This window comes from Trifolium pratense, linkage group LG4 (genome assembly GCF_020283565.1).
Source record: "Trifolium pratense cultivar HEN17-A07 linkage group LG4, ARS_RC_1.1, whole genome shotgun sequence".
Taxonomy (NCBI): Eukaryota; Viridiplantae; Streptophyta; class Magnoliopsida; order Fabales; family Fabaceae; genus Trifolium; species Trifolium pratense.
In genome coordinates, this window is record NC_060062.1 from 38,476,292 (window position 1) to 38,619,050 (window position 142,759).

The following is a 142,759-nucleotide window of genomic DNA, read 5'->3' on the forward strand; positions in this document are numbered from 1 at the left end:
TCTCTCATCGAGTAGAACTGTGTAGGTAATGACATCAGGTTTGATCCCTCTGATCTCCATATCCTGGAAGAGGTCATGAGCCTCTTGTGAGCAATTCATTATACAATAACTTTTTATCATAATTGTGTAAGTTACAATGTCAGGCGTAAATCCTTTCTCGAGAAAAAAATCAAACAAAGAGCGAGCAATTTTCATATTCCTTGCTTGGCACAATGCAATTTCCTTTATTTTTTTTTTAATCTCTTGGCACAATGCACTTTCTTTTTCTTTTTTTTGAATCTCTTGGCACAATGCACTTTCTTTTTCTTTTTCTTTTTTTTGAATCTCTTGGCACAATGCACTTAATACTTTAGAATACATTACTTTGCTAAGTTGCTTAAAACCGGAACCTTCTTTTGCAATATCTCCTTGGTTTGAAATTTCACAGAAAAGTTCATATGATTTTTCAATATGGCCAGCTTGACAATAGCCGTTAACCATGGCAGTATAGATTTCGACACCTTCATCTTTCCGACAGTTAAAATATGCCTCAGCATCTTCAACCTTGCCCACTGAACACAAACCTTCAATGGTAATCTTATGTGTAGTAGAGTTCGGCTTCCACACCTTGACTATCCATATAACTCAAAAGGTCAACTGCCTCACAATCACGACGATTTCTGAACAAACCGGCAAGTAGTACATTATAAGCAACAACATCAGGTTTAAGTCCATTTTCTTCCATTTCTTTGAAAGTACTATAGGCTACATCGGGTTTACCTTGAAGACAGTAACCACTAATAAAGGTTGTGTAGTGTTTGATATCCACATCGATATGCATAGATTTCAACTCCTCCAACATACCTACTGCTTCATCCACCTTACCCAATTTACACAAAGAATTAAATACAATATTGTAAGCAACCCCATCGAGAAAACACACCCGATCGCTTTAATTCTTTAAATGTATCTACAACTTCTGAATCCATACCCCATCTCACTCGTGCAATGAAGGATACAACTAGCAATCACATAATTCGTCTCTATACCCTTCGAAATCATGTCATCGTGTAATTTGAAAGCTTTACCCAAATCATTGCTCCTACAGTATCCACGGATCAACGAAGAATAAACATGAAAATCAGGAACAAGTCCCTCCCATTTCATGTCATAAAACACATCCTCGGCTTTATGCTAATTTCATTTCATTACAAAACCCGCGAATAACCGTAGCATAGGCATAAACCTCAATAGAAGCGTTCCTCTTTCTATGATATTGAAGTACGTGATATCCCAAATCAGACATACGATTATTACACAACCCCTCAATATAAGCTTCATAACAATACGAATTCGGAGTCACCCCGGCATCCTTCATTTCATCAAACACACGAACAACGTATTTCAAAGAATCAACCTTCTTACACAATGCCTTGATAACAATGCCATAAGTGTGAAGGTTAGGACACAAACCAAGCCTCTTAATTCGACCATAAACGTCCAAAGCCATATCGATTTTATCATAAATTAACCAAACGGTTAATAAGAAAATTACAAGCAAACATACTTGGAAAAATCCTAAACCTCTCAATTTGAAATTGAAACAAGAACTCAACACTTTCATCAAACATATTAAGACCAACATAAGCTTTAACAAACCCATCAAAAGCTCTAACAAAGTAACAATTTTTATTATCGAAATCAACACTTTCTACAAGTTTCTCAAACAATTCATGAATTTCAAATAATGGGTTTTGTTCGGAACAACGAGTAATTATATCGCGATAAAGATTATCCAAACTTGTATTCCAATTCCAATAACATAGTATTCTAATAAAAGAAGCATAGGTTTGAATGTTGTGTGTGAAACCATGTTGGTTGAGTTGGGTAAAGTAAGAGAGTGCAAGTGAAGGGTTGTTACGATAAAGGTAAAGTTTTTGGAGGACTTTGAAAGTGTTAGGATCAAAAGATGAGAAATTTGAGGGTTTTGTGAAATGGGTTTGTGAGGAAGAAAGTGCAAGAGAAGTGGAAGAAGAAAAGTTGAATTTTTTGTTGTAGTGAATGGTTTTGGTTTTGGAGAATGAGTTTTTGAAGAGAGAAAGAAGAATGAAAGGAGGGAAATGCAAGAGACGACACAACATACCAGTCGTGATGCGTGCGGCTGAGTAGCGGCGAGGCTGACAGCGGCGAGGAACAAGAGTGCGGGCGGCTGGAACAAACAAAACAGAAAATCTAAATAGTGTATTGTTTTAAATAAAAATAAATTAATATAAATTTTATTAAAGTTATATTTTATGATAAAATCATTCTTTCGGTATTTTTTAACGCAGAGGACCAAAATCACTAACGGATTGCAGAGTTAAAGACTATTTTGTATTTTTTTTTTGAGTCTAGGATTGGGAATAGGCCAGGCCAGGCCAGACTTTGACAGGTCTGAGTCTGGCCTACGATTTTTCTTCAAACCTAAGCCTGACATATGCCTATCAAATGCAATTTTTTTTGTCTGGTCTGAGCCTGTTTTAAAGTCTTGTCTGACCTTGTAGTCTGTTTAAAAGTCTGTGTTACATAAATGCCTCTATATAGTCTTTTTAAATAGACTAAACAGGTCTTAAAGCCTATTTCATATTTAAATTTTTATAATTTCTACAACATTAAGAAAAAACTAATAAAATGATTAATACAATTACTATATAATTAATAATATTATATAAATAATAATTATTAAATATAAACAGGTCGGCCTATCAGGCTTTGTAGGCTTTTTTAAAAGGCCTGAGCCTGACCTATTTATGTAAATAGGCTCTTTTCAAAGCTTGAGCCTAGCATTTTTAATAAACATGTCAGGCCAGGCTTAAACAGGCCAGGCCGAAGGCGCCTGTAGGTCGCCTGACCTATTCCCAACCATACTTGAGTCAGGGACCATAATGACAGAGAGTTGCACATTCAAGGACCAAAATGGTTGTTTCCCCGTCCCTAGTGCCAACTCAGCAAGCTGATGTGTGCCCAAAAAAATGTCACGTCGGTTCTTTTTGTTGAGTTAATGGCCAAAGTTAACATCAGAGACTAAACTGACTAACGAAATGCAAATTCAAATACTATATAGTATTTTATACTCAGTTAGAAACCAGGAATGACAGTGAGTTACATGGAGGAACAAAAATGACTATTTCTTTTTTATTTATTTATTTTATAAACAGAGTCTTTTGACTAACATGGACTAAATGGTTTTTCTTGAAGCAATAATCCTTCAAATATATTTTTTTTAATTACTTTTTTAGCATTTTTTGCCAGTATTAAGTTAACTTGTGAATATTTTGTAAAATTTTGAATGATTTAAACCATGATAAAAATTGTCACGTCACTTTTGATCCTGGACCTTGAGATTTTGATGGTAAGGTGGTGACAAATAATTGGCCAAAAATGTTCATCATTGGCCAAATAATTGGACATGGATTTCATGCAGTCAGGGACCGGTGAATTCATGCAGTCAGTTCATTATCTACCATTTGATCAATATATCAAAATGAATTTATCAGATTTAAGGGCTGTGATTCACCTGCAATCATTTTTTGACGGTAGGGAATCCATATCCCAAATAATTGCCTTAAAAAAGCCATTGGCCAACTTTAGAGCACGTTCTTTTTTATTTTAGGAAATTGCTATGTATAGCGAAAGATTTTCCACGAATACATCACGACAAGTGCAATTTGCCTATATAGTACCACTACCTACATGTATTCCATTAAATACGGAATTAAAGTGTCAACAAAATTGTTTTGCCTACAACCCCAACACATGCTTAATAGAAAATGTGAGTGATTCGTTGTACACTACAAATGCATAATGCTATCTAATGGCCCGTGACTAGAGCTGTCAAAACGGGCGGCCCGGATAATTTCGGGCCGGCCCGGTCAGGCTCCGGGCTTTATCGGCCGGGCTAAAAAGCCCGAATAAAAAACGGGCTACCAAAATTAGTGCCCGAGCCCCGGCCCGGTACGGGTAGTCGGGCTTTCGGGTCGGCCCGGTTTATTTTTAACTTTTTTTTTTATTTTTAGTGCTCAAGTCAAACTCAACCATGTAAATAGCATTAATAATTCTCACGCGTCCTATTTTTTACTCATCCGCTATATATATATATATATATATATAATAATTCTCGCGCGCCGTATTTTTACTCATCCCCTATCTACGAGTTTCTCGCGCGCCATATTTTTACTCATCCACTACCTACGAGTTTCTCGCGCGTCATATTTTTTACTCATCCGCTACCTACGACTTTCTCGCGCGCCCCTATTTTTACCTTCCGCTACGTACGAGTTTCTCGCGCGCCCTATTTTTATTCATCCACTACGTACGAATTTCTCGCGCGCCCTATTTTTACTCATCCACTACCTACGAGTTTATCGCGCCCTAGTTTTACACATCCGCTACTTACGAGTTTTCCGTGCGTCATATTTTTACTCATCCGCTACCTACGACTTTCTCGAGCGCCCTATTTTTACTCATTCGCTACGTACGAGTTTCTCGCGCGCCCTATTTTTTTTCATCCACTACGTACGAGTTTCTCGCGCGTCCTATTTTTACTCATCCGCTACCTACGAGTTTCTTGGGTGCCCTATTTTTACTCATCTGCTACTTAAGTAACGAACGGTGTTTTATAATTTATATTACAAACTAATTTCAAATCATCCAAAAGAAATTATTTATATTTATATATATATATATATAATATATTATATATATATATTTTAATTTTAATTTTTTCGGGCTTATGGGCCGCCCGCGGCCCATTCGGGCTAGCCCATATTTTAATCGGACTTTGTCGGGCCGGGCTAAAAAGCCCGGAAATAATTCGGGCTGGGATTTTTAATGCCCGAGCCCGGGAAAAAATCGGGCTTGGCGGGCCGGCCCATTCGGGCTAGCCCATTTTGACAGCTCTACCCGTGACACACGGATTAATGAAACCTAAATTGTATTGTTTGTAAAATATAAAAAAATTAGAACTTCGACTCGTGCGATGTATGAGTCTAATTAACCATAATATGAAATAATAAAAATACGATAGAAAATTTTTAATACTAAAAGATATATAAAAAAGCTAAGTGACATTAAACATTAGTTCAACAATAAATTTGAATAAATATTCATACAATAGAAATTATGATAAATTACAAAATATTTTCTTATAGATTATATTGAAAGTTTTATTTGTATTTTCACTGTTTTCGTCGATAATCAAAATCGTTAATACTTCTCTAAAAATAACTCTTGAAATCGCGACGCAACGGAACATAAATCCATACGTACGTGATGCTGCCTCATGAATCAAAGGATATGCCTTCATGAAAAATGGTATGAAACAAATCCATCACATTCTTATCAAGAACAAGTCCAACTTCAACACCACCTTTCAAATCCTTACTTTCTGTTAATCCAATTGTTAATCCTCTATCAATTGAAGTAATCTCCACTTTTTCAGGCCTTCCAAAACCAAAATCAATCTCATATACTCCAAATCTTGTTGAACCAGCAACTCCTATTCCTTTAACTCCTTCCCCTAGGGGTGTGCAAAAAATTTGGTTATCCTTAACCAAATTACTAATCAATCCATATCCAATTTTAGTTTGTAAAATCCATTTAAAAAAAAAACCACACCACTCCAATAAAAAAACACCAATTATAAACCATAACCACATTTTGTAATTTGGTTTGGAATTGGTTTGAAAATTTAGGCCCAATAGCTAATTCAGGCCCAATCTTCAATTTTTTAAAATTCTTTATTATATAATAAAATAATTAATTAAAAGAGGGGTGGAGGACCGGTGGTCAACCGGCGGCCAACGCCGGACCACCGGCGGCCGGGTGCGGCGGCGGGGCGGCGATTTTCCGGCAAACTCCGGCAAACTTCCGGCGACCGACGCGGTGGTTGGTGGTGGTTGGCGGCGGTGCTCCGGCGGCCGGCCACCGTCAACCACCCTTTAATATTTAATTATTTTTTATTTAACAAAATTTATTTATTTTAAAAATAATTATAAAAAACAGATTTTTGATGGTTTTATTTTTTTAAAAAAATCTATATTTTAATTATTTTGGGGCTTAAAAAAATCTGTTTTGTTGGGCTTAGTTTGAAATATGTTTGGGCTTAGAAAAAAAACTTTTATGAATTGATTATAAACCAATAATTCATAAAATTAAAGAAAAATTATGTTTTTTTTTATAAACAATAATTATTAAATATGTTCTTTTTAATCAATTAAACAAAAAAAAAAATTGGCTTAATTATTGTAAAAAAAAAAGTTTAAATATATAGGAATTAAAAGTTATAATAATGCATTTTTTAAAAAAATAAAATAAAATTTAAGATGAATCGGTTATAAATAAGTAACCTATTTTTTATTATAAACCGGTTATAAATTGGTTTCAAACCGATTATAAACCATATCCAAATTAGTTTTGCAAAATAACCAATTTTTCATTAAAATGGTTTTGGTTCTAAACCAAAACCATAAATATGGTTTGGTGTGGTGTGGTTTTTAAACCATGCACACCCCTACCTTCCCCAACATAGCCATTAATTTAAACATGAATGTATCTAATCCATCAATAACACTACCCTTGTCCATTTTTTTAATTTTATCATAAATTTTCTTAGCAACAATCACCATACCATCTTCTTTTGTAAAATCCTCTGGCTCAGTATCAACTATATGATTAGTTACACAATTTCCGAAATAGTTTTCGGGAATTGGATGATCTAATCTATCTCTACAATCAACAGGAAAACCAAATGAAAATTTCTGCCTTTTATCGCTTTCGGATTGTTGTATCGATTTTGCTATGCAAACAGACACATAAGAACATGTAAGAACAAAACTTGTATAATTTCTTTGGATGTTCTTGTTCTTGTTCTTGTTCTTGTTCTTGTGCTTCTTCTACAACATTGTTCCATTTGGACAATATACTTTTGTTTAATTTCTCCAAATCCGTGCGTGTGAGCTCGAACGTGGCTCGAACGGAATCCTTAATGATTGGTTGAAACATGTTTTGACATAATCTTTATGCTTCTTACAATGCTCCTATCAAAATGTGATGAGATTCTGTTCCAAGTATTTATGAAAACATTCTCAAGATCCTTTGGATCTTTGATTACTTCCCCTTTCCAAAAAGGGTTCTAAAAAAGGTTCCAAAGTTGGTGCTTTTGTTTCTTCAAGTGATTTACTTATAGAAGCCCAAGCTTTGACGAACATGGTTGAAGATTTTCCATCAAGAACAGCATGGTGTGTGCTTATTCCAATAGAAAAACCACTTTTGGGGAAAAGAGTTATTTGAATTGAGATAATAGAAGCAAAAGAATCAGTTGATTCTAAGTTTGGTACAAAAGAACGAGACAAAGAAGCTTCATGTGGTGAATTGTGCTCCAAGATTTTATTAAAGTCTATATCATCATCAGACTGAGCTAAGAGCAAAGAAACTCCATCGTCGTTTGGATTGAATTGGATGAATGGTTTCGGAGAATCAGAAGGCCAAACGATATTACCGGCTAAAGGAAGGAAGTGTTGGAGGGTTAAAGAGAGTGAGGTTTTGAGTTTTGGAACAAGATTATGGAAGAAGAAAGAAGGGTGTGATTCGGAATTTGGGAGGGGTGTAGAAGAAGATGCGTTCTACTGGATGGAACCTTAGCCAAATCAAGTCAAAGAAAGTGAGAGGAAGAGATAATTGGGTTGAAGAATGAGGAGCAACTTTGCATTGTTCATGGATTTTGATGTGATTGTTTAGAGAAGCCATTTGAAAGATGATGTGTGTTCTATGAAATATTTGCTAGTGCTATATTTATATACTTGTTCTAGTTTATAATGTTTAAATCTTTTGTTTTCTCATATATTTTCTATATTGGAGCGTAATCGAAGTTGAAATACCGTCGATTTATCTTTTATTTATGTGTAATTATTTTGCATAATATACTGTATAAAAAATAATAATTATATTAAAAGAATTAGTGCGTAAATATAAATATTAGATGTAGTAATTAACAACCAATCACTCACATTTTCTATTGCCCTCGCTAAGAACGTGAGATGATCTATTATGAGAATAAAAAAAACTCACTTGGGTTAGTTTAGTAGTGTTGGCTTGAATCTTTGGAGTATATTTTTTTTCAATGTCTCAAATTCAATTCTCTGTCGTGCTAATTTTGGTGGGCCAAGTCCATACAGAGAAAAAAAAAACTTTGGCTTTAATGGACCATCGTAAGTGAGCGGTGAGATTGGTTCCCTGAATTAGTCGGTCCAAGGGTCGGATGCCAAATTTTAAAAAAAAATTAAAATATAATAAGAACGTGCTCTGTTGGCCAATGATGAACATCTATGAAAGGAAAATTCTAAAATAAAAAATCTAACACACTAGTGGACTAACCTACAAAAGTTGAATGCTTCTCGAAATAGATTCAGCCTAAATACTTTTTTTTCCTGTTAAGCTGCGGTCACTAGCTCTCAATTGTTTAAATATAAAAAATATAATTTGTAAATTTGGATTGTCCGATTAAGATTGGAAGGGCTGTGATTGTTCCGACTGTATATAGTCACTAGTGTTGAGTGAATCCAATCCACATCCCTATATGAGGCCTATATATATATATATGTAGTTGGAAATAGGTTAGGTCGAGTTAGACTTTGTCAAACCTAAACTTTGTCTGTAAAAATATTGGCATAAGCCTGACATTTGGTCTGTCATAATATTATTTTTTAGTTATGTGTCTGGCCTTTTGAAAGTTGATATGACATGTTAGTGTGTTTAAAATCCTATTTCACGTTAACATATTTAAATAAATAATTATATTTAATTTTTAAATATAATAAAAAACTACTAAACCAATGAGATTAAACTTTTTGATATTTAACATGATATTTCTAAGAATTTGACTATATATGACATCATATTCTAATTCTAGTTTATAATAATACATTTATATATGTAAAAAATTAATGTAGATTAATAAATTTAAACTACCGAAAAAATTAATATATTTATAATTTAATCAAAGTAAAAAATTTAATATATAATAATAGTAGTGGCAAAAATATTATTCATATTTACTTAAATAAACCGGTTTAGTTGGTTTAAAAGACTTTTTTAATGTCCCACAACCCGACTTTTTTAGCTAAATAATAGACTTATAAAAAAGTTTTGGTCTGCTCTATTTAAATAAATAGTCCTGGTCTGAGCCTATCTAGGCTACACCGTAGGCCCCTATAGGCCGGCATGAGATATTCCCAATTTTTAATGACAATTTTAGTTCTCTATTTTTACTCACTCGATCACTAAATTAGTTTCCCATATTTTGAAATCACTCAGTTTTGGTCTATTTATCATATTTTATAGTTTAAAAAGGATGATTTAATATATTTTAAATGACATAACATACGACTTGATGATATAGATTTATTTAGGTGAATTAATTATTTACATTTCATTACTTAAATTACATAAATGAATAATTTTTGAAATTGAAACCGAAGTTTTTAATAAATTCTGATGTAATTGTATGTTTTTATCATTTAATATCATTAGGTTGTATTACATCATTTAAAAATATGTTAAATCACCAATTTTAAATACAGAAATTAAACAAAGAGATAAAAATCGAGTGACTTTTTAAATAGAGGATATTGATTTTTTTTTTTGGGTTTTCACCCTTTGGTTCCTAGGGGAATGGAGCTTTAATAGTTCAGAGTTCGGGGCGAGTTCTAGCATCAAGTGGTTCCAGTATAGGGAATATTATCAGTGAGTGAAAATAAAAAACCTAAACTGTAATTATGACAAATATAAATATACTAAGCCCTAAGTACATATTATTTGTATGGAAATGAAGATTTTTTTTATGGAAATGAAGATTTGTTTCATTTAGTGGTTTAAGATAAGTGTAGGGTGACACTATTTGGATCTATACACATTATTATAAGCTGAGTGGGGACATATGGCTGTTTTATATATTAACAATATTACTATTATTATATAAATGATGATGGGCTTTAAATAAGGGTTTAATATCCTCAATATTGTTTTCTTAAAAAAAAAAATTAAAAGGAGAATATTAACACGTGTACATATGGCCTGACACATGTTAAGGAATTAAAAATAGAAATTATGATTTAAAATTTGTGCATTTTAATTTCTTAAGCATTGAATTTTTTATATCATTAAATGTTGAATTTCTATATTAAAATACCTTAACAAGTGTCTTAATACACATGTTAACAAGACCCAAATTAAAAATAGAGCTGTATGTATGAGAGATGAATACAAGTGGGATATATTGGTGTGCATATATAATTGGGTGATATACGTGACACCTAAGAGTTAATGTGCTGATTAATTATCTGATTAATGAATTTTTTTAAAATGATTTGTTTGGAAAACTCGAATTCGATTCTTAGTGAAAATAATTTTAATCAGACTTTATTTATCTCACAGTTTAACTTAAGATTATGTCCCTGAAACTCTATTCCCCAAAAAAATAAGAGGGTTAATATCAAATAATATTTGACCGCACCATTTGTACATTCACACATATTTGAAAAAAGAAAACATAATTGAATGTGTATTTTTAAAATGAGTGTTTCCATTATGTGCAAATTTACGCATGTTAAAAAGTTTAATATAATAATTTTGTACCAAGTTCAAGTACAAATTTCGGGACGTATTGTGTTTTTTATATTAAATATATAATTTTCTAATAAAAAATTACTACTTTTAGTTGATTTAACATGTTTAATACCGAATATTACACATGTTAAACAAACTCTTTTTTAAATAAAAGTCAATAATCATAGTTTAATACTCTTATTGAGATTTGAGTGATACATAATGTGTTGACCTTATAATTATAGTGTATCAAATTAGCACCAAAACACAAACCAAAATTTCACTTGCAAGAATGGCATCATCATCAATCAATAACCGCAAACCAAGTGAAATTTTCAAAGCACAAGCCCAATTATACAAACACATGTATGCCCACATAGATTCCATGACTCTTAAATGGTCAATTGAATGAACATACCAAACATAATCCACAATCATGGCAAACCAATTTCTCTTTCAAACTTAGTTTCAATTCTTCAAATTCCATCATCGAAAATCGATAACGTGCAACGTCTCATGCGTTACCTTGCGCACAACGGATTCTTCGAGATAATAAAAAATCAAGAATTGGAAAATGAAGATGAAAAAGAAGAAGAGGCTTATGCTCTCACTATTGTTTCAGAGCTTCTTGTTAAAGGAAGTGAACTTTGTTTAGCTCCAATGGTTGAGTGTGCTCTTGATCCAACATTTTCATCTTCATTTCATAAGTTCAAGAAATGGATTTATGAAGAAGATCTTACACTCTTTGGTGTTAATTTAGGATCGGATTTTTGGGAATTTCTTAATGAAAATCCTAAATATAATACAATGTTTAATGATGCAATGGCTAGTGATTCCAAAATGATAAATTTAGCATTGAAAGATTGTGATTTTGTGTTTGAAGGGTTGGGATCAATTGTTGATGTTGGTGGTGGAAATGGAACAACAGCTAAGATTATTTGTGACAAATTTCCTAAGTTGAAATGTATTGTGTTTGATAGGCCAAAGGTAGTTGAGAATTTATCTCAAAGTGGTAATTTGACTTATGTTGATGGGGACATGTTCACATATGTTCCTAAAGCTGATGCTGTTCTGCTTAAGGTGTGCTTTTCTAAAATCTAAACCAAGATTTTTTTTTTCCTTTATTTTTCTTTGATTTTCCCACAGTTTAATCAACTTGAGGAATCAATTGAAGTGTGTTGATATTAAATGTGGTTATTTATTTCAATCGAAATTCAAACATTAATTTGCTATATTGTAAGACTCTAATTTTTTTAGCTATATTCAATTCATATTGGTTAATCGAAGATATTTTACTTCAATTATATTATGTTTTGACCCCTTTTTAAGATTCAGTATTTTGTCCTTAGATTTAGATCCAAAAATAGTAATGTGACAAGTTTATTCACATGAAATAAAAATGATACATTATAAATTCACTCGAAGTTTTATGCCACATTAATAAAAAAGTTTGTCACGTCACCACTATTTGATCCAAAGAATTGAATTTTAAAAAGACGGACAATATATTGGTGAGAGATAATAAAAATAGGAGAACCAAAACTACCACTAATCGTTTTTTTGAGGCAATTTTGAAAATTTATTTATTTGAGTGCTTAACTCATTTTTCAAAAAGTTATTATTAAGGAAATTTCTAATGCTTCATCTTTATCTATTTGTCTCTCTGCAGTGGATTTTACATGATTGGACTTCTAAGGATTGTATAAGGATACTGAAAAAATGTAAAGAAGCTGTTACAAGTGATGGAAAAAGAGGAAAAGTGATTGTGATAGATATGGTGATAAATGAAAAGAAAGAAGATAAGCAACTTACTGAAATAAAGCTCCTTATGAATGTATCAATTTCATGTCTTAATGGAAAAGAGAGAACTGAGAAAGAATGGAAGAAACTCTTCATAGAAGCAGGTTTTCAAGACTACAAAATCTCTCCTTGTACTGAATTACTGTCTCTAATTGAGATATTTCCTTAAAACACTAATGCTGTGGTCCATTTAATAGTTTATTTTACTTACTCCATCCGTGACACTATATAAGCAAAATTCATTTTTTCTAAGTTCATTGTATAATTAATGTATATGCTGATTTTGGGCTTCTGGCATTTTTCTTTGGTGGTAGGGTAAACTTGGTGCATTTCTTCTCAATGTTTAAGAACTGTTAGATGTTGATGTTGGGGTGGTAACATTCATAGTGGGGCATCCCTTGCTGTCATGGTACCTTCTTAATAAGTTCTGCCATGTTTAGTTTGTATTATATTGTGGGAGTTGTCAAGCTGGTTTTGTTGTATTAGAAGGATATTATTGTTTTGAATTTTTCCCGACTCTCGAGCACATGATTTGACGGATTGTTACGATCCTTCATAAAAGGTGCGTAGTTAGTTAATCCATGCTATGATGCTGGATTCTAATCTTATTGGTTGTAAAGGTTAGAGTATCCTTTTGTTAGGTGAGTTGGGACCAATAGTTTATGAGGGTAAGATTAGACCTCAAGAGTCAAACAACGCACTGATAAATTTACTTCTAGATAATAAAGGCACGAAAAATTAAACCGTCTTTAATATATGACATAACATATCAAATAAATAGGGCTTTCGCTCTCTTTCTTTACCAAAAAAAAAACAAAAAACAAATAAATACATAATACATTAATACAACATTAATGCAAGTATTAAAATAGACCAAAACATAACCTCAAAAAAAAAAAAAATAGACCAAAACATTGATTTAGAACATGTAAACAATAGAATGGATATCACAACAAAGTGTTTAAGGATAGATCTCAATAAGAGACAAATATCCAGTCAAGGGAGATATCTTATAGTCTTGAAATCCTGCTTCTTTGAAGAGTTTCTTCCATTCATCCTCATTTCTCTCTTTTCCATTAAGAGAAGCCATGTTTACATCCATAAGAAGCTTTACTTGAGTAATTTGGTTCTCATCTTTCTTTTCGTTTATCACCATATCTATAATAATCACTTTTCCTTTTTTCCCATCACTTGTAACAGCTTCTTTACATTTTTTCAGTATCCTTATGCAATCCTTATCAATCCAATTATGTAAAATCCACTGAAGAATATGAAAAAAGAAACAGAGGATTAGATGTTTCTTTAGTAAATTATTAAGGAAATGGTTTGATTTTTAAGGAAATGGGTTTGATTTTTAAGAAACAGTGATTGAACAATATACCATAATCAGATGCTTTCATTTTCATATATAAAATGTTTTCATAACAAAAATTTATACTTTCATGCTTTCTATTATTAAATGCTTTAATAAAAACAATAGGTGTATCTGTTATTAGATTGATACTTATCAACAAAAGTGTTTAGTTTGCAATTAACACAGTTGCAAAAGGAACATCTAAGTTAACAATGTCAAGACAGAAAAAAAATTCAGCAGCATTTACTTTATAATTATCGTACAATCATAATTAATCACCTATGACATCGTACATTACATTAAATTTGTTTTCTTTCTTTTAGACAATTTAACCGTGACAATTCTGAAGAAATTGATCCGGATTACGCTGAATTCCTTCACAAATATGGTGAAGATTATTATGAGAAATTGGAAAATTCAACAAGTAACAACACAGATGCTGGTGTGCATACCTTTGAATTCACTCTTAACCATTTTCAACCATGTCAGAGAAACACAAATTGTAAGTTTTTATCTTGTCATTTCATTTTTCACATCTGAACTTAGTTTTCTTAATTGTCTATGATATTTATTATCTATTATTTATATTGGTTTAATTATTCAAATTTTGTTTTATAGACTTTGCCAAACGACTTCTCAACTTATGCTCGTCATTTAAATTTGCAACCCTAATTCTTGAAGTACCTGGAACAAACAGTTCCAAGGTACATTTAAGGTATCCAACCAATCCTTCTGAAAATGTCCAGATTGTTGGAGGATGGAAAAACTTCTGCTTTGACAATGGAATACAATTCGATGATAGGCTTCGAATTGAATTCAAACATGTTTATCCAAATGTTGGCAAAGTATTTAAGGTTACAACCTAATTGGATACATATATGTGAGATCCATATGTAACCTACCTAAATGTTTAATTTTTTGTTTCAAGTTTTCCTTCAAATTGTAATAGACATTGACAACAAATTTTAATTAAGTTACCTTTGATGTTTGATGTTTGATTTTACATGTTTCATTTGTAATTCAATTATATTAATGTTAATTTACATATGTGGACTTATGAAAAGTGGAACTGAAAAAAAATGCAGCGTAACGTTACGACCCGTGCGATAGCACGGGTCTATTACTAGTTATTAAGAAACTGCGAAGACGTAGACAAACACAGATATCAGACACAATATATAGATATAGAGATTTATAATAAATTTAAAAATGAAGAAAAAAAATGAATGTAACTACATATGTCATTGTTATGTGAGACATCAGACACATTTTGAATATGAAGTGTAAATGCTACATATTTAAAGAAGGAAGTTAATGATAAAATAAGTAAATTATCGAACTTTCTCAATAATTTCATGTAAAAAATGACGATGTTATGATTTGAAATAAACTACTAACTAAAAAGAAAAATTACTTTAATCTCTAATTTTAGCAAATATAAGAATTAGAATTTTGTTGTTGGTGTAAATCGGATATCCTTTATGCGTAACTGTAAAAACTAATCCCTTAAGTCTTGTAGGGATCCCAAATGGACGTCAAACTCTCCCTAAGAATTTTTAACACTGCTGCATGCCTATTGATGACGAATCGTCACACTCTCTAATCCAGGCCTATTTTAGCAACATTGGATGCATTTTTAGTAGATTTTTAGCAATAAATATAAGAGAAATCTAACCATAAGCTTGATTACTTGTTTTGCAAGAAAACAGGAAAAAATTGCAGGAAATGGATGTTTTTCACTACGCTGGGGGCGTAGCCCATCACGCGCCGCGTGATGGAGCTCACAGGGAGCCAAGATTTTCACTCTGATCACGCGCAGCGGGATACCTGACCACGCGCGGCGTGAAGCCTTGTTCAAGAAGAAGATTGCTCTCTGACTTGATCACGCGCCGCGTGATACCGTTATCACGCGCGGCGTAGTTGATGGATCTGCAACCACGCGCGGCGTGATAGATCTGACGCGCGGCGTGGTTGCGTTTAGTGATGACGTTAGTCATTACATGGAAATAAAGACCATTTTCAAGTGATTTTAGAGGTTTTTGACCTAAATCATGAAGAATAAGACATTGATTTGAAGCTACATGCGAAGGAAGAGAGCAAATGAAAAATTGTTGGATTTTATAGCATTTTTACGCCTGGGGCGGAATTCTTTACGCCCTGGGGCGGAAATTTCACTGAAGAACCAAGATTGCTCACTGTTTTGCCGTTTCAGGCGGAAAAAGCTGTGCCTGAAACGTAATTCTTTACGCCTGAGGCGGAAATTCTGTGCCTCAGGCGGAAAACGTTACTTTTGATCATTTTTATAAAAAGGAAACATCAGATCTGGATCATTATCGAATTTTTACGCAAAAGAACAGCTATTGGAGCGATTTTGGAGGATCAAGAGCGACCAAGCAAGGGTTCCAGTGTGGAAACACATCAAGATTCTTCTTGTAATCATGCTTTCTTTCATTTTATTTGATGTAATTTCTGAATTTGCAATGTCTAGCTAAATTCTCATGATTGGTCCTTAGGTGATTCTAATTACTTTTGATCTTGAATTATGTGATTGTCATATGATATGATTAATGAATTACGAAGTTAGTTTCTATTGATTGTTCTTTGTGCTTAATGCTTTGTATGAATTCGCGACTTATATGATGATTGCAATGATTTGTTTTACTATGACGATAGGAATAAATCATCGATCTAGGAACGATTAATCAATTAACTTTCACTTAAGACATTTCGGATTGTTAATTGAGATTAAAAGATTAAAGTTTTTTCTTCCTCACATGATCATAGGTCTTACTAAGACATTAGGGATTGATGATCATGAGAGAGGATTATGTTACCAAGACATTGGGCATAATCAATTATGTTTTAATCAAATCATGAAACTAATTCGACTAATTCGTTATCATACATGAAATTACCAAGAGAAATAGTAATTAGATGACCAAAAAGGACCAATCGCTTTTCTTACATCAATCTAAACACCAAAGTAATTCCGAAGTTTAAAAATTTGAACTTGAAACCAAACAAGAACCCCCCTTTTTACAATTTATGTCAAGTTACATGAGTATGTCTTCAATTTACAGTTGATTTAGAACAATCCCTGCGGAGAGAACGATTTTATTATACTACTTGACGGCTATTTAGTACACTTGCTAAATTTCTATCAAGTTTTTGGCGCCGTTGCCGGGGATTGTTGATTAAATCAACAAGGCAATTGAGTCATACTTTTAAATTTTATTGTTTTATTGATTAAGTTTTTGTTTATTTTAATTATAAATATATATAAAAAAAATATAAGTTCTGAATTTTATTTTCATTTTCATTCTTGTGTAGTGCAGTTGCTTCTTAAGGTATTTTCTGGTTGTTTATGCAAGGTAGGAAAGTAGCAAGAGAACTTGTCTTTGATCCTGAAATAGAGAAAACAGCTAAAGCAAACAGGAAAGCAGTTCGGTTAGCCCGAGAGGCTGCCCGGTTAGCAGGTGTTGCACAAGAAAGTAGTGAAGAAGCGGTTTCTAGTCCAAACACAACGGACAACGAAGCCAACATCATGGCTGAAAATCCACCACCACCCTCCACCAGTTGTGCCTGAGAGGATGTTAGGTGACTATGGGCAAAGAAACAATGGAGAGCTTGCCAATCTGGGTTTCCAACCGAGAAATCATGTGTCATTTGATATCAAGAATTCAGTGCTCAGCGCCCTCAAGGAGAATCAATACTCAGGGGCAGAAACACAATGTCCAAATCTCCACCTGGAGCATTTCTATGAAGCTTGTGACTATACAAGACCCACCAGGAGTATCTGAATCAGATAAAAGATTAAGGCTTTTCAAGTACTCGTTAACTGGAAGAGCTAAAGACTGGCTGGACACAATACCACCCAACACCATCAATACTTGGCAAGAGCTAGAGATGAAGTTCATGGATAGGTACTTCCCAATTCATAAGTATCTTGAAAGAAGAGCTGACATTAACAAGTTTTGAGCAAGGAGACTCCGAAACATTGTATGATGCCTGGGAAAGATTCAAACTGAGCCTGAAGAAGTGTCCTAAGCATGGGCTTGATAGTCATACTCAAATGCAGCATTTCACACAAGGATTGAGAGCTCAAACTAGAATGTTTCTAGATGCATCGGCAGGTGGATCTTTGAAAAATAAAAATCAAACTCAAGCTAGAGAGTTGGTGGAATCCATGGCTCAAAATGAGTACAGAGTTGAAAATGATCGTGGTGCAAAGAAGAAGGCAGGCATGATAGAGCTTGATACTCAAACTGCTCTTTTGGCCCAATCTACATTGATGAATTCTCAAATGGCAGCTGTGTTGAAACACCTCACTAGCACTCCTAATGCCCAAATGCCAGTCATGGCAGCTAATGAAGTGAAATGTGATTTTTGTGGACAAGGGCATGCTAATGGCCAATGTTTTCCTGAAGGGTCAGAAGAGGCAAAGTACCTAGCCAACTTCAAAAGGAACAACCCAAAGTATGATCCATATTCAAACACTTATAACCCAGGTTGGAGAGATCATCCAAACTTTGGTTGGGGAGGAAATCAAAACTCAAATCAATCTCAACAACAATCTTCTTCACAAAACTCTCAACAAAGGAGACCTTCTCAATTAGAGGATACACTTACTCAATTCATAAAGGTGACTCAAGGGAACTTCGAAGCTATGAAGGTTAGCCAAGATCAAATGAAAGCCAACCAAGATATTGCCAACAAGAATCATGAAGCTTCAATTAAGAACTTGGAAACTCAAGTTGGGCAATTGTCAAGGCAATTCGCGGCTACTCAAAATAATGGTTTTGAAGGTTCTACAAAGGATAATCCGAGGAATGAAAGTTGCAAGGCGATTAATTTGAGAAATAGAGTGGTTCCTTCACCTGAGATTGTAATGAAGAAAAAGAGTGAGCCTAGTGTTGAGGGAGTGAAAGAAAAAAATAATGTTGAGGGAGAAGTTGAACATGAGAATGAGGGAGAAGTTGAGAATGAGTTAGAGAAAATGATTGAGAGTGAGAAAGAGGAGTTAGTTGAAGATGAGAAAGAGAAAAAAATTGAAAAAGAGAATGATGAGAAGTTAGTTGAAAAGAAAGGCAAGGGTGTAGAGGAAAAAGAAAGTTCTGTCCATGCTAAATTGCCATATCCGCGCAAGAAGAAGGCAAAGGCTAATGATCATCAACAATTCAAAAAGTTTATGAAGATGCTTCATGATCTCCAAATTAACATTCCTTTTGCTGAAGTGTTGGAACAAATGCCTGTCTATGCCAAATTCATGAAAGATCTCTTGACAAAGAAAAGGAAACCTCTTGATGATGACACAGTTGATATGACAGAGGAATGTAGCGCCATAATTCAAAAGAAGCTTCCTCAAAAGAAGAAAGATCCGGGAAGTTTTACTATCCCATGTTCTATTGGCAACATTTCCGTTGGTCGAGCTCTATGTGATTTGGGAGCAAGCATAAATCTCATGCCATTGTCAATGATGAAAAAGATTCCGGGAGCCGTTGCTAAACCTACAAAAATGCAACTCTCTTTGGCTGATCGATCAATAGTACATCCATATGGCATACTACATGATGTTTTGGTAAGAGTTGCTGAATTTGTTTTTCCGGCTGATTTTGTAATTCTTGATATGGAAGATGATGCCGAGGTAGAGCCGTTGTTATTGGGAGAGCATTGATTGATGTTGAGATGGGAGAACTTATGTTGAGAACACATGGGGAACAAGTCATGTTTAACGTGTTCAAAGCTATGAAACACCATGATGATGAGCCACAATGTTACAAGGTTGACGTGATTGAGGAAGTGTAGAAGATGTCTTAGTGGAAGAAACACCATCCTTACCTTTAGAAAGAGTAATTGTTAATTCCATCGATGATTTGGAAGAGGAATGGGACAAGGAGATTGAAATTTGTCTCCGTCAGCTTGAATCATGTAAAGGAGAAGAAGCACAAAAAGATTTTGAAAATGTGTATGCTGTGGAAGAGAAAGCTAGTGGTAAGGAGGACCTAAAAGTTACTATTCCGGAGTTGAAAGAGCTCCCACCTCACTTAAAATATGTTTTCTTAGGAGAAGATGCTTCACAACCGGCAATCATAAGCAGCAGGTTGAGTTCTTTGGAAGCAGAGAAGCTAACTAGAGTCTTGCGAGAAAATAAAGAAGCCATGGGTTGGAGCATCTCTGATTTGAAAGGGATTAGTCCCGGATTCTGTATGCATAAGATAAAAATGGAAGATGAATACAAACCTGTGGTGCAACCTCAAAGAAGACTAAATCCAACCATGAAAGAAGTGGTGAAGAAAGAGGTTCTTAAACTTCTAGAAGCTGGTATGATTTATCCAATCTCGGATAGTGCGTGGGTTAGTCCTGTCCATGTGGTCCCGAAAAAAGGTGGTATGACAGTTGTGAGAAATGAAAAAAATGAACTGATACCCACTCGAACCGTCACTGGGTGGCGGATGTGTATAGACTACAGGCGGTTGAACTCGGCAACAAGGAAGGACCATTTTCCTCTTCCATTCATGGACCAAATGTTGGAAAGGCTTGCAGGGCAGGCCTATTATTGCTTTTTGGATGGATATTCTGGGTACAATCAGATTGTGGTAGACCCAGAGGATCAGGAGAAAACAGCTTTTACTTGTCCTTTTGGAGTATTTGCTTACCGGAAGATGCCTTTCGGGTTGTGCAACGCACCGGCCACATTCCAGCGGTGTATGCTATCTATTTTTGCTGATATGATGGAGGACACAATCGAGGTATTTATGGATGATTTTTCTGTGTTTGGTAAATCTTTTGATAAATGTTTAGCCAATTTGAATGCCGTATTGAAGAGATGCATAAGTACCAATTTAGTTTTAAATTGGGAAAAATGTCATTTTATGGTTAAAGAAGGTATTGTGCTTGGACACAAAATCTCTTCAAAGGGCATTCAAGTTGACCAAGCAAAGATAGAGGTTATTAAGGAATTGCCTCCTCCCGTGAATGTTAAGGGAGTGAGAAGCTTCTTAGGACATGCCGGTTTCTATCGGCGTTTCATCAAAGACTTTTCGAAAATAGCTAAGCCCTTAAGTAACCTCCTTGTGAAGGAAAATGAATTCAAATTTGATGATGAATGTTTGAATGCTTTTGTTGTGATTAAAGAAAAGTTGGTCACCGCGCCCATAATCGTTGCACCTAATTGGGATCTCCCTTTTGAATTAATGTGTGATGCAAGTGATTATGCGGTTGGAGCGGTGCTTGGCCAACGACATGCGAAATTTTTCCATGCTATATATTATGCAAGCAAGGTTTTGAATGAAAACCAAATCAATTATACAACTACTGAAAAAGAGTTGCTTGCAATAGTATTTGCTTTGGAAAAATTTCGCTCTTATCTGATTGGATCGAAAGTTGTTGTTTTTTCAGATCACTCGGCACTTAAGTACCTCCTCACAAAAGGCGACTCAAAGCCTAGACCTCTTGAGGTGGGTACTACTTTTGCAGGAATTTGATTTGGAGATAAAAGACAAGAAAGGTGTGGAGAATGTGGTCGCTGACCATTTGTCAAGGTTAGAAAATCCAATGGTGACCACAAAAGAGAAGTGCATTAACGAAGAGTTCCCGGATGAAAAATTGCTGATGGTTTCTCAAAGGCCTTGGTTTGCTGACATGGCTAATTTCAAAGCAGGAAATGAAATTCCGGAGGACTATTCCTATCAACAAAAGAAGAAATTCTTTAGAGATGCTAACTTCTATTTTTGGGATGATCCATACCTATTTAAGGTGGGGCAAGATGGCTTGATCCGTAGATGTGTTGATGAGGAAGAGGCACAAAGCATAATGTGGCATTGCCATAGTTCTCCATATGGTGGTCATCACAGTGGTCCACGAACAGCAGCAAAGGTGCTTCAAAGTGGTTTCTTTTGGCCGACACTGTTTGCAGATTGTGTAGAGTTTGCTAGAAGATGTGATAATTGCCAGAGGACCGGCAATGTTTCAAAGCGGGATGAGATGCCTCTAAACCAAATGCTCGAAGTAGAACCTTTTGATTGTTGGGGGATTGATTTCATGGGACCTTTTCCATCTTCACGGTCTAATCTTCATATATTGGTGTGTGTAGATTATGTTACAAAATGGGTGGAAGCTATTCCTTGCCAAGCGAATGATTCTCATACCGTGGTGAAGTTCCTTAAAGAAAATATTTTTACTCGGTTTGGGGTTCCTAGAATTCTCATTAGTGATGGAGGCAAACATTTTTGTAACAAATACTTGGAGAATGTCTTGGAGAAATACAATGTCAAGCACAAGGTGGCCACTCCATACCATCCTCAGACAAGTGGACAAGTTGAAGTATCTAACCGGCAATTGAAACAAATTCTGGAGAAAACGGTTTCTACTTCAAGAAAAGACTGGTCAATGAAGCTTAATGATACACTTTGGGCTTATAGAACCGCGTTCAAGACACACTTGGGGTTCTCTCCGTACCAACTAGTTTATGGCAAAGCATGTCACCTACCGGTTGAGCTAGAACACAAGGCATATTGGGCTGTGAAATTTTTAAATTTTGATGCAGGTCTTGCGGGTGAGAAAAGATTGCTTAAGCTGAATGAACTTGAAGAATGGCGGATGCAAGCATATGAAAATGCCGTGATTTTTAAAGCAAGAACAAAGAAGTATCATGATAAAGGGCTGGTAAGAAAGGAGTTTAAGAAAGGACAGCAAGTCTTGTTATTCAATTCTCGTTTAAGGTTGTTCCCGGGTAAGCTGATGTCTCGGTGGTCTGGTCCGTTTGTCATTAAGGAAGTTTTTCCACACGGGGCTGTGGAAATTTTTACACCAGGAGAGGAGGAGAAATCTTTCAAAGTAAATGGACAAAGACTCAAGTTTTATAAGGGAGGAGATTTTAATCGCCACAAGGTGGCAGTACTTTTCGAAGACCCATGAGGTTTCGAGACCGTCGAGCTAATGACGCTAAAAGTAGCGCTGCTTGGGAGGCAACCCAAGGTTTTATTTAACCGTAATAGTTTTTCTTTTGATTTTTTTGTGTTTTGCAGGTCAAATTGAAAAAAAAAAAAAGAGGAGTGTGAAAAGTGTACAACCAGGAAATTACGTTTGGGGCGGAAAAAAATGGAGCCTAAGGCGTAAAAATTTTGAAGAAAATTCATGTGCTCTCTGTTTTGCCGTTTGGGGCGGAAGAAATTACGTTTGGGGCGTAAAAATCCTGAAGAAATTGGGTTGCTCAATATTTTGCCGTTTGGGGCGGAAAAACTGCCGTTTGGGGCGGAAAATCACACTGAAAAAAATGGTGCTCTCTGTTTTGCCGTTTTGGGCGGAAAAATCTGTGTTTGGGGCGGAAAAATTTCGTTTTAGGCGTAAACACACATGAAACCCTCATTCTTTCTCTCAAACTTCATCTTCTTCAACAAACCTTATCCTTTCTCTCAAACTTCATCTCCTTCCTCACACAAATCCTCCATTAACAACCATCCAAACCTTCAAACCCAACACAAATCCTTCATTAAAACAACAACCACAACAAATTCACCATTTATCTTTCACCAATTCTTCCCTCAAATCCCAAACCCCTCTTGAACCTAAACCTCCCAAATCCTTCAAAACCCCATTAAACAACAACCTCTCTCACACCCATAACACCAAACCCACGAAAATTCTTCCATCCAACTCTATTCTTCAAAACCCATCATCAACAACAACCAATTCTTCAAATTTTTCCAAAAACCAAAATCAAAAACCCTTCAAAACCCTACACGAAAATTCACCCAAAAACCACCATAAATCTTCATCTTTTCCATCAATCACCCTTCTCAATCTTTACCTTTCTCACCATGAAGAACATATTCAAAAAATCCTCAAAAGATAAAGAAGTTGAAGTTGGGTCTTCAAAATCAAGGTCAAAAGTGGTGAAGAAAAGGAGAGTAGTCCGAACTCCTACACCGTCACCTTCGCCTTCTCCTCCACCATCACCGCCTAGAGAGCAATCACCACCTCCTCCAACGCGGGTTGTGACTGAAATTCCTCGGTCACGTTTTGTTCGTCCAACGGCCTTCAATCGGTACCAGACTCTCAAAAGTAAGGACTTCAAACCTGAAAAGCGTCTCACTGATGAAGTGCTAGCATTTCCCTTAATTGAAGCAGAATTCCGCAACAGGCATTGGTATGAGTTTAATTTCTGTCTTCGGTCTGGAAATCGTACTTTAGCATTAGAATTTTTGAGTAATGCATGGCGAGTGAAAAATTCGTCACCACGGATTGCTAAAGTACGCGGGGTAGATGTAGACTACTCCCCGGAAACTATAAATAGGATATTTCATTTTAATGTTCCTGAATTCTGTGTTCTGAATCATCGACGTGAGAATAGGGCAACCATGGCATCAGATAAGCGTGAGGCTTTAAAATCTCAGCTGACTGTACCCGGAAGTGTGTGGGTGAGACCATCTAGACAGCTCCCACCCCAGCGGTTTAAAACCGCTCATTTGTTGGATATTCCACGGATTTGGGCTGAATTTTGGATAAATAACGTGGAGCCAAGTGGGAACAATTCTGAGATTCCTATGGATGTAGGGCTAGCACTTCAAGCTATCTTGCTAGGAGATGACATAGATTTGGGCAAAATTCTGAGTGATGATTTGTCTGCAATTATCCAGAAAGATCCCGGGTCATATAGTCCTAAACACATCTCTGTTTGATCACTAAACTGTGTCTGGATCAAAATGTTGCTACTTTTGATGATGATCAAATGGAAGAGCCTAGAAAAGTCACTACGGCTTTTGCGAGAGATGTGAGAAGAAAAACTTTCGGAAAGACATTCATTCCATTTGCTGATGTGGATGATGTAATGGATTACACGGTTGAGGGAGGAGGTGAAGAAAGGGAGGAGAATGTTGAAAATGTGATGCACCATGAAGTGCCACAGGCTCCGGAAATGGAGAGTTTTCCAGCTCCGCAATTTGATGTGAATGTTCTTGCTGACATGGTGTGGAAAATGGACATGAGCACCCAACAGGGCATTGATATGGCGGACCACTATGACACTTCATCCGCCTTATGGCAAGCATCCATGCGTTACCGGGAGCAAGTCCCGGCATATTTCTATCCGAGATATCCAACGATGCATGATTTTGATGAAGCTCACAATCAAAGAGTTAGGAGCATGGCGGCTACACATGAAATGAACCGTGCTACCTACATTCGCCAAAGGAGGGCAGCTGGCCTTCCAGATGAAGGAGGGTCCTCATCAATGCAATTTCCTGGAAATCTGCCTCGTTTGATCATGATCATAACATGCCCGAGCAGGATTGAGGTTTTGTGCCATTCACCTTTACTGTCCTTCTCCTCTATAGATTCTTTTTGGCCTGTGTATTATGATTCCTTTGTTTAATTTGTTGCATGCTTGATGTTGGTCTATAATAAGTACTTGAGCTAGTCGTTTTGTTTTCTTTGAATGTCTTAGTCTTTTTGAAAACCTCACACTATTGAAATTTGTTTGGCTATCATCTTAGATTCAAAATTGTTGACCAAATGTGTGATATGAATTTGTGATGTTTTTGATTGTTTCGGATGCATCATAGTGATGATTTAGGCAAGGCTTAGGGACTCTCACAAATATTGACCATAGTTTAATTCAGCCAAAAACTGTGAGATTTTGAGCCCAAACACTGATTTCTTTTGATGATTATGAGAATTCCACACTTAGCTATGTCTCTAGAATTTGCGCATGTTCTCTTTAATTGATTTATTGTTGTGATGTACACACGAGGCAAGTTGTTTGGTACCTTGAGCCTGTTCTAGCCACCCTTATCATTGCTTATCCGTTGTTTAACCCCTTTTGAGCTTAAAGAAAAATGTTTTGTTTGTATCTGACCCAAGTTATCAAAATAATATAAAAAAAAAAAAAAAATGATTTTCTTGGAAAATTAGATACCTTTAGTGGTTTTTGCACAATGCATTTCACTAAGTTTGGGGTTGCTTTTGGAACTAGCAACAACTTAAGTTTGGGGTGGATATACTATACTAGAGAACTAAAAAAAATTATAAAAGAAAAATTCCAAATTATGAAAGAAAAATTCAAAAGTTCACCAAGAAAAGAAGTATCGAAAAAAAAAAAAAAAAAAAAAAGAAGAAAAAAAAAATAATAATCATGGTGATCTTTTTGAAAACAAAAAGGAATTTTGTGAATTGTTCTCTAAGTATAAATTCTTACAAAATAGGGGTGGGGTGTTGTATCTATTCGACTCAGTGGTATCTAATTTCAAGTTTTTTTACTCACTTACCAGAAAAGCCACCATCCACCTTTTAACCAGGCCACGTTATAACCTTTAAAAGTCCTCTAATGTGTGTGCTCATGACATGGTGATTGATTTTTGAGAATGTCTGCAAATTTATAGTAGTCTAGTTATGATGTGTTGATTGAGTGATTATATTACCCTTAAACAGGAGAGTCGGTGAGGGTGTGAAGAAATTAAGTATGGTCAATCTTTGTTTGATGCTCTTTGTTTTGCCTAAATTTGAAACTGTGTGTACTTGAATCATGACGAAATTGATCATTGAAATATCATGCAAATTACGTCTAACTTGATTGGGTTTGAGTTTGTTTAGCCAGATGAATCGAGGTAGTGTTTTTGTTTTCCTAGAGATTGAGATATTCCTTGAGGACAAGGAAAAGTTCAAGTTTGGGGTTGTGATGACGTTAGTCATTACATGGAAATAAAGACCATTTTCAAGTGATTTTAGAGGTTTTTGACCTAAATCATGAAGAATAAGACATTGATTTGAAGCTACATGCGAAGGAAGAGAGCAAATGAAAATTGTTGGATTTTATAGCATTTTTACGCCTGGGGCGGAATTCTTTACGCCTGGGGCGGAAATTTCACTGAAGAACCAAGATTGCTCACTGTTTTGCCGTTTCAGGCGGAAAAAGCTGTGCCTGAAACGTAATTCTTTACGCCTGAGGCGGAAATTCTGTGCCTCAGGCGGAAAACGTTACTTTTGATCATTTTTATAAAAAGGAAACATCAGATCTGGATCATTATCGAATTTTTACGCAAAAGAACAGCTATTGGAGCGATTTTGGAGGATCAAGAGCGACCAAGCAAGGATTCCAGTGTGGAAACACATCAAGATTCTTCTTGTAATCATGCTTTCTTTCATTTTAATTGATGTAATTTCTGAATTTGCAATGTCTAGCTAAATTCTCATGATTGGTCCTTAGGTGATTCTAATTACTTTTGATCTTGAATTATGTGATTGTCATATGATATGATTAATGAATTACGAAGTTAGTTTCTATTGATTGTTCTTTGTGCTTAATGCTTTGTATGAATTCGCGACTTATATGATGATTGCAATGATTTGTTTTACTATGACGATAGGAATAAATCATCGATCTAGGAACGATTAATCAATTAACTTTCACTTAAGACATTTCGGATTGTTAATTGAGATTAAAAGATTAAAGTTTTTCTTCCTCACATGATCATAGGTCTTACTAAGACATTAGGGATTGATGATCATGAGAGAGGATTATGTTACCAAGACATTGGGCATAATCAATTATGTTTTAATCAAATCATGAAACTAATTCGACTAATTCGTTATCATACATGAAATTACCAAGAGAAATAGTAATTAGATGACCCAAAAAGGACCAATCGCTTTTCTTACATCAATCTAAACACCAAAGTAATTCCGAAGTTTAAAAATTTGAACTTGAAACCAAACAAGAACCCCCTTTTTACAATTTATGTCAATTTACATGAGTATGTCTTCAATTTACAGTTGATTTAGAACAATCCCTGCGGAGAGAACGATTTTATTATACTACTTGACGGCTATTTAGTACACTTGCTAAATTTCTATCAGGCATCTTCTACAATCTTTTGAATAAATTCAGATTCGTACCTGCAAAAGTATGTACAAAATCTTTCAATTCAGGTATGCAAATAGTTTTGAATTTATTCAGTCAAAAAACATATGAAGTTTAATATGACTATCAGATTTTCACAAGAACAAACTTTCACATAGAATAGAAAACCTGCCATGAAACTAGAAACAAAACTTAAACAGCAAAATATTCCATGTCTAAATTTGGTTATTATGAAATAATGCAAATAGAAGTCGTTTGAAGTATATTACATACCCGGTTGTATAAGCCTTTCCGGACAAATTAGATACTTCAGTCAAAGCTGATTTCCATTTTTGTACTCTCTCTGAGTTAATTCCAAATTTATTTTCATGTTGAGTCATGTCTTTGCCATAACATTTTCTCAGATGCCTTATGTCTGATGGGTCCACTTTGTAAAAGATTGGCCAAACTATTTGATTCTTTGATTTCTTACACTCCAGAATCTTGACAAGTTCTTCAAGACACCATGAGGAATTTGCATAGTTTTCAGATAAAACAATAATCGAAAGCCTCGATGCTTCAATTGCATTTAGAAGAGAGGGTGAAATTTGGTCTCCAGTGTGCAGTCCTCCATCATCCATAAAAGTCTTGAACCCCCCTTGAGATAAAGCTTGATAGAGAAAACGTGTAAAAGAGTAGCGTGTATCTTCTCCTCTAAAACTAAGAAAAATTTGCCATTTGGCCATTGAATGTTTCAGACTATCTAGTGTTATTTTCCATTCCTCAATTGGTTTACTTCTTAAGGAATATCCAACATCTTTAATTGTTCTAGGTAACCCTTCACATTCAAAAGCAACTTCTTCTGCCACATCCAATAAGTCAGATGAGTAGTACTCTTTATTTTCATGAATGACTGAATGTTTCCTGAACAAAAACCAAGCTTCCTCACTAGATAAGGGATCGAGTTGAATCTCCCTTTGACAGTACATCAATTCACAATCTTGTCGGTAACATGTGGTCAAAATGATCTTGCAGAAATTACTATTGCAAGGAATGCCTACATCTTCTAGGTCGAATTTTGCTCGAACATCATCAAAAATCACCAGAATTGGACAATTCATACTTTCTATTGTTGAGAATATTCTTCTGGCTCTTCCAGCTTCACTATTTTTATCAAATATTAAATTTAACGAGTCAGCAATTTCATCTTGCATTGTTCTGATATTTGGATTTTGGGTCACCTTGACAAATAAAACTTCATGAAAAATCTTTAAATACTTAACTTTCTCACCCATTGCTTTCACCAATGTTGTTTTACCCGAGCCCTTCCTACCATACAATCCAATCACAGAGCAAGTATCATCTTGCAGCGCCACTAAAAGTTGATCGGTAGCCTTCTCTCTAGATTTAAAGCACAGAATATTTCCATTGGAGAGTCCCTCTAAACTTGGAATTGGAGTTGAAAATGGGTCAAGTAATTCAAATTTCATGTTATGTGCCTTTACTTTTTCTGCCAATTTCGTAAATTCATCGAGGTGCTGTGTTCTTGCTTGTGCCATCAGATTCTCCACCTCTTGTATGAGTATCTCTGTTTCATTTAGCCACTCAAACACAACATCACTGAGAATTTCCGTTTTATTATGGGTAGTTTTAACTTTTATACGCACACGATCTCGATATGAAATCAAGATCTTCTTTGCTATTTTGACTTCAAGTTCCAGTAATTTACGCCCTATTACCATTGGATCAATAATAAAAAACCTACCTCGAATAATATACTAGACTACAGTACCTGCTGCAAACTTTTAGATATAGAAACATGTAAATCAGCATAGTTTCTACCATTGTTATGATTTTATGTGAAACATATAAAGAAGATAAAGGAAATTGAACTCACACATATTTGTTGCAGCTGCAAGGCAGAAATTAAGGATGATTGATTGTTTCTTAGCTTCAAACAAGAAAGTCAACCAGCATATTATCAAGTGTGTCGTGAACCCATACTTTGTAAACAAGATGCTGATTCAACCCATACTTTGTAAACAAGATGCTGATTCAAAGTCAAACTCACCGAAATTTAAAATAGAGGATGAGTTGATCGAGTCATATCACATCTACGGGTCACATAACATTATTATTATAATTATTAATTTTGAACGAAAGTTTAAAAAATCAATTTGAATGATACCATAAAAAAAAAAATAAATTAGAAATCTCATTTAAAAATCAATCTCACTTCACCATATAAGCACATCTCATTCACTTCCAACTTCAAATGCAACTTCACCATATAAGCTCATCTCATTCAATTCCAACTTCCAACTAAACACCATCATCATCATTCATAACCTCTAGTAAGATCATCACATTTTCGATGAATTGGGATTTTCTTAACTTCATCGTTCACAACAACACCATCATCATTCACTTGATTAACAGTTTCAACCTTAGAATTAAAAATAACACCATCAACATCATTTTTCAAACCATCACTATCAATAATATCAATATCAATCAAGTTTGAATCTTTATCGCAAAACAAATCATGGGTATCTTCAATTTCATCAGAATTCAGAAAACAAAGATTTTGACAAATTGGGATCAAATAAGTGAAGAAGAGATCGAGATTGAAAACTAATATCAGAAACAGTAGCAATTGTGAGATTCTTGAGACCCATTTTAGCAATTCTTGTAGAATTAAGTGGATGATTAGACTCAAGAGCGTGTTGAAGAATGGTTACATTGACGGAATTAGGGATTGGAGGAGTGAGGATTCGAGAACAGAGACAAGTTCGAGTGGGTTTGGAACATGAAGGGCAAATTGGTCTTTTGGATTTTCCCTGTGACATTGAGATTAACGTTTTCAAGGATTTTCGTAGAAGGGGTTTGAGTCTGTGATGATAAGAGTTGAATCGCAATGTGAATTTGGTCTGAGTTAGAGAAAAAGCCATTGTTGATTTGGGAGGGAAATATTGGATAAAACCCTAGAATTGTAAGGAAAAGGAATGTGATGATACGATGTCGTTTAACTGAAGTGGATAAATGGATTAGAGATTTTTTTTTAATGAATTTTTTTTGTTTTCTTTTATTACATTTTATAATTTGATACAATTATTTTTTGAGCTATGCTAAATGGTACGATGAATTTGCCTAAGAAATGCAAGAATAGCAACGTGTCAGTTTTCTACCATAATGCCTTGAAACTATTCGGTAGGTGTGGAGCGGAAATCATGGGTGGAATAACCAATCAAAGCTTGCCATGATTCATTCTTGCCATTCTTGCCTTCATTTTTCGTAATGTTAAGCATTTTTCTTATTTTTTTCAAAGTGACTTATAAACAACAAACACTTATAAGTAACAAACAAAAAACCTGCGTGCAACCCCAAACAAAACATCAGCGCACAACAATACTTGTATCACTTGTACACCGGAGACTTGAACATTATTTAGTAAATAATTAAACGGATGCATGTAAAATACAGGGATTGGGGTTCCAACCCTGATACTCCCACTATTTCACCTTAAAAAAAACAAACAGATGTCATAGTTGAGCTATGACACACGAAATGCAAATTGTGATATGCAAATAGTACATGTACTACTGCTGATGTTTTTGTTTCTGTTTTTTTAAAGTTCAACTACCTGCATTTATTCCATGACAGAAAAACAGTTGCATAAAGATGAGTTCAGACATAAACAACATCAAGAGGGGAATTCCCCTATCTAACAAACGAGCTAAATCACATGCTTCATAATTTTGATTTCTCCTAATTTAAGTGACATTAGCAGTCCCCATTCCCCAAGCTGAAGCATTCCAAAAACCTTTGCCTTGCTAAACGACTTTTAGTATGATTGACATTCATTCGAGTCCATATCTATCCGCTTCGTATTTGCAAACGACTTTTAATACGATTGGCATCTTCCACGATCTTTTGAATAAATTCATATTCGTACCTGCCAAAGTAGGTACAATATCTTTTAACTCAGTTGTACAGATAGTTTTGAATTTATTCAGTCAAAAAACATGCATAAAGTTTAATATGACTATAATTTTTCACAAGAACAAGCACAAGCTGTAACATAGAATAGAAAACCTGCACTGCAACTAAATTTCTTGTTACTCAAATCATGCTTAAATTGATAGCTATAAACAAGACCAAACTTTTTTTTAACAATTTACATACCTTTAAAAAGAATGGAATTATACATATATCATATTCTTAACGGCCATCACTAATAGATTAAAAATTAGTTATTATGGAATAATGCAAATAGAAGTATTTTGGAGTATATTACGTACCCGGTTGTATAAGTCTTTCCGGACAAATTAGACACTTCAAACAAAGCCGACCTCCACTTCTGTATTCTCTCTGAGTTAATTCCAAAATTATTTTCATGTTGAGCCATGTCTTTGCCATAACATTTTCTCAGATGCCTTATCTCTGATGGCTTCACTTTGTAAAAGATTGGCCAAACTAATTGATTCTTCAATTTCATACACTCCATAATCTTAACAAGTTCTTCAAGGCACCAGGAAGAATTTGCATAGTTTTCAGATAAAACAATAATCGAAAGCCTTGATGCTTCAATTGCATTTAGAAGAGAGGGGGAAATTTGGTCTCCAGTTTGCAGTCCTCCATCATCCATGAAGATCTTGAATCCCCCTTGAGATAAAGCTTGATAAAGATAACCTGTGAAAGAGTAGCGTGTATCTTCACCTCTAAAACTGAGAAAAATTTGCCATTTGGCCATTGAATGTTTCAGACTATCTAGTGTTGTTTTCCATTCCTCAATTGGTTTACTTCTTAAGGAATATACCATATCTTTAATTGTTCTAGGTAACCCTTCACATTCAAAAGCAACTTCGCGAGCCACATTCAATAAGTCAAATGAGGAGGAGTACTCCTCATCATCGTGAATACCTGAATGTTTTTGGAACAAAGTCCAAGATTCCTCGGTAGATAGGGGACTAAGTTGAATATCCCTTTGACAATACATCAAGTCACAATCTTGTCGGCAGCATGTGGTCAAAACGATCTTGCATCGATTACTATTACAAGGAATGCCTACATCCTCTGGGTCGAATTTTGTTCGAACATCATCAAAAATCACTAAAATCGGATGGTTCATACTTTGTATTGTTGATAATATTCTATTGGCTCTTCCAACTTCACTAATTTTATCAAATTTCATATTCAAGGAGTCAGCAATTTCATCTTGCATTGTTCTGATATTTGGATTTTGGGTCACTGTGGCAAATAAAACCTCATGAAAAATCTTTAAATACTTAACTTTCTCACCCATTGCTTTCACCAATGTTGTCTTACCAGAACCCTCTCTACCATACAATCCAATCACAGAGCAATTATCATCTTTCAGTGCCGCGAAAAGTTGATCCGATGCCTTCTCTCGAGAATTAAAACATACAATATTTCCGGAAGAGAAGTGTTCTAAACTTGGAATTGGAGTTGAAAATGGGTCAAGTAATTTCATGTTATGTGCCATTACTTTTTTCAGCAATTTTTTAAATTGTTGTCGTGTTGTTATTTCTTCTTGTTCCATCAGATTCTCCACCTCTTGTATTAGTATCTCTGTCTCACTTAGCCACTCAAACACAACATCACTGACCAATTCAGTTTTATGATCAGTTGTTTCAACTTTCTCACGCACAAGATCTCGATTTCTAACCAATCGGTTCTTTTCTATTTTCAAATCAAATCCAAGTACCAGTAACGCACACCCTGGTTGGTACCACAAGAAAAATAATATAGAATACTAGTATATAGTATATCCACTGCAAAATTTTATATTTACAAATATGTAAATCAACATTGTTTTTAGCGTTGTATATATATTAAACATTTTTTATTTATTTTTTGTTTTATGATTTTACTTATTTTGAGCATTATATGAAATACATATATAAAGAAAAGGACAAAAAGATTTTCTTTAAACCAAAGTCACTTCTGAGTTTAGTAGTATTTATTCATCAACCAATAATGAGAACAAACAATGTGCATGTGAAATAAAAGTTGGATACCACATGCAAATCTACTTATGTACGTGACTTGTCCTTATTGTTTAATGGATAAATACTCGGAAATTGATTATGTGCAGTTGAAATTTTGGTGCAGTAACTTTATAACCGTTCGATCACGATCGGACGGTTTAAATAAATGCAGTCAATAAAAAAAAACTTTTAAATCATGACTGTTCGATCTTGATCGAACGGCTACAAATAGCCCGACTGCACGACTGCACCAAAAAAGCGAATGCATGCAATCCAGGTCCTAAATACTCATCTATATATATAAATCCTAAATAGTTTTCCTACCATTAATCATAACCCTAATTGTATCAACCAATCATAGCCTTTAGTTAATTTTTTTTTTGTGGATATATAAATCAAGAGTTAGATAGTATGTGGAATGTTTTAATTCATACCATAAATGCAATAAATCATTATAATGGATTACTAAAATGCTTGCCTCACTCAATGCAAAAAAATAATGCTTGCCTCACTACTTACATTTGAAATCTATATATATAAATCCTAGATAGTTGTGGAATTGTCTATCTAAATCCTAATCCACAAACCAATGAAAATCTTTCATTTAGCCACATCATCCACTTACATTCATTTAATGTGGGGTACTATTTGTAATTATTATTATTATTATTATTATTATTGTTATTGTTGTTGATGTTTTGGGTTATTATTCATTTTAATTTTTTTTGTTCATTTTATTATTTTATGTATTTTATTGTTTTTTTTTTCAAAAAAGTTAATGTTTTTGCTAATAATCTTTTGTCCAATCTTTGTAAATATAAGGAGTTGGTCGATTGTCAGGACTACTTTCTAATGTTAATAAAAAAAATAGATAAAATAAAATTTACTAATGGTTGTTATGCCCTGTATGATTTTTTTCATATTCGATATTTGAGTATGAGTTAAGTTGGTTTATCTTTGCTCCAATAAGTTTCAAATTAATATAAATGTCAAATTCGATAATACAATAGTTTTTTGGTAAGAGATAATGAAGTAGTTTATCCAACTCAGAATCCTCCAATGAGATTTATAATATAAATAAAAATTTATGTTTCAACATCGATTGTTTTCCATGATCAATGATATATTGTCATTTCCATAGTTATTTTGAAGAATGAGTTAAAGATATTGTTAATCAATGTTAATGAAGAAGATACCAAAGTAACTTCAAATGTCATGTATAAATAAGTTTTTTAAATGTATAAACATCTATATATATGATTCCTAGATAGTTGTGCAACCACTAATCTAACCATAGTGTATGAGTATGACCACAAACTGTTTTCATAGTGACATGACAATTTATGGATTACCAACTTATTTTGGTAGATGCAATAAGATCCATTGTAATCTTTTTGAAATGTAAACACATCTTTAATATCTATCTTATATATATTTACATCACTTTTTTTATTATTATTATTTTGTTGTTGTTGTTGATGTTATTATTATAATTTTCATAATACATATTGTTTCAATTTATACGAATGATTTTTCAACATTATAATATAAAATATCGCATAACACCCGTGCATCGCACGGGTGTGGGACTAGTATATTATGAAGGGAAGGTAAAGTAAATCTCACCTAAAGAAAATAATTGAAACGTGGGAAAGGAAAATGAATTTTTTATCAAAAAAGAAAGGAAATTGAACTCACACATACTGTCGCAGCAGCCAGACATTAAGGATTGAGTGTAGTTTGAATGATTGTTTCTTAACTTCAAATTAAACAAGAAATTAGTCAACAAACAAATTAATGGATATATAGAATTAGATTATCAAGTGTGTTGTGAACCCATTACTTTACTCATCTATATATACATAGTAGATTAGTAGTAATAGATTATTATTATAGTTATAATAATGAAGTGATTATTTCATACGAAGCTTCTTTTTTTTTTCTTTTTGTTTTAAAGAATTTCGTACGAAGCTTCATTTACTAGGGACGGAAGCAAGGATTTTTATAATAATATCATTATATATTTTTATTGTGAAGAAAATACTATTATAAATTTTTAACCCCAAAAAATTTAGAAAATGCTAACAGACAAATATTAAGGAACAACATATTGTAATTGTGTTTCAAAAAATTGTGTAATTAATCTTTTAAAAGTACAAAAACTATTTTTTCAGTGCAAGAATATTTCTATGCTATATTAATTATTTTCCCTTTAATATATATAGTAAAGTTTAAATTTGTCCCCGTGAGTTTAGCTCAGTTGGTAGGGACATCGCACTATATGGGCAGGAGCCGGGTTTGAATTCAGGCCGGACACTCTACTTACCCTTTAAGATGGATTTTTTAGCTACTAAACTACTTGAAAAAAAAAATATAAAGTTTAAATTTTTATTTCATTGTCAGCTCATTTTTGTTTACCGAAGCATATACTACTTGCGTAACCAATATTTATATATTTAAATATTCAATTAGTCTTGTTAGCAAAATAATTCAAATACTATCATCTAAAGAAAAATGTGTTTTAATTGGTTGTAATTCTTTCCTAATTATAAGAATCTTATAAATTTTTAGATGTTTTTATTTCTTCTTTCCCAATTGTATATCCCTTATTATAATATCATCAATTCGCATTAAAACATAAAAAATTATCATCGAATATATTTAACAAAAATGGTAATTTAGTAATAATCACACGTATATCTTAATACCCATAACAAGGAACCAAGAGTATTGACCATATATGTACAAGTCAATGAGGTCGTAGTTTCCTAGAAAAATCACCAATAAAAAAAGAAGTCAATAATAATAATAATATCAACAATCATAATCAGAAAATAACATCCTAACTACCAAATAGTATTATTAAACTTATGAACAATTTATATTATTATTCTAAGTTTATCCTTCAAAATCTACGCATTTTTTTTATAATTATGTGTACTTTTATAGAGAAATAGTTGAAAATTTGAAAAGGCCAATAAAAAAGGGACAAAGAAATTTTTTCAAGAGATTCTTATGTTTAATATTGACACTCTTTTTTATAGGAAATTTCCTTTTTCTTATCATTAAGGTCTAACTAACAAAATGCCTTAAATCTGAAATCGTTATTTGCTAATACCATGGTGATATAACAATAAAATATTATAAACCAGCAATCATTGAATAGAACATACGTGTATTATGACTAGGGTTGTTATCTTATAAATAGATATGCTAGGTCCCCTTTGCCATCACGTTATCACAGCCGCCACGCTGAGAGAATAAGCTTGTCTGAGGTTAGCTCATTGATAACCCCATAAACTGTAGCATTTGATCAGGTAGAGGAAAACCTTGTCTAACATATCGATGTTTTCGATATGTTAGACAAAAAGAGTGGAATTAGAACACACTTACTTGATAATTATAATCACAAAATATTGTTACCGAAAGCGCGCCAATATCGAAAACATCGATATGTTAGACAAGGTTTTCCTCTACCTGATCAAATGCTACAGTTTATGGGGTTATCAATGAGCTAACCTCAGACAAGCTTATTCTCTCAGCGTGGCGGCTGTGATAACGTGATGGCAAAGGGGACCTAGCATATCTATTTATAAGATAACAACCCTAGTCATAATATTTATACGTGAAACTTAAATAAGTGAATGAACAGAGTTCAAATCCCGACTTCCTACATATATAATGCAATATCACTGCCAACGGAGTTAAGCTCACGGGACATTAAGTGAAAACTTCTAGTTCGGCTATTCTGTCTTTTGATCTATTTTTCAACAAATGCAATCAGGTTTTGAAAATTCAATTACATTTATGGCATCATAGCAATTCTTTCACGTCCGTATCTCTGTCCTTCGTATTTGCAAACGACTTCTAATACAATTTGCATCTTCCACGATCTTTTGAATAAATTCATATTCATACCTGCAAAAATATGTATACAAGATCTGTTAATTTAGTTATGCAGATAGTTTTGAATTTATTCATTCAAAAAACATATAAAAGTTTAGTATGACTATAATTTTTCACAAGAACAAGCTGTCATATAGAATAGAAAACCTGCAGTAAAACTAAAATCAAAACTTAAACAAAAAAATATTCATGTCTTTCTTGTTAGTCAAAAAATTGATAGATATAAAGAAGACCATATTTCTTTTTTAACAAGTCACATGCTTCCAAAAAGAGTGGAATTATACTATATATCATATTCTTAATTTATCACTGGTAGACTAAAAATTGCTTATTATAGAATAATGCAAATAGAAGTTTTTTTTGAAGTATATTACATACCCGTTTGTATAAACCTTTCCGGATAAATTAGACACTTCAAACAAAGCTTTCCTCCATTTTTGTACTCTTTCTGAGTTGATTTCAAAATTATTTTCATGTCGAGCCATGTCTCTGCCATAACTATTTCTTAGATGTCTTATGTCTGATGGCTTCACTTTGTAAAAGATTGGCCAAACTAATTGATTCTTCAATTTCATACACTCCATAATCTTGACAAGTTCTTCAAGACACCATGAGGAATTTGCATAGTTTTTAGATAAAATAATAATCGCCTTGATGCTTCAATTGCATTTAGAATAGAGGGTGAAATTTGGTCTCCTGTGTGCAGTCCTCCATGATCCAAGAAGGTTTTGAACCCCCCTTGAGATAAAGCTTGATAGAGAAAACCCGTAAAAGAGTTGCGTGTATCTTCTCCTCTAAAACTAAGAAAAATTTGCCATTCAGCCATTGAATGTTTCAGACTATCTAGTGTGGTTTTCCATTCCTCAATTGGTTTACTTGTTAAGGAAGATCCCACATCTTTAATTGTTCTAGGTAACCCTTCACATTCAGAAGCAACTGCACGTGCCACATTCAATAAGTCAAATGAAGGGGAGTAGTCCTCACCGTGAATACCTGAATGTTTTTGGAACAAAGTCAACGATTCCTCTATAGATAAAGGATCAAGTTGAATATCCTTTTGTCTATACATCAAGTCACAATCTTGTCGGCAACATGTGGTGAAAAGGATCTTGCAATTATTACTATTACAGGGAATGCCTATATCCTCTGGGTTGAATCTTGCTCGAACATCATCAAAAATCACTAGAATTTGACGATTCATACTTTCTATTGTTGAGAATATTCCCTTGGCTCTTCCAGATTCACTGTTTTTATCAAATTTCATATTTAATGAGTCAGCAATTTCATCTTGCATCTTTGTGATATTTGGATTTTGGGTTACCTTGGGATAGAAAACCTCATGAAAAATCCTTAAATACTTAACTTTTTCGCCCATTGCTCTCACCAATGTTGTTTTACCAGAGCCATGCATACCATACAATCCAATCACATAGCAGTTATCATCTTTCAGTGCCACTAAAAGTTGATCCGACACCTTCTCTCTAGAATTAAAACACACAAAATTTTCAGAAGAAAAATGCCCTAAACTTGGAATTCGAGTTAAATATGGGCGATGTAAATAAAAATATTTAACGGTTTGGTCCATTACTTCTATCCTTAATTTCCTAATTTCATTCTGATCTACATGTCGTTTTCTTGCTTGTGCCGTCAGATTCTTCACCTCTTGTATGATTATTTGTGTTTCATTTAGCCACTCAAACACATCATCGTTAATCCTTTCAGTTTCATGATCAATTGCTTCAACTTTTACGTGCACAACATTTCGAAATGAAACCAAGATGTTCTTTTCTTTTTGGACATCCTTTAGTGTTGTTGCTAACATGTTAGCTAGCCCATCTAATAATATGTTAACTTAAAAAAAAAAAAAAAACAGAGTTATGATTGTACTTATATTATATCTTACTTATATATACCTAATTTTTTAATTAAATACTACTTAATCTAAAACATATAAAGAAGAGAATAGAAGCAAGAGAAAGGAAATTGAACTCACACATATTGTTGCAGTTGGCAGAGATTAAGGATGAGTGAAGAAGTTTGAATGATTGTGTCTATTAGCTTCAAACTAGTTAATGGATGTTATCAAGTGTGTTGTGAACCCATTACTAATATTTCATCCATCTATGTCATAACTCTTGACCAGAAGAAAGAGTATTTCATAAGAAAGCTCTCATTCAATTTTGAAAAGACTCAAAACGTGTGGGCCCAGGGAAGAAGGATGCATAAAATTTTATTGGTCAATGATCAAGATTTATACAGTATATCTTTTTTAATTGTTTTTTTTTCTTCTTCTTTTCTGAGTAACATCTCTTTTAATTGTTGTGAAGTGTATAATTATTTAAAAATTTATAGGGTCTTGCTAACTAGTGCCCCGGGACATTAGTTAAGGAGCTAAAAAAAGAAATAAAGGAAAAGTTATGTATTGAAACAATCAAAATTTAGACTTTCCATGTGTTGACTACACAATACTCAAGAAAAACCTTCTAAATTTAAATTCTTAATCAATGCCCCTGTGGCACTATTTAACATTTGCTAAATTTATATAGTCATTTTGTTCACTACAATATGTGATTTATCAAAAAAGACCGATAAAAAATAGATTTAGGTACTAAATTAACTAATTATGGACATATTTAGAGATTAACATAACTAATAAAATACACATTTTTTTTAAAACTTTCACCATTAGTTTAATCTGTTTCGGAGGTCAATTCTGACATCAAGTGGTTTCAGTTCTCTCTCGATCATCGTGGTTCTCCCTATCAAGTTGAACGTCAATCACCACTGAACCAACTAACGAATACGAATTTTACAAAATTCACCGTTGGATTGAAAGTTTATATCATATAGATCATCCATAAATTTTTTAAATTTTTTTAAAATCATTTGATATGTTATTGAGATCCATCAAGATTAATAGTATTCAATAAACCACAAAAACCATTAATCTTGATGGGTCCAAATAACATATCAAATAATTTTTAATTTGTTTTTTTAAATTGATGAATGATTTATATGATATAAATTTTGAATCCAACAGTAAATTTTACAAAATTCATATTCATTAGGAGTATTGGCAACTTGTCATACTAGAGAGAGTAATAATCACTAAAATTAATTGAGTGGTTAATTTCTTGAAGGGAAATAATCCAAAGTCCCTTTTTCATGATATAGTACTAATAATCATAATACATATAATTAATTATTGTGCTGACGTTCCTTTATTAAATGATATATTTTTTCTTCGGGTTATCATGATATAATCCATGACTAATCCTCATCGGGAAACCTGTGGAGCACACAAGGTGGTTCCCCTCTTAATCAAATTCTTTCTGTACGCATTTTTTAATGATATTTATGCTTGAGTATAGCTAATAGGGATTATTATTTAGTATTTTGTTTTGGCCAAACTTGATATAATAAACCAGTAATGTTTGGCTAGCTAGAAGTGTAAAACCAAAAGTAGATTATTAAGCATTGAGTGAAAAATTAAGGTTCAATATATTCTATCTCAAAGTACTGAAACTGAATGCTTTATGATAAAATTGGGACATAACTTTCACATAAAATTCAGTCATACATGCACAATAGAGGAGTGGAAGAGTTTAATCTTCACAATATCTTTCAACTCAATGTCTTAGCTCATGTTACATCTAGAGCAATCAAGTTCTTCATGCCTCAAAACTAACAACATTCAAGTCACCAACATTAACAACCTTATCTTAGGGAAAAAAGTAGAACTGATACAGAACAAACCTCAAGCTCAGATTTCTTATTGCATGCTGAAATTGTGGCGAATTGAAGTTTAAATCTCTACTGAAATAGGTTACCATATTTAGTGTTCGACGGTGTCTCAATCAGAATTACTTCCACTGGAGGGAACATGTGGAATATCAATAAATATCATGGAATTCTTATTTAAAATTTTCAACCTTTGTGTTTTTCTCTCTCAAACTGCAGAATCTCAACTTTATTTTGAAACTTCTTCACAAAAAACCATTGAGAGTGTGTCACAGCGTCACAAAATTCATGGTAAGACAAAATATCGTCAGAGCTTAAATCGAAGATTTACATTAGCAACATCCAAGTATAAGATACCAAGTTAATGACACCATATTTGTCAATTGTAAAATTAATAGCAGGTCTTCCGTAACCTCTAGGAATCATGCATATTCAAAAACAAATTATTATTGAATGTGTATATTACAATCGTAATTCATTCATATTTAAACAACTAGATGTTGCATGGCCATCACTTTTGTCTAGTGTAGCACTAGTAAGAGGAAATGTAAGCATCCTACTAATCCATGTCCATGCTTCGTATATACAATCGACTTCTAATATTTTTGGCATGTTCCACAATCTTTTGGATAAATTTATATTCGTACCTACAAAATTATACAAAGGATTTTTCAATTCAGTTTATTTCGCAATAAGAGTATATGAAGTTAAGTATGAGCAACAAACTTTCACAAATGCTAATCGTCACTTAAAATACAGCTACGGAGCTACCTGAACAAAACATTTATTGTTAATAAATCATGTTTAAAATGATACCACAGTAGTTACAAAGAAAAGAAAATTTCTTGTTTAAAACTCCCCATTACCCCATATCTTAAAAAACTATCTAACTTAACGACTATAATAGTGGATAAGAGACTGCGTAATTATGAAATAACGTTAGTAAAACTATTTGAAAGTATACTACGCACCCGGTATTGGTTTCATAAGGCTTTCCAGACATACCAGCGACTTCAAACAAAGCCAATCTCCATTTCTGTAATCTCTCAGGCTCATTTCCAAAAACGTTTTCATGTTCAGTCATGGCATTGCCATAACCATTTCTCAGATGCCTTATATGTGACGGATCCACTTTGTAAAAGATAGGCCAAACAATTTGATTCTTCTTTTCCTTACACTCAAGAATCTTAGCAAGCTCGTCAAGACACCAAGAGGAACTAGCGTAGTTTTCAGATAAAACAACGATCGAAAGCCTTGATGCTTCAATTGCATTAATAAGAGAGGGTGAAATTTGGTCACCAGTATCCAATCCTCCACCATCATCCATAAATATCTTGAATCCTTCTCGAAGTAGAGCTTCATAGAGAAAACCTGTAAAAGAGAAGCGAGTATCTTCTCCTCTAAAACTGATAAAAATCTGCCATCGGGCCATTGAATGTCTCAAATTGTCTAATGATGCTTTCCACTCCTTAATATGTTTACTTTTTAAGGAAGATCCGACTTCTTTAATTGTACCGGGTAACCCTTCACATTCCAAAGCAACTTGACGTGCCACGTTTAATATGTCAGATGATGTCCCATCTCCTATGCCTGAATGTTTTTTGAGCAAAGTCCAAGCTTCATCGTCGGATAAGGGACCTAGTGAAAACTCTTCTTTACAATCCATCAAAGCACATTCTCTTTGACGGCGTGTGGTCAGAAGCACCTTGAAACCTTTCGTATCATCACCAGGAATACCTATTATATCCTCTAGTTCAATCCTTGCTTGAACATCATCCAATATCACAAGAACTCGATCCTTACTTTTTAATTCTGAAGATATTGTTCTTGCCCTTCCAGCTTGAGTATTTCTAGTGAATTTCAGGTTCAAAGAGTCGGCAATTTCATCTTGAATCCTTCTAACATTTGGGTTTTCGGACACGGTAGCAAATGCAACTTCATCAAAAATATTTAAATACTTCGCTTTCTCACCAACTGTTTTCACCAGTTTTGTTTTACCAGAGCCCCTTTTTCCATACAATCCAATCGTAGAACAATTACTATCCTGTAATGCCGCTAAAAGTCTATCTGAAGCCTCTTTTATTGACTTAAAAGGCACAAAATATCCAGAAGAGAAGTACTCTAGAGGTGGAATTGTTGTGGAAAATGGCTCAAATTCACACTTGCTATTCAGTGCCTTTAATCTATCTAGTATTTCTCTGTACCTCCTATTTCTCATCTTATGATCAGCACACAATAACCACTGTATCCATGCAAATGAACAATCATAATTGAGAATCTCTAGTTCTGTTATTTCTTTGAGAATCTCCTCCTCTTCTACGAGTTTTTCACTTTCTTTTAGCCACTCAAAAACAGCATTGTTGACCTTTTCAGTTTTAGGAGTTGCTCCAAGTTTTTCCTGCACAATATCTCGATTTAAAATCAACTTCTTTTTTTCACTCTCGACATCTTTCATGATATTTTCAAACATATTAGCTTCTTAGTTTTGTTGACCAAAAAATCTGCAAAGATATCCAATAGCATTGAGTTGAGTGAGTATTTATCATGCAAAGCAGTTAACCTGAAAAATAATCAATCGCCGACAAATATTTCATGTGTGACAGATAAAATAAATTTCTATATAAAATCGAAGGCAACCAATCATACCTTGGATTACAATGTATGTGATGATCTAGTAAGAAATGGAATGAATTAGAGAAATGTGCAACACTTGATCAAATAGAAAATGAAAGCAAGCTTGGTGCCTTGATTAACATCATTCACAACAAAATAAAATGGTACTACAAAACAACTATAGAAGGAAAATGAATTATAGAAATGCATGAAATTGAGGCTCACTTACTCAAAAGATATACGCTGCATGCACAAACAACACAAAGGATCAACAGAAGAAAGTGGAAAATGGAAATGACTGTCACTAGTACAGAAAACACTTTTTACATCTGGCCAAAACACCATTTTACATCTGACCCCAGTCAGAGGTAGACGTACAAGAAGTAGTAAGTTTACGCCTTTTACATCTGACATTCGCCAGATGTAAAATTACTCCCTTTTACCTCTGTTCTCGTGTTTCAGCTGACCAATTTTATTTTTTTTTTTTTAATTAAATTGGACCTTTTACATCTGACCAAGTCACCAGATGTGAAATAGTAACTTTATTTAATTTTTTTTTCTTTCAAAATCCTGCGTTTTTTTTTTATATTTTAAATCCTATTTTGTAATTAAAAAAAACCAAAATAGCATTACAATTCAACATTCAACCAAAATACAATTACATTCAAGCAAAATACAAGTCATTACAATTCAAAACATCCTATATAACACCCCATATTGATTTATCTAGAATATCAATAGGAGCATACATAACTGAATCGGGAAACATTAAAATTACAGAATAACTTTTGTCCGACATAGTACAATTACAAGATAATTTGCCGGGCAATACATAATCTTGACAAAATCCTGAATAAACTGTCATAATGTACAACCTATAATATATTATACATCAGAGCGAAATGGAATACATAACAACCAGGATCAAGCCTTGAGCCATCTTCTATAATAATTAACAGGTGATCAATGCTACGAAGTTTCCATAAACAGCGTCTTTACTACAATCCTCTTGGAAATCCATTTATTCTGCTCAACCTGTTACCTATAATCAATAAATCGTGGGTTGAGACTACTAAGCCTCAGTGAGCTCCTGCTACCCCAACTACGGTGGTGACTACACCGGGGGCTCATACATAAATCAGTTGATCACTAAAATAACTCATATTCATAATTGAATAGCTTAAACATAAATAAAGGTGTATCACAAAATTTATTATCTTGATTAATTTTATAACTCACGGACACTTCGAGGTGAGCGGGTCTCGAAGGCCTGATTGTAGTTCCTGATATTAAATGTAGATCAGAGAACCACCTCAGCTCACAAATTAAATAACTTGATTCCCACTAAAAGTGAAGAATCCCTCATGGCAAAAGCTAGACTCTTAGCCAAAGGCTAGATAATCTGTGGTTCGGGATCAACCACCATAATCTGATCAACTGTCTTAAGAATCTAAATCGCATTAACCTGCCCATCAACCCTTCCCGAGGATATTTCTAACTATCCTAATCATCCTGATTAAATTCTAAGTGTACTGATTTTAAACATGTAGAAAATCCGTAATCGTGGAATTTAGACACTTATTGTTTTTATAAAATATTATTCGTGACGGAGGGTTTTTAGTTAAATTAAATTAGTTGACATAACCTCCATCCATAAATCAAAAGCATAATAGTCTCAGGTTGCATCGGTTCATAAGACTTTGCACCGGTTCATGTAACTCAGTTTGTTGCAAAAATAGTGATTCTGAAGTTCCATGCTCCGGTGCATACTATCTATGTGCCGATTCAAACTCTGTCCAGGCCATGTTTGAGTCACTCATACAGGGTATGCACCGATTCACACGTTTTCCAGGTTTTTATAAAACACATCCTGAAGCCTATGCACCGGTTCAAGTATAGCATGCACCGATTCATAGACTCAGAACACACATTTTCTAAGCTCTGGAAAACACATGCATTGATTCATAGCTATGTGAACCTGCTCAAACACACAACCTGCAACATTCAGCAGCACTTACCATTCCAAAACAGTTTATATATCATTCAGTTTATGCTAAAGTTCCACGAATCAACAACATTCCAACATGTAGGGCATATTCAATTCATTAATTAAGTCATTTCATGAGTTCTCCCTAATTAATCCCTAAAACTTAAGTTAACATGCATAGTTGGATTTTGGGGAAAACTAATAAGACTACTCTATTAAGTGAGAGTTTATCTAAAGGAACCCACCTGCGATTCCAACATTTCCGAGCTGTTCAGTATGCTCTTAATGATCCGTTCGCGTAGCTTGAGCACGTAAAACCCGCAGTCCAAAAACAGCAATTTGACAGCATCAGTACCCTAGATTCAAACACATCCCCAGACTTCATTATAAATCCAGAAATTACAAAATTGGTACTCAATCGAAGATAATTTCGTCAGCTTTCCAGACATGTAAATATTATTCAAAACGGAGTTACGGTTTGACGGCTACAGCTCAAATACCAGACACGGTTCCAAACAAAATTATGCAGAAACTTCAATTACCAAAATCCTACACAATACGATCTATATTATCAAAATCTGCACTCAATATAATCCATTGATAAAAGATATTGAAAAAACAAACGTTGACATTATCTACAAACATTCCTTGTTGAGAATTGAAGAACAGTTTCTTACTAAAGCTTTATCAACTTCAAAGTTCAATAATCTTGTGTCCAAGCTTGGCTTGATAGATATTTACCAAGCTCCAGCTTGTGGAAGGTTGTTGAGAATTGAAGAAAATGAAGATAAAAACAAGGAAACTATTACTTAGTCTATTAGTTTTTAACTCACTGCATAAGTGTGATTAAGTGTGCTAGTACACACAGTAGTTAACATACAGCACCTATGTAGTATAAATAGCTCTTTTGTTATCTCTTTCTATTCAAGTGTAATAACAATTTCTTCACTTCAATAATATTTCTCTCACAATTCTGTTATGAATTCTGTTACTTCTTCTACTCTTAGCATTCCTTATATTATGATTATGATTACCTTTCTCTATAGAAATAATTAATAAAACTTACCAATGGTGGGAATGGTGACGATTTCTCCAACCTTAAGCTCATACAGAATGGTGGTCTTACCAGCGGCATCGAGACCGACCATAAGTATACCCATCTCCTTCTTCGCGAAAAGCTGGCTAAACAGCTTCGTGAATGACAGACCCATTTTCAAATACTCTGAATTAATTCAAATTTCAAACAGAAACATTAATTCACTTAACCCTAAAAGATAATCAAAATTGAAATCATGATTGAATACACAAAGAAATAGATCGAGCAAGGGAAAAACCAAATCGTAAACATTAATTCAGTACCTTGGTTTTCAATCGGAGGGAGAGGAACGAGAGAGCTTCATTCTGCAATTAGGGACGAGAGAGAGATTCGAATCAGTACCCGCGTTTTCAGTTGTGGGTGAGAGAAAAACAAGCTTCGATTCGTGAGAGTAGAGGCCGGAGAAAGAAAGAGAAGCTTTGATTTGGAGTTAAGCTTCGATTTGGAGTTAGGGTTCGTGAGAGAGAGGACGACTGCGAGTGAGAGAGAGGACGGCGCTGGTGGTGAGTTGAGAGAGAGGACGGCGCTGGTGGTGAGTTGAGAGAGAGGTTAAGGTTGCTGCGAGCAGGGTTGCTGCGTTTTGGGTTGTTCTTCGCGAAGGTTGCTGGGGTTTGGTCGCGAAGGTGATGAGAGGGTTTTTTCTTTAAGTCTTGATAATTGGTAGAGAGATATCAGATACACATGACTATTACCTTGTTCCAAAAATATTATTTTATTTTTTTTATTCAACCTGACATTTTACATCTGTGGCTACATATAGCCAGATATATATATATTTTAGATAATTTTCACCATAATTACAAGATTGCCACCGCGTTTAGTTATGCTTCTGGTACATTTAAGCCAGATGTAAAAAGTCTTGTCTATTTATTTTTCACATCTGTGGACATTGAAGCCAGATGAAAAGACTACTCCATATAGCATTTTACATCTGACATATGCTCGTCAGATGTAAACATGATGTGTAATATTTGTACTGGTGTGTCTCTGCCAATCAGAAGAAAGTCAATGCCTTGGGTGCTGTAGCAGCAGGTTAGAAAGTCAATGACTCTGTATACATTAGCTGTGAGTAAGGTGTGAATCCATTAGTTTATCATATACCTACCGTATAACAAGATCGACAGCAACAAAATAATATTAATTTATCTTTCTAATATATTACAAGTTTCAAAAAAGAGTTATTATAATTATGGATATTTTTATGTAGTTGAAAATTTGAAAAGGTCCTATGAAAAGGATGGATGTAGTAATATATTGATGCTCACATTTTATAGGAAGTTTACCATTCCTTCTTCAATTATTGATGTGAGAAGCAACCATTGAAAACAATAAGATGTTGACTTGACTCGAGTCTTTTTTTTTTTATACAGACTTGTTATGTTGCATCGACTTGTCTGATCGAAGACGTGTCCAACACTGACACATGTGATTACATGCAATTAACTCATTTTCTTAAATTACTACCGGTGTCGACGAGTCAATGTCACGTTTGTGTGATTACATGCAATAAACTCATTTTCTTAAATTACTACCGGTGTCGACGAGTCAATGTCATGTTCGTGTATTCATGTATAGTTCTTCCTCAGACTTGAGAAAATCTATGATGTCATATGTCTGAGCAAACCCCTTAGCTACCAAACAAGCCTTGTACCGTTTAACTTTGTTGTGTGAAATATGAATTGTACTTTACAATGAAGACCTATTTACAACTTTAGGCAAAGTCACCACCCTGCGAATTTAGATCTTTTCAAGAAACTAGATATTTAACATTTGAATTTAGGTTGATACAAAATAAATAGAGTTTTCAACAACTAATTTATAGCTTATCATTGAACTTGTATATTACATCATAATTCGTTTATTAACTAGTAGTTGTTTGCCTTCACTTCTGGTTAGTGTAGCACTTATTGCAAGAGGAAATGTAGCCATCCTTCTAGTCCATGTCCACGCTTCGTATATACAATCGATTTTTAATCTTATTGGCATCTTCCACGATCTCTTGGATAAACTTATATTCGTACTTGTACCTACAAACATATATATATATATATATATATATATATATATATATATATATATATATATATATATATATATATATATACAAGGGGATCTCAATTCAGTATACTACGCACCCGGCGATTTGGTAAGTTTGTCCAGCCAAATCAGTAACTTTAGCCAAAGCGGACCTCCATTTTTGTAATCTTTCTGAGTGACTTCCTAATTGCTGTTCATGTTTGGTCATAGACTCGCCATAATTATTTTCTAGTTTCCTGATGTTTGTCGGTTCCACTTTGTAAAAGATAGGCCAAACAAACCAATTGATTCCTTAATTGCATACACTCAATGATCTTAGCAAGCTCATCAAGACACCAAGAGGAACTTGCATAGTTTTCAGATAACACAACAATCGGAAAGTCTTGATGATTCGATTGCATTAATGGCAGGAGGCAAGGAGGCCATTTATCTTCTTACCTCTTCTTCATTTTAGTGGCAGGAGGTCTTACTACTCTTATCAAAAAGGCGGCGGTGGCTAGCGGAGAAATTCACGATGTTAAAATATGTAGCTGGGCGCCGATGGTGCCTCATTTATTTTTTGCTGATAATTACTTTCTTTTTTGCAGATCTAACCTATTTGTTTGAAACTAGAAAAATGATGGAGATCCTTAAAACTTATGAGGAAACATTCGGTCAAGAAATATATTTGGCTAAATCAGAAGTTTTCTTTGGTCGCAATATTAGTCGAGCAACTCAAAAAGAACTAATTAATATAATGGAAGTTAGACACATGTTGGATAGTGTCATCTATCTTGGATTACCATCGATGGTGGGAAGGAGTAAGAAAAGAGACGTTTGCATATGTCAAGGATCAGATATGGAAGAGAATTAATTCGTGGAGAAATCGACCTCTCTCCAAAGCCGGTAAGAAAGTAATGATTAAATCCGTTTTACAAGCAATTCCGGCACATATTATGAGTATCTATTTTTTACCGGATTCATTGACTAATGATATAGAAAGAATGATAAATGTTTTTTTGGTGGGGTGGTGGAAACAATAATAAGAGTACCTGATGGCTTGTTTAGGATAAAATGGCGTGTTCTAAGGAGGATGGAGGCCTAGGATTTCGTGATTTTAAAATTCTCAACATGGCAATGGTTGTAAAACAAAGTTGGAACATAATATATAAACCAAACTCCTTGGTGGCTTCGAATCCTCAAAGTTAGGTATTTTCCTTGGTCCTCTCTATTTCATGGTTGTAGGTAGAGAATAGGCAATGGAAGTAGCAGAAGAGTGATGAATGAACCATGGTTGAGAGTAAAAGATGGTAGATGTATATAAGCTCCTCAAAATCAAGGTATGTAGAATTTAACTATCCAACAACTTATGCTTCCATATATAAAGCAATGGGATGTTGAACAACTTAAAATGTTATTTTCAGAGGAGGTGGTAAAAAAACATCCTTGTTGTTCCACTATTGGATTTAATTCAAGAGGATAAATTAATTTGGAGTGAGGAAAGCAATGGAGAGTACTCGGTAAGATCCGGATTTAGGACAATAATGAAAGAAATAACTCTATGGCACCAACCGAGAGGTAGAGAAGCGCGGGGAACTTTATGGAAGATTCAAGCACCACCTAACTAAGGTCAAACATATGTTATGGCGGATTTGTAAGGGATGCTTACCTTCCTGGGCACCGTTAAGAAATCTCTTTGTACAATGTCCAATTGAATGTCCTTATGCACATTGGAACCGAAAGAGGATTTACATATTTTCTGTGATTGTGAAAGAAGTAAGGAAGGATGGAATGTCGCGGGGCTAGGAAATGTTTTACAATAGCGTTTGAATGAGAACCAAAGCATACACGAGTTAATCTTCAGCATATGCAGTACCTAGACTGCACAGATTGCAGGTAAGGTTGCTGTCCTCATATGGAATATTTGGCAAAACTGGAACAGCCTTGTGTGGAACGACAGCAAGTTGAGCGCACGGCAAATTGGTATGAAGGTGATTCAGATGTGGGAAGAATGGGCTACAGTACAAGGTTTAATTGAGGAGCAAAACCGCATGAATATGCAGCAGCAAACAGCACTGCTACCAACACTACAGTAGCTACCACTGAGGCAAGGATACTTGAAGTGTAACGTAGATGTGAGCTTTTACGACGCAGTTGGAACAACGGGAGTGGGATGGTGTTTATGTGATCACTATGGACATTTTGTACTTGCAGGAACTAATCTCATTCAACGAAGATTAAGCACAGTGGAGGGAGAAGCCATAACACTCAAGGAAGCAATTGAACAAGGATTGAATAGAGGGCTCTCTCATGTCATATTTGAGAGTAATTCAAAACTTGTAGTTGATGCAATCTCATCTAGGCAAGTCGGTTCATTGTAGTTGATTGTTTTCACCAATGTTGTTTTAACAGATAATTAACAAGAACAATTGCATAGTGGGAATTTCATTAGAAAGAGTCACAAATTATTTACAATTTGAAGAATACAAAATCACAAAAAAATTCAAACTAACAATCGAAACAACTATGAATAACACGATGAAAAAAACTTCTTACTACTGAACATGCAAGTTACAACTTAAGTTTATTTATTAGCAAGCAACTAACTGCAAACTGTTCTGTCTTGTGCTTCTTTGTTGAAGAAATTTTGAAGCTTTCCTTTTCTAGTCCATATTTATATGCTTTCCATATACGACCGATTTTTATTATCATTGGCCATTTCCACAATTGTTTGGATTATTTTATATTCATACCTGCAAAATTAAAAGACCATTTAGTTCATGTATGTAAGCAAAAAGTTTTCATGTTATCTATTAATCAAAATTTGCTCAATTAAAAGAATACATAAAATTAGGGTGGAAATTAGTCGAGTCAAACCTGCCTGAGCTCGACTCGTAAAGAATTGATTCAGTTAACTATTATGAAACTAAAAATATTTAAAAGCATACCACATACCCAGTTTTGTAGGTTAATCCACTCAAGCTGGAAACTTCAGTTAAAGCTGACCTCCATTTCTTTACCTTCTCAGAGTCATTTCCAAACATTTTTTCATGAATAGCCATGGCTTTTTCGTAACTGTTTTTTTGATGCCTTACATCAGATGCTTTTACTTTGTAAAAAATTGGCCAAATTATTCGGCTTTTCATCTTGTTCTTACACTCAAGTATGTTAACAAGTTCATCTAGACACCAAGTGGAATATGCATAGTTTTCAGACAAAACAACAATCGAAATCCTTGATGCCTGGATTGCATTGATTAGAGATGATGAAATTTTGTCTCCACGCTCCAATCCCACATCATCCATGAAGACCTTGAACCCCTCCTTATGTAGAGTATAATAGAGAAAACCTGTAAAAGAGTCTCGAGTATCTTCGCCTCTAAAACTGAGGAAAATATGCCATTCGGCTATTGAATGTCTCAATTTATCTAGTGATGCTTTCCATTCCTCAAATGGTTTATTTTTTAAGGAAGATGCCACCTTTATAATTTTTCCAGGTAACCCATCACATTCATGAACAACTTCATGTGCTACATTCAATAATTTTGATGAAGTGGATTTCTCCTCCTCATGAATATCTGAATGTTTTACAAACAAAGTACAAGCTTCCAATATAGATAAGGGATCAAGTTGAATCTCTTTTTGACAGTCTACAAAGTCACATTCTTCTTCTTGACAACATGTGGTCAAAATGACCTTGCATCGATTACTATCACAAGGAATGCCTACACCTTCTATATCCAATTTTGCCCGAACATCATCAAAGATCACAAGTATTGGACGATCCATATTTTTTATTGCGGTGGAGATTATTATTGCTCTCCCGGCATCAGTGATAATATTATTGAATATAATATTCAACGAGTCAGCAATTTCATCTTGAATTATCCTGATATTTGGATTTTGGGTCACATTGACAAATATAACCACATCAAAAACATTTAAATGCTTGACTTTCTTACCTATTGCATTCACCAACGATGTTTTACCCGAGTCTTGCCTACCATGCAATCCAATTTTATAACAATTATCATCTTGCAATGCCTCTAAAAGTTCATCTGAAGCCTTCTCTGTAGACTTGAAACACACAATATTTTCGTCTGAGAAGCGATCTAAACCTAAATTTGGAGTTGAAAATGGGTCAAATTTACATTTTGCATTTAGTGCCTTTATTCTTTCCAGTAATATTTTAAATTCATTCCATGATGGTAATGGTACTTCTGTTTCTGTTTTCATATCTTCCATCTCTTGTATGAGTATGTTTGCTTCTTTTAGCCACACATACACATCATCGCTCACCTTTTCAGTTTTACGATCAGTTTCATGTACTTTTAGTTGCACACGATCTCGATTTGAAATGAGTTTGTTCTTTTTCCTTTCGGCTTTGCGAACCAACTTCGGTACGTTTCCGTCAAATGCCATTACCGTATAACTAACAAGAAAACCGGCATATTGAGCAAAATCAGAGACATGGTGTATAGTTTCTGCTGCAAAAATTTATAAAAATCTAAGTCAGCATAGTTTCAGTTTTGTTTGTATATTAACATCAAAACAAAATGAAAAACAGAGTTATGATTTTACTTATGTTGAGCATCATGTTTAGAATTTTAGACTCAGCCTAATTCAACCTTATAAAATTGTTTTATAGGGTGAAGCTTTCAGACTGTGGTATATATATATATATATATGATAGTACCAGTGTTGTTTTAATGTGTAAAATCAAAACATTTTAACATCTCCTTCAGTTAGCTTGCCTCACACTCCACCAACACAAATTGTTAATTCTGTCAATTCCTTAGTTTTTCTTCTTCAACTGGTTTGTGCACTAACAACCAGAACCAAGAAGGCATTCTGGAGGGTATATCATACTTGTCCCAACATTCTTCCCTTAGCTCAATGGGACTTGTCACCTTACCACCTTTGTCAATAAGACTTTCGGTACAAGGTGTCAGTTGAACCATCGTCTCTGCTAAATTTTTATTCCTTTAAAAATTTAATAACGATTGATCTTCCACATTAAGCTTAAAAACGACTATACAAGTACTAAGTTAAACATCACACTTTTATTTAAAACCTTAAGGCATTATATTTATCGGTACCCTCACTTATAAAATGTTCAACCAACCTTCATTTTTCTAAGCAACGTAAGACCTAATTCATCTCACACTTGCCACAACAATAACTACATAAATAATTCAAAATTTTAACTTAATTATTAAACAATAACATACTTAATATCGATGTAATAAAGTGTGTCATGCTTATATATAAACTTTTAATCAAACGACTTAAATTGAAAAAATATTAAGTAATATCTGGACACATGTGAGAAAGGAAATTGAACTCACACATATTATTGCAGCAGGCAAAATTAAGGATGAGTGAAGTTTGAATGATTGTATCTTAGCTTCAAACAAGAAGATTAATCGTCAATAAAAAATTAGTTAATGATTGTCTCCTACTTTACTCATCTATATATATATATACTTGTTGTAGGCGCTAGCTCTAGACAAGAAGAAAGATTAGTCATGAAGAGTATTTCATACGAAGCATCATTTGTGTTTCATACGAAGCATCGTTTGTGGATAAAAGATTAATGAGGATGATATGCATGCATCTTATGGTTTGTATTGTTTTTATTTTTAAATAAATTCCACAGGCTTAAAGAACTTTCAACCAAATTATTATTATAATAATTATTATAATAAGGCCAAAATCTATATCGTTCCCGGGAAAATTAATATTTAGTTAGTTACTGGGAATACTTGAAATTTTGACTTCCTAATTATCTGGATCAACTAATACTCACTTATTCTTTTTTTTAAGTGTCGTTTTACGTTTTTAAGATGAATACGTGAATATTTGATTTCAATTATGGAATAGCCGGAATCGATTCTAGACGTGTAGAATTAATTCAGGCTTGTTTGGTTTCTCAAAAGTAGAATTGTTTTTTTTGTCAAGTAGCCTAATGGCTAGAAATTCCATCCATAAGGTGGATAAGTGAGATGACCGGGGTCCGAACCCCGACCCCCTGCATATATAATGTGATGTCCAACCAACCAACTGAGTTAAACTCACGGATTTTGCCTCCAGAATTGATTCTACTTGAAAATAGAAATTGTACCTTTCTGATTCTAATTGATTTTTACACTCAAATTCTTTGTTCAACTCACTTTTGTATGAATATATCCAAACATAAATCAATTTTGCCAAACTCAATTATGTCAAAATCAATTATGTCCACCGCAAAACCAAACACATACTACATTACGTGAATTAGAATTCAAATTCCAATTTTTGTATATTACATATAATTATATAATGTTTGTATCAAGTACCAACTATATTTATAGGGGATTAATCTTGATATTTATTTTTACTACGTATTTAGAAATATAGAAATTTTATCATGCGGTAATTGTAAATTTATGTTCTTTAGAGTCCATTTGGTGTACAGGATAGAGAGACAGGATATGATAAAAATATCCTATCCTACTCAAATTCCTTGTTTGGTGCACCAATTAGAAAGAATAAAATAAGGGCCCGTTTGGTGCGCAGGATAGCATAGTGACATGATATGATATAAAACAGGATAAGGATAGGATATGATAACAGCAGGATAACAGTTATACTCAGTTATCATATCCTGTGTTTGGTGCACACAGGATAACAGATATATCATATATTTATTTGATCATGTTATATATTTTGTTTTTAATACATATTTGCTCATAATAATATGATAAGATATATAACATATTTAATTGACAAAATTACTCTTGTAAAACAATTGTTATTTTTTAAAAATTATTTTGTAATACTTTGAATTTTATAAATAAAAAATATAAATAAGTAATCAAATAACTTTATATAAATTTCAAATAAAACTCATGAGAAAATAATCAAGTTTAATTTTTTATATGAATCATGATCAAATAAATAACTCAATAATATATACATATTAGATAAGCCAAATAAATATATGATATATCTCTCATACATAAATAATAAAACTACTATTGCAAAAGAATTATATTTAATTTTTTATAAAATTTAAATTAATATCCCTATTTGTCAATTTTTTAATAATCATTTTAATTTTAGTAAAATTTTGATTTTTTTAGAATATATAAATTACAAAATTACCCCTGTGAGAAAATCACATATATATTTAAAAATTAATTATTTTATTATTTATATTTTATTAATTTTATTTTATGTATTTTAAAATATATTTTATAAAATAAATCAGTATTTTTTTTTCTTATCCTATCCTGCTGGTAACCCAGCTCAAATTCAGGATAAGAATTATAACTAGAGAGACAGGATAGGATAAGCTTCAGGATTAACTTATCATATCCTTTTGTATCACCAAACACTGGATTGCGGCAGGATATGATACAGTTATCCTATTCTGTCTCTTATCCTGTGCACCAAACGGGCCCTAAACCTATTACTTATCCTATCCTATTGAGCCTTTATAATTTTAATCCTTATTTTAAGTTGGGTTAGCAACACGATAGTATAAGCATATCATATAACTCACGCCAGCAGCCTCTTCGAATCCCGTTGAATGCATTTTATGAATTTTTTATTCATTTTTTTCCACCAGATTCATACGTGTTGCTTTGCTACATGCTAGATTACGCAACCCATATTTTTTTTGACGCAATTACGCAACCCATATTAATCTTCATCTGATCTGATTTTTTTAATATATTTAATATTTTATTATTATTTTATACTAATAGATATTATTTACTCCTATTGAATATTTGATGTTTAAGTGAAAAAACTTATTCAGCTTATTCAGCCCATTTTTTATACCAATTAAAATATTAAATCATTTTATTTTATAAAAAATGTGTATACTAATTTTAGTTTTCTTAATGTTAATTAAAAATATAAAATTATTTGTTTTATAAAAAATGTATTTGCTTTCCAAAAATATTTTTTTCATTTAAATATAACATGTATGTATTTTATCATGTCAATATCAAGTGTGGACCAAATATCGGATATGATAAAACAATGATATCCTCTTTCTTATCATGTGTGCACCAAACACATGATAGGATATGTGTTTATCCTGTCACTATCCTATCCTATCTTTATCCAGCTTCTTATCCTATCATATCCTGCGCACCAAACAAGCCCTTAGGAAGTTATTGTTAGGAAAAAGGATTTCCAGCGAAGGAAATGGAATAAAATTTCAATGTCAACTTAAAATTATTTTTGTAAACTTGTTATTAAATACAATTTGATATTTCCTCTATTCCAAAATATAAGAAAAAATTGTTCAAATAAAGTTGATGTATCTACTTCATATTTTTAACTAAATACATCAAGTTTCTTTAACCAATTTTCCCTTATATATTTTGGGACTGACGGAGTACACTTTTCAAATTGTCATCAATATTCAATACCCAACTTTAAAAATTCCAATTCCAACTTATGGTCAATATTGGTGATTGTTCGAGGAGACCATGATTTCGTTGACTTGTATAGTAGCTAGTCCAATGATTAACACAAACTTTAGACATGTGTCAAATTATTTTAAACATTCTTAAAAAAAAAAAATAGAAAATAGTATTAAACAGTGTTTGCGTTGCGGAGCAGTGAATATTAAGGAAATAATAATATAACTTTGATAAAAATTTTATTTTTATTTCTGTTTTTTTTTTCTTAACCACTATCCTGAAGGAATTTTTATCGTGACATATAAATAATATGTCTCCTAAAAGTTAAACCTCAAGAATATTTCGACATAAAAAATAAGTTCAAATGTAGTTTTGGTCTCTCTAATTTTCAGAATTGTTTGACTTTGGCTCCCAAAATTCAATTACTTGATTTTAACCTTCTATGTTTTACAATTACTCGATTTTGACCCCGCAAATTTATCAATTGTAGTTCTACATAATCACTTGTCGGAAACATTAGTCTGCAAAACAAAATCATGAAACATAGCACAACCAGACATCCAACAAGTCTTAGCTCAATTAGTAAAAAATTATTGAAATTATTTGGCTGAAATTTATGACTGGGATTCGAACCCCAACTCTCTCATTTATGTGTATGAATATATGATAACTTTCAATTTCGTCTATATTGTTAGCGCAACAATCGGGGGAGGGTCAAGCGAGGAGCATTCACTTTTGTGACACTTGTTCTTTTGAGCAACACGCCTTTGCGGGAGACACACCACTTGTTCACCCAAAACCTTAAGGTGATAGGTGAGTGGGTTCTCTCACTTATAAATGCTCAAGTCACCACATTCCTATCCAATGTGGGACTATTTCCACAGACTCACACTTGTTATATTTTCAACACTCCCCCTCAAGTGTGAGTCCACAATGCTCCCCTCAAGTGGAAGCTCTTTCTTCCACATACACTTTGTACCGCCGTTGACTCACTTCAACAGAACACTCTTTTACCCACATGTGGGACACTTACCCATTACCATGTGGGGTACTTTTCGATACAAGTAAGCCGGTCCCTTTCTTGAAACCAAAGGCTCGTGATACCATTTGTTAGCGCAACAATCGAGGGAGGGTCAAGCGAGGAGCATTCACTTTTGTGGCACTTGTTCTTTTGAGCAACACGCCTTTGTGGGAGACACACCACTTGTTCACCCAAAACCTTAAGGTGATAGGTGAGTGGGTTCTCCCACTTATAAATGCTCAAGTCACCACATTCCTATCCAATGTGGGACTATTTCCACAGACTCACACTTGTTATATTTTCAACATATATAATAAAATAAAAAAATAATTCTTATGCCTGACTCTTTTTTAAGCAAACTCCAAGCTTCACTCTATATAAGGATTATTAAGGGATTTAGAGACTCCCTTTTGACAATCCATCAAGGCACGTACTTGTTGGCAACATGTGGTTGCATTGCACCCGTTAATACCATCAAATATGAACCTAAATCAATAGTCATATATTGTTCCTAAATCTTCATCACATCACCTATACATTTTGTAGTATAGTAACAATTTTCCAACCTTTGCATTTAATGCACCGTTAAAATACTCAACTTGCTTGACTATTGCAACTTTGTCTGGACATAACCCACATGAGAAGAGTTTCTCCTCTATATATACTTCAAAATAGTATCGTTGACTTTTTCTTCTTTAACTTTTGTCACTTGTGAATCAAACTCTTTTGTTTAGGCAAAAGTCTAAATTGAACACAAAGATTTATAACTAAACTAATAATTCATGAGGATATTTTTCCCTTATAGACACATTATATTAGAAAAAGTTGACATGTATATATATATATATTTTTTTTTATTTAGCTTTTTCAAAAAAAAAAATTTGACATGTATTTTTTTTTCCCATATATGTACAACCTCACATTATTAATGATCTTGACACATTAACAAAAACTACGGAAAAATTAGAACTCGGGACCAAAATTATGGTTTTTAAATTAAGCAAGCAAAACTTTTATTTTAAAGACCAAAAATGCATTTAATTTTTTAACTTTTAACAAAAATTACTCCAAACATTTGGGTGTGTCAACAACAAATGAACCGTAAAGAACAATGATTGAATCATTGAACTTCTCCAAGAAAGAACTATTTGAAAAAATCTGAATTAAATATCTGAAATTAGAGTCAACACAAAAAAAAAATGTTAGATGTATATCTTACATTTTTTTCTTAACTAAGCAAAAGACTTGTAAAAATATTACAACAAAACAAAATTACAACACTAAAAACCAGAACCAACGGCTAAACACAATATATTTTCAATTTGCCATGCAAAACGATTTTTAATTTGCTTGGCATCTTCTATGATCTTCTAGTTCAATTTGCAAACGATTTTCAATATGTTTGGCATCTTCCACGATCTTTTGGATAAATTCATATTCGTATCCAGTTTTATAATGCTTTCCGGACAAATCAGACACTTTTAACAAAGCCGACTTCCATTTTTGTACTTTTTCTGAGTGAACTCCAAGTATTTTTTCATGATGAGCCATGGCTTTGCCATAATTTTTTCTCAAATGCCTTATGTCTGATGGATCTACTTTGTAAAAGATTGGCCAAACTAATTGATTCTTCAATTCTGCACATTCAAAAATCTTGACAAGCTCATCAAGACACCATGCTGAATTTGCATAGTTTTCGGATAAAACAACAATCGAAAGTCTTGATGTTTCAATTGCGTCTTTAAGAGAAGGTGCAATTTGTTCTCCAGTTTGCAGTCCTTCATTATCTAAGAAAGTTTTGAATCCCCCTTGACGTAAAGCTTGATAAAGAAATCCTGTAAAAGAGTCGCGAGTATCTTTCCCTCTAAAACTGAGGAACATTTGCCAATGAGCAATTGGGTTTTTCAAATTTTCTAGTGATGCTTTCCATTCCTCCATGGGTTTACTTCTTAGAGAAGATCCCACCTTTATAATATTTTTAGGTAACCCTTCACATTCAATAGCAACTTCGCGTGCCACATTCAATAATTCAGAATTCTCTTCATGATGAATGGCTGAATATACTTTGAACAAAGTACAAGCCTCCTCTGTAGATATGGGATCAAGTTGAATCTTCCTTTGACAACGCATTAAGTCACAATCTTGTTTGCAACGTGTGGTCAAAAGGACCTTGCACCGATTACTATTACAAGGAATGCCTACACGCTCTAGGTCAAATATTGACCTAACATCATCAATTATCACAAGTATTGGACGGTCCATATTTTCTATTGTGGACAATATTCTTCTTGCTCTCTTGGCTTCACCGTTTCTATCAAATTTCATATTCAACAATCTATCAAATCTGATATTCAATAAATCAGCAATTTCATCTTGCAATGTTGTGATATTTGGGTTTTGTGTCACATTGACAAACAAAACCTCATAAAAAATCTTTAAATGCTCGACTTTCTTACCCATTGCTTTCACCAACGTTGTTTTACCAGAACCGTGTCTACCATACAATCCAATTATCGAACAATTATCATCTTCCAGTGCCTCTAAAAGTTCGTCCGAAGCCTTCTCTGTAGATTCGAAACACATAAAATTGTCTTCAGAAGAGAAGCGTTCTAAACTTAGAATCGGAGTTGAAAATGGATCAAACACACATTTAACATTGAGCGCCTTTATTCTTTTCCGCAATTTCATATATTCATTCAATGATGATATTCTTGGTTGTGTTTTCAGATTCTCCATATCTTGCATGAGAATCTCAGTTTCTTTTAGCCACTCAACCACAACATCACTAACCTTTTCAATTTTATGATCAATTGATTCAACTTTTAGTTGCACGCGATCTCGATTTGAAATGAGTTTGTTCTTTCTCCTTTCAAATTTCTGCAAGACTTTGGCCATCCAATCAGGTACCCCATAACTAACAAGAAGACCTCCATATTGAGCAATATCTTTTACAGTGTGTATACTTACTGCTGCAAAATTAAATAATAGAAACTTCTAAATCAGCATATAGTTTCATTTTTTTTTATATATATATATTAACTTAAACAAAAAAAAAATAAATACAGAGTTATATGATTTTACTTATTTTGAGCATTATGTGAAACATATAATGAGGAAAGTGGAAATTGAACTCACACATATTGTTGCAGGATGCAGAATGGATGAGTGAAGTTTGAATGATTGTGTCTTAAGCTTCAAACAAGAAAGTCAATAAACAGATTAATGGATATAGAAGTGTATTATCAAGCATGTGTTGTGATTTGTGAACCCATTACTTTAGTCATCTATATATATATACTTGTATACATGAAAGTCAACTCTTAGTATTTTCCTAAAATATATACGTAGTAGTAATATAAGTTGACCAAGTCATATCACATCCACTAGCATGCATGCCAAGTTGACCCATTTATAAGTTCAAAATCTATATAGTTCATGAGAAAATTAATATTGAAGGTGTATTAATTAAATTTTTACTATAATATCCCTAATTAAATAAAGATAAATAAAAGATTATTATTTCTCTCTTAATAATTGAAGGATGATTTTGAAAATATGTATATTATTCACAAATTTAATGTAAAATTTACTTTAATTTTCTTAATTCTTGTGCTTTTATCAAAGAGGTTTTATAGTTTGGGACCGCGATATGGCGAACTATTGGTTATTTTAATTATTTAATTAATGTGAGTTTATCATCTATTGATTCACCTCAAGCTACGAGAGTCGTCATCTTATTGTGATGTTATTTGGAAAAAAATTGTCCTGTTGAAAGTATCTATATTTTCATGGAGGTTTCTTTGTGACATTATACCTACGAAAATTTTCAACGTGGGAAATGTTAAAATGTCTCATAAAGACACATGTTAATATACATTAAAGATAGAAATTTTGTATTAAAATTGTGTATTTTATTTTTCTAAAAGTTAAATGTTACTTTTTCATAAAATAATTACTATTTGTAGAAACCTTATTAGCATGTTAACATGAGAATTAGATATCCTGCAGTTTTATAATCTTGCAGTTTGGTGCATTTAGTGTTATTGCGAGAGATAAAAATTTTTTACGGGAGAGAGAAAACAAATTTCCAACAACAAGAATAAAAAGTACAATTGCTTTGTGTGTTACTCCTCTCATCTCACTCACATATGCTCCAAAATTCAACTTTATGAAATTAATGGTCTCTCTCTCTCTCTTAATTGCCTCTTTGACTGAAATCTTCTCATGACATTCAACGGCAAATTTACAAGTCATATACAAATGCCCAATTTATTCATTTAAACCACATGTTAGAAAATTGTTACAAGAATTCCAATAGGGGAGACCTCTATTGTGAAGAAAAGGCAAACATTTTATAAAAAATATACTCTCGATCCATACCACAATTAATATAAGTTGATTTTCAGTTAATTTATAAAATTGTCCTTCATTAATGATATATATGAAAAAATATAAATTGAAAAATTAAAAGAAAATATAATATTAAATTAAATAGTTAAGGTAATATAATAAGAAAAATAACATTAAATGTTTCATTGGTAAAAGTAACTTATAACTCAGTACAATTTTTTTTTCTCAAAGTAACTTATAATTTGATACGGAGTGAGTAATATATATATTGAATGGATAAATAAATACAAATACAAATAATACTACACTCACGTTCTAAAATTCAGTACAAGGTCACCAAAAGAGAAACAAAAGAGAAAAGTCCAAGCGGGGGCTTAAAATGACAATATGTCATGGTATTAATAAATTATAGTTATAATAATGAAGTGATTATTTCATACGAAGCATCGTTTGTAACAAGACTCTGATTCAAATTCAAACACCAGAATTTAAAAAATTGAGAATCAGTTGATCAAGTCATATACTAACAATATAACATACAACTTGATATTTTACCACGGTTTGCATTGATTTTAAATGATTATATATGGAGATGAATTAAATTATACTAGTGGTGGTATTTGAATAATGTAATAGTTTCTATAACATGCAACTTGATTTTACCACGGTTTGCAATGATTTTAAATATGATTATATATGGAGATAAATTAAATTATACTAGTGTGGTATTTGAATAATGTAATAATGTTTGAACACTATAACATGCAACTTGATTTTCTTTTTTTTGGTTGATAACATGCAACTTGATTTTACCACGGTTTGCATTGATTTTAAATATGATTTATATGGAGATGAATTAAATTATACCAGTGTGGTATTTTCTTTGAATAATAATGTAATAATGTTTGAACACTACAAATTTTCCCATCTTTGGTCCCAAACGGGGCAATCTTTGCGGGAAGACCATTTACAGATAAAATTGACATCCCTAGTATATATATTTGTCAAGTAGCCTAGTGACTAAAAATTTTACCCTTAAGGTGGATATAAGTGGGATAACCGGAGTTCGAACATCGGCCTCTGCATATATAATGTAATGTTTTTGTCAACTGAATTAAGCTCACGAAACAATTTGACATATATTTTTTTTTTAAAAAAAAATCTATATAAACAAAAAAACACGAAATATTTTCTATTTTAGATCTTAAACACTAAAAACTCCCCAAATTCTCTATTTTAGTTTTTAAATTACAAGTTTTGGGACTGAAATAGTTTTTAAAAATAAAAAACCAAAACATCTTTTATATGTTTCGGTTTTTTAGTCCTCAAAATTGAAAAGTTGAAAATAGTTTTCAAAACTTATAATTTAAAAATAGTTTGTCAAACAAGTTTTTAGTTTTTTTTTTTTTTTTTTAAAACTAAAAAAGAGAATTTGGGAAGTGTTTCAAACAAGCCCTAACTATGATATGGCGAATGGATGCATGGTTTCTCCGGTTCTTGTGGTCGTGCTTCTAACCTTTTGGCAGAGCTTTATGCTATTCTCAAAGGGCTTCAATTGGCTTGGGGCTTAGGCTACCGTACGATTAACTTGGAATCTGATTCTAAGTCAGCTATTGATCTCATCCTTGAAGATGACAATAATTTTTACCCTCACGCAATTGTTCTTGGTCAGATTCGTATCCTTCGGACGCGTAATTGGTCTTTATCTTTCTCTCATACTCTTAGAGAAGGGAATGAATGTGCTGGTTGGTTGGCTAAATATGGTGCTCAGTCAGATGTTAATATTAAGTTATGGACTTCTCCGCCTCCGCAAATAGCGCATGTGTTGCTTGCGGATGCAACGGGTGTCTTGAGGCAGCGTCCTCGTTAGTTTGTGTTGTTGTCTTTTTATTTTCCCCTTTATCAAAAAAAAAAAAAACAAGCCCTAACTTTTTTTCTTTTTCTTTTTTGAAAACTGTTTTCTAAAATAAAAGAGTTCTTGAAAACTAAGAAAAAAAATTCAATCAAACAGGGCTAAACTTGAAGGTTCAGGGTGATCAACTTGCTATATGGATGGACTATGGAGAGATTGAGATTAATTGTAAGCTGAAATTCATGTTTCTATGTGTTTCAACAAACATTGGAATTTTTTAATTGAAGGCTGTAGTTCGATTTCTGCGGTTGCTGTAATCACCGTGACAGTGAACTGTGAACTGCAATTTCTGGTTTATTTTTGGTTTGTTTTTGTTGGATTTTAATTTATATAATAATGTAAACATGTTTTAGCCATATGTTCAATTTTGAATGCTAATGGTTTTGTTTTTCATTTGAGATTTTGATGTGTATTTTGTCTCTAGGTTGCAGGAGGTAATGGAACAGCTTGCTGGTTGCTTGGAGTTGTTTGTGATCTCAAATTATCTCATTCGCCTGCCATAGCCACGGTTCCCTTGGGCACCGGGAATAATCTACCATTGCATTTGGTTGGGTAGGAAATCTTATTTCTATCTATGTTGTGTGCTTCCCATGAAACCTACAAGTACATTTAAAACATATGCTGCCTCTGCCATGAGTTCATGACTTTAGGAGTGTGCATATTATGCTGGTGTTTAAAAGCTAACAAGATTTAATTTTCCTGATTCCTGTTCCTAGTTTGACTGGATGCTCTTTAGGAGTGTGCATATTATGCTGGTGTATTTCTGAACTTTACGCATGTCTGCATTAACTAGGTTGTGTTTTTTTTTCCCCCTTTCCCCCTTATCCTATATCGGTAAAGATTGTGGTTCCTTGTATGCCTTTCAATTTGATGTTGTGGTTAAGGAAGTACTCAACAGTTGTTGTGACTGAGATAAGAAATATAATTTTTTTAGAAAATGTATAAAAAAAATGATTGATCCCATAAATCATAAATGTTTTCTGCTGTATTGCAGGGGAAGAAGAACCCGGGAACAGATGCACAATCTGTTTTGTCATTTCTTGATAAAGTAATGAAGGCTAAGGAAATGAAAATTGATAAGTTATGAATTTTCCCTCCTTTTCTTTCATCTTATATTAGGTTTTATTTTGTTATTCTGCTAGCTAAATAGCTCATATATTAGTATATAGTTACATTTCCTTCCTAGTATTGGGGAAATTCTAAGGAATACTTGCCAGGTTACGAATAATTCTCTGAATTGATTTTGTACAGAGTTAATGACATTATAGTTGGAATAACTGCAGTACCCTTCAATACTAAATCAATAAATTCATTTATCGTAATTGAAAACCTGTCATTTCTTTTTCAATTTAGTAATTTATTTCCACTATCTGTGTACCAACTCAATATGATATCTTCTGTGGTGTTGTAGAATTATTAATCTCAAAGCATCATGCAGACTGTTTAATACTATTATTATTTTTATTTAATCAATCTATTGTTATCATTATTAATGTTCTCTTATGGGGCATTTTTGAGTGGTTCCAATAGTTTAAGCCTTAAGGAGTATTGTGTCTTCTTTGATGTTTTGATTTTCTCCCTTACTGACTAACTACTCAAGTTCTTAATGCTCCTTAACCCAAGCAAATTTGTGATGATATTTTAAGGGCTACTTTTTGTTCAAGATCTTTAGTAAATATATCAGTTGCTTGACTGATAATTTCTGTTTTTTTCCTAAACCCTCAGCTGGCACCTTCTTATGCAGATGAAGACTCCGAAACACGGTGCCTGTGATCCTATTGCTCCTCTTGAATTACCTCATTCTCTGCATGCTTTCCATCGAGTATCTGAGACAGATGAACTTAATATAGTAAGACACTATACCATTCACTATTTAGCAATTTCATACTGCATCCAGTTCATGATGACTGGGCGCTACATTTTGCAATTCTTAACATTTTGCAGTTTATGATGGGGGCATTGCATTAAAAAAATGTATAAAAAAAATAGAATAAGTTCTTGTGCCTAAAACTGGAGGAACATTAATGAATTATGAGGTTCCTGTGCCTAAAACTGGAGGAACTAGGGCTGTGTAGGGTGCTCTACTTGGAGTAACAGGTTGGACTCACAACAAATGAGATCCCGTCAGGTGAAAAGGTAGAGTAGCACCTAAAGCCAAAGAAAAATGAACCTAAGTAGTGTCCCCTGCATGCTAAAATTCAAAAAGGCCTGTGAAAACATGATAGCATAGCTTTCCCCTGAATTGAAATCTAAACTCAAACTCTAAGTTATAGGAGAGAAAATGATGACTTAGTGTCCTGACTGTGTACAAGTCAAATGCTGAAGTCAAACGTTGGTCAAAACGGCCACGTAGGTGAAGAAGGAATGACGCCCTGATGAGTAGAGGAAAGACAGCTGGCTATTTTCTAGAATAGTACAGTACTATCATTGTATTGGCTATTTCAGGGAATAATCTCTTTGTTTATTTGGCTGTCAATTCCTCTACCCAAGTACATGGCCCATGATCCGAAAAATGCATCTATTTAAAGGGTCTTAACCTAATTCCAACGCATCCATGCTTGTACACTCTATCCGGCCTTCATCCATAACCATTTTGCGCAGCCGTCACCTTCAAGTGAAGAGAAGAATCACCTCTGAGATCTGATAACCAGTGCCTCGCCGCCTACTCCTGAAGGTTTATTTACTATGAATAGATCTAGGGAATTGGTTGTATTGGTTACTAAGCTCAATATGAGCTAACTTCTTATTAGTTGGAATATGTGAAGTTTAATATAATTTGATGTTGTTTATGTGATGTGATGTGTGCTTGCTATGCTACTTTAATCCTTTTGATTTAACTCCATATGTTTAATTCTTTGCTTGATCACCTTAGATTTAGATACAAGTTCGTTGTTGAGAGACATCTAGCAATGAATGGATCTAGAGGATTAATATGGTAGAATATGGACACATAATTCTTTCTTAAAGGACTTAGACATAAGCCTTAAGGTCATAGTGGAAATCAAGCGTGCAATCTGAACTAAAACGAATTAAGTGTGACCTAGACATAGGATCCACCTTATCCCCCGTTTTATCACTTAACGGTTGTAGACATACACCACTAGGTAAGCTTGCTCACATTAGTCATGACTGCACTTGTCACTCACACAACATTAAAGGATATTAAATGGATCATTGTTCCAACTACTCTTTACTATCATTCCTAAAACCCTTTTTAATCAATTTCCTTTACTTATCTGTTGATACTCACAATGATGCTTGGTTACGTTTTTCCTAATAAGTTAAGATCTAATTGTGAAGTGCATGAAATGAAGTTTTGGATACTCACAATGTATTTGGCAGTTTGCGAATGGATTATCTGTGGTTGATTATCAGATTAATTTTCTCTAGAAATATAAGTTTTGGCCTTAAGGATAAAGGTTATTAGTATTAATATCAGATTAATTTTCTATGAAATTTCTTAGAAAACAATGCAAACCTTGTTATCAACTTGGAAAATACTATTAAATTTACGATCGCGGAGGGTCGGTTGCAAAGTCAAGATAAATATAATGAGGAATATATCAACTTCCTAACCTCTTTATAACCAATTAAGGTAGGTTTATTATTATTGTTAAAATGATAAATATAATGCTAGTTAATGTGAATCATGTTATGTGATGTGAGGATACAAAAGAATTGATCAACTGATCCTTAATTTTATCTCATTTTTTTTAAAATTTTGATGAGTTTGAATTTAAAAGTCAGCTTCTTGTTACTTACAAATGATGCTTCCTACGAAATAATCACTTCATTATTATAATCTATAATAGATAGGCAAAACGTGTTCTTGAAGGCATCTTATAGTGTCCAGCTCCTATTTCCTACAAATATATCTATCATATCATATCTATTTTTCCCTTAGCAAGTTTGACATTACTAAGCAAAATCAACCACATTGATAATTGGCATTCTGATTTCAACCCTTTGTCCCTCTGCAGCATCTTGAAGTAAGTTAAAATTTCATTCACTTATCTTTGCATATCTTTTCTGATTTCACATCATATCGAGATTAGTTTTGATGGATTGTCGGCGTAAAACTTTTTATTTTTTTTGTCGGTGTAAAACTTTTTATATTGTCAACTAATCACAAACCAGGATTTATATGAGTTTTGAGGTAGATATGGTGAAAGTAATTTTTAACGATCTGACGGTTATGGTTGATTGACAGTGTAATAATCTTTACGCTGAATGTGTATATTTTCTCTGTTTGTTCCATTTCTGATAAGATCATCTAGAGTAAAAATAGGCCATTAAAGTGTGATCTGGATTAAATACTAATTTAATTATTTTCCAGTTACTTTGTTTAAATGGCAAACCAAAGCTCTATCTCGTCTCTTACTGCTTTATCGGGGACATTTATACGCGAAGGAATTTATTTGTTTCAAGTTGGAAAAATCATTGAAAATGTGATCAAAGAGAAAGTGAAGTTGATTTCAAATCATGAGTTAGTGCTGAAAAAAGTTGAAGAAAAAACTAAAACAGAAAAAGTCAATGATGTTGTTATGGAATGGCTAAATGATGTGGATAAAGTGATGGAAGAGGAAGAGAAGATGGAAATAGAAATGGAAATTTTGGAAATCTTGTGTACTTCTATTGATAGTGAGAGGAGATATAGGTTTTACAATGAAATGCTAAAGAAAATAAAGACACTAAATACCAATTGTGAGTTTGAGTCATTTTCTAGCCCGATTCCTGGTTTAGAGTACTTCTCTTTCGGAAATTTTGTATGTTTTGAGTCGACTAAAGTAGCTTCGGATCAACTTTTAGAGGCACTGCAAGATAGTAATTGCTATATAATTGGATTATATGGGAAGAAGGGCTCTGGTAAAACAAAATTGGTGAAAGCAGTCGGTGAAAAAGCCAAGTATTTAAAGATTTTTGATGCGGTTCTATTAGCCAATGCGTCTCAAAATCCAAATGTCAGAGCTATTCAAGATAAAGTTGCTGAATCGTTGAATTTGAAATTTGACAGAAATACTGAAGCTGCAAGAGCAAGAACAATATCTTCAGCATTACAAAGTAAGGATCGAATTCTCGTGATCCTGAATGATGTTCGGGCGAAACTTGAGCTAGAAGATATAGGTATTCCTTGTAACGGTAATCGATGCAAGGTGCTTCTGACCACACGTCGCCAAAGAGAATGTGCCTTGATGGATTGTCAAAGAGAGATTCCACTAGGTCCGTTATCCAAAGGCGAAGCTTGGACTTTGCTCAAAAAACATTCAGGCATAGACGATGAGTCATCATCGGACATATTAAATATAGCACATCAAGTAGCTTATGAATGTGAAGGTTTACCAGGTACAATTAAAGAAGTAGGGGCTTCCTTAAAAAGTAAACCTATTGAGGAGTGGAAAGAATCATTAGACAGTTTGAGACATTCAATGGCTCGCTACCATATTTTTCTAAGCTTTAGAGGAGAAGATACTCGTTACTCTTTTACAGGTTCTCTCTATCGTGCTTTGTGTCAAGTCGGATTCAAAATCTTCATGGATGAAAGAGGATTGGAGGGAGGTGACCAAATTTCACTATCACTACTCAATGCAATTGAAGCATCAAGGCTTTCCATTATTGTTTTATCCGAAAACTTTGCATATTCGCCATGGTGTCTCGATGAACTTGTTAAGATTATTGAGTGCATGAAAATGAAGAATCAATTAGTTTGGCCAATATTTTACAAAGTGGATCCATCAGATGTAAGGAATCAGAAAAATAGTTATGGCAAAGCAATGATTGAACATGAAAATAAGTTTGGAAATGATTATGAGAAGATAAAAAAATGGAAGTCAGCTTTGTTTCAAGTTGCCAACTTGTCTGGATTGTGCTACACTTCAGGTTCAGGGTACGTTCTGTCTGACTATGCATTAAAATGTTTTTAGTTAAGTTCCATAATCAATGTCTTTGTATACTAGTACTAGCCCGAAATTGTATCATTAATTATTTATCGCTACTCCGTCTCCTAATTACTTAATTAGCGACTCAGTTGACCATACACACTATTCGTATATATTATTTTGACCATATTTTTTTACTGATTAATAAAAACAAATGTTAGTATATAAGATGTTGTTGGATTTGTTTCAATGAATATTTTTATAGTTTTTACTAATATACTATGCTGGTGAAACAGTCAAGTGAGTCACCCATTGTGAGACAGCGAGAGTGCATTATATTGTTTTTGAAGGTCTGTGAAGTGCTAGGAGTAGGATTGGCCGCAGTTACTGTGTGACGCAGTAATTGATATCAGTCGTCCAATTTAAATCAATGGTTGAGATCAGTAGACATTAATTTAATTTCAGCCGTCTGATCTCAAATCAATGTATAAGATTTAAAACAGTGTGAAAGTTTACTGCAACTACTTTGGATCCCGAAAAATGTTAAACAATAAATATGACTTTGTTTTCAATTAATTAGTGAAGCTTAATTTTATCCGAATGAATAGATTATTTGCATAAATGAATTGAAAGGCCTTGTATTTATTTTTGCAGGTATGAATATGATTTTATCCAAATGATATTGGAGAAGGCCAACAATATTAAAACTCGTTTGTACATACAAAGTATGGATATGGATTAGAAGCTTTACTTACAAGTTACAACTGTGCCACAGAAGATAGATTTGATCACAACTTGCAAGTTGTCCTTGATTCATAAATGGATTGATGTTGTAATGTGCATATAAATGCATATTCAATATGAAGTTGTTTTGGACATGTGCAAGTATATCAGGATTGGATTCAAAATTTTGTGATGTAAAGAAGTTTCTGTGTATTTCTTCGTTCATAAATATATAGAAAAAATTGTAACCAAAAAAACATGTTTTAATAGAATTATTACACTAAATTGTAAAGAAATAAAAATTGACATAAAGTCTTAGAAATTGGGTTCAACTTAACAAAATCATATTCAAGCTATATATAGTATGTTAAATGAGTTTGGATCTCATCCCAAAAGCTAGTTCAAAGGATGAAGTGTCCAAACACATTTATATATCCAACAGCCCGAAAACCACAACTTCCCCTTCTCAGGACAATCCTTCTTGAATTGACTGGTTTTGTGACAAATGAAGCATTTGTACTTCGATTTATCAGACCCCTCTAATTTGGACTACGACCTAGATTTCTTCCCTTTGTCGTATCCTTTACTCTCGCTTCTTCCTCATGAGACATTCAATCCTTCACCTCTATCATCAACCAAGTCTTCGAACTTAGTTCCTTTGTTCTAATCGCCAATTGAAACTTCTCCAAGATAATAGAGTCTTTCATTCCATAAAGGATAACATCGTTGAAATGCTCAAAAGATCTAAGAAGTTAGTGAATTCAACAAGAGTAGAACTTTGTCTTCATCATCAAGTTTCCGCAAGGCTGCCACAGGTTTCCGCAAGCCAGAAACCAAACCTGCAAGGCTGCTCCTCATTCCCATAAGGCTGAATTACAGTTTCAAAAAGTAAATTTTCCCCTGCCAAGGCCGCAAGGCGCCCTTCATAGTCAGTCAGACGGAAATTCGAAAACTCAGAATAATTATTTTTTTAATTGGAAAAATTATGTTAGACAGACAAAAACAGCATGGTCATTTCATGATTATATTTTACAAACCCTCCTTCATATAATTACAATACTTTGTGGACCTAATTCAATTTTAAGGGGCATATGAATTGAACATTGCATCAGATGGAATGCTAGTCCATATTGCTCCAACAACATCAATATCCACTTTGAACATCCAACACTATTTAATTACTACAAGAGAATCATAAGTCTTCTTTCTAGTCCTTATTGCTGCTTCTTATGTACAATCTATTTTTAATATTCTTGGCATCTTCGACGATCTTCTGAATAAATTTATATTCGTACTCATACCTGCAAAATTTATATGCAACACCTTTCAATAAAAAAACATGCATATTTCACACAAAAGCATAACTTGAACAACAGAATATTGCATGTCTAAAATTTCATGTAAACAACGTTTGAAATAAGTAATAACAATAATAGAAGATTGGATTTCTTGTGTTACAATCCACATACCTTCAAAACAAAGCAAAATTATATACATTTATATATTTTAACATCCAATGTTACTAGTGGATTGGTCATAAGAGATTAAATAATTATGGAAGGATCCATATAAAAGTATTTTAGAGTACACTACTCACCCATATTTATAAGTCTTTCCGGATAAACTAGAAACTTCAAGCAAAGCTGACCTCCATTTCTTAACTCTCGCAGAATCATTTCCAAATTTTTGTTCTTGTTTAGCCATGGCATCGCCATAACTATTTTTTTGATGCCTTATATCCGAGGGCTCCACGTTGAAAAAGATTGGCCAAACCAATTGATTATGCGTCTCCATGCACTCAAGGATCTTAGAAAGTTCATCTAGACACCAAGACGAGCCAGCATAGTTTTCAGATAAAACAATAATTGAAAGTCTCGATGTTTCAATTGCATTAACAAGAGTCGGTGAAATTTGGTCCCCATTACGCAATGCTCCATCATCCATAAAGGTCTTGAATCCCACTTGGCACAAAGCATGATAGAGAGATCCCGTAAAAGAGTGCCGAGTATCTTGTCCTCTAAAACTCAGAAAAATTTCCCATTGAGCTTGTGAATGTTTAAGACAATCTAGAGATGCTTTCCACTCCCCAATAGATTTATATCTTAAAAAATTTCCTACATCTTTGATTGTACTATGTAGCCCTTCGCATTCATTCACAATTTCAGACGCCACATTTAATATATCAGACGGAGACTCATCATTTATGTCAGAATATTTTTGGAGCAAAGTCCAAGCTTCATCTTTGGATAAGGCATTCAAACGAATCATCCTTGCTTGACATTCCATGAAAGTAGGTTCTTGTAGGCGTTGGCGTGAGGTCAAAAGAACCTTGCACTGGTTATCGTTACAAGGAATACCAAAATCCTCTGGATCAACAATTTCTCGAACATCATCCAAGATCACAAGAATTCGACCTATGCTTTGTAATGTCGAATATATCTTTATTGCTCTAGCAACAGTAGTATTTCGGTCAAATTTTATTTTCAACGAGTTGGCAAATTGGTCTTGAATCTTCATGACATTTGGATTATGCGACACTGTGGCAAATAAAACTGCATCAAAAATATTTAAATACTTTGCCATTTTACGGACTGCTTGCACTAATGTTGTTTTACCAGAGCCCCGCTTCCCATACAATCCAATTATTCGAGTTTTATCATCTTGCAGTGCCTCTAAAAGTTCATCCGAAGCTTCATTTGTAGACTTAAAACACACAAAATCTTCAGAAGAAAAGGACTTTAAAGGTGAAGTTGTGCTCGAATATGACTCAAATTCACAATTGTTGTATAGCATCTTCATTTTTTCTATCACTGAGAGAAAATCATTTCTCATCTTAACATTAGGCCTATCCAATATTTCCAATTTCACTATCTCTTCTATGGTTTTGTCCACATCATTCAGCCACTTCAAAACATCAATGTTGACTTTTGTTGTTTTATCAATTGCATCAACATTCAACTGCACAATTTTTCGTTGCCAAAGCAATTGCCTTTTTTCAGCCTCTGCCTCCTGTTGAAAGTTCCGTATTCTTCCCAAATAAGGTATCATTGTCACCTCCGTTTCAATCACATAGGTAACCTACAAAATAATTCCAAACGCATCTTATTAAGATGATCTTATCAAAATGACCATCTTAATGGCATAACAAATAGGATTTCCATAAAAATCAAAATCAACAAATCATATATTTTGGTATGCAACATTAATCCTATATGCATAACTATTTATCATGCGTTAAGAGTATCATGTCGGTTGTGAGATAGTCTGAATATATGGTTATAAAGTAAAGACAATCATCACCTTATAACCGGTTTTGTAGCGTTGAATTAGTCTCAACTCCTAAGTCCTAATTCTACGATGGTATCGGTCTCTCTTGAAGATGCAACAAATTAAAATGAATTTCCATAAAAATCGTATGCAGCTAATATTCCATCACTTATTAGTATGCTTATAAGTTATTACAGTCTTTGATCAAGATCTTAACCAGAAAAATAAAAATTGAACAAGTTAGAGAAAACATATGAACTTAAATAAATGCAAAAAACTTGAATAAATAAATTTAAGTATGTAAAGTGAGGAATATCTCAATATAGGGATTGGGATAGAATATATATTGGTGGGAACTGACCTGTAGATTACTTGGTGATCAATTGACTTTTTGGATAAGTGTTTGACTTGATCCAATCTTCATATACAGGGTAAATGGTTTGTTGTTTTTTTTTCAAAAAAAAAATTAGGGAAATTTCATTTATATCTGTAAAAAGTTTATTTTTCTGTGTTTACCCCGCAATGTGAAGATTCTCTTATTTTGTTCCCTGAATGGACAACTAGACATCTGACTGTGCATTTCTGATGATGTGGCATGCACACGTGAAAAAAATAATTTTAATTTATTTTTAATTCCATGTCAGCTAATAATAATATTTCTTAATATAAATTAAATTCTAAAAACTTTATTATTAAAAAAATGATTAATTAATTAATTTATATTATATTAGAAAATTATTATATAAGCTGACGTGAACTTTTAATAATAATAAAGTTTTTAAAATTTAATTTATATTAAAAAAATTCTATTTTTGGGTGGACCGGCGGTCTTGGCCTTGGGGTTGCATCTTTGTTGTTTCTATTTTTGTGTATTTCTTCTCGTTTTATTTTCTTCTTTTGTGAGTACTTCCGGTACTTCTCTTTATAATGTTTTTCTCTTGTAACCACCTAATCCTTGAATGATCTCTACCAAATTGAAGTGGATTAATGATGTGGATAATTTTTTTCCCAATCTCACAATATTAATAAGTTTAACACATAAGCAAAAATATCACTAAATTGAAGTGGGGAACTAAAAAGTTGATTTTTGAAATAGAGGACCAAAATTTCATATTTTTCAAAATAGGTGGATAAAAATTGGATTTAAGCCTATATTTTAACATGACTAAATTTGTCAGTATTTCTAATTTCTTTTTTTTTTTTTGGTTACAAAAGAGAAAAGAAAACAAAAAGCAAAACACAAAAGGGATTAATCCCCGACAAAAGCTACTCCCCAGGCATCAGCGCAAAGCGCGCTCGACAACTGAGAGGGAGGTTCATCTAAAACCATCAAAGACAAGTTCGCGGACGCTCCCATCTTGGCCAAAACATCTGCACAGACATTCCCTTCCCGAAGGGTGTGATCAACAACAACGTTCCAATCTCTACTCATTACTCATTAGATGACGAATGCTTTGGATCTCATTTGCAAATTTATGAAACAGCGAGACACCAATTTTTGTTTACCCTAATTTACTCTAACAATTTAAATGAATAAATATATTTTTAATTTAAAAAAATAAATATTAAATACACAAATTTTAAGATTATATTAGTATGCATTTTTCATTTCTTAAAAAAAAAGTCAGCTCGGAATTTGCTTAGGTGTGTTGAATCAAGTTTTAAATTTTAATAAATCCAGATAAAATGTATGCATTGACTATTGACTATTGACTAAGGACTATTTCGTAATTAAATGTTATTCAAGGGGCATAATCGAAAATAAATGATGTTGACTTGTGCCTCCCACGCGCCTCTAACAACTCCACAATCTCTGACACTTTCTTCTTCTCTCTCATTTTCCCGATTCACTTCAAAATTTTCCCGGAAAATCAAACTTCATTTTGTAGACGAAAGAAAAAAGAGAGAAAGAAAAAATGCACGATTTCTGTTTCACAATTCCTTACGGATTAGTATTAGTCGGTGGAGGATTATTCGGTTTCATTCAAAAAGGAAGCACCGCTTCTCTCGCCGGAGGTGTCGGTACCGGTTTGTTTCTCATCCTCGCCGGTTATCTCAGTCTCAGTGCCTTCGGAAAACGAAAGAATTCTTACCTCGCTCTCGCTATCGAGATCCGTATGTTATTCCTTCAATTTCATTTCATTGTTGTTATATTATTATTATTATTATTGCTTCATTCATGATTATTGATTTTGTTTTAGTGCTTGATTCTGAATCTGGAACTTGTTATTAATATGTTATAGATCATGATTTGATGAAATTTCCTTAATTAGTGCTTTTTTTTCTTAATGTATTTTTTTATTCGTACTTTGTGGATTTCATTTATTGTAGTCGATTATCTGAAATTTTGGATTTTAATTAATGCGTGAAAATAAAGATTTAATTCATAGTCATACACAATGAATTATAATACTTAAAAATGTTTGATTTGGTCATGTGAGCATAGTTCATTTAACAAGGACGTTGCATTTTATATGCAGAGCCAGAGTTTGAATGTGTACACTCCACTTATTCACCTTTAAAAATGTGAAATTCTAGGCACTAGGCTTCCCGACAAAAAAAATATGTTCGATTTAAATCATAATTACTTTTAAAGTAAGACATATGATGTCAACAAATCCTTGTTCAACCGTCAAAAATGCTGAAACTGTTAGGTCGGATGCTGGAGTTCAAACTCCACTCCTTTACTTGTGTGTGTGTGTGTGTGAGTTTTCAGCTATTATCAAAATTAAACTCTTTAAATTGAAGTTATGTTTTGGTGCTTTTTTAGTTATAATCCATATTTTTTCGAAGTAATTTTTCATAGTACTAATTATGATTTTTGTATTGCAAAACAGTTTGTGCAGGTGTACTAACTTTTATCATGGGACAGCGTTACTTGCAAACATCCAAGATTATGCCTGCAGGTGTTATTGCAGGACTCAGGTAATTAAAAAGACTGATTATACTCTCTTTTTTATTTTGTCTGTTGATTATACTTGGTTTTATTTGTAGGAATTAAAGTTTAAGTTTTACAATATTTAATTATTGGATTCTGTCAAAGAATAAAGGATTTAATTAGTGGATAAGTTATTGTCTTATTTTTTTTTGCCCAATGATACGTTGTTGTCTTAGATTATATATCCATGAACTTATCTTTTATGAAGAGTTAATCCATTAGCGGATGCAATTTTGTTCATTATAGTATATACTATGTATTTTTGTAACTAATGTAGGCCTCACCATTCCATTTATTTATGTACAGAATAAGAGAAAATTTGTAGTTTACTATCATCCCTTTGGAGTAAACTCGGTTATAAAAAAAAACTCAAGTCTCATGTTCGTTAGGGATATGACTTGAATAGAATTTATAAGTTTGGGTAATAATCGCGCCTTACAAGCTGATTTTATGCGTTTAAGTTAAGTTCAAAAGTTAATATACTATCTGAACTTATTCTAAATCTGTTGTTTGGTTACCCGAATTATTACACACTTGAACCAATAGCCCTAAACAGAGTTTATAAAATTTGACAATCATCGCTTTATAATCCAACCCAAAAACCAAAAATCTTGATTCCTGACCTTGTTTACTGCAAGTTCTTTTCAAATTTGTTTTAGCATCTTGTTGATTTGAAGATCTATATATTATTTTCCAAATAGGATTTCAGGAATCAAACACTGTTGCACTAAACAGATTTTTGTTGATTGCTAGTCTTAATGGCCTCGTGACTTAATAGTAAACATGTACGCTAGTTTGGGTGTTTATTTCTGAACTACTGCTGACGAATGTGCATTGATTACATTTACTAAGAAGAACAATGTGTGTTTTTGTATCTAGAGTTACATTTATTTACCCTTCCTTTTGTTTTGCAGTGGTCTGATGACTCTGTTTTATCTATACAAACTAGCAACTGGTGGCAATCATATACCTGCTAAGGCTGACTGATGATAAAGTGATTCATCATATACTCTAATACATATATGTTGGGTGACCTACATGACTTAGATGGTTGTTGTTGTTATATGTGTAATAGAATTGGGCATACCTGCAATATTCTTTAAGCAACTCCTTTAGTAAGTTTGTTAGTCCTTTCCACTTTTTCTTAATGAAGCATTTGGGTCATCCTAAATTCTAAACAGATGCTTATTTGTTGTATGATTCACAAATTCGATGAAAATTCCAAATGAAATGTACTATGACCTATTACTTGTAACTTGATTAGTTTATTACTCTGCAAATTTTCATTTCCTTGTGTGATTTCTAATTTTCTATTCTACCTTTGATTTGAAATCTGGCATAAAATACGTTGTCAACATTTAGATTAGGTTCCGACGTGCGCATCTTCAGTCTTTTAGACTGAAGTGTTATTTCATCTTTTTTGTGTCTTGTTTTGGGGCTTTTCACTCCCAACTCTTGGTATTCTCATACCATTTCTGCCTCTTCTGGTTGGTTGTTTAACACTTACTTTTATTTTACTGAACTGAAAAATGCTTATATCATATCATTAAGAATTAGTACTAGTTGGTAAATAAAATAAGGAGTAATAACTCGTGAAACTGTGGGAAGATTGGAGCCATCATTGCAAGGATGAACTGCCAACTTTGTATCTTTCTAGGCAAAGAAAAATATGTAATCAATAGAACTCTGAATAAGTCCCTTGCACTTATTGATTGTCACACCAAAGTCAGAAAGATAAGAGCATCAACCACAACCACTGGCTTTGAATCAAGCTCAAAGACCACTCATTGGTCTCTTGCCCACTATCTTAAATAGGGTGTTAGTATGTAAAAACATATTACAAAGTCATTCAAAAATGATACATATTTCAACTATATATCATTAAACTAAATACAAGCTAAATAAATATACTCTACTAATTTCTAAATGTATATTTTTGGGGTAAATTAGCACTTTTTATTTGACATTTTCAAAATTCAAGTTATATTAGTATTTAGTTGTTTATTGTTTATCGTAGAAAGAGAAATTGTTGCAATGATAATAATAACTTTTTTTGATGATGCTAAATAGAGGAAAGATCCCAATTGGAGATGCTCTTATTATAAAGTCCTATTTCAAAGCTAAGCCTCTTTGGAACACCAACTGTTTGATTCATGGACAGACTGCAAATAAGTTTTTATTCCCTAATGGCGGTGACACAATTGTTAATCAGCAAACACAGTATTAAGTGACAGGAACTTGCTTGAACTGAGTGGCAAAAATATAGAAGAGTTAGAGGTGCACTTGTCTCATTCTTGAAACCAGAATCTCTGAAACAATATGTTGGTAAAATTGATGTAGAAGTTCGGAGCCACATTCAGATAGTTGGATTAGTTGTATGTCACACATGTAATTTGGTTTTATATTTTAGTTACTTTCGGTATTGACATGTAGAATGAGACTCTATCTTTATTCTCGTCTGATTAATCAGTTATTCAAACGATTCACGAGACTGTGGTGGAGTGACGGATTTGATCAATGATATATGCTGCTGATTATAAGTTATTTTTGCAGGGTGAATTCGTTAATTATGTTGATGACAATTAGGATAATATACTTGATTCCAAAGCTAGCAATAAGCAACATGTGTAAAAACCACAATCATAATTTACAAATTTGTTAAGAACAATCGGATTAAAAGAATGTGCTTCTAAAATGTGCAAATGCTTACCGAGTAGCAATGGGATATTAGGTTTTTATATTGGCCTAATTCATCCTTACAAAATCGATTTGTAAGATAAGAGATACCTCTCTTTATAAACTCTTCCGAGCACCAACAATATTGTGGATATAAATGGTGATTCGATAAAATCTGATATCATATTAGATTTTTATATTAGGCTAATTCATCTTTAAATCTATCGATTTTTCCAATGATATTTAACACCTCTATTGTCCAGAATTATTTTCCCTCACATATGCACAATTTTGCTAACCTCACAGCAACTTGATGATGAATTATGAAATAAACTAGTAATAAACCCGTGTGTTGCGTAACATGGTGATAATTATTAACTCAGAAGCAAAATTAAAAAAATCAATTTGAACTATACCAAAAATAAAAATTAGAAACTTTATCCAAATGGCACACACAAATTGTAGTTAAAGGGTTAAACTGCCTTACTAGTAGAAATAGTTTCTTGCTGTTGCTGAAAACATTTTGGGGTTTGACTTAAACAATTCTTATGAAGATGAAGAACCTATGTTTTGGAGAAGAAAAATGATTTAGTTTTCTGCCAATCCCAGATGACAATTGTATACAAGTCAATGTCTATATTAATCTTGAGATAGGAAGCATTCCTGTATCTCGCCTGGCGGTGCCCACCTCTCTGATTGTTGACTCAACACGTTAGGGAAAATTATGTGTTACCGTCAATTTTTTAATACTTTCGGCCAGAGAGATCATATTGTAGTTCATAACATTTCCAGTGATGAATTATGAAATAAATTGAAACTATGGCTTGATTATTATTATACTAATCTAACCCTTGGTGTATTGTCTATATATTAGTGTTCTCTCTAACATATCAAAATTCCACTTGTTAGGTGCATGGAAACTTACAATGCCATGAAATCAAACAATTATTACAGCCTCCAATTTCTCTGATTTATCTTCATCTTTCACCTTGACTTCATCTTGAGTAAAAAATTGAAAGTACTGAAAAAGGACAGTACAATACCACAGTTTTCCAGTGTATGGCATCGTTAATACCCTTTGTTTCCACGAATCCTTGCTCTCATGTCAATCTGTGAAGAATGAAGAAAACAAATTAGCTGTTTAATTTCAACATCATACTGAATTTTGAAGCTTACATATAATTACTAACATAAATTTATTCATTTTCTTCATGAAACATACACATTTTTACGATTGATTCTCTAGACCATAATAATTACACTATTTGAACATGTGAATGGCGAAATAGGGAGTCGTACAAATCTATGTCTAAAGTATATGCAATCTATCAAACTAGTCTCTGCTATTATATATTGACAAGAAATACAAGGGACTACTTAGCATTTTCATTTTCATATAGTTTAGAGTTTAAATTGATGGTTTATTCATCTTTATCAACTGATATGAATTATTGTAATCTAAGTTCTATAATATAGGCCATGAAGGACAAAGTTGCATATATGCATCACTACTAACAAAGACCGCATTCTTATAGTTAACATGGTTTAATTCAAACCTGAATTACATTGCATCACTACTAATGGTCGTTAGTTTCTATCCTGACCAAGTAAAATCAACAACTATCATGCAGTCAACGAAAAGATTTTTGCCACAATAGGTTCTCACATGTGTTGAAATTAGCTTGTGTATATAATCTAGTTTAACTTCATAAGCATGTAAGACTTTTTCGTAACTGATAAATCATCAACTTATTTTAACTGAAATCTCCAATAAGCTAAAAGCTAATCCAAACTAGGCCAATATCACATACATTGACATTATAACTTTAACCATCAAATCATTTCAACTTCTATCTAGTGTCATTCCTCAAAACTTTCATGAGGGAGCATAATCTTGAATACAAGAACCATTTAAGAGAGAAAAACTATCAAGTCTCAAACTTCTGAGACTAAAATGATACCATTGTCTTCCTGTACTTTGAAAGCTAAAGCAAGACGCAAGGTCAAATAAATCATAAACGATTACTCGCACTACCTCATGTCCCCAAGTTCAGTGCTATTTTATCTTCATTAACTGTACCTTGCAGTCCCAAATAAATGTTCATCCTATCACTCTGAATAATTTTCCAAGAAGCTCATAGATTGGCTTTCCATTCCTAACTTTTCAATTCCAAACTTGCAACCATATATCAGTTACCAACATGGCTCCTTCTAATGTGCACAAGGGCAATAAGTGTTGTATGACGCACAACTTGTTTTCATCATTAGATTAAAGTGATCCATCAAATGTTAAGTTGAACTGTCTACACTATATCCTTCCCCCTCTCCCTCCCTATCATCTCTGCCAAGTGCTCCCTAAGCTGGGTCGGTACATAAAGATGCGGCGAATGCCACTGCAGTTTTTACAAGGGAGACTAGAGGGATGAACAAACATCTATTGGAAGCAATAGAGGGTTCCATGCTGGAGGCAATACCAGTACCTTCCTCTCAATTTTATTGTTTTGCATCCGTTTTCGTTTTCTATTTTAATGGTGGTGATTTCCCTTTTTAAAACCCTAATTAACTAAATGAAGTTCAATTTTAATTTAGAAAATGGCCAATTCCTTTTCTGCTTCCTAATGTAGCGGCAATAACTTCCTTCTTCAACAACTTTTTCCATAATTCCTTAGTTTTTGTTCATCTTGTTACCCTATATTTAAGCACAATAAAGATGGACAAAATGCTTCAGAACAACTTCCAAATTTCTAAGTTTTTGTTCCTAAATTTTTCTTCCAAATTTCCTAAGTTTTTGTTCCTAAGTCACTGATCAGCGTAGCACTGGGCAGAGGGAGGGAATGGGGAAAAGGGTAGCTGCCTTGGTCTGACATGTACATGAGGCAGATGACATAAAAAAGATTCAGTAAGTTGGGCATATTATGAAATCTGTTGGGATTCTTTATCTAACGATTAAAAAAAGTTGTGTATCATACAATACAATGATACATATCTCACTTGTGCACATTAGAAATTGCCTAGTTTACAAATTACCAGATTATTTGGCTAAAGTCCATCACATTGCAAAGATGCTCCAGCACTTGTGCACATACCAAATTTGTTTCTAAGAATATAGAAGGACTCCAACTTTAAAGGCTTAGTCATTATGTCTAATTAATGCTCCTGTGAGATGCAAACTTGCAATGCACCAATTCAATGATTCCTTCTCTATTGAGATTGCGAAGAAAATGGAATCTCACATCTGTATGGTAGCTGCCATGCATGACTGGATTCCTGGACAACTTGATAGTGGAATTGTTATCACAGAAATTGACGGTGGCTTCCTTTGTTCATATCCAAGCTTCTCTAAGATTCTTCTTAACCAAACCCCTCGACAAGCACAAGATGCTGCAGCAATGAATTCAGCCTCTGTGGCAGTAATTGTGCCACTGGCTGCTTCTTGGAAGACCGTGAAATGGATCCTGACCCAAGCATAGAGACATATCCTGATGTACTCTTTTTATCGTCCACATCCCCTGCATAGTCCCTAATCACTATCCAAGTATGCTATCAAACTCATCCCTTTACTCCTTTTGTAAAGAGTTCCAAGCTCCAAGGTTCTTCTTACATTGTCTCGTGATATCTTACATCCTGGGACAATTGGATTGTTCACCATATTACTCTTTTCCAAACCAAACCTTTCCATTACTCCTTCGCATACTTTTGTTGACAAATGAATATTCCACCATTATTTTGAGTCGCTTCTATTCAAACGAAATGTCTCATTCTGCCTAGATCTGTCATATATCAAACTCCTGGCTTCATTGACTCCCACGAGCACGCACATGATATTCTTGTTGTCCAATCTCTTTCTCTGTGTATCTGCACATTAATATTGTACTATGCCCCCAAATATTCAAAAATTGTGAACTGAAGGATTGATTCCACTTCGATCCTCCACAGGTGCGACATCCTTTACCACTAGAGCACAATATTGTCCAAAATTCTTTAGGAACCTCTCTTTCTGACAACATACTTCTAAACATATTCAATGCAGTTCTATTTTCTTTTCCGCTACTTCATTCTACTATGGACAGTATTTCATGGTGAGTTGTCTGTTTAGGCCCATAGTTCTGCAAAATTCATTAAATTCTGAGGAAGTCTGCTCACCACCCCTCTCTGTTCTTAGGATGCATATGGAATTTCCAGAATCTTTTTAACCATAATCTTGAGCTTCTTGAAACTATCAAAGGCAGCAGATTTTTCTAGCAGAAAGCAAACCCCTGTTTTTCTACTTAAGTCATAAAAAAAAGTGATGAAGTACATCTTATTTGCTACTTGATGGGTCCACAAATGTCAAAATGAACAAGGTCACATCTTTGAGAAGCTGTCAAAGAAATCTTCTTTTGAATAGCTTCCACGTGCTTCTTTCCAACCATGCAACCAGCGCAAATAACAGGAGAACCCTTGAGCTTTGGTAATCCTCAGACCATCTACTTCTGTGTTGAAGTTCTCAAGCCTTTGATGCTTAGATGACCATATCTGTAGTGTCCCACACCCATTATTTGCAAATGGATAAACAACCATTTTGGCCCCCTAAATGTGTTTCTAACTTACAAACACATCCTCAAGTGTTTCTTTTGTTAGTAATTTTATGGACTAAATTGATCAACGGAAAACACATTTGAGTACCAAACTCACTTACTAAAGCAAATTTGAGGACAAAAATGACTAACAAAAGACACATTTTGGTGTGTTTTCATAATTTTGATACAACCAGGGACTATAGTTACAGCGCCTCACATATTCATGGACCAAAATGGTTGTTTACCCATTTGCAAACAGGAAGGGAGAATCGCAGGTGCAGTAAGGGCACACAATCTACTAGCAGACATATTGTTAGAAATAAGAAGGCCTGATAGAAATTACACATCTTGCAGAAACACAACAATCAGTGCGTTCTGCTGAAGCCACTAAATTTCCAGTTTAGTATTCCTTACTCCATGACTTTCATCATTGAATTCTCTACAAGCTTTACAAACTCTAGGAATCTTTCATCACGATCAAAACCAAAAACTAACCAAACAACTCAACCTAACAAGCTAACTACAACCTCTGTAGCACCGACACTTCTAATTGAAGGCATGTCTAGTGTCCGTACCAGTGTCGTGTCAGGTGTATGTGTCTGCGCTTCATAGTTAACAACTAATTAAGCTAACTGAAATACAATAACTAACAAGACTAAAAACTAACTAACCAACTCAAACTAACAAGCTAAGTAACCCACTTATGCGGCTAACAACCTCTGGTGTCCGACATGCGTCAGTGTCCGACACCGATACACGTGACTACATAATTTCCTCAAATTATTACCATGGCTCAGTGTCCTTTCCGGTATCCGTGTCATTGTCCGTGCTTCATACTTAACAACTAACCATACTAACGCTAACTAACCCACTTAAGGGTTTAATAACCTCTGTAGCACTGACTGATCGAAGGTGTGTCTAGTGTCGGTGTCCGAACCGACCCACGTGACTACAATACATTCACTTCAATCATATAATTTCCTCAAATTATTAACATGTCTAAGTGTCGTTTCCGGAATCTGTGTCGGTGTTTCATACTTAACAACTAACCATACTAACTAAAATACAAAATAACATGCTAACTTAAAAAGCCAAGAAATAAAAAAACTTGCCTGGCCTCTTTTGCAATTGAAATATGTTTCCCTAAGTCCAACACACTCACTTGATATTGATGGACTCTTCTCTCCAGCACATTCCCTGTAAGATCTATTCTCAACCTATTCACCAACACACACACATAACTCATTCAACATCACAACAATCAAAATTAAACATTGCAACAATCACACTAACAAAATAATTATTTTAAAAAAAAAAAAACTTTTTTTTAAAAAAAAATGAATAAAATCAGAAAAATAGTAGAGAAAAACAAACATAACCTTAACACAATCAGAATCACTGAGACACTTGACTAATTCCATAGCCAAACCCTTGCAAGACTTGGACATTGTTGTTCACTAAATTCTTCTCCTTCAGCTATCTTACCAGTGGAGGAGCAGCTGGAGGCGACGACGCAAGCAGCAATTGACGGTGGAGGGTGGAGGGTGGAGGGAAAAAGGCTTTCACGCGTTATGGTTTGAGAAGATGAATGAGGGGAAAGGCTTTTTTTTTAGAATAGAATAAAATTTCTGTGTTTTTTTGTAAAAGAAATAAAAACAACAATAGTTAAATTTAGTCCTTAAACTATCACTTTCTCACCAACTTAGTATCTAAACTATTAAAAACAACTAAAAGGTCCCTAATCTATTTTTCTTCCGTCAATTTAGTCCCTAAACTATTACTCTCTCACCAACTTGGTCCCTAAACTATTAAAAACAACTAAAAGGTCCTTAAACTATATTCACATCCTTCAATTTAGTCCCTCACAAACATCATTTTATGATTCCTAACAAACCTGTTATAATATCTCAAGGCACTTTTTAACACACTAGCATGGATGAAAAAAGCTAGCTCCTACTAGTATTACCAATAACACAATCAGCCTGCAAAGATAATTCACCATACAAATGCTTGAAAGTTAATAAGACTTTGTTAGCATACTAAAACAGAAGAAAAGGAATAGAAGGATAAAAAAACTCCCAGACCCGCAAGAAACAAGAGATCACAGTATAAACTTCAAAGGGATAAAACAAAATCACAAACCCTTACAAATTTACAAAAGTGAGAACAAAAAACAGACCTGATTTTAGCGTAGTCACTAACAAGAAAAGTAAATGTTTGAGCTTGAGAAGCTTCCGGTCCAGTGGGACTATAAAACTCACTAGGATAAGCAGTATTATTAAACCAGACAAAACAACAAGCTATAAAACCAAAAACGGTTGAATCATATCATTTTTTTTTTAATCTTTCAGTCAAAAAGTTGAATAAAAAAAATATTCTGTGTTAAAAAAAAAAACCGACAATTGCCACTTTTTTCATACTAAAGATCTCTTTCGTTCTAAATGATTATTCTGAAAGAATGAATTGAGTTCGGCGACTAGATGTTATATTTGCGTTGCGAGCAAAACGGTTGTTGCCGGAGAGTGGAGTGGTTGGCGGCGAGCAGGGTGGTTGTTTTTCGTCGAAGCACGTGGAAAAAGAAAGGGTGATAATATTTTAGGATTTTATAGACAAGTTAACCGATGACTAAATTGACGGATGAAAAATAGATTAGGGACCTTTTAGTTGTTTTTAATAGTTTAGGGACTAAGTTGGTGAGAGGGTGATAGTTTAGGGACTAAATTGACGGATGTAAAATAGATTAGGGACCTTTTAGTTGTTTTTAATAGTTTAGGGACTAAGTTGGTGAGAGATTGATAGTTTAGGGACTAAATTGACGGATGGAAAATAGATTAGGAACCTTTTAGTTATTTTTAATAGTTTAGGGACTAAGTTGGTGAGAGAGTGATAGTTTAGGGACTAAATTGACTGATTACTCAAATAAAAAAGTTAAATATACTTTTAGTCCACTAATTATATCAAATTTTATTTTTAGTTCTCTAAAGAATTTCTTTAAATTAGTTCTTTAAATTTTCAATTTTAGTTCCTACATTTTCTTTAAAAGTTCACGTATATTTTAAATGACATTTTTTGAAAACATATCATTAGTTTGACAATTTAATCTTTAATTTGAAGTCATAGATAAATTAACAAAAATAGAATAATAAATAGTTAAATTATTAATCTAATTATATTTTATTTTTTTTACGGAAAAACTAATTATATTTTATGGTCTTAATAATGATAATTTTCAAACAAAAAAAAAATCGAAAGTGATACGCGAACTTTAAAAAAATATAGATACTAAAATTTGTAGAAATTTTTTATAAGGACTAAAAACAAAATTTGGCATATTTAAAGCGATCAAAAACATATTTAACAAAAAAAAAAGTCGGGACGAATTGGGACCAGTTCACCGGTTTTCTTGGTTCACACCGATTCTACGCGATTTTTGGCGGTTTCATAGACAAACGATCTTGGCCTCGGCCTTGCTTCTGAACCTATACTGGGTCTGGTTCAAAGTTTTTTGTGAATTATTTTGGCACTTTCTACTAAATATTTTACTTTATTTTCTTATTAATTTATAATTCTTTTTGGTATACTTAATTAAAATATATAATTTAATTTTATATAATTTATTACAATATATTTAATTAGAAGAGATAAGACAAAAAAATCCTCAAAAAAGATAATAGTATGAACCCTAAACAATGAAATTTGAATCAAGCTCAAATACCACTCCATCAAGTTCAAGGTTTATTGGTCTCTTGCCCACTTTTTTTTGACGAATATTTACGTGTAACATAGAGTTTTGTAAAGATGACACGCACAGGGATGGGAATGGGTTTAGTATGCATTTATTTGCTAAAAAAAAATAAGAATCAAACACGACAATGAAATTTATATTGTATTTGATTTTAAAACTGTTTTTGAAAATGAACAAAAATTAAAATTATTGTCCCTCATCACTAAATCACAAGACAAATTTTTGTCTCAAGTACAAATTGTCTAAAATACCAAAATAATATTTTATCTACAAAATCGTACAATACAAAAAGTTGTCAAATACCTTAAAATTTTGTCATGTTTTGCTCCGTCTGGTACTTACCTCTTGCAAATCAAATGCACCCTTTAGAGTTTTATAAATATGATTGGTGACAGATCAGAAAAGTTTTAATAATGTACACCATGCCGGCTTGTTTTCATTTGAATACTCCAATCAAGGAATCAAAGAAAATATCAAATCCTCTTATAAAAGCATCAACATAAAACACTCTAATATCATATATTCATAATATTCAACAACCTGAAAAACAAAGTCTTGAATCATGACTAGTATTTACCTTGTTGCCCTCCTTTTACTGATTCCAATTCTCTTTCTGCTAAGAAGTACAAAACCATCCAAAAGGGTTCCTCCAGGTTCACTTGGAATTCCCATTATTGGTCAAAGTCTTGGCCTACTTCGAGCTATGCGCGCCAACACAGCAGAAAAATGGATAGAAGACAGAATCAACAAGTATGGTCCTATTTCAAAGCTAAGTCTTTTTGGAACACCAACTGTTTTGATTCATGGACAGGCTGCAAATAAGTTTATATTTGCTAATGGCGGTGACTCAATTGTTAATCAGCAAACACAGTCCATTAAGATGATATTAGGTGATAGGAACTTGTTGGAGTTGAGTGGCAAAGATCATAGTAGAGTTAGAGGTGCACTTGTCTCATTCTTGAAGCCGGAATCTTTGAAACAATATGTTTCTAAAATTGATGAAGAAGTTCGGAGTCACATTCGGATGCATTGGGAAGGGAAAAAGCAGGTTAAGGTATGTTGTTACAAATCTTAACATAAGCAAAAGCTGAAAAAAAAAGGTTGATTTTAACTTGTGACAATCTATGTTAATATAGATTAATATAGAGTATATTAGATAATCGAATTTGATGCCATACATGGTCAAATTGCTGATATAGATTTCATTGAGAGTATATTGTATGATTTCTGAACAAATAAATACTTGATTACAGGGATTTAAAACTTGTGACAACATACCTCATATCACTGTTTTTTGTTTTTTCTGACAGGTATTGCCACTAATGAAGACTCTCACATTCAACATAATTTGTTCCCTACTGTTTGGTCTTGAGAGTGGAAAACAAAGAGATCGATTCATGAATCCCTTCCAAGCAATGATTAAAGGAATGTGGTCAGTCCCAATTAATGCACCCTTCACACGATACAACCGCAGCCTCAGGGCTAGTGCAAGGATCCAAAAGTTGTTGAAGGAGATTGTGCACCAGAAGAAAGTTGAACACGACAAAAATGGCGCAAATTCCCGCCAAGACTTAATCAGTTGCATGCTTAGCATGGTTGAAGATGACAAACAAGTTATAACTGAGAATGAAATCATCCATAATGCTATGCTTGTCATGGTTGCAGGGCATGATACATCATCTATTTTAATCACTTTCATTATCAGGCTCTTGGCTAATGAACCAGCTATTTGTGCAGCTGTTCTTCAAGGTATGCATAGATTGGTTGTCCCTAATAAGCATGGTATTCATACAAGAAATTGTCAATTGAGAATACTTATTTGATTATATATGGTTGCACTTGCAGAACAGGAAGAAATAGCCAAAGGCAAGCTCTTGGGAGAGCCTCTAACATGGGAAGACCTTTCAAAGATGAAGTACACTTGGAGGGTAGCAAATGAAACTCTTCGAAGGTTTCCTCCCATCTTTGGTGGATTCAGAAAAGCAGCAACAGATATTGAATATGACGGATACGTTATACCTAAAGGGTGGCAGGTAAATAAAATTCTGGTGTATGTCATTGATGAACTTGTCAACATGGAATCTAATTAACACAAAACTTTGTTTGTTTTATAGATCTTTTGGGTTACATCAATGACTCACATGGACAACAACATTTTCCCTGAACCGTCAAAATTTGACCCGAGTAGATTTGAAAACCAAGCATCTACACCACCTTATTGCTTTGTTCCATTTGGAGGGGGAGCAAGAATATGTCCAGGATATGAGTTTTCTAGGGTTGAAATTCTTGTGGCAATTCATTACCTTGTAACCAAGTTCAGTTGGAAGCGACTTTCAGACAATTCTTTCAGCAGGGATCCAATGCCAACACCAACTCAAGGCCTACTTATTGAACTTTTCCCACGGAAACAACTATCTTAGTATGTTATGAAGATTAATGTATATCTGTATTAGATTATTTTGTGTTCAACTTCAATACATACTTTATTGTTAAAATCTTATTAGGAGAACGTGTTTTAAGGGAAAAATAAAGCAAATTCAAATATGAACTTTATTTTTAGTAGGAATCGAACTCGGTACTCTAAGATTCACAATAGTCACACACCCGGCCAATGTATATGTTCTATGATTTGGTAAGTAGGTAATACTATAATACTAAATGTACATTGCAGAATTGGAGTGATCAACAAACATGCCACTTTCACAACTCTTACAATAATTTTCTATTCAATGTTGATGGAGTAATTTTCAGTTCATTAACTTATGAAGTGGTAAAACCAAGATAACAAATTATATAGGCTTTAGAATTTTATGAATATGATGACACATAAGATGACACTGGTTTTAATATAGTTAAATAGACAGATGTTAGATCAAAAAAAATTTAATAATGTACACAGCCGGAATGTTTCATTTAAAAACTGAAATCAAGGAATCAAAAAAATGTCAAATCCTCATATACAAACATCAATATAAAACACTCTCATATCAGGATATTCCAGAACCTGAAAAATAAAGTCTTGAACCATGACTATTGTTCTCCTTGTTGCTCTCCTCTTACTCGTCCCAATTCTCTTTCTGCTAAAAAGAACCAAACCATCCAAAAGGGTCCCTCCAGGTTCACTTGGAATTCCCATTATTGGTCAACGTCTTGGCCTTCTTCGAGCTATGCGCGTCATCACAGCAGAAAAATGGATTGAAGACAGAACCAACAAGTATGGTCCTATTTCAAAGCTAAGCCTATTTGGAAAACTAACTGTTTTGATTCATGGACAGGCTGCAAATAAGTTTATATTCACCGATGACGGTGACAGTATTGTTAACCAGCAAACACGGTCTGTTAAGATGATATTAGGTGACAGGAACTTGTTGGAGCTGAGTGGCAAAGGTCATAGTAGAGTTAGAGGTGCACTTGTCTCATTCTTGAAGCCAGAATCTTTAAAACAATATGTTGGTAAAATTGATGAAGAAGTTAGGAGTCACATTCTGATGCATTGGGAAGGGAAGCAGCAGATCAAGGTATGTTGTTACGAATCACAACAACAATAAAAGTTAATAAAAAGTCGTGTTGGTTTTAACTTGTGGCTATCTATAAGATCGGATCCTCTCTATTGAATGGACACAGGTATAATACTAGTGCCAGATAGATACGAGTTCTGCTGATTTTTTTAAAATGTCCAAGTAAATAGAATTCGATATAAACATGATCAAATTGCTGACAGATTTTAACGAGGGCAAATGACTTAATTTACTTGAATAGGAGATTATAAGTGGTATTGAATTACATGAATTTATAACTTGTGACAACAAAGAACTTACCCTTTGAATTATTTGTTTATTATTTCTGATAGGTATTGCCGCTGATGAAGACTCTCACATTCAACATAATTTGTTCTCTTCTGTTTGGTCTTGAGAGTGGAAAACAAAGAGATCAATTCATGAATCCCTTCCAAGCAATGATGAAAGGAATGTTGTCTGTCCCAATTAATATACCCTTCACGCGCTACAACCGCAGCCTCAAGGCAACTGCAAAGATCCAAAACATGTTGAAGGAGATTTGACAACAATCCCCGCCAAGACTTAATCAGTTGCTTGCTTAACATGGTTGAAGATGACAAACAAGTTTTAACTGAGAAGGAAATCATCCATAATGCTGTGCTTGTCATGGTCGCAGGACATGACACATCGTCTGTTCTAATCACTTTCATTATCCGGCTATTGGCTAATGAACCAGCTATTTGTGCAGCTGTTTTTCAAGGTAAGAATACTTATAGTGATTTTATTTTATTTTTTGTTTAAAAGTTAAGGCAAGGAATTCTTTATATTACATTATATGGTTACAGAACAGGAAGAGATAGCAAAAGGCAAGCTTTTAGGAGAGCCTCTGACATGGGAAGATCTTTCAAAGATGAAGTACACTTGGAGAGTAGCAATGGAAACTCTGAGAATGTTTCCTCCCATCTTTGGTGGCTTCAGAAAAGCGGCAACCGATATTAAATATGGTGGATACATTATACCCAAAGGGTGGCAGGTAAATGAAACTTGGTTTAGAATTGTTGATGGTTCTGTTCAGGAACGAAACCAAAGTGAACTGAATCGTTACAGTTACAGCAGTTCGGTAAAACTGAACCGAACTGTTAATTGTTCATTTCAATCCGAACTAGTATACCTGTAGTTTTTCGAGTCGAATTGATTATTTGTGACTTGCTAATATTAACGGATAATAAAGACTATTGAAAACAAAAACCAAATGGAAAATAAGGACTGTTGTAAAAAAAACAAAAAACCGAACTGTTAAACTAAATTTCATCGGAAAAAACCGAACTATGATGGATAGTTCACTAACTTAATTGAAACTGGTTCAATTCAATTCGTAAACTGTCAATCATGGTTTAGTTCGAACATTCCTAATCTGGTGTTTGTCATTGATGACCTTCTCAACATGCAATCTAATTCACATAAAACTTGTCTTTTTATAGATCTTCTGGGTTACATCAATGACTCACATGGACAACAACATTTTCCCAGAACCGTCAAAGTTTGATCCGAGTAGATTCGAAAACCAAGCATCTACACCACCCTATTGCTTTGTTCCATTTGGAGGGGGAACAAGAATATGTCCAGGATATGTGTTTGCTAGGGTTGAAACTCTTGTGACAATTCATTACCTTGTGACTAAGTTCATTTGGAAGCTACTTTCAGACAATTCTTTCAGCAGGGATCCAATGCCAACGCCAACTCAAGGCCTACTGGTTGAACTTTGCTCGAGGAAACTATCTTAAATGGTTTTGCAAAGAGAGTTTCTTGCATGCAATGAGAGTGGCTAAGAGGAAGGTGGGTTTTGGACTATTGTTGCTGTGAGCTCGTGAGAGAGAGGGAATGGTTTTGCAAAGTTACTGACTTTTTCCTTTACTTGCATGTGTTTCTAATAGTTGCATATTTTTTTATCACCGGAGCAAAATTGGTATGTGTTGCGTAAGTATGACGTGACATCGTGGGGACTCATTGATAATGATAATAGTTCAGAAAAGTTTCAATAATGTAAACAGCCGGCTTGAAATTATTTAAAAACTCCTTATAAAGGTATCAAAGAAAATGTCAAATCCTATTATAAAAGCATCAATATAAAACACTCTTATATGAGGATATTCCAGAACCTAAAAAACAAAGTCTTGAACCATGAATGGTATTCTCCTTGTTGCTCTCCTTTTACTGATCCCAATTCTCTTTCTGCTAGGAAAAACCAAACAATCCAAAAGGGTTCCTCCAGGTTCACTTGGAATTCCCATTATTGGTCAAAGTCTTGGCTATCTTCGAGCTAGGCGCGCCAACATAGCAGAAAAATGGATTGAAGACAGAATCAACAAGTATGGTCCTATTTCAAAGCTTAGCCTATTTGGAAAACCAACTGTTTTGATTCATGGACAGGCTGCAAATAAGTTTATATTTACCAATGGCGGTGGCAATATTGTTAACATGCAAATACAGTCTATTAAGATGATATTAGGTGACAGGAACTTGCAAGAACTGAGTGGCAAAGATCTTAGCAGAGTTAGAGGTGCACTTGTCTCATTCTTGAAGCCAGAATCTTTGAAACAATATGTTTATAAAATTGATGAAGAAGTTAGGAGTCACATTCAGATGCATTGGGAAGGGAAACAGCAGGTCAAGGTATGTTGTTACAAATCATCACAACAATAAAAGCTGATAAAAATGTCACGTTGGTTTTAACTTGTGACAATCTATGTTGCACGGACACGGGTACAATACTAGTATCAGATAAGGGTACGGGCAGATTTTTGTAAAATCTCCAGGTGTGTGTGTGTGTCTAAATTTGATTTAAAGTATATAAGAAAATAGAATTTCACATAAATGTGAACGAAGTGCCGACATAGATTTTATTGAGGGCAAATGACTTATTTACTTGAATACGAGAATATAAATAATATTGAATTATTTGGTTTATTAGACTAATTTATATGATTTCTGTAAGAAAAAAACAAATACATGATTAAAGGGATTTCTAACTTGAGACAACAAAGAACATACCCTTCTTTGAATTATTTGTTTATTTTTTCTGATAGGTATTGCCCCTAATGAAGACTCTCACATTCAACATAATTTCATCTCTTCTGTTTGGTCTTGAGAGTGGAAAACAAAGAGATCAATTCATGAACCCGTTCCAAGAATTGATGAAAGGGGTGCTGTCTGTCCCAATTAATATACCCTTCACGCGCTACAACCGCAGCCTCAAGGCAAGCGCAAGGATCCAAAACATGTTGAAGGAGATTGTGCACCAGAAGACAGTTGAACAGGAGAAAACTGGCGTCAATCCCCGCCAAGACTTAATCAGCTGCATGCTTAGCATGGTTGAAGATGACAAACAAATTTTAACTGAGAAGGAAATCATCCATAATGTTATGCTTTTCATGGTTGCAGGATATGACACATCATCTGTTCTAATCACTTTCATTATCCGGCTCTTGGCTAATGAACCAGCTATTTGTGCAGCTGTTCTTCAAGGTAAGAATACTTACGGTGATTTTATTTTATTTATTTATAAAAGTTAAGGCAAAGAATTCTATATAATTCATTATATGGTTACAGAACAGGAAGAGATAGCAAGAGGAAAGCTTTTAGGAGAGCCTCTAACATGGGAAGACCTTTCAAAGATGAAGTACACTTGGAGAGTAGCAATGGAAACTCTTAGAATGGTTCCTCCAGTCTTTGGTGGATTCAGAAAAGCAGCAACAGATATTGAATATGGTGGATACATTATACCTAAAGGGTGGCAGGTAAATGAAACTTTAGTGTTTACCATTGATGAACTTCTCTCCATGCAATCTAATCTAATTAACATAAAACTTTGGTTTTTTATAGATCTTTTGGGTTACATCAATGACTCACATGGACAGCAACATTTTCCCAGAACCAACAAAGTTTGATCCATGTAGATTTGAAAACCAAGCATCTACACCACCCTATTGCTTTGTTCCATTTGGAGGGGGAGCAAGAATATGTCCAGGAAATGAGTTTGCTAGGGTTGAAACTCTGGTGGCAATTCATTACCTTGTGACTAAGTTCATTTGGAAGCGACTTTCAGACAATTCTTTCAGCAGGGATCCTATGCCAACACCAAATCAAGGCCTACTGATTGAACTTTGCCCAAGGAAACTATCGTAACTCTCATTCAACAACTGCTGGCTCCCCTAATAAGAATTTTACTAGAATAATTTGTTATGCAGATTAGTGTATATGTATTTGTATTAGCTTATAGTTAAAATCTTATTAGGACTTGTTATAATGGAAAAATAAAGCAAATTCAAACATGAATATATATTATATTGCATGGTATATATTCGAGTTCCGTCTATCTACATAATCTTCAACCTAGCTAGAAATGTAATCCAAATTTCATGAATCATCTAAGTTGTGAGAACATATACAATGGTGAATCTGTTGTAATTTTTTTATGAAATCAAATGGATATAAACAACAGCAATTATTCATTTGGAATCTCATAAATCAAATGGGGCACCTTTCATTCATGTGAGGATATGATTGTATGGCATTGTTTCCAGGTAACTCCATTCGCCTTTAATCTGTCAATAAGAAAACTTTGCCGTGTCTCCGTCATTGCACCGTCTTGGCAAGCGACTTAAATTGTTCTCAAACAAATTGAGAATGTAAGCATCTTTTATCTGCATGTATTGCATAAAAACAAGCCCATAAGCACCTGGTCAAGAAAAGTCTATACAGAAACAGTTCATTAACTTATGAAGTTGTACAACCAAGATAACAAACTATATATTTCCAATGGTTCCTATCAAATTTTGTGCAGGATGAATTATTAAAATTACACAAATATTGCAATCCAAAAATAGAAACCAGACTCTTGGACAAACTCACCGCAAACTCTGTCACTAGGATGTTCATCAACACAAGAAGTCCATTTGCCTTCGGTGTAGGTCCAGTTATCCTGATCCGGAATCGTCAATAATTCATCAAAAGATGATTTACACCTTTCAACTTCTACTAAAACTTTGGGAAGGTCAAAGTCCCTTCAGAAAGTAGAAACACAAAAAGGCTATATGGTTTACATAAGTTAATGGGGATGTTCAAGACTATCACAAAGAAGTTACATGTAATATATCAAAGGGCACAAAATACTATATCATATATGAGAGTTCGAAATACTGATAGATTGCTTCAAATTCATAAAAATAAAACAATAAGCTGTATGTACTATGTGACTTAACCATGCAAAAGATGGAGAAATGAGAAGACAGAAAAGCAATGCAGTTACGCAGACAATAGTGGAAACACAAGCAATTATAAGTAAAACAAGAAGAGTTTCTAAGAGTTTGTGTAAACTTATGATATCTCCATAGACTCCATCTCTAGGGATGGCAATTTGACCCATACCCAGAGGGTACCCGCAAAAATTACCCACAACGGGTAGGGTAAAAACCCGCATTTTGGGTACGGGCACGGGTATGGGTAATTACCCGCAAAAATGAACGGGTATGGGTGCGGGTACGGGTACCTTAGTACCCACCCCGCCCCATACCCGCATAATATATATTTATTTATTTTATTTATATTATTATATTCTAATATATGTAAATCAATTTAAAACAATACAACTCTACTAAACTATTACATATTTTTAATAAAAATATTTATTTATAACATAATATAAAAATAATGTGAATATTTAACATAAATATGAACTTTAACATAAAGTTAGTAATAATTTTGTTTATAATTTTCATTAGTCAATATTAAAATCTTTGAAATTTTTTTAATTCTATTAAAATTATATGATATTTTATAATTGATCAATTTATTTTTAGTAAAAATGCGGGTAACGGGTACGGGTATGGGTACCTAGGTACTCATAGGGTATGGGGACGGGGGCAAAAGTTGTTACCCACGCGGGTATGGGGATGGGTACGGGTATTTTTTCAATCTGCGGGTATGGGGATGAGTACTATAGTACCCTACCCATACTCTACCCATTGCCATCGCTATCCATCTCCACTCATACACTCACAAGAGTTAACTTGATATGAAAAAAATGTTTAAAATAACTAGAAAAGAAAACCAATATTACTGCAAAGAAAGTGTGAAAAAAGGTGTGACTGTTTTTTATTTAAGGAAAGTGTACAAAGAAAATCATTGTTTCGAGGAAAATAGTATTATTATTTTTGTGTGATTAAAATTAACATTTCAATTTGAGAAAAAATTAAGTCTAACTAAAAAAATATAAAAGTATGGACTGTTTAATAGTAGCATATTTTTTTATCATTGGAGCAAAATGAGGATGAGTTGAGTAAGTATTACATGGCATTGTGGGGGACTCCTTGATAATAGTATATGAAACTCAAAACAGGTCTCTTCAAAAATTATCATTGGAAAAATGAGATGACAGTTCCTAAGCTGGCCACTGGTTTTAATATAGTTAAATAGATAGATGTTAGGTCAGAAATGTTTTAAAAATGTAAACAGCCGGCTTGAAATTATTTATAAACACCGATCAAGGTATCATAGAGAATGTCAAATCCACTTATAGAAGCATCAAAATAAAACACTCTCATATCAGGATATTCCAGAACCTGAAAAACAAAGTCAAACATGACTAGTATTCTCCTTGTTGCTCTCCTTTTACTGATCCCAATTCTCTTTCTGCTAAAAAGAACCAAACAATCCAAAAGGGTTCCTCCAGGTTCACTTGGAATTCCCATTATTGGTCAAAGCCTTGGCTACCTTCGAGCTCGACGCGCCAACATAGCAGAAAAATGGGTTGAAGACAGAATCAACAAGTATGGTCCAATTTCAAAGCTAAGCCTATTTGGAAAACCAACTGTTTTGATTCATGGACAGGCTGCAAATAAGTTTATATTTGCCAATGGCGGTGGCAATATTGTTAACATGCAAATACAGTCTATTAAGATGATATTAGGTGACAGGAACTTGCAAGAACTGAGGGGCAAAGATCATAGCAGAGTTAGAGGTGCACTTGTCTCATTCTTGAAGCCAGAATCTTTGAAACAATATGTTGGTAAAATTGATGAAGAAGTTAGGAGGCACATTCAGATGCATTGGGAAGGGAAACAGCAGGTCAAAGTATGTTGTTACAAATAATAACTAAAATAAAAGCTGATAAGAGTCATGTTGGTTTTAACTTGTGACACTCTATGTTGCACGGACACGGGTACAATACTAGTATCAGATAAGGGTACAGGCGGATTTTTGTAAAATCTCCAGGTGTGTGTGTTTGTGCGCGCGCGCGCGTATAAATTTAATTTAAAGTATATAAGAAAATAGAATTTGATATAAACGAGATCGAAGTGCTGACATGGATTTTATTGAGGGAAAATGAATTATTTACTTGAATAGGAGAATAGAAATGATATTGAATTACTTGGTTTATTAGACTAGTTTATATGATTTCTGTAAAAAAACAAATACATGATTACAGGTATTTATAACTTGTGACAACAAAGAACATACCCTTCTTTGAATTATTTGTTTATTTTTCTGATAGGTATTACCCCTAATGAAAACTCTCACATTCAACATAATTTCCTCTCTTTTGTTTGGTCTTGAGAGTGGAAATCAAAGAGATCAATTCATGAATCCCTTCCAAGAATTGATGAAAGGAGTGGTGTCTGTCCCAATTAATATACCCTTCACACGCTACAACCGCAGCCTCAAAGCAAGCGCAAAGATCCAAAACATGTTAAAGGAGATTGTGCATCAAAAGAAAGTTGAACAGGAGAAAAATGGCGTCAATCCCCGCCAAGACTTAATCAGTTGCATGCTTAGCATGGTTGAAGACGACAAACAAGTTTTAACTGAAAATGAAATCATCCATAATGCTATGCTTGTCATGGTTGCAGGATATGACACATCATCTGTTCTAATCACTTTCATTATCCGGCTCTTGGCTAATGAACCAGCTATTTGTGCAGCTGTTCTTCAAGGTAAGAATACTTACAGTGATTTTATTTTATTTTTTATAGAAGTTAAGGCAACGAATTCTATATATTTCATTATATGGTAACAGAACAGGAAGAGATAGCAAAAGGAAAGCTTTTAGGAGAACCTCTAACATGGGAAGACCTTTCAAAGATGAAGTACTCTTGGAGAGTAGCAATGGAAACTCTTAGAATGGTTCCTCCAGTCTTTGGTGGATTCAGAAAAGCAGCAACAGATATTGAATATGATGGATACATTATACCTAAAGGGTGGCAGGTAAATGAAACTTTAGTGTCTACCATTGATGAACTTCTCTCCATGCAATCTAATTAACATAAAAATTTGGTTTTTTATAGATCTTTTGGGTTACATCAATGACTCACATGGACAACAATATTTTCCCAGAACCATCAAAGTTTGATCCAAGTAGATTTGAAAACCAAGCATCTACACCACCTTATTGCTTTGTTCCATTTGGAGGGGGAGCAAGAATATGTCCAGGAAATGAGTTTGCTAGGATTGAAACTCTGGTGGCAATTCATTACCTTGTGACTAAGTTCAGTTGGAAGCTACTTTCAGACAATTCTTTCAGCAGGGATCCTATGCCAACACCAACTCAAGGCCTACTTATTGAACTTTTCCCACGGAAACAACTATCTTAGCTCTCATTCAACAAGTTCTGGTCTCCCTAATAAGATTCTTACTAGAATAGTATGTTATGAAGATTATTGTATATCTGTATTAGCTTATTTTGTGTTCAACTTCAATATACACTTCATGGTTAAAATTTTATTAGGACGACCTGTTGTAACTTGTAAGGGAAAGGTAATATTAACTTTTTTCTTATGAGTAGGAATCAAACTCGGTGCTGCGGGCTTGCAATACTCGCACACACCCTGCTAATGTATATGTTCTGTAAATGCGTAAGCAGGTATGACTATAATAATAAATGTACATTACAGAATTGATGTAAACAACAACTGCTACTTTCACAACCTCGTACAATAATTTTCAAATTTTCAATTCAATGTAGATGGACTGATTTTTACAAAGACAGATAAAGATGCACCACTAGGAACATATAACATATTGTATGATATACAGATATTCAAGTTCCATCTATTTACATAATTCTTAATCTAGCTAGAAATATAATCCAAATTACATGAATCATCTAATATAAGTCGTGACAACATATACAATGGTGAATCTGGTGTACCGTTTGTATGAATTCAAATGGATACAAACAACATCAATCATTCATTTGGAATCTACTAAAATAATTCCAAAATCTATAGGAATAAATAATCTGGTGAAGCAACTAGCCCATAAATATGAAGAAAGAATTGAAGACTGCTAGCAATTCTTGGTTCTGGAGTACTTTGTGGGAAGAGATGGGCACCTTTCATTCATGTGAGGATATGGTTGCAAAGTATTGTATCCTGGTAACTCCATACGATACTTGCCTTTAATCTGACAATAAGGAAGCTTCACGGTGTCTCCGTCATTGCACCATGTTGGCAAGCGACTAGAATTGGTCTCAAAAAAGTTGAGAATGTAAGCATCTCTTATCTGCATTTGTGGAACAAATACAAACTCATAAGAACCTGTTCATGAAAATTCTACAAAAAAATAGTTCATTAACTTATGAAGTTGTAAAAATAATATAGATTGTGAATTGATATCAGCCATGCTCAAACAACACAATCTCACTTTGTAAATTTATTTAAGGATGGGATGAATATTAGTCAACATAATCATATCATATTTCCGAATTCGTAAACTTAAGGTGGCAACAAACTATTGGATGATTGTACCGAATGAAGATGGTGTGGAAACCATTGCCATTCATGCAAATGGCTCCGTCTCTTAGTAATGGACATCATCAAGAGTTAAACACAATAATTTCATGAACAAGTCCTGGCAGACATATATTTGAGTAAACACAATAATGAAACCTCTAGAAATGAGCTAAACAAATAGTTTCAACTACTGTAAAAGCTTAGAGCACAAAAATAAAAAATGTACAACCAAGATAACAAGTCATGCATGCTTGATGGTTCGCATAAATTTTGTGCAGGATGAACTGTGGAAATAACAATAGTACTGCAATCCAAAACATAGAAACCAGAATCTCGGACAAACTCACCGTAAACTCTGTAACTTGGATAGAACTAGCAATTGGATCAAACAATCCAGCCTCCTTGTACATTGCAAGTATAAAAGCAACACAAGAAGTTGACTTGCCATCACTGTAGGTCCAGTCATCCTGTTCTGGAATCGTCAGTAGTTCATCAAATGATGATCCACGCTTTTCAACTTCTACTAAAACTTCTGGAAGGTCAAGCCCCTGCAGAAAGTAGAAACACAAGGGGTGTTCCAGATCATCACAAAGCACTTATATATATATATGATTTCCAAGTACTGGTAGATTGTTAATCTATGCAGTAGATCACTTCACAAGCATCATGTTATTTACTCCCTCAATTCCCTATTATAAGCAAAAAGACATAAACTTTTATGTTCTCTAATATAAGCAATTTTAACTACCTTTACAATTTATAATATTATTCTTCCTTTAGACCCTTCATTAAATTATTGTTTGTTTTGCTGATAAACTTCATTTATTAAAAAACAAATTTCTATGCATAAGAGTAGAAAGGTCACAAACTATTATTACTAATTCCACACATAAAGGTTCATTGAATAGTCCTAGACAGAGCACATGTTACTAGTAGTTGGATAACACTAACGAAGCAGGAAGGAAAACAAACAGTAGAAAGGCTGTGTAGAAAAGATGAAACGAGGCACATTAGGTAACCAATATTAAATGAGGCGGCAGCCAGTTGCAGTTTTTTTTAAAAAAATTATTCATAAAGGATAGATTTGTAAATGTCTGTATATTTTTTATCAAATCAAAAAAATTAGTTGACTTTAATTAATTTCCTTAATGTGTGAAATTGGCTAACGTTGCTTATAATAAGGAAAGGAGGGAGTTATATTAGAAAATTGAAGGCATTCCCTTCAATAACAATTTATTGTCAAAAGCCAAAAATGTTAAATATCATATGGCACACACACATATTGGAGCAAGAGAAAGTAAAGGTTGCAGCATACTTTAGTTCCAAGTCTTTTGTTCAAGGCTTCATTCCACATATTTGCAGCATATGCAGGTTGAAGTTGACTCCAAATTGTCATAACACAAGCAACCTGAGAAGCGGTAAGGTAAATGCTCAAATTTATAAAAAAGAAAGGAAAAAAACAATATTCTATATGTTTCATGTGGCTTAAACATGCAAAAGACGGAGAAATGAGAAGACAGAAAAGCAACACATACAGTACTTGATACTTGATGCTCAAATTCACAATAGTTAAAGTGAAAGAAATTTTTCTTCACTAAAAATGGTTTTCTTGGGTGGCAAAACAAGCAATTATATGTAAAACTAAAAGAGCTTATGATACTGCAATTTGAAATTTTGAACTAATTTTTTGCTATTTCCAAACTTGTGTAGAAAGGCTTATGTTGAATTTCTGCAAGATCAATAGTTCAAGACTATCGTTTATTGATTCTCAGTTTGGAACAATTCGTATTATTGTCTAGACATAGGAAAGGGAAGTAAAACATGCTCAAGCATGGAATTTAGAGAGTAAAAAACTCAAGACTGTTGCATTGAATGCCACCACAGATTAACTGAAAAAAAAAATTCAAAAGAACAACTGATTAAATTCATACCACATTAGCATCCAACGGAGGTGGATAGTTCCCACTTAAAGTGTCTATCCAACTGAAAATCATGTTATGGTAACCATATGGTTGTCCTTCCATACTCAGTGCATACTCCCACGCAGCAGTCTCATTAAACCTGGCACGCATGTCAGGGTGTAAAGGAAGAAGTGCAATATGGGGATTAGAATCATCGTTATTCAGTTCAAAGTCCCACCACTCATCCCACGGTATCATAGCAATTATATCTTCACCCTGCAAACAAAAGCGAGAGAGGAAGGAATAAAACACTAGAAGACTCGAAATTATGCTGCAGAGTTCACCAAGGTTGTTAAACACAAGTCTATTTATATAATATATCATGCTGTGAACCAATAGATAAAATAAAACGTATATTTTACCTCTTCATTTTCATGTCCTGACTCCCCAACCCAAAGCTTTCCATCTGAATCTCTTAAGCAAACAGCAGTATGACCAGCATAAGCACCACTAACCCATTTCTCTAGAGTCTCAAAAGCACCCCAGCGACCTCGAATTTTTGAAACGGCGAGGAAATCTCCAGAGTGGATGTCATCAACACTGATATTTGTAACCCATGGCTGAGGACGTGTTTCAAAAGAGGCTCCCATATGTTTCTCCAGAAACCCGATATTTGAGTTCTCGCCCCATCCAGTATTGGTAAATAAAGGGAATACCTCCCAAAGTGCTTGAAGGGTCCCCAACATTCCAGCTTTCATGAGGAAAATTGATAACCCGTGATTTTTCACCTGATTGCAGAAAGTGTAAGGGATCACTAAAAGAAAAATGTGTGTCAACTTTCAACACTGTATACTTAGTGATGTACTGAAGAAAGATGTTTTTCTCTTATCAGAAGGAAACGAAAAGCAAGAGAAAGAGAAAGAAAGATGAACACTTACATACTCATACTCGGCTTTCCCATCCCATTCCTTGATCTCAAGTGTATGCTCCCGGGACAGAAAATAATAATCCCATGTTACCCGATATGGGGTTGCAAAAATGTAAATATCCATACATGTCCAACTATGAGCATCACTAACCTAGATCCGCACATAGATAATAATCAATCAGTTTCCTTTGAATTCCCAAATATCAATGTTTACAGATAAAAACAAAAGGGGAAGAACACAACTATAGAACTGCATAGTGCATATAATAATACTGATTTATGCAAAACATTGAGTACCATTAAATTCAGCGAACTTGATTAATTGCCTCATCCTTAGACCGGCTTTGCTAGATTACCACCAAATGTAGGTTTGTGAACGTTACAAACTACAACGCGTCGGTCCAACCAAAATCTACCAAACTATGGCTCCCATATATCTTAATCTAGATCTCATGGAAAATTCTATTATTTGGATAAAATATATATAGTAAGCTCTGATAACTTAAGCATCCTTATTAAGAAAATTATGCTATACAAACAAACTCCCCTAAGGATTTCTATTATAAGTAGAAGAAAGAAAAAAAAACTACAACATATATCATAATTCATGAATATGACAAATTTCTGCTTATGCTTCATGCCTTTCAGATAGTTAAGTTTTAACTTTTAACTACTTTCAGACCCATAACTGCAATAAACAGGTTTATTTAGTTCTTCATCTTCCATACTAATTAGTTTAATTAGTAAAAAAACCTACAACTATAGCATGATTCATGAATATAACAAATTTATATTTTTGCTTCATGCCTTTCAAATGATTAACTCTTAACTATCTTTCAAACCCATAACTGCAGTAAACAAGTTTAATTTAATTAGTTCTTCATCTTCATACTAATTAATCCAATAAATAAACAAGAGTTAAACACAACAAGTCAACAACACTTAACACAAAATCTGAACAATATTAAGTAAAAATAACAACGACCCAGATATCAAAATCATGAAATTAAGACATAAAAGTAAGAAAAAAGAGACCTTTAAGTGAAGGGTACCACCACCAAATTCAGAACCAGTTTTATTATGAAACTCCATCCAAGCTTGATTCTTATAAAAGCAAGCACCTTTCCATTCAGGAGTGTTGTTTGGAGAAGAAGCAGCACCAACAAAGACAGGGAGAATATCAACAGCGCTATGGAGCGAGTTGAGGATTGGCCATGAAATTTTTTTGGGTAAAAGAGGAAGTAAGTCTCGAGGATGAAATGGTGATTTCATCGAAGAAAGTTGAAGGTATGTGATGAAGATGAGGAACGTGGTTATTGCACATGTTGCTAGCTTCCAAGAAGAAGAAGAAGCCATGGATGGAAGGAAGGAGAAGGAAGATGATGGAGTGGTAAATTGGAACTCTTTTGAATGTTTGGATTTGGGCATAATAGAGTCAACAATCTATTATTTATTTCTTTTTCTTCACACCACAAATAAAATAAAAAATTATTAGGGTAATTTGTTTTTTTATGTTTTGTTATCTGAGTTTAATGGATAGACAACAATGGGATTACTCCCTAATAAACTCTACACCCCAAACATCTTCCAAAAGAGGTCTCAACAAATCACTAGGCGGAGTAGAGATCTTCACTAAAGGCGAGTTCGAGATAGCACTCATTTGGGTGGAGAGTGATTCCATTTTATTTTTTGAAAAAGCGAGAGGGATTCCATTTTAGCTCTTCGTGCATTTGAGAGCTCTAGCGTTGTGCCATGGGACTTGCATAACCGTTGGAGTAATTGTTTGATACTTGGCTTGAATATTGTGAGTTCCTATATTTAACGGGAGGGTAATGGATGTGTGGATACCCTTGCGAATTTTGGTCATTCGATTACCGAATCTAGGTGGTGGAATTCTTTGTCGTCGTTTATTCAGGATGATTTTTTACATGACAAAATGAGTCTCTCTTATGATCGTTTTATTTAACTTTTATTCTTTACTTTTCTCCGGAGTAAGACCTACTTCCCTTGTATATATATTTTTCCTTTTTTTTTCATATATATTATTATTATGAGCATCTAATCATAATCGAAACATTTGAGAAGATGTTTTAAAAAAAAAAATGTGATAGAATGCTACTTGACAACACTTTCGTTCTCCTCTTTCACTCCCTTTACTCTTTTTCTTCTTCTTTTTTTTTAAAAAAACGGAAAAATCAATTAATAAAAGTTAATCTAAGCATAAAGAATGCAAATATTAGATATGAAATTTACAAAGTCTATACAAAATGCACACCCTTACCATGACGCAGATATGCAACTAAATAATAAATTCTCTATAGTAAACCACATGTGAAAAAGAGAATCAATCCAAATCATGGATATTAGGATATACCCCATTCCCATATATACCTCAGTTTGGATGTTACTATTAAGCAAAGATGTTTTCTACGCTCCCTGATTCTTTTTCCCTCCTGAATTTTATTTTTTTTGCTCTTCAATAAAAAATTTGGTTGCTATGAATCGAATTCTTTTTTCTTGGAAAAAAATTTCGGTTTCTATTAACCGAATTTTGAAAAAATTTCGGATTATGCGAACCGACGTTTTTATCAAGGGCAAATTGGAATATTTGGGGTATAAAAGATACACGAGATGCCTAAAGAGAAAACATCTTCAGCAAAGATACCACATTTTGGACATTACCATACCTAAGCAAAAACTTCCACTTTTCATCTAATTATTACATTTAATTCATAATGACAGTATTATTATTCCATAATACTATCAATCTCGCAATTACGGTGAGCCACTGTAATTTTTTTAAAAGTTATTTTGAATGAATCGATTATATAAAATTTATTATATTCTACTCAAAGACAACCAAACATTCAAAATTAATTTTACACTTATAAAATCAACATAAACACTTTGTAGTTTTTTAAAAAAATCAATATGGTTAATTTTCCACCATAATATTAAACAGAAATTAATTTATTATAATTTCACGGTACAAACTGACTCAATCAAATCTTATACCCAACTCAAATTGTTTACTTTGAATTTTGTTATTCTATTGGTCGAACCCAAAATAACCTACATTGGAATATTTTGTAGCATTTAAGCAAAACTAAATTCTGTAATGTACTTGGGGGAAATGATCATGAACTTGTGTACTCTACATAACATAGGAATATTTTGTGGTCCTCATCTATAACTGCTTCCTTGATATTCTCTCTGATCAATGACAATGGAAAATCAATATCTTAACTGCTTATAAATCTTTTGCACAGATATAAAACATTCACAAAAGAACAATCTAAATCATAACCATTAACCAAGATCAAATTTTTACCTCTCAAATGTAACTTTTTGGTTCCTAGACATCCTCTTTTACTTGAAAATAGTCTTGAAGTTAGATTCAATGATTCAGAATTTAATAGAAACCTCTTGAAGTAGAATATTTGACTATGACCTTGTCAATTTATTTGACAAACTATGCACCTGTTAAACATTTTTCCATCATATATATATATATATAGTTTGGAGACATCCTTATACTGTAGCTGTTGGAGATTACAAATCTGTTGGAGATTCCATCATATGGTTATAAGTTAAAGAAAAAAGAGTATATTGCAAATGGTTGACATGTTCAATAATATATATATCATTGTAATAGTCTTTTGGTCATCATCAATGATAAGATTGTCAACTAATTAAGTGTATGTATGGCTCTGCTTTAGTGAGAAATGAGAATTGAGGAGTTTAATTGAATTGACTTTGTTAATTTTCATTTGAATGAAGTTCAAATAAATTGATTTATGTTTGGGTAAATTTATATAAAATTGATTCTTATGTTGTTTTGGATAGTTTAGATTGAAATTACTTTTTTTTTAAATGGCAAAATTTTATTAAAACAAGGTTGTATGCTAACTATTGCCACATAGGCATTAGTTAAAAACATAAAAAGAACATAAATTTTGTATTAAAAAAACATATTTTATATTTTGAAAATGTAAACTATACAAGTTTCAAAAGTAGATTTTTACTTGCTTACTTTAAAAAAAAAAAAACTAGATTGTTTAACTAGTGTCCATGTGATACTATTTAACAATTTCTTTAAGCCTATATTTTAGTATATAAGCAAATATGGTTCACCATAAATTTACACGTAAAAAATTGATAAACAAGTAAATAGTATAAAATAATTTTTCCAACAAAAGAAGACTCGATTCAGTTTGTTGCTGAAGCTACTAATGTGAACTTCGAGTTAAGTCAATTTTAGAGGATTAACTTAATTTTTCTTAGATGAAACCAAACATATTTTTTTAGTGATAAATTGCATTTCATTGCCACCAATGCACGTATTGGGAGTATCCAACGTGCAACCAATAAGTAGATATATATTTAAGTAATTTAAGTAAATGTGTATCGAATAATTTAGATAAAAAAGATATATTCAAAGATAAAAATTACACTATAAATTGACCTCTCGAGTCACACCATGCTGTGAATGTGAAGCTTCATATATTTTCAGTAGGGGTGTGTGCATGGTCGGTTTTTTTGACAAACCATCAGACCAAAACCACTTATATGAATTTAGATACATAACCATATTTTTTTATAAACCCGTTAGATAACTAGTTATAAATCTGGATACGGATACATAACCGTTTGTTATTATAAAACCGGTTTAAAAGTGGTTATTTTTTAAAATTCAGTTTTAAACCGATTATTTTTAAAAACCAGTTTTAAGACCAAATTTCTCTTTTTTTTTTTGACAAAAGACCAAATTTCTCATTTATAAACTAGGTTTTAAGACCGAATTTTGCAAAAAAAATAAAAATAAAATGACCATGAATTCCCAAACAATTAACAAATCACAACATGTAAAGTTTGATACATTACGGTTACACAACAATGCAGATTTATACACAATCTAAATCCACTAGACGATTGATGCATGCAACACCAGCTTCTGTCAATCAAAGAAACAAAACTTGTTTAATATACTAAAATTCAGTTGGAAAAATATGATTAAAGATATTATAGCAAGGCTACAAATCAGCACCTTTTCCAGGAACAATGACAACAAAAGTCAACAAAAGTCAATAACCTAATCTCAGCATATAGCATTTACATAATAACTGTCTGCATAATAACCTATACCAATTAAAGCCAATAGCTGCCTTAGCATATAGTGTTTACATAATAATTGTCTGCATAATAACCTATACCAATTAAACCAATGTAACCTATAAAACAAAAAGTGCAACCGGAATTGAACAAGCATCACCACCTTTCATTGAAGCCCATTGTAAATAAACTGTTGGAGGAGAAGAAAACAAGTCTGTTTCCTCGGATAGATCACCCATTGTAAATAAACTGCAAAATGGAAGCCATAACATTAGCTTATACACGATAAATTGATGGTAGTAACTACTATAAAGTATAAACATGACTGAGAATGAATAAAAGAGGAGAGAAAGCTTGTCAAAATTTTTATTATACTGACTTAATGATTAATCTGCAAATAAGCAAGGAAACAACAACCAGCAAATTCAGTACTTGACTTTACATCACGAAAACATTTAAACTAAGATAAGGAAAATAGTCCAAATAATAGACCAATTCAAACTTCTTTATCCAATACAGATTGATGATGATCTAGCATATACAATTCTCAAGATTATAAAAGTAACTAAAGCTATTGCAATTTAGTCAAACAGTAAGTTAAAATTCAATCCATAATATAAAGTGTTATTTTATCAAAAGCCTATAACAAATGATTGTCACTATCTCAATAAATAAGCATAAATGACATATTTGTAAAAAAGAATCAGATGATGTAAACACACTTCCTCTCAAAAACATAAGACACACTTACCTCTCCTCTCTTTACTTATCTATTTACATACATTGTGATATCCTACTTTCTCTAGTTACTCGATTCTACTAACTTCCTAACTAATTGAGTATTAGTAACAACTAATTGGCGCGGTTAAAATCATGTTCCTGTTACCATGTGGCTAGGTTGAAATTTATGACAGTAAACACAGAGGAAGAAGGAAGTAGGTAGGGATAGGGTCAGTTGGAAGAATCTAGCAACATAAACAATAAACGATTATGGAGTGAGAGAAGCAAATGTGCCATTGAGTTAATGCCAAAATTCCAAACCCATAAGTCACAGAACCAATATGCAATTGCAGGGGACATAAATGAAAACCTTAGTCCTAATTATTACAATCTATATATACATTTACTCAGGTCATGAAGCCACAATTTATAAGGATGTTAGAACCAAGGTTATTTGTATACATCAATCAAGGTACAGGGTAAACTAACTTAAATAATTAGTTCAGATTAGATGAAACTTAAGAAGTATACATTTAGCTTACTCAATTGTAGCTTATCACCATAAAATGTAACAGAATGATCAAACATGTGCCACTAAAAATTCAATACCTACAATATGTTATTAAAATCCAATATTATATCTACTACTTCAACTAGTGGTTCGTCCTGACATCCCACCCCTATATATTCTAAAGCCCAATTCTAGCATAGCCACACTAGGCATACTCAAAGGTGTCTTATTAAGGGTTACACAACCTGGTATATCAATCACAAGTATGGGACAGAAAATAATTACCAATACATCCATTAAAATGACCAACCTACAAAGCAACCTGGTAGATTTTAGCTGGGATTGCCGGGCTGGCAGTATTGGGTCTTAGTTTGTGGAGACATTCACGCAGAGTGACGAAGTAGAAATTTTCCAACAGTGTGATTCAACTAAAGACGGAATTGAAAGTACATATCAACACTGTAAGAGTAGATTATGTAAAACACAGGTCAGTTATGACTTAGAACTTAGAGGGCAAGTTAGGTGTTACTTATATGTGGTCCCACTTGGAGCTTGAATTGAAACATCTAGATATTGATTTGAATTTGATGTAGCTTCACCTGCATCAGCAAAGAAAAACGGATGCTGGTGCAATATTGTATTTATTGTGCAATTGAACTTTGTTTTGTTAATATATATGCCATTATTTATTTCAATATGCTTTTATACTATAACTTTGTTTGAGTATTTGGACTTGAATTGAATGGTAGCACTTTACACTGTCTTTTATGATCTCATATATGAATGTGTTAAGATTTGATGTAAAGTGTAAACACTGCGTTTTCCCTTATTTGTTTCTTGTGACTTTCTTCTCACCCTGTTACACGATTTTGTTTCGCCTCTTATGTTTTTTCTGACTTTGTTCTCATGCACTTATTGACAAGTGTAAGCGACGACGATCCTAATGGTGGACGTGGGTAGGAAGAGTGAAATTGGGAAAATTTCTTGCGGTGTTAACTGGTGTAGGGTTATTGTCATCCGTCATTTTCCCTCCCAAGCTGAATGGGGTTCATTTGAAATTCGAATGAGGAGTTGTCTGGTGTAGGCGCTATCTGTATTCACATGCTATAAATACTTCTCCCATGGTGATTATCTTAGTACTACTAATTGCAGATAATACTCAGAACAAATACATAGAACTATCGAAACAATGGTGCTGCTGAATTGCTGCCTGGAAAGGAAAATCTTCGCATAAAGGCCAGAGTTGTTCGTATGTGGAGGGTACCAACTTTCCTCAATCCAGCTGAATCAATCTCTCTTGAGATGGTATTGATCGATGAGAAGGTTAGTTAGTTTGCAACCTTTTGTGAAATTTTGTTGATTTAATTTTACTATTTGGAGTGTTAAGTTTCTTAGTTGATTTTTTGTTCTGCATTGGCTGTTGTGGGAACATTCACGTGCATTGTAAGTGGTACAAAATACTGCATTTTGTCATAGGATCCTTTTCACATAAAGAAAAATGCCTTTGTGATATATTTTTTAATATTCCCTCTGTACAAACCTAGGCACAAAAAGCCATCTAAAATATACATTTAAGCAGAGACAACCTTTTCTACATAAAAGCAGAAACTGTTGGTTAAAGACCTTGCATCATCTGAAAACTGAAGAACAGATCTTTTTAATCTGATTTTATGAGAGCACTTTAAAGTGTTCCATGCAATAAAATAAACAACAGTATACCGGGTGGGGACTTCATAAGCAGGGACTTGACTACTTCAGTTTATTAGAGAAAACTTAGGCTCACACCTCACCTACAATATGAATAGTGAGAATTAAAGAATTTGTAATCAGGATGGTTAACTTGCAATTGCCTAATCCAGTTGTCAGCAGCTCGCCACAGAGAATTGGATTTCTGATCTTCAGAATCCCCTTCAGGATCCCAGACAGAAATTTTGAACTTGTTAAAGGCAAGGCCAAATATTGGTAGTGATAGCTTGGATGATATATCCTTATCTTTTGAACAATTTATGGTAGTTGGACCAGATACAAATAACGCAGTTATAATTGAAATCCTTACGTATATTCTCGGTAATTATAGAAACTAAGAAAAGGACAGCAAGACATACTTTTTGAAGGTGTTGACAGGGAATGAAAGGTGAGGAAGCACGCACTCAGGTCCTGTAGTGTGGGACCGACAGGTATTCTATATATCGGATACCTTCATGATACAATAAGGAACAAATCATGTTAAACTAGTTATTATTACTATGTTCCAGTGCTGTAAACTAGCAAAAACATTGGCGCATATCATAGCGGAATTTTAACAATATGCGATTTAATAGAAAGTTTTGCCAAATAGTGGTATAGTAGTGCTATAGCATTGTAGGATAGCGAAATTTGAACAAATTGTTATTTTCTGCAATCACGATTGGCAACACTGTCATGTGCACTATCCAGCACTAACAACATCCTAATTAAAAGTATATATGATAAACATACCAAGCCAATGACACCCAACTTGAAGGTGAAAGATCACAGCTCCGGTATGTCTTCAACTCGGGAAATTGTTCAGCAAGATCATAAATCTGAGGCAAAAAAAAAAAGATTCTCTGTCAAGATTAGAAAGCAACATAATCTAAAAGTGGAACTGAACCAAAGGATAATGGTCTTGCCTTATCTGCTAATGGTTCGCGATTATAAGGTGTTTCGCGCTCAAAGTATTCATATACAAGCTGACCAAGTGTACTGCAGCTTCCGTTTTCATCACTTGATGAACCTGCTAAAGGTTTACTTCCAAGTGACAGTCTTTCCAGACTAAGATTGCTTGCATCTGGAAAGTTAGGCTGGTTCGAACTGCCATTAACTACACTCTTAGCTCCTCTATCATGACGATAGCCACTGCTGCTATCACTGCTTCTGTCTCTAGCTGATTCAGAATCACTTTCCTTACTGGGTTTCCTGTAACATGATGGAAAAGTGAATGAATCTATTGCATAGATGCCACTAAAAAAAGTGATTTAATAAGTCTTGTAACTCAGCTAAAGCGGAGAACTAGTGTACAGAAAAGGCTAGGATATGACATCTATCACTTAAAAAAAGGATAAAAACAGATAATATGAAAGTGATAAAATACTGCCTATGAAAGTGATAAAACTGGCTTTTTGTGCCTAGGTTTGTGCATAAAGAATTGTATGAAGCTTTTTTAGAGTGCCATGTCTTTTTTATTTCAATAATAGAATAATCTAAATTAATGTAAGCAGTTTTAATTATTAATGCATGAGTACAGACATATGCAAATGGAAATGTGAGGTTTCAAAGTGAAAGTGAAAACTATGTGCTGGAGTTAGAGGTTTTTTAATGTGCTTAAGTCTACATACACTGTGCTTATTAAGCTAATCATCATTACTCTCACTCTGATACAATACAACTATTTTATAGGTACAGTAAAAATGTCATCGACATGTTAAATTATGATCACCGTCGCAATCCTTGATATTATTAAAATACACAAAGTTTAGACAGAAATAAACACGAAACGAAAAGCAAAAAACTAATGGGAGTAGCTTGTCTTATTCAATTGGATTATTACTGTTATAGATAACATAAGAAAAACTAGCTTGAAATATATGATCATATTTGCTGTGAGTTTTTGTTTGGCTTCTGAATGTTATCTATAGGAAATTGTTTTGAAACATCTGATATTGCTGCTCCAGCAACTGCCGGGGTCATGGATTGATACTGAGAGGGTGCATTTGCATTTGAATGCTGTTGTTGCATTTTTGTAGAGTATACTTGTTCTTGCATAGCTCCGCCATAATCATAATCATAACCATAAATAGGGTGTGGTGGATGATGAATATTTTGAGACAAAGTCATATATTGCTGCTGAAATTGGTTGGAAGGTATTTGAATAAAACCAGAATTTGATGCTACAGGAGCTTTATAAACACTTGGATTCACTTCAGGTAAAACACTTTGTGGCCTTACTATGTGGTGGTGTCGTGTCAAACACGAGACACACCTTCGATCTGAAGTGACACTTTTAGATGACCAAGGTTGCCTTGGGACAATAATAACACAATTTCACACAGTTACGGATCTCGGCCATTGATTCTAGATTAAGCTAGATGACCACGGTTGCTTTGGGATCAGGATTGCACGACAACACAGCTTCACACAGTTAGGGATCACGTCCATTGATTTTAGATCGGATGGTTCAGATTACACTATTAATTTCTATGAAGCACAAACATTCCTTAGATTAGGTGTGTCCGACATGATTCCATTGAATTATGTCTTATCAGAGTTGACGTGTGAGTGTCCGGTGTCTGTGTCTGTGCTTCATAGATTATTAGTTCCACACAATTATGATCAAAGTAAAGATATAAATTCTTAGAAACTTACAGTTAATTATGTAACATGAGATCCTTCAGCAACTGGTATATCAGTTCTTCCAGCAACCTCTAACTACAAAAATGAAAATTTAGTATCAAAACTCAATTTCATCAATAGAAAACAAAAACAAATAAAAATCCATCAAAACAAAAAGAATTACCAAATGCAAAGCATTTCTGGTAGCAAGAGTAGTGTAAACATTTCCATAGATAGTTGTAAGTCCAATAACTTCAACCTCTGGTGATCGCAGAGCAACAAAGTAGTAGGTATATATCACTATATAAAAACAAAGTAGTCGTTGTATTTGGGCAAATATTTGGAACAAATACATTAATTTTTGTTTTTAATTATAGATATTAGCCGCCAAACGGGCACGTTCCTCTCCTGTTTGTGTGATAGATATTAATTTTTTATGATCAAATTTTCTCTTATATTAGTTTAAATGCATTTTTAATCTCTATTTTAACTAAATTTGAATTTTAACTCTATTTTAAAATCTGAAATTTTAACCCTTGTTTTCTATTTTTCAGCATATTAGGTACATTATAATAAGTCATGAAGTTGTTACAATCGCAATTCTTAATTTTCTTACTTTATACTTTACTACTCACTTTAGAGGATCTAAATCTTTATCTCTAATCCGACTTCTCAAAAGTGAGTGATTCACTTTTTAATATAAAGTGAATAATATCGATCGTTAATTATCAAATAAAAGTATATATTATAGATGTATTATAACAAATTCATGTCATGGGGCGGTTACACTTTATAAGATCTGGATCTTTATCCCCTCTCCCACATTTTGGTTCATCTTTGTTATTGTGTAAGGTTATTTTTTTTTTTTTTGTCCCTCTACTATTTTGGTTCATCTTTGTTATTGTGTACGGTTATTTTATTTTATTTTATTTTTGTCAACTAGTTTAATGATTAGAATTTCACTTTTTTTTTTGGTTTTCACCATCAGTTTAATCTGGTTCGGGGGTCAGTTCTGGCATTAAATGGTTCCAGCCCCCTTCCGATCGCAGTTGCGGGGATCGAACAATGGTCTTCCCTACCAAGTTCAGCGCCAATCACCACTAAACTAACTAACGATTGGTGAATTTCACTTTTTTAAAGTGAACAAGTGAAAGCATCTGATTTCGAACTTTGTTCCCTGCATATCATGATATTACTATACAATATTCATATCAACTGAGTTATGCTCACAGAGATAGATTTGGCAGTGATAGTGTGAATATAATTACATTATTTCATTATCAACCTAATTACTATCATTAAATATCTTTTATTATATTGTAAAAAAAATAAAACTATTCTTTTATTATTTATTTTTTAAAATTAAAATACTTTAAATACAAAATTTCCCTACTTAACTATGGCTACCAAACAATAGTCTAATTTCTGAAATTCCTCCAAGAAAACAATTTTGGGTGTTGTCACAGTTGTGAGAATTGATAGAGTTTCAGATTTTCAACATGAAAGATTGTCTTTTTCCAAGAAACTGTGGTATATATGGAACAGCATATAAGATGAATTTTATTGAATTAGATTCATATGTGTAAATTATATGATTTATCTCATTTATACATTATGCATAATATTATATACCAACAATATAATTGTGTAAAAGACGATCCATAACCAATTTCACATCTCTAGGAGCATCCACTGTCACAGCTACTTTTACTAATGGCATATTGGACCATTCAGTTATTTCATCATACCTGGTTTATTGCAAACAGAAAAAAACATATAAATTAGATGCCATATATTAGATGATATTTGATATTTGCATTCAAAACCTTATACCTTTTCTGTTTATTATGGAGTATTGTAAGTCCCCTTGTAATGCCACTGGTTTGGACTCTAACAGCGCCCTCCGTGCATGTTACAAGTGAAGGATCAATGGCTGCAAGCAACACTGTTGGGTCGTGAAGGTAAACTCCGTTGGTGTTGTATGTGTCACGACGGTAAGAGAAATACACCTCTAAGATTCCGGTCAAGTATTGAGCAAATTTTCCTTTTGAACTTGCCAACTTTTCTCGATCATAACCTGGTCATTTTGATTTTGCGATGAGGGTAAATCAAAACAAATGTCGCAGAACATGACATGTGATATGAGCCATAATTAAAATAGAAGCATGTTCATGGCATTCGAGTGATGATTATTCGTTTAAACAAATGGCTACATAAGTATAGCAAACATGAGTGCATAGGAAATTCGGAAAAGTGGTACCTGACAATACGACTTGGTGAGTAATATTTATTCCAACTGCTAGTACATCTGCGCCACTTGTGAATACGACATCTGCAGCCTCTGGATCACCATATATCTGGAATCAAATCCAACCGAAGAGTTAAATAGATCGAACCGCGAATAATATAATATTTTTACGGAGGATATATTAAGAAGTTGGATACAAAATGGAAATATTTACATTTGCTTCAGCAGCTGGATTTGCATTGCCATTTACTGCAAAAGATCCACCAAGCAGAACAATCTGCCCTATGTTCTTTGCGAACTCCGGATCCATCTGTATAGCCTGTCAACCAGAATCTTATTTTGAAATGAAGTATGAAGAGTAGCGCGAAAACAACATATTGGAAATTGCACATATCATACCAAAGCAATATTTGTAAGAGGGCCTAATGCCACCACAGTGACTTTTCCGGGGTTAGCTTTTGCCTCGTTAACCATAAAATCAGCAGCTGATTCTTCAATGACTTTCCCATTTGGTGGAGGAAAATTTTGGTTGCCAAGTCCATCTGCACCATGGACAAAATCTGTAACGCCAAGTTTCGGTTCTTTCTGCAAAAGAGGCATCGATTACAATAATTAGTCAAGTCAAATACCACAATATACTGAAGATATACAAATTTCATACTGCAATTTCTTAATGACCTCATTGGTGAGGTGATTAACTTCAATCCAATTGAAAGGAATACACAGATTTCAAGTGTGCAGACTATATACTACAAATAGCAAAAACGGCTCCACTAAATTTATGCGGGGAATTTAGTGGGACCCGTTTGAATTTCAACTAATTAGAGAGTGTGTGTTGAAAAAGTGTGTTCATCTTGCCTATACGCATTAAAGATCCCATATACTATAATTCCAATCAGAGTTCTCAACATTAGAGTTCTTGGTGGTCTTGTCTCTGCTCATTTACTGGCATCTGATTCTTCAAACAAGTTATTACAAGGATCTTACAATAATCAGCTACTAGGTCTGGCTGAAGATTTAGGGAAACGGTTTCTACCTGCATTCAATACGCCCACTGGATTACCATATGCATGTATTAAATACTCAAATGTATGAAATTCTGTTAACTTTATGTCGACATGACACTTACAACTTATTTTCATTTGAATGTTTAATTATATGTAACAGTACTCTTCTATGCCCCAACTGTCAGGAGTTCTCATTACATCACTAAATATTACTAAAGTATATATAAATTATTGAACTTCCTCACTCAGATAATTATTGAACTTTTAAATTTTCTCTGATCAGTAATCTTGTGCTTTCTGCAGGTGCAAATATTTATATCTTCTCTTTGATGATTCGTTTTTGCTCAAGAGTAATTATGTATTTACCACTGAAGGTCATCCCCTTCCAGTATTAAGCACTTGGCACGAAGAGCTTCCAGAAACTTATATTCCAACTAATTGGACCACCCTGAAGGTATTTAACAATTACCTGAAATGATACTATACCTTTAATTTATAGAGAATTATAGGTTAAATCAAGTGTATGGACCCCTAAACTTTTCATCATTCATAAAATTAGTCCGCAAAATATGACAAATGAACATTTTTAAAATGCACATATATATTTTTATTTGTGCAGAAACAACCAACAAATCGAGCCGGTGCAATGTCTTTGCATGTATGTCCGGCTATGACTTTAAATTCAGGTCAACATATAGAGAGTGCTTGCCACATCTCCGACGTTCGCATTGACCATAGGTGTTTGACTGATGAAGATTGTGGAGTTTGTTCTGGACTAGACCAATGCTAGTCCACCTAGACCCTCACAAAGTCCACATGGCTTGCCCAACCACCTCCATGTCAGCATGGCACAACCTCTCCACCAAGATAGGGTAAAATTACTACTCTACCCACCATCTAAGGGTGATATCTTGGCAGTCCCTCTTAATGGGCCTTGGCTAGTCCAACCCACTAAGAGGACCTTTGGCCCAGAGCTGGGGGCTATAAATACTCTCCCTCATGGGAGAGCAAGGTAGAACACTATTCATTATTGCAATTACTCTCTCTCTCTAACTTCTCTCTAGTATCTCTTTTGCTCTCTACCCTTACTGACTTAGGCATCGGAGCACCTGCAGGTACAACCCCCCCCTCCGTGGATCATCTGCTCGGATTACTGCCTTCCACCTGCTCAACGGACTTCCAGCTGGCCTTCTACCTGTTCTGATCAACAGTTAAGATCAGTGGCGCCGACTGTGGGGATCTGAGTTCTCCCCTTCTTTGTTTCGAGCAAGTAAACCAAAGAACAAAACCAATCAATCACTTTTTCATCATGGCCAGTGCATCTCATTTCAACAATGACGTTGAGGACGCTGCTCCTCCTTCTTCTCCCCGTCTGCCTCCTGTTCTCATCACTGACCTCCAGGCCCTCCCCGAGTCTGACCCTAGAGACGGGCAGGAAACTTCCTGGACTTCTGAGGACGGCGACCTGGTCGTCTTGACTGAGAAGCAGGCAGGGAAGCGCCCTCAGTCCGAGCAGGGCAGATCAGCAGAAACCGACTTGTCCACTGCTTCAGTTACCAATGCTGAACTAGCAGCACTCATAGCTGCCCTAAAGCAAACCACCGAAGCTCTCCAGGGCCAGAATCGCCGAATGGACGAGCAGAATATGAGACTTGATCGCTTGGAAAGGAACCAGCGATTCTCAAGGAATAACTCTCCCCCGAGGAGAGCTCCTACTTCTCCATCCCCTCCTCGTCAGGAAACTGTCAGACAACGACGACCTGCCCTTGAGAGGATCGAGCAACCTGGCAGAAAAAGAGACCATGTCTCCCCTCCCCGCGAGGGTATATCTTCTCCGAATGTGAAGAAAGGAAAAATTGTGGACCGAACACCTCCTCGTCGTCATTCTCCCCAGGGACTCAGCTTGATGACCAAACAAGGGCAGCCAGCTAGCCGCAGCCACCACACCGACCAATTCTCCAGGAGCCCAACTCCTGATCGTGAGGGCTCACCTCCCCTAAACTCACATGAGAGTGACGAGGATGATCCCCGCTGCCCTTTATCCCACGACATACTTCAAGCACCCGTTCCAAAGGGATGTGAGCGACCTCCTCCTCTCCCAGCTTACGATGGACTTTCTGACCCAGATGAACACATCGCATCAGTTAATGCTACCCTGAACTTCTTGAGGGTCAGTGGAGCAATTAGATGCAGAATATTTCCAACTACTCTGAGAAAGGGAGCTGTGGCTTGGTACCACAGCCTAGCTCCTCGCTCCATAAACTCATGGATGGATCTGTCCGACCAATTCCGCAGGCACTTCACTGCTTCCCGCAAGCAACCAAAGACCGAAGCAGTCCTGGACGCCATCTTCCAAGCTGATAACGAATCTCTCCGCAGCTTCATAGAGAGGTTCAACAAAGAAGCCGTCCAGGTAGAAACAACTGATGATATGAAGAAATACTTGCTCCAAAGGGGCCTTAGGCCAAACTCCGACTTTGCTAAAGCCGTTGGAATCGAAAAACCGCGCACCTTTGGCGACCTCCTCCTCAAATCTCAACCCTATATCCAATATGAAGAGCAACAAGCTGCAGATGCTGCCCGTTATGGACGAGCAGGAAACAGTCAACCTGCTCCTCGTTCAAATGCTGAACAGTCCAGCCGAGGAGGAGGAAGACGAAGAGGCGAAAGGCCTAGGGAACCCCGTGGACCTCCTAGCACGTTCAGCAACTATACTCCCCTTAGCAAATCCCAGGAAGAAATTTGGAAAGAGTGCAACTCAGCTGAGTTCACTAAAGCAGGAATTAAATTTCCAAGACAACAACCCACAAAGCCTGGCCAAGACAAGAGCAGGTACTGCAAGTATCACAAAGGTTACGGCCATCTGACTGACGATTGCATACAACTTAAAGACGCCATTGAAATTCTGATTAGAAATGGGCAAATGAAACAATACGTGAAGAGGAGCAATGCTCCCCGGGCAGAAGCTGCTGAGACCAGCAACACTGAAGAAGCTGCACCAGAACGATCCGGGCACAAGCCAGTTGCCCTTGCCATCTCCAGAGCTGAAGACTTCTTTGTCCCTGACTACTTGGACGACACCTATGTTGCCCCCACGCTGAGCAAATGGGACGCACTTGCCCACGCTATGGTTATCTCTGGTGGAGGTTTTGACAAACAGACTGTGGGGTCCATCAAGAGAAAATTTGAAGAATTGATAGATGGCTCCTCCAACCTGAGCGCAACTCTAGATAAACCGAAAGGGCAATCAAAGCCCTTAGCCTTCTACATGGAAGAGCTGCCCGGTGGAATTGCAAACTCCCAGATACCCCTGCTCATCAGAGTAGACATGGCAAACATGGACGTCCGCAGGGTTCTGGTCGACCAAGGAAGCTCCTGTGATATCATGTATTCCCAACTTTTCAAGACTCTGCAACTAGATGAAACCTACCTCACTCCTTATTTTGGATCTGATCTCTCCGGATTTAATGGAGCAACAACTAAGCCATGGGGCTATGTAGACCTGCTAGTCACCGTTGGCTCTGAAGAAACTGCAAAAACTATCAAAGTGAAATTCCTGGTAGTAGACTGTCCTTCTCTCTACCAGTGCATCCTGGGCCGAACAGCTATTGCTGACTTAATGGCTGTCCCTTCAACCGCCCACCTCAAAATGAAGTACTATACTCATAAAGGCCAAGTTGCGACACTGCATGGAGACATTGAAGCTGCAAGGAGAGTCTTCAATGCATCCTCCAAAGGAAATGAGTATATCGGGCAACTCCCCGAGTCAAAGAAGTCCAAGGCAACAACTTCCCTGCCCTTGCCAGAAATCAGCTCCATTGACCTCGACAGCCGCTTTTCCAAACAGGAAAACAAAGACGAGAAGAAGCTCCGCAAGGAGAAGAAGGAAGACGACGAGGCAAGCCAAGAGCACCGTCGTCCAGTTCCAGACGGCGAGTTCGAGCTGATGCCCTTCGGAGAAGACCCGAGCAGGGCAGTGAAGATTGGGACTGGGCTCCCCGAACTTGCTAGGAAGCAGCTTGAAGCCTGCTTGAAAGAAAATGCTGATCTGTTCGCCTGGCACGCTTCCGAGATGCCCGGCTTGGACCCCAACGTAGCATGTCACCAGCTGACTATTGATCCCACTGCACTTCCCATTGTACAACGTAGGCGTAGGCAGTCTCCTGAGAAATCGGAGGCTGCAGAAAAATGTGTAAAAGACCTCCTAGAGGCAAATTTTATTTCGGAGGCCAGGTATACAACCTGGCTGTCCAACGTTGTACTCGTCAAAAAATCTAATGGAAAGTGGAGGATGTGTTGCGACTATACCGATCTTAACAGGGCTTGCCCTAAAGACTCTTATCCCTTACCTTGCATTGATAGACTTGTTGATAATTCTTCTGGCTTTAAATTATTGTCTTTTATGGATGCTTATTCAGGTTATAACCAAATTCCAATGGCAGTAGCAGATAGAGAAAAAACAGCTTTCATGACCGAGTCGGGCAACTATTACTACAACGTAATGCCCTTCGGTCTCAAAAATGCAGGAGCTACATACCAGCGAATGATGAACAAAGTCTTCCGAGGACAAATAGGAGACATGCTCGAGGTATACATGGACGACATGATCGTAAAATCCCCCGAGGAACTCGACCATGTCGTGCACCTTCGAAAGGTGTTCGAGCAGGCCAGGAGATACAACATGAGATTCAACCCAGAGAAGTGCACCTTCGGGGTCCGAGCAGGTAAATTCCTGGGATTTTACCTAACCGAGCGAGGAATTGAAGCCAACCCTGACAAGTGCAGAGCTTTTGCCGAGCTCCCCACTCCGAGCGATAAGAAGTCCATACAAACTCTTAATGGAATGCTAACATCGCTTTCCAGATTTGTATCCAAATCAGCACAACATGCACTCCCCTTTTTCAAACTACTAAAGAAAGAAGCAGTCTTCGAATGGACAGATGAATGCGAGCAAGCTCTCCAACATCTGAAAAAGGCCTTATCAGAGCCACTTGTCCTCTCACGACCAAGTGACGAGGAGGTATTATACCTGTACCTTTCCGTCGCCTCAGAGGCTGTAAGTGCAGCTCTTATTCGTGAGACAAACGAAGGGCAGAAACCAGTATACTTTACAAGCAAAGCCTTACAGGGTCCTGAACTAAGGTACCAGCAAATTGAAAAAATAGCCCTTGCACTAGTTTATGCTGCAAGGAGACTAAGACATTATTTCTTGGCCCATACAATTGTGGTCCGAACAGACCAACCAATCAAGTCTTTGCTTGGCCGACCAGATATGGCGGGCAGGATGCTCAAATGGTCCCTCGAGCTCTCAGAATTCGACATTCGTTACGAGAGCAGAAAAGCTCTAAAAGCCCAAGTCCTAGCTGACTTCGTCGCAGAGATGACGAGCTCCTCCCCTGCAGTGGACGGAGCAGATAAATGGACAATCTTTGTAGACGGAGCATCAAGCGCTACAGGAGCAGGTGCAGGCATCATTCTTGAAAATGAGAATGGCTTACTAATCGAGGTCTCCCTAGCACTATCCTTCCCAACTTCGAACAACCAAGCAGAGTATGAAGCATTCCTCGCTGGACTACGTTTGGCTGAGGACTTGCAAGCCAAGGAGATAAAAATCTACACAGATTCGCAACTGGTCGCCTCACAGGTGCTAGGAGAGTATCAGACCAAGAATGATAACCTCTCTGAATACCTAGTGCTAGTAAAGGAAAAGATCACCAAGTTCAACTCGGTTGAAATATTACATGTTCCCCGCGAGCATAACAAAAGGGCAGACATCCTGTCTAAGCTGGCAAGCACAAAAAGGAAGGGCGGAAACAAATCTGTCATCCAGGAGATACTCCCTCGTCCAAGCATAGAAAAACCAAGCAAGGTTGTGGACATAAACGTCATTGGCGACAAAGACTGCTGGATGACTCCAGTATACAACTTCCTCGAGCACGGAACTCTCCCTGACGACCAGAAACAAGCAGCTATAGTCAGACGAAGAGCCTGCTCCTATGTCATCCTTGATGGAAAATTATACAGGAGAGGATTTTCCATTCCTCTCCTAAAATGTGTAAACGAGGACACAGCAGATTACATCCTGCGCGAAGTCCATGAGGGCATTAACGCCCAACACTTGGGAGGAAGGTCACTTGCCAGGAAAGCTCTACGAGCAGGGTACTATTGGCCTACTATGCAACAGGACGCCAAAGACCACGTAAAAAAATGTGACAAATGCCAAAGACATGGGGATATGCACTTAGCTCCCCCTCGAGAACTAAAATCTTTGTCTTCCCCCTGGCCCTTCGCCTGGTGGGGGATGGACTTACTTGGTCCTTTTACCAAAGGACTTTATCAAAATCGCTACCTAATAGTAGCAGTGGACTACTTCACCAAGTGGGTGGAAGCCGAACCCCTCTCCGACATCACATCACTCAGAGTCCTGCGCTTCTTCAAAAGAAACGTGCTAGCTAGATTCGGAATACCACAGGTGGTAGTCACAGACAACGGAACACAGTTTACAGACAAAGATTTTCAAGCATTCCTTGTTGCCCTGGGCACCAAGCAGCACTTCACATCGGTCGAGCACCCCCAAACCAACGGGCAAGCTGAAGCAGCCAACAAAGTGATCTTGAGAGGGTTACGAAGAAGACTTGACCAAAACAAAAAGAAGTGGGTCGAAGAGCTTGACAATGTACTCTGGGCCTATCGAACAACCCCACACTCCACAACTGGAGAAACCCCCTTCCGAATGGTATATGGAACGGAGGCAGTTATCCCCGTAGAGATTGGGGAACCATCTCGTCGGACTGAGCAGCCTCTTGACGAGGAACAAAATGACGAAGCACTTCGAGAGGAGCTTGACCTCGTCGAAGAAATTCGGACAGGAGCTTCTTTAAAGGAGGCCACCCTGAAGCAGAAAATAGCTGCCCGTCATGACACCAAAGTCATCAAAAGAGAATTCGAGGTGGGCAGCCTCGTCCTAAGACGCAATGCAGACTCCCAGGACGGCAAACTTGCACCCAATTGGGAAGGACCATACCGCGTCATTGACAAAACAGAAAATGGTGCATACTATCTCGAGGACCTTCAAGGAAAGAAACTTCCTCGACCTTGGAATGCCCAGAAATTGAAACAATATTACAGCTAAGTTATTGCCACACTAAAAGGCTGCTCGCACTTCAGAACACAACGAATCGAGCACCTTAAACAACGGAGGGCACCATGGCACACGTGCTCATCTAAAACCATAGCAGGGGAACTAATTCACCATAAGGGAAATGGAACTCCTGCTAGACGAGGATAACTCTCGAAACGAGCCCATCGTCCCCGTGCCACGACCTAGCACCCAGCTCGCGATGGGAGGTTCAGGTTGCGAAGAAGGGTACACTAGCGTGCTTGTATTCGCGTAACTTAGAAACAACTCTAAGTGCTTATACAGTTCCCTAAACTGTTTAAGTCAAAACAGAGGAGACTACCCTCAATAAAACATGCTCAGTATCAAGCAGGGGAAACCTCCCCGGCAAAATAACAACGAGCGCAGCATTCATACATGCAAAAATATGATAAGTATACAAAATTGGCATAAAAATAAACAGGCAAAACTTAGCACACCAACTTGCTCGGACGGGGACACTAACGTGCCCGGACGAACACACTAACTTGCTCGGATGAGCACACCGACGTGCTCGTACGAACACATCAACCGGCTCGAACGAACACATGACGTGCTCGAACGATCAAAACAGGAAGGGGATACTCCCCGGTTCCAGTTCGAACAACGAAATTTCAGTCATACCAATAACGGGGAAGAAAACCTTCCCGGCCCAACGTTGGCAGACAAATTAGCATAAAATTTCGCTAAGAATGGGGAATAAAACTCCCCGGCTCAAATCTCAGAGGCGAAATTTTATCCAAGTTAGAAACGGGGAGGAGAACCTCCTCGGCTCAAGATTGATAACAAAATTTCATAAAAATTTTCTTAGTTAAAAAGACGGGGAGGCTCCCCGATTGAAATTTTAAACAACGAAATTTCCCCAAAATTTTCTAAGTTAAAAAAGGAGGAAACATACACGCAAGCAGAAAATGTAAACGTACATGCGAGCAGATATAAACAAGCGTAGATAAATAAAACGGGCACCTGCCCGGAATTGTCATAAAAATAAAAGACGGGGACAAAAGCCCACTTGTTCCAATATTACAAATCATGGCTCAAAGGCCCCAAAAATCCAAAGAGACAAAAATAAATTACAATAGAAAGGATGGGGACATCTACTCCTCGCATCCATCTTCCTGCTCGTCACCCTGTTCGCCCTCACGACCCTCCTCCTCAGCATCTTCTTCCTCCTCGTCAGAGTCAGCCAGGCCGGCCGGGATAACAATCTGGCCATCCTTGACCTGCCCGTTAACATGTATTCCTCGGGTCACCAGCTCCACGTCAGGATTAAGGCACTTGATTTGCTGCACGGCATTTTCAAAGGCGTACTCAGTGCCCTCTACAAAATCATGGGACAGCTGAGCAATCACCTTGACCAAGTCTGCTCGGGTGGTCAACCCCTCGGCAGCCTTATGCTCGTTCTCGCCCGGAGCCATAGCAGCAGTAAGTCTTTCAATCTCTGCCCGGGCAGCTTCCAACTCCTCTCCCCTCTTACGGTGCTCGTCAAGCTGGTCACCCCAGTGTTGCTGCTTTTCCTTGAGGTCATCCACAACAATTTTAAGCTGGTTGATCCGACCTTTGGCCCGCTCGTTCCTGACCTGGGCGGTGTTCAGCTGCTCGACTAAGGATTCTCGCTCGTCACCAAGGACAAGGGAGCTAGAAACCATCCGCACCATAGCAGCCATGTCACGAGCATGCTGCTGCCTACGGGCCTCCGGTTCCTGGTCAAGAATAGCAGCCCTTTCAGTTTCAAAGACCTCCGGAGGATACTTCTCAAAAAATTTGTCCACGGTAAAGCACCGAGGAACTGGAAACTTGCTGCATCCTCCCATGCCCGCATCTTCAACCGGGGAATCTTCTTCCCTTATCCTCTTTGCTGGAGGAGGCCGGGGAGCTGAGGAGGGAGTGCCCGCCGAGGTCCCAATAACCTGCACGGAGGGGGTCCCTGGTCTCACTTCCTGGGAAGTTCTGGCAACAGCCTTCTTTTTTCCTCGAGCAGACCTGCTCGCCTTCTCATCCTGCTTGGCCTTCAGCATGCGCTCGGCAATAGTTTCCATTTCGTCTGCAAACAAATGACGAGCAAGTTAGTAAAAGACGAGGAATACACATAATAATAACAGAAATCTTTCTAAGTTAAAAAGAGAGGAAACAATACCCAAACACAATTTGACCTCCCCGGCATTTCTGCACTTGAGGAGGGTCCTAGTATTAATGAGACGAGGAGAGGCCTTAGGCACCCCGTGCTCATCTCTTATAGTAACTCCCTTGCGAGTCGTCCAGACCCCGGGAGTAAAACCGGCCACAAAGGTCTTCAGACTTTCGAAGGCAGCCATGTCCTCGGGAGACAAGTCTGCGTCCCCGGTTGTGTATTCCTTAGGCTCCTTCAGGAAATGGGTGTACGACCAGCTTAACGGGAACTTAGGGACTGCCCGAACTATAACTTGCCCGCTGGCATCCTTACGGGCAATACCTTGCTCGTCCCTATCTTCCTCCAGCTCCAATAAACTCTCCCGGGCAGATGAAGACTCTGGCCGGACGACGAAGTACCTCTCCTTGAAATCCTTAACGGAATCCACAAACATTTTGAATAGTTTAACATCCTCGTGATGCTTTAATGAAACCCAATTCTGACGAGGTGCTCGCCCAACCTCCCTCGTCGGCTTACGCTGAATCTTGAAAATTCTAAAGAAAAGGGGAAGAGTGGGAAGAACGCCTTTATACGTACAGAGGTGCTCGAACCCCATAATAAAAGACCACGAGTTTGGATGCAGCTGCGACGGAGCCACCTGCAAGGCTTTAAGCACGCTGGCCGCAAAGGGGCTGAACGGCAACCTGAGCCCCATCTCCTTAAAAACAAACTCGTACATAGCAAAGTCGTGCCCGGCAAAGGACGAGCACACCCGTTCACCCTCCCCGGGTATCCGGGTCGACCAATTCTGAAGCCCGTCTGCTCTCTGCTGCTCGACGATCATATATAATCTTGGGTCCTGGGAACTAAGCGCCGAGGCTATTCCCCGGGGTTCTGGAGCAACCCAATCCAGCGCAGGATCGGTTATGCAGTCGACCAATGTATACTTCTCCGCACCCTGGCTTTCCACAACCTCCTCGGATTCTGACATTTTACAACCTGAAATGCAGCAAAAACAAAGTGAATTCGATGATCAAATCCACCCTTTCACCGCAAATCAAGTGAAAGGGCGCAGGATAGGACGAGGACGCTGTCCCCGACCAAAGCCCTTTTCAAATGGCAATTAAAATCAAACCGAGGAAGGTAGCCCAGGTGAAAGACGGGGAGATAAGCTTCCCGTCTTTGAATTTCACACAACGAATTTCATGAAAAAATTCCTAAGTTAAAAAGGGAGAGCATGCTCCCCAGCAATACAAACTATCTAAAGTTTCAAACGGGGAGATAGGCTCCCCGTCACCTAAACAAACTATCTAAAGTTTCAAACGGGGAGATAGGCTCCCCGTCACCTAAACAAACTATCTAAAAGTTTCAAACGGGGAGATAGGCTCCCCGGATCTTAAAATAAACTATCTAAAGTTTGAAACGGGGAGATAGGCTCCCCGTCACTAGTTATCTAACCTAGAGTTTCAAAGGGGAGGAAATCTCCCCGGTACCAAGTTCATATGGTGCCCGGCACATTCATCCTAATGTTCATAAATTCATACAATCTTCATGAAAAAACGCCCAAAACTGGGCAGAAATGACAAAAAATGGATCTAAAGAGGAAAATTTGAAAGAATTACCTTGAATATGAAGAAAACCTGAAGAACGATTTGACTTGTGAATTGGAACTTCAGAGAGATTCGCAATTGAAGAGAGAGAGTGAAAAGTAAAAATGAAATTCACTCTCCTCTATTATATAGATCAGGCCAGGGGAGTGAAGAGACGCTTTGATCCAATGGTCCTTACACTCCCTCGTAAAAATCAAAGCAGTAAATGCACCCTTTCACATCCCCAATAAAAAAGGATGCTCGAATTTCACCCGAGCAACTCCTCAAGCAAAAGGCTGCGCTTTGCAGAAAACCTCCTCGTTGCTAACTTCCTCGTCATAGCAACGAGCAACAATTCTTTCTTGAAAAATCGTCTCCTCGTCATCATTGCGAGCAACAAAACTTCTCGTTGTTATCTCTTCGCTATAGCAACGAGCAACTGTTCCATCTTGTGCAATATCTCCTCGCAGGAGATACGAGCAACACATACTTCCTCGTAACCATAATTACGAGCAGGATATTAAACACCCTCGAAAAATCGATTCGAGCAAAACACTGCAGATACTTGCTACGAGCAAGTCTTTGACGAGCAACTTCCTCGTCCACTTTTGTTCAAGAGAGGTTGCAAGGAGATTTCTTTCTGCACTTGGGCACACATCTAAAGTCATCACTCCTATGCCTAGGAGCAACGACTTGGGGGGCTCCTGTTCTGGACTAGACCAATGCTAGTCCACCTAGACCCTCACAAAGTCCACATGGCTTGCCCAACCACCTCCATGTCAGCATGGCACAACCTCTCCACCAAGATAGGGTAAAATTACTACTCTACCCACCATCTAAGGGTGATATCTTGGCAGTCCCTCTTAATGGGCCTTGGCTAGTCCAACCCACTAAGAGGACCTTTGGCCCAGAGCTGGGGGCTATAAATACTCTCCCTCATGGGAGAGCAAGGTAGAACACTATTCATTATTGCAATTACTCTCTCTCTCTAACTTCTCTCTAGTATCTCTTTTGCTCTCTACCCTTACTGACTTAGGCATCGGAGCACCTGCAGGTACAACCCCCCCTCCGTGGATCATCTGCTCGGATTACTGCCTTCCACCTGCTCAACGGACTTCCAGCTGGCCTTCTACCTGTTCTGATCAACAGTTAAGATCAGAGTTGATGCAACTACCTGCACTGGCTGGTTATTGTCGGAAGGTTTTATTGTGTGACATGCTTTGATAGAGAGGAAGAGATGGGAGTAAAAGGAGGTCACTGTATTTCGTCGCAATATTATGTTGTTAAATTTGAAACATTGAAAAATTGTATTTATTTCATGATGAGGTTTCTTACCCTCCCTATCTATTCTAGACCTATTGGGCACATCTGGTATAAGGAGAAAAATAAACAGCAAAGAATAAATCAAAGCTTGAAGCACAAGTTATAAAGATAATGATGTATGTATACTTTGTGTTTCTGTTGCTCTATCATTTTTATTTTTTTCCTTTGATATACAAATAAACCGGAGAGTCTCAAAACTCGTTCTGAAAATAGAGCTGTCAAAATGAGCTATAACTTGTGAGTTTAAGTCAGTTTGATCAAATCTGATTATTTAGCTGTTCTTGAAATTACCCCATTCTAGAGTTTGGTATGAGATAGCGGCTATTATTATTTATTGCAAAGATCTTGGAAGGATGGCTTGGTAAGAGTTTAGTGCAGAAAATCAAGTGGTTGTTGAGGTCTATTAGATGAGCAATCATCTACACCATTCAAAGATATTTTTTTGATAAAATTTACACTTTCAATAACATACTTTTCAATAGAATACACACTACTTCTAAAATAAGAACCCTCTTTCTCCTCTTTAACTCACATTATTTTTCATTAAAATATTATTTTCATTCAAATCTCTCATCTTGCACAATTTTTCTATAAAAAATATTTAATGCCAACCATATATAGCTGTTGTACTCTATTTACCGTTAGAGAAAATATCATATAAATCAATGTGCTCTGTTTGAAGGATTCTACTCATTCTATCAAAATTATCATTTAATTTATATTTCACAATGGATCCAACAAAATTTGGCAACGTTTTGGGCATGATAATCAACAAAATTAATTGTTTTTAAAATTATGTAATGTTATTTTAAATTATTTTTTAATTATGTCATTCTTAAAATTTGGCAATATTATTTTAAATTAAATTTCCTATTTTAATTATTTTTTCGAATTATAAAAAAATAGTACATACTAATTTTATAAATTTTATCATTCAATCAATTTATATTATAAAATAGATGATTAAATAATAAATTATTGTAATGAGGTAGAGTTATTGATGGGACCCATTTTAAAAAGTGCTTCATTGGAAGAGTTGAGTACCTATTAGGTACTATTATTAAACAATAATAAATTAGTGATGTGTTCATGTGGGACCCACTTAAGTACTCAAAAGTGGAGTTCTCCATTGTGGATGCTCTTAGATCCAATTGATATGCGCATGAGCTGTATACGTTGACCATCTATATGAGAAGTAAATACTTGATTTGCTAATTTACGGATTAATAAATAGCATTGATGCAGCATGCGTCGACTTGATTTGTGTTGGCTTGATTTGATAGTTTAATCCTTGAAAGCAAACTATGTTCTAGTTTTGCAATTTTACACACTCGCATTCTATTCTAAGTAGCAAGAGGGGTAAAATGGGATTTTCAAGGGGAGGGCAAGTCACTCATGGGGTGCAAGAAAAACAACTCAAGCCAATAATCTCTGAAATAAGATTTTGGACACATGAGAGAGTAGTTATTAATTATTATGTCTTCAGAAAACATTGTTCCTACAAATAAATATAGGGATATAAACAAAGAACATTTGAATTAGATGACACATTTCTCTTTTAATTTGAACTTTGCAAGAGAAGCATTGTCACCACTCATGTAGTCCTACACAACGAATGGAGAACTTTTTCACAATACTACAAATAACTATTGCTACAGTTTTTCTGTTTACTTTAGATTCCTACCATGCCATTTTTTATGTATAAGTTGCACAATGCAACAAAGTGCCTAATTGAAAATTGTTATATTTTATTTTTTTTGAGCAGCAAAATTAATTATATTAACAAACTCCCCTCAACATAAGGCATGTTAAGGGAGTAAAGTGCCATACAAAAGGGATAAAGTGAAACAAAACAGCTGCAAACAATAGGCAAAACACAGGGAGCATAGGCAACAAAGAAATACAATCAAAAACACAAAAATACACAACAACACGCAGCAGCCATAAGATTATCTTTTCATTACAAATATTTCAAAAGGAACATGTTTTTGTCAAACAATGCATTTAAGGTTCATCAGCAAATCACATAAAAGCTTTGAAACGGGAAGACAATGACGACTCGCAACTGTTTTAAAAGATTAGACTAGAGATTGAATCAACATATGCAAATAACAGTCTTTAGAAAAGGAAATGAGAAAGCAATTACAATAGATTGGGGCCTTTCCTCTCCCATCACATAGTCTTTCGTCCACTTCGGTATAGCGTTGTCAGAAGAACAATTCACAAGGGTCTTCATCCTCTTCTTCATCATCAGAGGGGGGGAAAAATAGACTATGTTGAGGCCTGGGATATGGTTTATCCGGATTATAATCTTCAAAGTCCAGCTGCATGCATAGACAGATTACAAAATGAATCCAGACCGATTGTAACAAAATTTCATGAACAAGAGATAAGTTTATGCACCCATTACCAAACATTCAGGAAACTCCTTCTGTGCCATTTCTATCATAAGCGATTTTGGAGTAAGCTTACCATCCTTGAAAAGCTTAATATCATTGTTTAACATTTCATTGTTAGTAGACATCGGTGGATCCTTTTCAGCAAAAATTTTCACTATGTCTAAATTTTGACAAGCAGCTCCCGCAATGAACCTGCCAAATGAGTAGGAGGAATGTGAAGAAAAAAAAAAACAAACAATTATGTGCATTCCAGAGACAGAGAGAGACACAAACAGGTATACCATACCATCTTGCAAAATCTAACAGCTCCTGCTTACGAAGAGGTCCTGCCCTTGGACGATGCCAATCTTTTTCTTCTTGTTGTAGTTCTTGTTCTTCTAGTAATCGTAATCGTTTCTACAATGTAATTGAAAATATAATTAAATAAATAAATAAATTTGTTCAGTTGTATGCAGATAATAATAATAATAATAATAATAATAATAATAATAATAATAATAATAACAATTTCAAGTCCAAATATAATGATAGAAGAAGAGATTAGTAAATCATTAATCTGAGTAAGTTGAAATCAAACACACATTCTCCTTGGGGATTGGAAGAGCCTCTTCCGCCTTGGATTTCCTTGTGCCGCTACTTTCTTCTCCTCTAGCCATAGCCTAAAATCGAATCCCTCCACGGATCGAGCACTAGGGTTTCGTTTTCCCAATTTCTTCTATTCTATTCTATTCTATGACGATGACTGAGCACCAAGGGTCTGTTTGTTTCAAAATAGGGGGAGGGGAGGTATTTTTATAGAGGGGAGGGGAGGGAAAGGGAGGGGAGGGAAATTTTTTAATTACATATGTGTTTGGTTTAAAAGAGGGGAGAGGAGGGGAGGTGATGTATTTTAATTAAATATATGTTTGGTTCACAAGGGGAGGGGAGATATTTTAAAAGCAATTTACTTTTTTACCCTTAAAATCTTATAACACTCATATTGTAAAAACTAATATCTCTTTATTATTACATCAAAAAAAATAACACATACTTTTCAAAGATTTCTACTAGTTTCACATAGCCTTAAAAAAGTTTGAGGGCTCATTCTCAATAGATTTCTACTAGTTTCACAATTACTAATTTGATACATTATTTCTTCACGCACCCTTTCTCTCTCAGAGCTCATGCTATAACTTAATTTTCTCTTACGAGACATCCGAACATAAAGGTAAACAATTGCACACATAAGTTGAGCTACAGCTCTACGACGCAGATCAAACCATCTATTAATAACAATTTCTCGATCTTGATGATCCATCTAATTCAATAAAAAAATTAAAAAAATAAATAAGCAAGCAGTATACAAATAACACGTATAAAAATATGTTCAATAGTTAGGATCCATCTAATACAAACAACACACATGAAGAAACATCAACGTGATGAGCAGAGAAGCAGTATAAAAACAACATGTATAAAAATATGTTCAATAGTTAGAAAAAACATACACGGGTACGAGCAAGCAGAGGCAATGAGGATGAGCAAGCAGCCGTAATGATGATCAAATTGTGACAGACAAGGAGTATAGGTAATACAGACAACAAAGACCTAATAATAAAAATGGTAATAAGGATAATATTGGAATTTTAAAATATATTGAGGATAATTTTGTCAGTTTAATAAACTTTGAAAAAGCTTCCCTCCCCTCACCTCCAAATCCCCCCGATTTGGGGGAAGCAAAAATTGAGTTTAGGAGGGATTTTGCTTACCTCCCCTCCCCTCCTAAAAATTGAACCAAACACAAAAAAAATTAAAATATTACCTCCCCTCCCCTCACCTCCCCTCCAAAACCCCCGAACCAAACAGACTCTAAGGGTTTCGCATCCCTCCACGGAGCACTATAAGAGGGTTTCGCTTTTTTTATCTGTCGGGCCTACTCTGTTTATTCCCAAGCCCAGCTCATGTTTAATTGGTTTTAACCCCCACCCCACCCCAATATGGATGAAACCAAACTGTAAAATTTTAAAATAGTTAAACTTATTACATAATTTTTTTTTGTTTATACTAGTAAACCATTAACCTTGTGTCTTAATTCAAGGGCTACATATCTAACTATTCTAACCTAAAATTGTGTCCATGAATCTCAATTGCACTTAGCAAACATATTAAAGTACTATTGTTATAATCATCAAAACAGTAAGTAGTTGTCACAAATTTGTAGCCGCACAAAATTACTTTATTTGTTTATCTAAAAAAATAAATAATTGAAAGGTGTGGGATGAGACTACTGTTTGGTTCGGGGGTTTTGGAGGAGAGGTGAGGTGATATTTTAAATTTTTATGTTTGGTTAAATTTTTTAACGAGGGGAGGAGAGGGAAGGGGAGAAGTAATTTATTTTTTTACCCTTAACCTTATAAACTAAAAATAAGGATTAAATTATAATGGATATATTACGTCAAAAAAATCTAATGGATATATAACAAAAAAAAATCTAATGAGTAGAAAACCTACATTTTTTTTGTTGTAAAAAAAATAAAACCTAAAATTTTAATATTCCGACAAGGATAATTTAGAATTTTAATTAAAAAAATTAGGGTAATTTTGTCAACATAATAAAAATGAGATTGATTTCTTTTAATTTATTTGAGTATGAAAATACGATATATCTTTAACACGGGACTCTGTAGGACTTCATCAACAAAAAATAATTGTAAATTTTTTACTAATTTTTAAATGAATATTAACATACTTTGACATTGTTTCTATCCTCAAAATTTTCCTTTTCACCGTACCACAAAGAAGCAATCTTCACGCGTGAGCGTCAAATGGAAAAATCTATGTGTGAATCTCTCCACTCACATTAATAAATTAAGGTTCTTAAAAAAGTTCGAACGAATGTTATGGAATGTTCAAAATATCATACATTACAAAAAATCAAAACTATATTAATTTATTTTAGATTTTCCATAGATTTCGTCAGCCATATGTAATATAATGAAAGTGCGATAGACACATAATATGGAAAATTCCCCTTAGTCGAAATTCAAATTTTAATTAGTCAATATGTATTTTTAATAGTGAGATGGGAAATGTTAACAATTTCCTATTATATTATACCCCTGAGAGATTCTCTCTCTATCTCTCTCTCCCATCTCCGTCGCAATACTCTACGGGAGCTCCATCAACAATAAAATAGTTGCTAATTCTAGTGTTTTTTTAATCAATACCAATAAAATTCTCGTGTTAAGTTATCACTATCTTCTACATACATTTTTCATTATGGAGGATCACTTTTTATCATGCTAAATAAAAATTTTAATAAATGATCCCCGTGAGAAAATATTAAATATGAAAATATGGATAACTACCGCAGTCGGATTTCAAAATTTAATTAGTCAGTGTGTATAATAGTCCGGTGGAAAATGCTCCCCGTTTTCTATTTTACACCACTAAGAGATTTCTCTCTCTCTCTCTCTCTCTCTCTCTCTCTCTCTCTCTCCCTCCCTATTTCTATCTCTCTTCCGTATCCATTATATGATTCTATAGAGGCTTCATCAACAAAAAATAGTTGGTAATTCTATATTTTTTTTAATGAATATCAATTTTCCGTGCTTAGTTCTCACTATGATCTACATACACTTTTCATCATGAGAATCACATTTTTTTCATGCTAGATAAAATTTTGAATAAGTTTTCCCTATGATATAATATGAATACGAAAATAAGGATAATTCTCGTAGTTGGAATTCAAATTTTAATTCGTCAATGTATATTTTTAATAATGGGGTGGGAATAGGGATGACAACAATATCCATACCCGCGGATATCTGCGGATAAAGTCCGCCTTGGATACGGAGCGGATAACTTAAGGGATATCAACGGATAAAATAAATGGAAACAAACAAATTTGTGAGAAAAATTAACTTATGAGACAAATCAAACACCAATACAACATCAAATCAATACATCTACTGTATATTGTATAAAAAAAAACTATTCATCAGATCATCTTATTATAAATTATAACACCACACTAGCTTAATTATATTATTATATATAATCTTCTTTTGAAATATCTCTAACATAGATCAATTATTATATATTATAAGTCATTTAACATATACTTATAAACATATAGCATGCAGTTACTCTAATCATCAAAGAAGAATTTGACTATGTGTTTAAGGTAATAAAACAGGAAAAAATTTGAACCACCATTTGTGATGCTGGTTCAAGTAATAGATTAATAAAAAGTAACTTATACTACAAATTTGATGAAAAAGAAACACAAGTATAAATAGACAAGAAAGAGTAAGTACGAAAAATATAAAATAAGAGAGTAAAATGACAACAAGTAATCATAAATTTTGGCACCGGTTGTATGAAAAATAGAAAATAAACCTAAATTTACTTTAAATAGTTGTTGTATTTTATTGGATTTGACCATCTTATACTATTCCATACCAAAAAAAAAAGACATTATTTATTTTCATGTTACTCGCGGGCCAGTCTGCCCCGCCTCAAGCCCGCTTTTTAAGTGAATTCGGTGGGGCGGGCCAACTAGAGGTGTCGAGCTCAAAACTAAGGCTCGGCCCGCCAAAAATAGTGGGGTAAACAGGCCGACCCGTCTGGTCGGACCCATTTTGCCACCCCTAATTCTTATGTTTGACATCTTTTTTTTATAGGGTGTTGCTAAGGGCACATGTTAAGAATCAAAAAGTAGAAAATATTCTTTTAAATTTTATGCAATTAATTTATGAAAAAAATTTAAAAAATAAATTAGATGCATGTATTAAGGTAAAATATTTCCTTTGTAAGACCTACTTCCCTTGTATATATATTTTTCCTTTTTTTTTCATATATATTATTATTATGAGCATCTAATCATAATCGAAACATTTGAGAAGATGTTTTAAAAAAAAAAAAGTGATAGAATGCTACTTGACTACACTTTCGTTCTCCTCTTTCACTCCCTTTACTCTTTTTCTTCTTCTTTTTTTTTTTTTAAAACGGAAAAATCAATTAATAAAAGTTAATCTAAGCATAAAGAATGCAAATATTAGATATGAAATTTACAAAGTCTATACAAAATGCACACCCTTACCATGACGCAGATATGCAACTAAATAATAAATTCTCTATAGTAAACCACATGTGAAAAAGAGAATCAATCCAAATCATGGATATTAGGATATACCCCATATATACCTCAGTTTGGATGTTACCTATGGTTGTTTTCTTCTTTGGATTTTATTTTTTTGTCTTTTAATAAAAATTTTGGTTTCTACAAATCAAAATTTTTTTCTTGAAAATAAATTTCGATTTCTGTTAACCGAACTTTTCTTGAATTTGAACTAGAAAAAATTTTGGTTTCTGCAAACCGAAGTTTTTATCAAGGGCAAAATTGTAATATTTAAGAGTATAAAAAATACACGGGAGGCCTAGAGAAAAAACATCTTCAGCAAAGATACCACATTTTGGACATTACCATACCTAAGCAAAAACTTCCACTTTTCATCTAATTATTACATTTAATTCATAATGAGAGTATTATTATTCCATAATCCTATCAATCTCGCAATTACGGTGAGCCACTGTAATTTTTTTTAAAGTTGAATTTAGTATTGCGATGATAAAAATTTATTTTGAATGAATCGATTATATAAAATTTATTATATTCTACTCAAAGACAACCAAACATTCAAAATTAATTTTACACTTATAAAATCAATTTTAACTCCTTCAAAGATGAACATAAACACTTTGTAGTTTTTTTAAAAAATCAATATGGTTAGCTGTGATTATGAATTTTCCACCATAATATTAAACATAAATTTATTATAATTTCACAGTACAAACTGACCCAATCAAATCTTATACCCAACTCAAATTGTTTAAAAACTATTTTATTGTATGTCTAAAATAGTAAAGTTACACGACTATTTTATATGTAATTGTCTATTTTATTTTAGAAAGAAACCATTCAGTGCTACACGTATACAAAGAGTACATATATGTAATTGGAAGCAATATTTCCAACAAATCAGAGTGGCGCAGCGGAAGCGTGGTGGGCCCATAACCCACAGGTCCCTGGATCGAAACCAGGCTCTGATAGATATATCATTTTTTCCCTTTTTTTCATATAGACATGTTTTCTTAAAAACTTCGCTATCATTTGCTAGTGTTTGTTTTCACCTATCTGAAATTCTTTGTTTATTTTCTTTACAGAAGTTACTCAACTATGTTTTTCAAAATGCTTATTTACTTATTGAATAAATGGACTGCAATTTTTTTTTTTTTACTGAAAATGGATTGCAATATTATTTGCCTATCAAATTAATTCTTTATCAGATACTTAATTTAGTTTAACTTTAGAACAAAATTTACCTAACTTACGGCATAGAGACATCAAATTAATTTTTGAAAAAAAAAAGGTGGTTTTTCTTGATATCATTTTAGAGATTGAGTGAAGTTTGATTCTCTGATCCTGATCACAGCAAATAGCACACCCAGATTACAAAGTACAGAGCAACTGAGACACAACATAAGCAAAGTGTACAAGGAAATTAAGACTTTGGTTTACCCTTGTTCAAAGGATGATTAAAAATAATAGAATATAAATACATAACTACATAGCTTTTGCTTGTTACACAAATATCATGACTTTTATGTGTTGAAAAAAGGGAGGTGGGGAATTTTTTTTTTTTTTTTGTATCAGAAAATACTGCATCTGATATTCTAACATGTGAAATTTACTTAGCTAGAAAAATCAGAATTCTAAATTATGAAGGCAATAATTATATCCAATTCCAATATAAGAAAAGATAATCACCATGAATTCATTTATGGTATAAAGATGGCACTAGAGTCTAGAGCTTCTACATAATACAGAACAAACTTTCCAACTCCTGAAACTTAACAGAATCAACAAAAATTATCATTCCATTAAACTCATTAGGCTACTTTACAAATGTCTTCATATTCCACAGCTTTAAGCACCCTGCCATCATAAGCACCTTTCTCTATCTGCACCTTAGCGCAAAAACGATCTGTATCCACCCCGAGTAGTCTAGCAAGTGATCCACGATAAGCCCCGTTGACTATTTTGACTCGGCCCCCAACCTGTGGTATCACAGTCTCAAGCTCTTCCTGATCAACTCTGAGCACATGCTTGTTGTCTAGCATTTCTATTTCCCCGACGTACTTGTCAATCACTTTTTTCACAACACCCTTTTGCTTGTAGTACCCTTTCTCTGCCAAGACTTTGCTCATAACCTTAACAACAATTCCCTCGTGCAACCAATAATCCTTCCTGTTGAGTTTTTCCTTTTTCCTCTCTTCCTCCTTGATCATTTCTTCCAAAGTTGATTTTCCACCACCACTTTCTTTCCTCTTCAAATTGTTTTTGGGATTCCTCTCCTCATGTTTCTCTTCATCAACCTCATCAAACACTATCCTTGACGCCTCACCTTTCTCCTTGGTCACAGGTTTAGCTGATGACCCGAGAGAAAATCCTATCTTAGTTCCATCTTCTACATTTAGTTCCCTTGTAGTCTCTACCTGTGAAGGCTGCTCGGAGTCGGGAATAGATTGCTGCATCATTTGCTCAGCCCTTTCAATCTGTTTCTGAATCTCCTTCTCTTGCTTTTCTTCATCTACCAAATCTGCCTTGGCTCTCTTATTCTTCATCTTCTCCTTGAAAAGAGTTTCTGAATCTCTATCTATGTATGTAATGAACCATCCCTTGGGTGTTTCTTCAACCTTACACTTTCCAGTTCGACCCAGATACTTAACAAACTCAGTAAGTGTAGCCCACTCTGTGGAGTTCATATGAACATGGTTTCTATCATTTATGTATTCATTATAAACTACAGTTGCAGCCACACGGCTGAATCGATGGCTGCGCTTCATGTGCTCAAGAAAAGTTGTTTCAAATTCTTCAGTATAGCCCTCAATTATGCGGGTTGGGTTTTGTCCAAAAATTTGCATTTGCCGCTGGTGCCCTTCACTCATGCAATGGCATTTGAAACCATTCTCATCACGACACTGCTTCTGGCACATCTGGCAATACCAGCGAAGTTTCTGCAGCCCTTTTGCTTTGATTCGATTGGCAATTGCCTTAGGTGTGAGAAAGTCATTTTTCCCCATTGGCAAAACTGAATGAACTGTTTCAGATAAACAAAACAAAATAATGTTAGTAATCCTGCCCGAAACTTCCTTCCTCTTACAAAATAATGTTAGTTATACTTTTTTAAGCAATTACCAGTTTCAATCTTAGCGATTCACTATTTCAATTTGATGATCAAGATTTCATTACATTAACAGGACAGATTACTAAATAGGATTCAAAGACTAGTAGTATTAACATAGTCCAAGGCAAATGCATAAGCTAAACACTTGGTTGATTCTTCATTTATATTCCATATTTCCTAATCATTCACAATGCTAAGTTAAGGTTAAAACGATGATTTAAACTACTTAAATTCTGCTGTCAAAAGGTCAAAAACAGAATACTCATGATCATGGCAGCATGCATAAACAATTAGAGAAAGAGATCATACGGATATGAAAGTACCCAATATCAATGCATTACATCTAAATACCAATACCAATATTTATGACTAATTAAATAATTCCTTACACCAAAATTTCTTCAAATTTTCTAACTCAACACCAAATTTTCTAAGTTAAGGTTAAGAACACCAAAATTTTCTAACTCAACATGACAACATCAGCATTATGGCTCCCTTACAATAAGAAGGATTGAGTATATCTATTATCTATATTTATTCAATTAATCAAAGAAAGAAACAAATCAAAATTCCCAAATTAAAAGTTTCCAAAAACCTAGAAAAATTATAGAAATTTGTCTCAGCAATTCATATCAAAATTTTAGCACCAGAAAACAAGAATTTAGATTTTGGAATTTGGAACGGAGCATTGTCTCTAGAATTTCAGTACCTGTCGCGTCGAGAAGAGAGACAAAAGGGGTCGAGCAGAGAGAGAGAAAGGGGGAGAACGGCGGCGGGTCGCGAGTGGTGTGGTGCCAGTGGTGGTGGTCAAAGCTTTTCTGGCAACCAGGGTGAGGGCGAGTGGTGGCGGTGGTAGTCCCAGTGCAGGTGAGGTCGCAGGCAGAGGGTTTAAGAGAGAATAGAGAAGATAGAGAGAGAAAGTAACACCAGAATGAATGTATATTAATAAAAAAAATTGGTGTGGCTAAAGCCACACTAAGCCTATACGTGAATCCACCCCTGAATAAGACTATATAATAACACAATCCAATCCACCAACACATGAATAACCAGGAAAAAAAAAATATTACAAAATAAAATAGTGTTTGATTAGTGTTGTTAAATAGCTAGCAGCTATAACAATGTTGTAATGCAGCGGAATTTGGACAAATCGCTATTGTTTAGTGATACGCTGTTTAGTATAAAATGTTGTCAAATAGTGGCTATAGTAGCGCTATAGCCCTATTGCATAGCGGAATTTTAACAATTTACTATTTTCCACTATCCGCGATTGACAACTTTAATATTTTTATATTTCAAAAAAAATTATGAACTGAAAAAAGATCATGCCCAATTGCCCATTGTTCACTATCCTAAATTTCACGCCCTTCATAGAGAACAACTAGAACAGAAGGAACCGAGTCATATACTTAATATAGTGACAGT

The 142,759-nt window shown here is 34.7% G+C and overlaps 17 protein-coding genes, 2 long non-coding RNA genes, 1 other non-coding gene and 7 pseudogenes across 24 annotated transcripts in view; 11 read left to right on the forward strand and 16 right to left on the reverse strand.

The window, feature by feature from the left end:
* Nucleotides 1–2,216, reverse strand: part of LOC123882199 — a 2,453-nt pseudogene extending 237 nt beyond the window's left edge.
* Nucleotides 2,217–5,196: 2,980 nt separating this feature from the next.
* LOC123882200 lies at nt 5,197–7,894 on the reverse strand (annotated as a pseudogene).
* Nucleotides 7,895–10,869: 2,975 nt separating this feature from the next.
* On the forward strand, nt 10,870–12,672 carry LOC123882201 (annotated as a pseudogene).
* A 5,174-nt stretch (nt 12,673–17,846) lies between these two features.
* LOC123922641 lies at nt 17,847–23,598 on the forward strand (annotated as a pseudogene).
* Nucleotides 23,599–27,571: 3,973 nt separating this feature from the next.
* On the reverse strand, nt 27,572–29,678 carry LOC123882202 (annotated as a pseudogene).
* A 165-nt stretch (nt 29,679–29,843) lies between these two features.
* LOC123882205 lies at nt 29,844–30,655 on the reverse strand (annotated as a pseudogene).
* A 500-nt stretch (nt 30,656–31,155) lies between these two features.
* LOC123882203 (probable disease resistance protein At1g61310) lies at nt 31,156–33,847 on the reverse strand. The gene is made up of 2 exons (XM_045931014.1): nt 31,910–33,847; nt 31,156–31,563 (listed from the first exon to the last, which is right to left on the reverse strand). Exons 1-2 carry the CDS (start codon nt 33,169–33,171, stop codon nt 31,485–31,487), a joined length of 1,341 nt encoding a protein of 446 aa, XP_045786970.1. The 5' UTR covers nt 33,172–33,847; the 3' UTR covers nt 31,156–31,484.
* Nucleotides 33,848–37,261: 3,414 nt separating this feature from the next.
* Nucleotides 37,262–39,652, reverse strand: LOC123882207 (annotated as a pseudogene).
* A 1,773-nt stretch (nt 39,653–41,425) lies between these two features.
* On the reverse strand, nt 41,426–44,153 carry LOC123882206 (probable disease resistance protein At1g61310). Of its 2 annotated transcripts, XM_045931015.1 has the most exons (3): nt 43,913–44,153; nt 42,238–43,767; nt 41,426–41,913 (listed from the first exon to the last, which is right to left on the reverse strand). In XM_045931015.1, the coding sequence occupies exons 2-3, from the start codon at nt 43,734–43,736 to the stop codon at nt 41,826–41,828; spliced, it is 1,587 nt and encodes a 528-aa protein (XP_045786971.1). In that variant the 5' UTR covers nt 43,737–43,767; nt 43,913–44,153; the 3' UTR covers nt 41,426–41,825. The 2 variants fall into 2 exon arrangements, with proteins under 2 accessions (XP_045786971.1, XP_045786972.1); XM_045931016.1 differs by having other exon boundaries at nt 42,238–44,153.
* Nucleotides 44,154–44,521: 368 nt separating this feature from the next.
* On the reverse strand, nt 44,522–47,921 carry LOC123882208. 3 transcript variants are annotated; one of them, XR_006799739.1, is made up of 4 exons: nt 47,226–47,921; nt 46,933–47,088; nt 46,112–46,415; nt 44,522–44,921 (listed from the first exon to the last, which is right to left on the reverse strand). It is a non-coding gene; the product is annotated as an uncharacterized LOC123882208 (long non-coding RNA). The 3 variants fall into 3 exon arrangements; XR_006799738.1 differs by having other exon boundaries at nt 44,583–44,921; nt 46,112–46,222; nt 47,226–47,917; XR_006799737.1 differs by having other exon boundaries at nt 46,112–47,088.
* A 1,138-nt stretch (nt 47,922–49,059) lies between these two features.
* LOC123882210 lies at nt 49,060–51,391 on the forward strand. Its single transcript, XR_006799740.1, has 3 exons — nt 49,060–49,884; nt 50,047–50,318; nt 50,403–51,391. It is a non-coding gene; the product is annotated as an uncharacterized LOC123882210 (long non-coding RNA).
* A 217-nt stretch (nt 51,392–51,608) lies between these two features.
* Nucleotides 51,609–54,433, reverse strand: LOC123882209 (probable disease resistance protein At4g27220). Its single transcript, XM_045931018.1, has 3 exons — nt 54,326–54,433; nt 51,934–53,464; nt 51,609–51,731 (listed from the first exon to the last, which is right to left on the reverse strand). The coding sequence occupies exons 1-3, from the start codon at nt 54,327–54,329 to the stop codon at nt 51,653–51,655; spliced, it is 1,614 nt and encodes a 537-aa protein (XP_045786974.1). The 5' UTR covers nt 54,330–54,433; the 3' UTR covers nt 51,609–51,652.
* A 4,913-nt stretch (nt 54,434–59,346) lies between these two features.
* Nucleotides 59,347–61,682, reverse strand: LOC123882211 (putative disease resistance protein At3g15700). Its single transcript, XM_045931020.1, has 2 exons — nt 61,554–61,682; nt 59,347–61,387 (listed from the first exon to the last, which is right to left on the reverse strand). Exons 1-2 carry the CDS (start codon nt 61,555–61,557, stop codon nt 59,760–59,762), a joined length of 1,632 nt encoding a protein of 543 aa, XP_045786976.1. The 5' UTR covers nt 61,558–61,682; the 3' UTR covers nt 59,347–59,759.
* Nucleotides 61,683–64,241: 2,559 nt separating this feature from the next.
* Nucleotides 64,242–64,685, forward strand: LOC123882215. The gene has a single exon (XM_045931024.1). It carries the CDS (start codon nt 64,246–64,248, stop codon nt 64,636–64,638), a length of 393 nt encoding a protein of 130 aa, XP_045786980.1. The 5' UTR covers nt 64,242–64,245; the 3' UTR covers nt 64,639–64,685.
* Nucleotides 64,686–68,342: 3,657 nt separating this feature from the next.
* LOC123882212 (probable disease resistance protein At1g61310) lies at nt 68,343–71,618 on the forward strand. The gene is made up of 3 exons (XM_045931021.1): nt 68,343–68,669; nt 69,017–70,564; nt 71,211–71,618. Exons 2-3 carry the CDS (start codon nt 69,030–69,032, stop codon nt 71,296–71,298), a joined length of 1,623 nt encoding a protein of 540 aa, XP_045786977.1. The 5' UTR covers nt 68,343–68,669; nt 69,017–69,029; the 3' UTR covers nt 71,299–71,618.
* Nucleotides 71,619–72,267: 649 nt separating this feature from the next.
* LOC123882213 (probable disease resistance protein At5g47260) lies at nt 72,268–74,921 on the reverse strand. 2 transcript variants are annotated; one of them, XM_045931023.1, is made up of 4 exons: nt 74,908–74,921; nt 74,580–74,757; nt 72,877–74,357; nt 72,268–72,580 (listed from the first exon to the last, which is right to left on the reverse strand). In XM_045931023.1, exons 3-4 carry the CDS (start codon nt 74,325–74,327, stop codon nt 72,487–72,489), a joined length of 1,545 nt encoding a protein of 514 aa, XP_045786979.1. In that variant the 5' UTR covers nt 74,328–74,357; nt 74,580–74,757; nt 74,908–74,921; the 3' UTR covers nt 72,268–72,486. The 2 variants fall into 2 exon arrangements, with proteins under 2 accessions (XP_045786979.1, XP_045786978.1); XM_045931022.1 differs by lacking the exon at nt 74,908–74,921 and having other exon boundaries at nt 74,580–74,845.
* Nucleotides 74,922–76,348: 1,427 nt separating this feature from the next.
* Nucleotides 76,349–78,790, forward strand: LOC123882216 (protein FATTY ACID EXPORT 5-like). The gene is made up of 3 exons (XM_045931025.1): nt 76,349–76,661; nt 77,384–77,471; nt 78,399–78,790. Exons 1-3 carry the CDS (start codon nt 76,463–76,465, stop codon nt 78,469–78,471), a joined length of 360 nt encoding a protein of 119 aa, XP_045786981.1. The 5' UTR covers nt 76,349–76,462; the 3' UTR covers nt 78,472–78,790.
* Nucleotides 78,791–80,889: 2,099 nt separating this feature from the next.
* LOC123882217 (cytochrome c oxidase assembly factor 5) lies at nt 80,890–86,351 on the reverse strand. The gene is made up of 3 exons (XM_045931026.1): nt 86,099–86,351; nt 85,832–85,936; nt 80,890–81,270 (listed from the first exon to the last, which is right to left on the reverse strand). Exons 1-3 carry the CDS (start codon nt 86,165–86,167, stop codon nt 81,229–81,231), a joined length of 216 nt encoding a protein of 71 aa, XP_045786982.1. The 5' UTR covers nt 86,168–86,351; the 3' UTR covers nt 80,890–81,228.
* A 2,549-nt stretch (nt 86,352–88,900) lies between these two features.
* LOC123882218 (cytochrome P450 716B1-like) lies at nt 88,901–91,154 on the forward strand. The gene is made up of 4 exons (XM_045931028.1): nt 88,901–89,518; nt 89,775–90,213; nt 90,310–90,497; nt 90,579–91,154. Exons 1-4 carry the CDS (start codon nt 89,027–89,029, stop codon nt 90,882–90,884), a joined length of 1,425 nt encoding a protein of 474 aa, XP_045786984.1. The 5' UTR covers nt 88,901–89,026; the 3' UTR covers nt 90,885–91,154.
* A 111-nt stretch (nt 91,155–91,265) lies between these two features.
* LOC123882219 (cytochrome P450 716B1-like) lies at nt 91,266–93,745 on the forward strand. The gene is given in 5 exon segments (XM_045931029.1): nt 91,266–91,982; nt 92,315–92,532; nt 92,534–92,721; nt 92,807–92,994; nt 93,443–93,745. Coding segments are annotated over 5 exon segments (1,389 nt in total). The 5' UTR covers nt 91,266–91,490.
* A 248-nt stretch (nt 93,746–93,993) lies between these two features.
* Nucleotides 93,994–96,404, forward strand: LOC123882222 (beta-amyrin 28-monooxygenase-like). The gene is made up of 4 exons (XM_045931032.1): nt 93,994–94,634; nt 95,048–95,486; nt 95,571–95,758; nt 95,844–96,404. The coding sequence occupies exons 1-4, from the start codon at nt 94,143–94,145 to the stop codon at nt 96,144–96,146; spliced, it is 1,422 nt and encodes a 473-aa protein (XP_045786988.1). The 5' UTR covers nt 93,994–94,142; the 3' UTR covers nt 96,147–96,404.
* A 2,086-nt stretch (nt 96,405–98,490) lies between these two features.
* On the forward strand, nt 98,491–100,923 carry LOC123882221 (cytochrome P450 716B1-like). The gene is made up of 4 exons (XM_045931031.1): nt 98,491–99,092; nt 99,514–99,952; nt 100,036–100,223; nt 100,304–100,923. The coding sequence occupies exons 1-4, from the start codon at nt 98,601–98,603 to the stop codon at nt 100,607–100,609; spliced, it is 1,425 nt and encodes a 474-aa protein (XP_045786987.1). The 5' UTR covers nt 98,491–98,600; the 3' UTR covers nt 100,610–100,923.
* A 72-nt stretch (nt 100,924–100,995) lies between these two features.
* On the reverse strand, nt 100,996–106,055 carry LOC123882220. The gene is made up of 7 exons (XM_045931030.1): nt 105,614–106,055; nt 104,589–104,729; nt 104,073–104,438; nt 103,681–103,926; nt 103,065–103,157; nt 102,097–102,297; nt 100,996–101,519 (listed from the first exon to the last, which is right to left on the reverse strand). The coding sequence occupies exons 1-7, from the start codon at nt 106,004–106,006 to the stop codon at nt 101,304–101,306; spliced, it is 1,656 nt and encodes a 551-aa protein (XP_045786986.1). The 5' UTR covers nt 106,007–106,055; the 3' UTR covers nt 100,996–101,303.
* Nucleotides 106,056–112,116: 6,061 nt separating this feature from the next.
* Nucleotides 112,117–113,908, reverse strand: LOC123922644 (the record flags this gene model as incomplete). Its single annotated transcript, XM_045975339.1, has 4 exons — nt 112,117–112,940; nt 113,027–113,118; nt 113,400–113,485; nt 113,573–113,908. Coding segments are annotated over 4 exons (747 nt in total), but the record flags the coding sequence as incomplete, so codon positions are not given.
* Nucleotides 113,909–116,801: 2,893 nt separating this feature from the next.
* Nucleotides 116,802–133,854, reverse strand: LOC123882223 (probable uridine nucleosidase 2). The gene is made up of 9 exons (XM_045931033.1): nt 133,685–133,854; nt 133,390–133,499; nt 133,115–133,295; nt 132,851–133,028; nt 117,919–118,104; nt 117,734–117,838; nt 117,532–117,628; nt 117,105–117,348; nt 116,802–117,019 (listed from the first exon to the last, which is right to left on the reverse strand). The coding sequence occupies exons 4-9, from the start codon at nt 132,953–132,955 to the stop codon at nt 116,896–116,898; spliced, it is 861 nt and encodes a 286-aa protein (XP_045786989.1). The 5' UTR covers nt 132,956–133,028; nt 133,115–133,295; nt 133,390–133,499; nt 133,685–133,854; the 3' UTR covers nt 116,802–116,895.
* A 5,270-nt stretch (nt 133,855–139,124) lies between these two features.
* On the forward strand, nt 139,125–139,196 carry TRNAM-CAU. Its single transcript has one exon. It is a non-coding gene; the product is annotated as a tRNA-Met (tRNA).
* Nucleotides 139,197–139,884: 688 nt separating this feature from the next.
* The window catches only part of LOC123882224 (KIN17-like protein), a 3,610-nt gene continuing 735 nt past the window's right edge, over nt 139,885–142,759 (reverse strand). Inside the window, exon 3 of the mRNA XM_045931034.1 lies at nt 139,885–141,247. Within this exon, the coding sequence (XP_045786990.1) occupies nt 140,037–141,230 (1,194 nt within the window). The 5' untranslated portion in view covers nt 141,231–141,247 and the 3' untranslated portion in view covers nt 139,885–140,036. The remainder of the gene's footprint in view (nt 141,248–142,759) is intronic.

Coding starts and splice junctions, on each gene's coding strand:
- LOC123882212 (XM_045931021.1), top strand. CDS start 69,030: ATGGCAAACCAAAGCTCTATCTCGTCTCTTACTGCTTTATCGGGGACA. Junction 70,565..71,210: donor TGCTACACTTCAGGTTCAGG/GTACGTTCTGTC, acceptor TTATTTTTGCAG/GTATGAATATGATTTTATCC.
- LOC123882215 (XM_045931024.1), top strand. CDS start 64,246: ATGCATGGTTTCTCCGGTTCTTGTGGTCGTGCTTCTAACCTTTTGGCA.
- LOC123882221 (XM_045931031.1), top strand. CDS start 98,601: ATGACTAGTATTCTCCTTGTTGCTCTCCTTTTACTGATCCCAATTCTC. Junction 99,093..99,513: donor AAGGGAAACAGCAGGTCAAA/GTATGTTGTTAC, acceptor TTTTTCTGATAG/GTATTACCCCTAATGAAAAC. Junction 100,224..100,303: donor TTATACCTAAAGGGTGGCAG/GTAAATGAAACT, acceptor GGTTTTTTATAG/ATCTTTTGGGTTACATCAAT.
- LOC123882223 (XM_045931033.1), bottom strand. CDS start 132,955: ATGATGAAGAAGAGGATGAAGACCCTTGTGAATTGTTCTTCTGACAAC. Junction 117,349..117,531: donor TCACCAAGTCGTATTGTCAG/GTACCACTTTTC, acceptor CAAAATGACCAG/GTTATGATCGAGAAAAGTTG. Junction 117,020..117,104: donor CTCCATAATAAACAGAAAAG/GTATAAGGTTTT, acceptor GCAATAAACCAG/GTATGATGAAATAACTGAAT.
- LOC123882222 (XM_045931032.1), top strand. CDS start 94,143: ATGAATGGTATTCTCCTTGTTGCTCTCCTTTTACTGATCCCAATTCTC. Junction 95,487..95,570: donor TTGTGCAGCTGTTCTTCAAG/GTAAGAATACTT, acceptor ATATGGTTACAG/AACAGGAAGAGATAGCAAGA. Junction 95,759..95,843: donor TTATACCTAAAGGGTGGCAG/GTAAATGAAACT, acceptor GGTTTTTTATAG/ATCTTTTGGGTTACATCAAT.
- LOC123882213 (XM_045931023.1), bottom strand. CDS start 74,327: ATGATACCTTATTTGGGAAGAATACGGAACTTTCAACAGGAGGCAGAG. Junction 72,581..72,876: donor GGAAAGACTTATAAATATGG/GTGAGTAGTGTA, acceptor TAAATTTTGCAG/GTATGAGTACGAATATAAAT.
- LOC123882206 (XM_045931015.1), bottom strand. CDS start 43,736: ATGTTTGAAAATATCATGAAAGATGTCGAGAGTGAAAAAAAGAAGTTG. Junction 41,914..42,237: donor CCTTATGAAACCAATACCGG/GTGCGTAGTATA, acceptor ATAATTTTGTAG/GTACGAATATAAATTTATCC.
- LOC123882209 (XM_045931018.1), bottom strand. Junction 51,732..51,933: donor GGATTAACCTACAAAACTGG/GTATGTGGTATG, acceptor TTAATTTTGCAG/GTATGAATATAAAATAATCC.
- LOC123882218 (XM_045931028.1), top strand. CDS start 89,027: ATGACTAGTATTTACCTTGTTGCCCTCCTTTTACTGATTCCAATTCTC. Junction 90,214..90,309: donor TTGTGCAGCTGTTCTTCAAG/GTATGCATAGAT, acceptor TTGCACTTGCAG/AACAGGAAGAAATAGCCAAA. Junction 90,498..90,578: donor TTATACCTAAAGGGTGGCAG/GTAAATAAAATT, acceptor TTTGTTTTATAG/ATCTTTTGGGTTACATCAAT.
- LOC123882216 (XM_045931025.1), top strand. CDS start 76,463: ATGCACGATTTCTGTTTCACAATTCCTTACGGATTAGTATTAGTCGGT. Junction 76,662..77,383: donor CGCTCTCGCTATCGAGATCC/GTATGTTATTCC, acceptor ATTGCAAAACAG/TTTGTGCAGGTGTACTAACT. Junction 77,472..78,398: donor GGTGTTATTGCAGGACTCAG/GTAATTAAAAAG, acceptor TTTGTTTTGCAG/TGGTCTGATGACTCTGTTTT.
- LOC123882217 (XM_045931026.1), bottom strand. CDS start 86,167: ATGTCCAAGTCTTGCAAGGGTTTGGCTATGGAATTAGTCAAGTGTCTC. Junction 85,937..86,098: donor GTGATTCTGATTGTGTTAAG/GTTATGTTTGTT, acceptor GTTGGTGAATAG/GTTGAGAATAGATCTTACAG. Junction 81,271..85,831: donor TCAATTGCAAAAGAGGCCAG/GCAAGTTTTTTT, acceptor CATTCTTCACAG/ATTGACATGAGAGCAAGGAT.
- LOC123882203 (XM_045931014.1), bottom strand. CDS start 33,171: ATGGAACAAGAAGAAATAACAACACGACAACAATTTAAAAAATTGCTG. Junction 31,564..31,909: donor GGAAAGACTTATACAACCGG/GTACGTAATATA, acceptor CTACTTTGGCAG/GTACGAATATGAATTTATTC.
- LOC123882220 (XM_045931030.1), bottom strand. CDS start 106,006: ATGCCCAAATCCAAACATTCAAAAGAGTTCCAATTTACCACTCCATCA. Junction 104,439..104,588: donor GGAAAGCCGAGTATGAGTAT/GTAAGTGTTCAT, acceptor TTCTGCAATCAG/GTGAAAAATCACGGGTTATC. Junction 103,927..104,072: donor CAGGACATGAAAATGAAGAG/GTAAAATATACG, acceptor TTTTGTTTGCAG/GGTGAAGATATAATTGCTAT.